The following is a 144,179-nucleotide window of genomic DNA, read 5'->3' as shown; positions in this document are numbered from 1 at the left end:
CCAGGTCAGCTGGAACGAGCTTCCAGTCTTGTGTAAGAATTCCCTCTTGGAGGTTTACTGCTGAAACAAAGTATTTCTCTGCAAATTTATCCAGAAGCAGAGTACAGTTTGTTGGTTCACTGCCTCCCACATTGAGCTTGGGACAGAGCCATCAGGGCTCTTTCCTGGCCTGGGCTGGCTGGGACACATCGCTTCTCTGGGCTTTGGCTTTCTCACAAAGTCCAAGAGCCACCTGCCTTATCCTGCTTGACCTTTGAGGGCTGTCAAGCAGGGGCTGCAGCTGCTCCTGAAATCCCTGCAAGTTCCCACAGACCTTTGAGCTAAGCTGCCAGTAAGCTCCCGGTGCCTTCCCTTCCTGTCCTTTACCTAGGACATTGTGAAGATGCTGAGGGATCCAGAACTTCATTGAGGAAAACCTTAGATTTCAAGGTTCAAATGAGGCTCAGAGAAGCTGTTTGATCAAATCTGTTAAAGCTAAATGTGCACCTACTCCATAACCCAGCAAACCCACCGAAGAGTGTGCACCGAGAAAAAATCGTGTGCCAATTTTCCTCCAGAAGGCCTGAGCTCATAACAGGCAAAATCTACACAGAACCCAAGTGCACATTGACAGTGCAAAAGATAAGCAAACAGTGGCATGTGCCTATATTATTGAACAGCGATAAAGTAAACCACTTTTAGATTCAAAATTATAGACCTAATACTGAGTGGAAAAAAGATAGATGCCAATAGTACATACATTATGACTCCCTTAACTTCAAGAACTGGAAACACAGATCGGTGGTAAAAGAGGTCACACAGGGGTTACTTCTGGAAGAGAGGCTGGTATTGCCTGGGAAGGATAGTAAAGAACCTTCTAGGATTCTGGAAATGTCCTAGTTAATTGGTCCTCATAGTAAGTACATGGGCATGGGTGTATATATAGCTAAAATTTGTGTGTGCATGTATGTCCACACAAGTTTTTACCCCATTATGATGTATGAATACAATGCACCAATAAAAAAATTTTTTAAATAAAAATAAAAAATGCAAAAGGTGTGTGTTTCTGTATGTATATTACAGTATTTTTAAGGCAGGTGCTTTTGGGAATCAGGATTTCAATCTCAAAACTGTGGAGAATAAGGGAGATTCCAATTAGGGCAGCTCAGGTCAGTTATTAGGTCTCAGTGCTCAGTCTTCAAGATAGCTCAGAACTCCAAGGCCATAACCGAGTGTCTATAAGTGAAAAGTAATCACTGCCATCTGCTAAGTGCTTTCTGGATTCCAGATTCTAAACAAAGCTTTTTACACACACCACCTCACTGAATGCTGATGACAACTTTACAAGGTCAACACTGAAGTTATATCCATTTTACGGAATAATGGCATGTCTTGTACAGCAAGGACACACTGCCAGTGAGTGGCAGTCAGGGAAAAGTAGATCTGTGCAGGACAGACAGAGGGAAAGGTATCAAGGGGGGAGTAAATTTTCCAGGTTCCCCTGCTCCAGGATATAAAGTTCTTGGTAACAAATTAGCCAAAACTTTGGGTACAGACACACCTTTCCTTCCTTTGGAAACTGAGCAACAAATATATTGAAGCAAAGGAAATTTAAAGGGAATAAATCAGGTCTAGGTACAGAGTGGCCTCTGATCATATTAAATGGGGAAAAACTTTGAGAATTCCCCCTAAAAACAGAAACAAGACAAGGATGTCCATTATTACCACTTCTCTTCAATATAGTACTTGAGACTCTAGCCAGAGCAATAAGGCAAGAAAAGGAAATAAAAGGAGAACAAACAGAAAAAGAAGAACTCAAACCTTCACTATTTGCAGATAACATAATACTATTTCTAGAAGACCCAATAAACTCAAACAAAAGATTTATAGAACTGATCAACAAATTCAGCAAACTGTCTGGATAAAAAATCAATCTTAAAAAATCAGAAGCTTTTCTGTACAGCAACCATAAATCCACTAAAAAAGAATTGAGAAAATACTTCCACTCAAGATTTCCCACAAAAAAATAAAATACTTAGGAATAAACTTAACCAAGGAGGTAAAAAACCTCTACAAAGAAAATTATAAAACACTGAAAAAAGAAATCAAAGAAGATCTTAGAAGATGGAAAGATCTTCCATGTTCATGGGTAGGCAGAATAAATATCATCAAAATGACCATACTTCCAAAAGTGATCTAAGGATTCAACACAATACCCATTAAATTACCAAGATCATTCCTCACAGACATAGAAAAATCAGTCCTTAAATTAATTTGGAAAAACAAAAATCCCAGAATAGCCAAAGTAGTTCACAACAAAACCCATGCAAGGGGAATAACAATACCTGACTTTAAACTATACTACAAAGCCATAGTAATAAAAATAAGCATCGTACTGGCACAAAAACAGATACATAGACCAATGGAGCAGAATAGAAGACCCAGAAATAAATCCACACACTTACAGCCAATTGATTTTTGACAAAGGGTCCAAAAACATACACTGGAAAAAAGATAGCCTGTTCAACAAATGGTGTTGGCAAAACTGGTTTACCATATGCAGAAAATTGGAAATTAATCCCATTTTCTCACCCTGCACAAGAGTCAATTCAAGATGAATCAAAGACTTGGAAATTAGATCAGAGACATTGAGGCTCCTTGAAGAGGGCATAGGTCCAACACTGCAACACATAGGCACAGATAAAAAGACCCCCAAAGCACAACAAACTAAAAGGCAAATCAATATGTGGGATTGCATGAAACTGAAGAGCTTCTGTTCAGCAAAGGAAACTGTCAAGAACCTCAATTGAGAGCCAACAGAATTGGAGAAGATTTTTACCACCTACTCCTTCGATAGAGGACTAATATCTAGAATATACAGAGAACTCACAAAAATCAGCATAAGCCGGGCATGGTGGCGCATGCTTGTGATCCCAGCATTTGGGAGGCTGACACCAGAGGATCACAGTTTGCGGACAGCCTCAACTACTTAGTGAGGCCCTCTGGAACGCAGTGAGAGCCTGTTTCCAAATAAAGAAAAAAAAATAGGGCAGGGGCTGTAGCTCAGAGATCGAATGCCCCTGGGTTCCATTCCCAGACGCTCAAAAAAAAAAATAAAAATAAAAAAGAAAGAAAGAAAGAAACTCAGCATTATGTAAACAAATAATCCAATCAAAAGATGGGCAAGTAACTAAATAGACACTTCACAAAGGAAGAAATTCAAATGGCCAATAAATTCATGAAAAAATGCTCAGCATCATTGGCAATCAGAGAGATGCAAATCAAAACTCCCCTGAGATTTCACCTAACCCCAGCTAGAATGGCTATCATTCAAAACACACAAAAAAACAAATGCTGGTGAGGATGTGGAGAAGTGGGAACTCTAAAACATTGTTGGTGGGATTGCAAATTAGTGCAACCACTTTGGAAAACATTATGGAGAATCCTCAGAAGAATAGGAACAAATCTACCATTTGATCCAGCAATACCACTTCTGGGTATCTACCCAAAAGAAAGGAAACCAAACTACCAAACTAATGCATGTGTATCTATGTTCATAGCTGCACAATTCACCATAGACAAACTATGGAACCAGCCAAGATGTCCATCAACAGATGAATGGATTACAAATCTGTGAGATATGTACACAATGGAATTTCACTCAGCCAAAAAGAATAACAAAATTACATCATTTACAGGGAAATGGATAGAACTGGAGGACATTATGCTAAGCGAGATTAGTCAGTCGCAAAAAATAAGAAATCAGATGCTTTCCCTAATATGTAAAAGCTAAGGAGAAACGGGTCATAGGAGCAACTCTAGGTGAAAAAGTAGATCCTATAGAGGAGCAAATAAGGCAACCTAAATGAGGTGATGGGAGGAGGGAAGAAGGAAACTCTCTAAAGCACATGATGTACTTAAACAAATATATCGATGTTAACCACTATACCAAGCAGTGGAAGGAGGGATGGGGAGGGAATGGGGTGGGCACTGGGCAGGGGCTAACTGGGCGATGTATGCATGTATGTCTACATGAGTTTTTAATCCCATTATGATGTACAAATACAAAGCACTAATAAAAAATAAAACTGCATTTATAAATTTAAATATATATATATATATATATATATATATATATATATATAAAGATTTTTTTTAAAAGAGCAGTCTCTCAACTCAGTGAGACCCGGTTTCAAAATAAAGAATAAAAAATAGGCAGGGGGTGTAGCTTGGAAGTCAAATGCCCTGGGTTCCATCCCCAGACCCGCAAAAAATAAAAAATAAAAAATAAAGAGCAGTCTCTGTTTTGCCAGCTAGTATTTTTCCTTCCTTTTCTCTGGAAAAGATCCCACACAAACCCTCAGGCAACACAGATGGAAAGCGACCCAGGAGGTGCTTAGCAGAGTCTCTTCTTGAGGAACATGATGCTCCAGGGTTGACATGAGTGTGTGGATGAGTCCAGGGCCACGTCACTGCACAGAGCCTGTAGCTGAGGTCTCTGGGCCACATCGGCACCATTTCTCTGTTCTTTTGTGAATTGCTCCAGTGTCTTTACAACAAATGCTGTTAATAGTTAAAGCCCTGGGTTACAGTAAAAGGGACCCAATTTGAACTAGCTTTTAAAAAAAGAGATCTCCTGCAAAGATCTGGGGTGCCTGTAAATTCAAAGAAAGGGATGAGGCCAGCCTCAGGAGTAGGAGCCACAGCTGGAGGGAATCCTGTAGAAAAGCTGAGCCTCACAGAATCACTCCTATTTCTCCTTAGGCATCTGCTACACTCTTCCATATTACTGCAGCCCTGGCCCTTCCAACCCACCCACAGCGTGGGACAAGGACACCACTAAATTTATCCATGGGCCCTCAATACCAGCAAGAGGTCAACAAGCCATGGGCAAAACGTCTTTCTGGACTTGCCTCCTGTCTTCATAAATTGTTAGTGAACCAGGCCCATTTTGGCTGCCGTACATTACCCCAATCACTGAAATGACAAGTCTTGTAAAAGAAAGAGGCAACTAAGCAGGAGAAAGTAGAAACCCAAGTCTCAAATGTACCTCCTTGAGGATTGGGCTTGGGTTTTTTATAAGAGGAGTAAAAAGTGATTGGAAATTAATTAAGAGCTGGTGAAGCAAGGTATCATAGTGCACACCTATAATCCCAGCTACTCGGGAGGCTAAGTAGGAGGATCACAAGCTCCAGGCCAGACTGGGCAGTTTAACTTAACAAGACCCTGTCTCAGATAAAAAATAAAAAGGGCCAGAAATATGATACTCATATTCAGAGGAGCATTTTATTTATGAATATTTATAAGCAATAACCCACATATAATTAAAATTCTCTATTGAAAAATTTGTTCTTTTGGTAGAGGAACAAACTATCTTCAACCTAAAATTTTAGCCCACATGTTACAGTGGGAAAAGACTCCAGATGTCTTTATTTTTTAAATTTTGTTTATTTTTTGTTGGTGCATTGTAGTCATACATCTTAATGGGATAAAAGACTTGTGTAGACATACATGCACACACCACCCAATAAATTAAACCATTTTCATTGACAGAGTGCATCCAGAAAAAGTATGCTCCTATGAAAAACACAGAAACACTCTAGCAGAGGAAACCGCTTTATTGCAGTCCTGTAAATAACTGTCTACCCTCCTGCTTAATCATTCCAGGTGACAAGGAACAACTCACTAACTGATGAGATGCCCCTGACATTTCTGTCTTATTGCTATTTCTACCCATTAGTACATATTATGCTTCTGAAGCAAAACAGAACAAGAGTCTTTCATAACAAAATAGCTTTTCAAGTATGTAACAGTGGTCAATAACGCCTGCCATATCTTCTTTACATCAAGCTATACTTTTGTGATACCCCCAACAGGATTTTTCCCCAGGCCCCTTAAACCTCTGCATGCTCTCCTCTAATCTGTGACCAGCTCTCTTGAAACTCTATACTGGGGAATGGAATCCAGCACCAGATATAGAGGAACTCCATGGTAGTGGGAAGTGGTGTGAGTTTCTACAGAAACAGGCTACTATCTCAAAAAAAATCCAAAAATGAATTGTTTTTCTCTAAGATGTGACATTTCACTTGCAAAAGTATGCATTATTTCTATTTTTTCTTTAAAGTTACATGCATTTATGGTGGGAGTGCCAACTAGCTCAGCCGCTATGGAGATCAGTGTGGAAATTCCTTAGAAAACTGGGAATGGCCAGGCGTGGTGGCGCACGCTTGTAATCCCCGCGCTTGGGAGGCTGAGACAGGAGGATCACGCAGGTTCGAAGTCAGCCTCAGCTACTTAGTGAGGCTCAGCAACTTAGTGAGACCCTGTTTCCAAATAAAATAGAAAATAGGTCTGGGAGTATAGCCTGGAGGTAGAAAGCCTCTAGTTTCCACCCCAAGTACCACCAAAAAAAAAAAAAGAAAACTGGGAATGGATCCGCCATATGATCTTGCTTTACCACTCCTGGGTATCTTTCCAAAGGGGTTGAAATCAGAGAACTACAGTAACATATGCATACCCATGTTCATAGCAGCACAATTCGTAATAGCCAAAATATGAAACCAACCTAGGTCTCCATTAACAGGTGAATGGATTGCAAAATTATGGGAAATACACACAATGGAATTCTACTCAGCTATAAAAAAGAACAAAATCATGTCATTTGTAAGAAGATGGAAAGTCCTGGAGAGCATTATGTTAAGTGAGATCAGCCAAGCACAGAAAGAGAAGGGACTTATGTTTTCTCTAATATGCCCAAACTAGGGAGTATTAGAGAGAGATACCAGAGGGACTCCCAAAAATGAAGGAGAAACCTCATCAAAGCTAGAATGGAAGGATAGGAGAGGAAAAAGGCTGAGGTTGATTTATGAAGGAGCTACATCCAAATTTGTGTTAAAATATAAATATAGCATGGTTAACCTGGACACTCATTGTTGGGAGGGGGGGAGGGGGAGGGGGAGGGTACCAAGCACAGTCTGAATGCATGCCATTTTCAATATGTTCCACATAAAAATTAAAAATAAAAAAATAAAGTCAACTTAAAATAATAATATTCATTCAAAAAAATAAAGTTACATGCATTTAAAGCTGGGCATGGTGGTGCACGCTTGTAATCCCAGCATTTGGGAGGCTGAGACAGGAAGATCGTGGTTCTCAGCCAGTCTCAGATAATTAGTGAGGCCTTTGCAACTCAGTGAGAGCCTGTTTCAAAAATAAAGAATAAAAAATTGGGCTGGGGTGTAGCTCAGAGGTAGAATGCCTCTGGGTGCCATCCCCAGTACCACACACACACAAAAAAGTTACATGTCAGTACAGGCTAGGCCAGCATTGACCTTCGAAGGAATTGTTCAGGAGTTGACTGTTATTACTGGTCAGGAAATGGCTCTTTTGTTGGCAAGAAGAAAGGTCACAAGAGGAAACTAAAGAAAATTAGAAGTAAACTAAAGAAAATGTCTCTCAAACTGGACATTTTATTTGAGTTGAAGGACAATAAGAAATGGTGTGGACAGCAACTTCTTATGCTATAGGAAAAATAATAAGCCATGAAAAGGGTCTCATAAATTATGTTTGTTTTGCTAACTAGGTGACACTGCAGCAAAGACTGAATAAAATAAACAGAGAGTAAAATCAATGTATTGTTTCTTTTCTTTTGAAATGTAATAACTGTACATATTTTTCAGGTACAATGTGATAATTTGATACACATATATTGATCACATCAAGGTTATTAGCATTTCTAGTTGCTTAAACAAAAACACCCCTTCCCTGCTGCACACCTCCTGAGACCATGACTCAGTCATCTCTGTATCCCAAGTCTAGCACTCGGTTCAACTAAACGAAACTGCATGTCTTTTGTGGTAAGTTACCAGAAGTCCTTTGATGAAAATCTAGACATGGTGGCATACACCTGTAATCCTAATACTTAGGAGGTTGAGACAGGATGATCACAGGTTCAAGGACAGCCTCGCAAACTTAGCAAGACCCTCAGCAACTTAGCAAGATCCTATTTTAAAAAAAAATTAACCCAGGCATGGTGGCACATGCTTGTAATCCCAGCGTTTGGGAGGCTGAGACCGGAGGATCGTGGTTCACAGACAGCCTCAGCTACTTAGTGAGGCCCTTTCCAAATTAGTGAGACCCTGTTTCAAAATAAAGAATAAAAAATAGGGCAGGGGGTGTAGCCCGGAGGTCGAATTCCTCTGGGTTCCATACCCAGATCCACAAATAAATGAATAAATAGATAAATAAATAAATAAATAAATAAATAAATAAATAAGAGGCTGGGAGTATACGTCTAAAGGTAAGGGATCCCTAGGTTCAATTCCCTAATACAAAAAAAAGAGTACAAATAAGACTGAAATATTAAGTACAGTGTGTAGTAACAGGTAGCTCTCCCTCTGAGAAAAAGAAACAATCCTTCCTACCAACACCATGTTGATGAATCTTGTTTCACAACAGAAAATCAGGAAGGGAACTATAACTCAACATGAACTACACGGCTTGATGTGTGGAAAATCCCTGGTGCTGTCCTGCAGGGTGACTAAGGCTTTCATGTGAGAAAAATCAACTAATTATTGGGTGCTTAATTAGAGCACTGTCTTGTTTAGAAGTGGAAAAAGCAGCATATTGAGCAGTGCTGACCTAAGGTGACAGCTTATAAGGTAACATGAAAACAAATTCTAACCACAAATCATGCTCCCCATTAGTTATCTGCATGTGTTCTTTGCTGATGAAAGGCACATCAGTAGTGAGTTGCTTGAGTTTCTTTGAACCAGAGACAAGGTATTTCTTCTTCTTGAAAATTAAGGGGTGAGATAATTACTTGATTTTGCCACCCCCAAAGGGTTCATGTCCCATTCCTCCTCATGAGGTCTGATATTCTTCCTATTCTTGTACAACATTAACAGCTATAGAAACTATAATGAGATTATAAAAACACCATCCCATTAAAAAAAAATTTGGTATCTGGCCAGGCATGGTGGTACACACTTGTAATCTCAGCATTAGGGAGGTAGAGACCAAAGGATCGTGGTTTGTGGACAGCCTCAGCTACTTAGCGAGGCCCTTCACAACTCAGTGAGACCCTGTTTCAAAAAATAAAAATATTAAAAAAATAGGGCTGGGGGTGTAGCTAAGAGGTACAATGCCCCTGGGTTCCATCCTCAGGAACCCAGGGGCATTGTACCTGAATATATAAAGAAAAAAAAATTGGTATCTGTATCCTTAACTAATATCCCAGCTTTGCTATACTTTACCAAGAAGTATATTTTCCTTGGCATGAGATTTTCTCAACTCCTCCTAACCTGAAATGTAAACTCCAAATACCTTTCAACTTGGTCACTTTGTGGCTATGCTAATCACTGCACCTTCTCTGCAGACTCAGAGGTGTTTAGCTTTGGACCCTGCTCCCACCAAGGACAAAGAATGCTTCAGCTCTGAGGCCACTGACCTTCCCAATCCATAAGATTAAAGCCAATGCATTAGCGGAAGAGAAGAGAACAAAATAGAGGAAAGGTTACATAAACAGAAAGGAAGAGGCAAGAAATGGAACACAGCACAGGGCATCACGCATGCTTCCGGGAACTGCTCCCTGCTCTCGTGCTCCTAATATCCAGAAAGAGAACTTTTCTGGATTGAATTCAAGATTCTTCTGGCAATGACTATCAGAGAAAAAAATATTCTAAAGCCTAATATCACTTCCATTTTAAAACCTGCAAAGTTATGAGGTATGCGGTAGTACAGTATGGGAAAAAAAAAAAAAAAAACAGAATCTGAAGGAAGAAGACCTGGTTCAGGTCACAGCACTATGAGACCTCGGGTGAGTCACTTAACCTTTGATTTCAGTGTCCTCATCTGTTAAGTGGGGATAGTAACAACTGGTACATAGTACTGTTGTGTGCACCAAAAGACTATTCACATGAGAGGGTGAATTTATATTTCAACCATGGGTGGAGAAATAGTTAATATGCCTCCACTTTTAGAACTATAGGACTATACCCAACAAGCAAAATCAAGACACCATTTCCTTACATGATTCAATTATATCCATATATTTATCAGCACATATTTCTATACATCAAATAATAAAATGGGCCAGGCATGGTAATGTACACCTCTAATCCCAGTACTTGGTAGGCTGAGTCAGGAGGATCACAGGTTCAAGGCCAGTTTCACAACTTAGTGAGGATTTCAGGTGTGAGGACCACCTCAGCAGCATAGTAAGATTCTCACAAACCTAGCAACACCATTTCAAAACAAAAATAAATAAAAAGGTCTAGGAGTGTAGTTTGGAGGTAGAATGTCCCTGGGTTCAATCCTCAGTACTGAGGAGGTAGAAGGAAATTGGCAGAGAGGGCCAGAGGGCTACAGTGGCAAAACTTCACTTCCTGGGAGGCAACATATACTAACCAGCTTCCAAAACTCCTAAAGAGACAATCCGCATAAACATCAAGTGATAACAAAATTAAATGCCTCCTGAGAGTTACAGAACTTCACAAAACTCCAGTTGTTCCTGCTGATAAGCAGTTCCAGGAGATTTCCCAAGGATACAGGAAACATCATCTGGAACTCTGAGAGACTCAAAAGACACTATGAAAGTCCCAGAGAACTGCCTCTGAGATCCCAACTGCAAAAGGAGACTAGAAGTGTATGAACCAGCTGGGCGTGGTGGCGGACGCTTGTAATCCCAGCATTCGGGAGGCTGACAGGAGGATTGTGGTTTGTGGATAGTCTCAGCTACTTAGTGAGGCCCTTTGCAACACAGTGAGACCCTGTTTCAAAATAAAGAGTTAAAAATAGGGCTGGGGGTGTTGCTCGGAAGTAGAATATCCCCAGGTTCCATCCCCAGTACTACAAAAAGGAGGAGGAGGAGGAGGAGGAGGAGGAGGAGGAGGAGGAGGAGGAGGAGGAAGAGGAGGAGGAGGAGCAGGAGGAGGAGGTGGTGGAGGAAAAAGGAAAAGGAGGAGGAGGAGGAGGAGAGGAGGAGGGGGAGGAAGAGGAGGAGGAGGAGGAGGAGGAAGAGGAGGAGGAGGAGGAGGTGGTGGAGGAAAAAGGAAGAGGAGGAGGAGGAGGAGGAGAGGAGGAGGATATAAACCCCAGCCACTCTAGTTGGTTTTTCTACTTGGAAGCCCCTCCCTTTTGGGAGCTTTCTTCTCTCACACAGGTTGAGTTGGCTTTAGAAAACGGTGTGTAATTGATGGCACTTGGCCCAGGCAACTCTCAGGTAGTGACCAGAAGGCATATGCTGGACACAAGGCTGACCGTGGCCCTCAGGGGTGACTTGTACCTCTCTTGGGGCAGATTGCATGGACTTTGGGAGAAAGCAGTTTGCAATTGATGGTGTGTGGCTTGGGCAACTCCCAGCAACTTAGTGAGATCCTGTAGTGTCCAGAAGGCAGCTGTGGACTCCAGGGTCCCCACTGCCTGCAAGGGTGTTCTGTCTCTTTTCCCCTTCCCGTTCTCTTTACAATAAACTCCCTGCTGACCTTCCTGTTGTCTGCATTCTTTGTACATTGTAGAAAAGAAAGGAAACCACCTGTTTCATTGTGTCATTCTTTGTACAATGTAAAAAAGAAAGGAAACCACCTGTTTCAGTACAAGAAAAAAAATTGAGGCTTAAAAAAACATGTAGAGTTGGGTGTGGGGGCACATCCTTGTAATCTCAGTACTTGGGAGGCTGAGATGGGAGGATCACAGATTCAAGGCCCTCTGCAATTTAATGAGACCCTGTTTCCAAATAAGAAATAAAATCGGTCTGGGAGTTTAACTCAAAGGTAAAATGCCTCTGGCCTCCATCCCCGGTCACACACACACACACACACACACACACACACACACACACACGAATAATGTATTCCTCTATTATCAAAAGGGCTGCCAAATGAAAGAGAAATGAGCTTATATCCAGAGTAGTCCACAGACAGACCCTCAGCCAGACTGGCAGTGAATGTGGCAGCCAGACTTGGGATCAGTATAATAAAGATATTTCTAATATGTAGAGCCACTTGAAAATGGGATGCTCCAATAAAAGAATGAGCCCTTGAGAATGAAATTGCTTATGTTGAGAGGGATGATCAACTGTCAGGCAAACGTTTAGCTGCTGAGTTAGAGTGTGAGTCCCATGAGGGCAGGGATAGGGTGTCTGTTTTGTCACTGATGTAGCCCTGTGCCTAGCATACTGCCTGGTTCATAGAAGGACCAGATATGAAAAATGAAATGGGCATACACTGTGATCACTGTGAAACTAAGACTAAAATTCATGACAGAAGTTCGACAGCAATGCCCACTTCTACACTCTAGGTCAGTTCAGCACCTCAGCTGTGGGTCTCAAAGGCCAAAACCATTTAAAGATTTTCAAGTCAAATTCACAAACACAGAAGGATGATTCTACAACCTCAGACAAATGGGTTCCAAAAGCCCTACCTGATTGTTACACACAGAATGCAGGGTGAAGCTGGGCATGGTGGCACATGCCTATAATCCCAGTACTTGGGAGGCTGAGGCAGGAGGATCACAGGTTTGCAGCCAGCCATAGCAACTTAGAACTTGTTTCAAAATTAAAAAATAATAATAATAATAAAACAAATAGGACTGGAGGTATACCTCAGTGGTTCAATCCCCAGTAAACACACACACACACACACACACACACACACACACACACACACACACACACAGTGCAGGATGAAGAATAAAGTAACCACATCTATACAAATCAATCTCTAAAATCAAGTGGGAATTAAGGAGAGATATGGGTGTTATTCAGATACAATTCCAAGTGGATTTACAGACAATGTTCTCCCACACTCTCTCTGTATTCTAATACTGAGCACAATATTTGGTACAAAGTAGATGCTCAAAAACTACTTCCTAAATTTAATTAAACAGAAATGTATACATGATGATGATGATGATTTTTTTTTTTTTTTTGGTGGTACTGGGGATGGAACCCTTCTAGGGCTACACTCCCAGACCTATTTTATATTTTTTATTTGGAAACAGGGTCTCTTAAGCCAGCACAGCTGGCTTCCAACCTGTGCGATCCTCCTGTCTCCACCTCCCAAGCACGGGGATTACAAGTGTGTGCCACCACGCCTGGTTACGTGATGATTATTAAACAGTTTGCCTTTTCTTACTAATTTCATAATTCATGGTTATACATTTATTCATATGCTCATTTAGATTTATCTGCTTAATATCTCTCTTCCCCACTACACTATACACACCATGAGGTATTCCACCTTTTACTGATCACTGGTACATTATACTCAATGAATTGGATGAATACTGGAAGTTGATGCCTGAGATAATTGTGTTCTTGAAAGAATTCTAGAATTATAGAATCTTTCATTAAAAGAAAACTTGGAAATATTCTTTACTAATGTATTTTTATTATCAAGTCTGCCCATTAGATTGAACAATTCAAGAATTGAGGCAATTTAATCTATAGAAAGTAGCCAGGCATGGCGGCGCATGTTTGTAATCTCAGCATTCTGGAGGCTGAGGCCAGAGGATTGTAGTTTGCGGACAGCCTCAGCTATTTAGTGATGCCCTTTGCAATTCAGCGAGGCTCTTTCTCAAAATAAAGAATAAAAAATAGGGCTGAGGGTGTAGCTTGAAGGTAGAATGCCCCTGGGTTCCATCCCCAGATCCACAAAAAAAAAAAAAGAAAAAAAAGAAAAGAAAGTAATGATAGATGTGCTAGTCCTAACAGGATATTTTTTTCTAAGTTGATTTCAAAGTATTAATGAGAGTCACAGAAAGACTGAGCTTCAAGTTGTTCAAAGGAACATTTTGCTGGTCTACACTCCATCTTCAAACAGACTTCAGAGTCAGTGCAAAGGCTGCAAATTGCAAGGCTGTTTCCTCTCGGCAGGGCTTTCTTTTCAGGGACACTTCTACTGGGCAGCTGAGGCAGAGAAAAGAAACTAAATCAAACTGTGCAAATGAATACTGGCAGCTTCAGTAAAGCCAGACTTGGCACAAAAAGTTGGTATCTGGTGTCTCTGATGTTGTCTTTGTGGACTTTTCCACCCAGGGGCATGCAGAGACATCCCTCTACCCAAAGCTACTCTATTTCCGTGTGTGTGTGTGTGTGTGTGTGTGTGTGTGTGTGTGTGTTACTAGGGGTGGAACCCAGGGGCTTTTCTACTGGGCTACACTCCCAGACCTATTTTATACTTTATTTGGAAACAGGGTCTCACTAAGTTGCTGAGAGCCTCACTAAGTAGCTAAGGCTGGCTTCGAACCTGCACTGAAAGGCTCCATTTAGAAGAAAAAATCATAAGCCCCTAGCAGCCAGCTAATAGTTAAAAAGAAAAATATATTTTACTGCAGCTTACAGCTTAGGAATGTAAAATATGTGATAAGCCCACCCCATCTTATCTATACTGTCTGGGTCAGAGCGCCTTGACCCGGGAGCTTACTGACTACACCTGGTATTTTATCTAACACTTGACTACAGAATGTACTTTTCAAATGATTCTGTAATTTTCTGTAAACGCATGCAATCTAGCCCAAACCCCCCTAACTAGTGGTCTTTTCCCTATAAATACCCCCAGTTTCAGTGGCTCGGGGCCGAACTCCTATACGAGTCGGCCCCAGTGCACTAGCTCCTTAATAAACTTTTACCTTTTGCTTTTGCATCAAGGAGATTAAAGTTTCTCGTGTGTTCTTGCTGTCGTCGCTTATCCCGAGGCTGATTGAGGGTCTCCCCTCGGCGGGGGTCTTTCAGCACGATCCTCCTGTCTCAGCCTCCTGAATGCTGAAATTACAAGTGTGTGCCACCATGCCTGGCTTTCTCTCTCTCTCATTTTTTACCCTGCCCTGAGCCCCTGTGACTCCCCTCAGGAGCCCTCCTCTTTACTCCCAGGAACCTAGACTCTCCAACCCTTAATTAGACCAACTGCTTCCATTTTCAAACAGGGTAAGTTCGTACCTTTCATCTAATCAGCAGGTCCCAACTTCTTGCCTCCAGCTTCTCTGTCTGTCCAAATGCATGCTCGCGTCAGAGTGGCCTCCAAACAACCAGGTCATCCTCCAGCCTTGAAAGGGGAGTGGAGACGTCCCTCCCGACCTCTTGGTCCCCATTCCCAGATGTTGACCAGGACAATGGGGACACCTGTGGCCTGTTCTTCATTCTCGCCCATGGACCAGACATGGGAAGCCAGAATTCCAAAATAATGGGTCACAGTGGCCCAAAAACTGAACTCTGGATTTTAATATCTTGACCAATCTCAGCAACTTTTGTAAACAGCCTGGTAAATGGTCAGAAGTCCTTTATGGCCAGGCCTTCTTTTTCCTGGAATCCATCCCTCCGACTGTTCTCCCCCATCAGCCACCACTTTCCCATCAGTCGCCCTTTTTTGATGGCGCACAGTTGCGACCTGGTGATGTCACAAGGTCGCCATCTTGGTTGCCCTATTGTGGCGGCACGTGGTCGCCAGCTTGTGACCTTGCCAGGTTGCAGGCACCACTTTCTGAGGACTCAGATCCTCAGGATCCCTCTTCACTGCCCCAACCACCAACCTAGGAAAGCCTCTCTAACCTACCCCTTTCCCCCCACTGCGTCCTCCCTTAAGGAACCAACCCTTACCTCCCCTCGCTTTCCCCTGTAAGTTACTGTACCTGCTCCAAGGAACCCCCTTCTCTCTTGGCCCTGCTCCTCGAAGTGGCCGGAGCAGAAGGTGTAGTCCGCGTCTATGTCCTTTTTTTCCTTCCAGACCTTGCTCAAATTGAAAGAAAACTGGGTTCTTTTTCCAATCCATCCAGTTTCCTTAAAGAATTCCAATACATTGTGCAAGCATACGCTCTCACATGGCAGGATCTTCATGTTATTTTAACTTCTGCCTTAACTCCAGATGAAAAGGATTGTATTGTAAAGGCCGCCCACGATCAGGCCAACCAGGCTCATTTAACTACCTTCAGGAGCAGCTGCTAAAAATCCCCTTCTAAACCTTCTAAAGATCCCCACTGGGAATATCAGCCAGCCCCAAATTGTGGGGGTGAGGGATTAAAAATTAAAGATCAGCTGGGCGTGGTGGTGCATGCTTGTAATCCCCGCGCTTGGGAGGCTGAGACAGGAGGATCGCGCAGGTTTGAAGCCTGCAGCGCTACCTTAAGAGGCCCTGTTTCCAAATTTAAAAAAATATAAAAATAGGTCTGGGAGTATAGTCTGGAGGTAGAAAGGTTTCCAGGAACCCCAGTACCACCAAAAAAAAAAAAAAATTAAAGACCATATGATACTATGCCTTCTTGATGGCATGCAGGCTGCTTCCCATAAAACAGTTAATTACGATTAAGGAAATCACCCAAGGTCCAGATGAAAACCCAGCCATTTCCTTAATCGGCTTCAGGAGGCTTTTTCCCTATATACCTGCTTAGATTCATCTACTGAGGCAGGATCTGTGGTGTCGACAACCTATTTCATTGGGCAATTGGCCCCTTATATTAAAAAAATTAAGAAAGACTGGGACAGCCCTCAGACCCCAATCCGAGATGTGAACATGTCATTTAACATCTTTAATTCCCAAGAGAAACAGGCTGAAATGGAGCGTACACTCCGACTTTGCCAAAAGGCAGATCCCTGGTAGCTGCCCTGCAGCCAGCCTTGGTGGCTCAGCCCTCTGGGGCGCCACCTAGGAGTGGAGGACACCAATGACTACCTCAAAGAGCCTGCCTCAAGTGCGCCAAGGCCCACTGTGCCGCCAGGAGGGCCACTGGAACAGTGCCCTTGGAAAAGAGGTGAACCCCAGGTATATCAACACAGGGGGACCACCCTTCCAGACCAGGCCCCAACGCTGGCCCAACTCAGCCTAGCCAAAGACCGACAGCTCCCGGACTCCTCAACCTCGATCACCCTTGCCAAGCCCAGGGTAACTCTCAAGGTAGCAGGTAAACTAATCTCCTTTTTGGTTGCCTACTTAATCCTTCCATCCTTTTTGGGTCCTAGTTTTCCTTTTCCAATCTCGGTACAGGGGATTGATGGTAAACCCTCCTGCCCACGCACTACAGGCCCTCTTTTACAGGACAGAATTTCAACATAACAGATGAGCCTGGTTCGAGGCCAGCCTCAGCTACTTTGTGAGGTCCTCTGCAACTTGAGACCTACTTCTAAATAAAGAATAAAAAATAGGGCTGGGGGTGTAGCTCAGAGGTAGAATATCCTTGGGTCAATCCCCAGTTATGCAAAAAATAAAATAAAAAGGAAAAGAAAAGATAAAGCTCAAATGTCTGTTAGGACAGTGGTATGCAAAGTGTGGTTTCTGCATCCATCTGTCACCAGTCCAGCAACACAATAAGAACTTATATAAAGGAAATCACTAAAGCTTAATTTATTGGCTAAGTCTTACTGCCAAGAGAAAAATATACATCAGATGAACTAAGTAGTGTGCCCAGTGACATCACTGACTTACATTTTGGAAAAAAGATCTTTACCTGGTTGCAAATCAGAAATGAGTAGCTTCAGCCTGGCATGGTGGTGCACGCTTGTAACCCCCGCGCTTGGGAGGCGGAGACAGGAGGATCACGCAGGTTCGAAGCCAGCCGCACTGGCTTAAGAGACCCTGTTTCCAAATTAAAATATAAAAAATAGGTCTGGGAGTGTAGCCCAGAGGTAGAAGGGCTTCCAGGAATCCCAATACCACCAAAAAAGAAAGAAAAAAAGAAATGAGTAACTTCAGGGGCTAGTGCTTGGTGTGGCATTGTGCTAAAGCATAAAATTATTTCTTTTCCTGTGTTTCTATATCTCAACACATGAGAGGCTTCAAGTTTAAAGAACCACTCTCCAAGTATGGGTTCACACAGACACAAACACACATTACATCTAGAGCAAGTGGACACAGTGACTGGTTTGGGAGGGAACCACTGAAAAGAGGTATCCTGGTATGGTCAGGTTGGATACATAGTAAATACATAAACCAGCAATTCATTTCCTCCTACTCCCTGCCCTAATCTAGTGTTTTTCAAAGGACCACCTGCATAAAATCACCTAAAGAGTTTACTAAATATACATGTTGTCAACCCAGCTGAATCAGAATCTCTGGGTGTGGGCCTAGGACACAGCATGCTATTAACAGGCATCCAAAAGATGTTTATGTATACTGAAATCTAAGGACTATGGGTGCCGGGGTCCAGCCCTAGCAAGAGTCCGGGGTCCGCGAGTGGTGGAGTGAGGAGTCGGCGAAGTTTGGCAGAGAAACAGCACACAGACACAATGGAGAGTGAAGCTGCTCTATTTACTTTCGGTTTTGGCAAGCATTTTATACTTTCTTTTTTGGTTACATTCTACTCTTACAATTTTTTCTAGAAATAATCCATAAGTAAGTATACAAAGAACTAATACATCAAGGCAAGGTGACAGACGGCCAGGTTTCTTTTTAAGGGAACATTTCCTCTTACAAGCAACCATGGAAAAGATCGGAAGATTATAATTAACTACTAATATATCAAAATAATATCCTATGCTAAGCATTATACTTTTTGATTAACATATATCAATCATTGTTTTTTAATCAATAGGCACTACTAAGGAGAGGAACATTTCATACTTTCCCATGTCCCAAGGCTGTTCTTGGTACCCATCTATTCTGCTGCTGTCCACGTACCCATTGTACAACCAAAAGGGGGTAGGGTTACCGGGGGGTCGGTAGCCACTCTACCATAGCCTACCTCTGATTAAATATGCTGGCTTTTTAGAATTCATGAGGGTGGGAACAACTTGTCTTGGCTCTCTTTTAGGTGTATTGTTAATATTGCTTGGGAAAAACCTGGGGAGGATCGGTTGCCTTTAAGGCTTGTTCTGCTTGTTATTGTCTGAGTCTTCATAGAATTCTTGTTAGATCGGTTATTTGGAAATTTAGGTGGAACTCATACATAAATGTTACAGTTTCAGGGAGTAAATCTTGAATTATTTAAAACAATTTGAAGCCATTAATAACATGAGTCTCAGGTATGTTTTGGTAACAAAGCCAATTCCAGAAAATGCCAAAATTCCCATGCCTAATACTATTCCCCAGAAGGAGATGCCGCGCGCCTGTTTCAGGGAATGTCCGCTGTGCAGCATTCCTGCTAAAACGAGCCTTGCCCAATTTTAGACTGGGGAGGAAGGCGTGGCACATGGGACTAGGTAAGCTGATCCTGCAGAAGATATCTAATTTTCCATTGCCATTGCATAGGAAATTGATACTCAGTAAAAAATGACCGGTCTCAGCACACAATCTATTGCAAAAGTTCCGAGTGGGCATGGAGTATGAACTTGTCCCACAGAGATTTCAGAAAACATGTGAGTACATGTGTAGCTTATTAAACACCACTATGCCATCAATACACTCTGTCCTACAGTCTGTCTGCCACTTACTAAGCAAACCTAATGCAAGTGAATTTCCTGGCCTGTGTTTAACTGCCATGACTTCATAGAATTTTTGAGCTATTCAGTACTGAATAGCTCACTTCTCAGTAAGATAATTGATGACACTGAATTGAGAAATAATGAATCCTTTGGTTCGGTTTTTCAGTGAAATGTCCTCACCTCAGAAGTATAGAATTTAATTAGCTTTCGCCTCAATAGAGAAATGTCAAAACAAATTTTTAACATGGTATTTCATTCACAAGTCCCCCAAATGACTAACTTGCTGAATAGTGCTGAGTGGCAATAACAAAGTCAAATTATGTGGCACAGCAGTGATAACATAAAACAGTGTTTAGTTTTTAAATGTCCTTTTTACTCCACTTCCTCAGCAATGAGACCTCTACAAAATGGACACCAGGCTAAGTGCTGTATGGAAAATTAGTATATGATCAAGATGGCTTTTCAGAATTGGTGAGGAATAGAAGAAATTGGTGTTTTGGAAACTGAATAGCCATTTGGGGGGGGAATCTACATTCATAGCTTAAATTCAGACTATATACCAATACAAATTATGCCTTTTAAAGTGTGTGGTGAAAACAAGAAACCACAAAGACTGATATATCTGATTATATTAAAATAACTTACAAGCCAGGCGTGGTGACGCACGCTTGTAATCCCAGTTCTTGGGAGGCTGAGACAGGAGGGTTGCTCAGGTTCGAAGCCAGCCTCAGCTACTTAGTGAGGCTCCCAGCAACTTAGTGAGACCTTGTTTCCAAATAAAATATAAAATAGGTCTGGAAGTATAGCCTGGAGATAGAAAGCCCCTAGGTTCCATTTTCAGTACCACAAACAAAATGACTTATAACAAAATACATGTGATAAATGATAAGCAAATGGTTAATCTCAACAGAGTTCTTAATATCAGTAAGAATGGTCAGTAGAAAAAAAAATTTTAAACTTGTGAAAGTTATACACACACAACACGTAAGCTTCTACAAATGCCCAGTAAACAGATGAAAGTCTATTCAATAGTAAACATCTTTCTATTGTAATTGGCAATGAAATATTAATATGCAATTAATCAAGAGCATGAGAATACTGCTAATGCACTGTGAATGTGAGATTACAGACTTTCTGGGAGGCAGTTCAGCAACTGCCATGAAAATGTTAAGTATAGTTGCGCTGTGAAGTGTTCTTATGTTTTCTAAACAACATAAGAACCACCTCTATGTTAATGTGAAAACTATTCAAACCAAATGCCAAATGCCAACAAATGGAAGACTGAGTTAAGTACATTTTGAAACATATATTTTTTTTTTATACTTTTATTGGTGAAATATAATTATAAATCATAGTGAAATTCAAAGTGATACAATCATACATGCACACATCTTGAAACATACATCCTATATATACACAACTATTAAATATTATGTATTATCCGGGTGTCGTGGCGCATGCTTGTAATCCCAGTACTTGGGAGGCTAAGACAGGAGGATCGCGCAGGTTAGAAGCCAGCCACAGCTACTTAGTGAGGCTCTCAGCAACTTAGTGAGACCCTCTTTCCAAATTAAAAAAATATAAAATAGGTCTGGGAGTATAGCCGAGAGGTAGAAAGCTCCTGGGTTCCATCCCCAGTACCACACACACAAAAAAAATATATGTATTGATGTCATGAAGAGAAGCCTAAATCCATTACTCAAGTAAAGCAGAATACAGATTATATATAATATGATCCTATTAATATATTCATAAATCTGTGCACATGTACTCACACATAGAGAAGACCATAAGCATGTTTACCAAACTGCAAACAGTAGTAATTTCTGGGTTCTGGCACTGCAGGCGATTTTTTGGTCTCTGTACTTTGTAATACTTTACTCAAAATGTGATCTGTGGACTATGCTGATCCATGAACAGCTCACAAATCCGTAAAAGATGAACAGATATTTTAGAAAGCATTTAAGAAACTTTTATACCAATTCTTAAGAGCAATTTTATGCTGCTGAGTGAAAAATTGGGGTTTATATTTTACATGCTTTTTAAAGTTTATTTTTCTAGTAATTGCTTTTTTTCTATTATAAAAATCAATTGATGACAGATTAGAAATAAATTTCAACCAGGTACAGTAGTGCACACCTGTAACCCAGCACTGGATGAGACAGGAGGATCACAGATTGAAGGCCAACCTTAGTAATTCGGCAAGGTCCTCAGCAACTTAGTGAGACTATTTCAAGATAAAAAATAAAATAGGTGGGGGTGTAGCTCAGAGATTCAAAAACCCTGGGCTCAATCCCCAGTACCGTACACATACATACATACACACGAGTGCGCAAAAAAAAAATTCATTTCTAAGTTTTTACAATATTTCCTTGGTGAGGTTTATGAAACATATAAAGCAGCAATGGGTATGGCAGTATATTAAGTTTCTTACTGCTACCATAACAAATTGCAGGCTAAACAATGGTCTCATTGTCTTACAGAGTTGTGGGTCACAAGTGGATGGGCTTGGTTGGTTTCATCTCTTGCCTCCACAACAAAATACCTTTGCTATTGAGTTCAGGTGCTTAGACTGGTTCTACCGGGCAATCTAGGATAATCTCCCTATTTTAAGGTCCATAGTCTAAATATCTCTGCAAAGTCCTTCCAATCATAAAGTAACATAAGCCCAGGTTGTGGGAGTTAGGTTGTGATTAATGCTTGTGAAGAGGCCATTATTCTGCCTGCTACAGATAGGGTAAGACAAAGTCCTGAAGTCGTATTATATTCAGATAGAGTAAGAGGTCCAGGAGTCCTTGTGTATTTGCTGCACATGGGAAACCACAAGACCAAGCCAAAGGAGCGATGGCTGTGACATCTGGATGACTGACACTGGAGGTGACATGGAAGGCAGATCCTATAGGAAAGCAAAAGACTGGATACTGGGAAGCTCAGCCTTTCCAGTCTCATTGTCCTGCTGGCTGCACTCTGCATTACAGTCAGGGTGTCAAGTTGATGGCAGGCAAGTGGAGGTGTCTGCATGGTGAAAGAAAGGCAAGATCCAAGACACAAATGTATGCATGAGTGAAAGAAATGAAAAACAGAAACTGCTCACTTGTGAGAATAAGGTAAAGAAACAAAAGGCTGACCCTGGTCTTACTCCTTGGGAGGCAAAACATGGGTAACAAAAGCCTTTAAACTTCAGAGTGGAGGAGTAAGCTGATGGAGGTAGATGGGAAGCTAACAGAGGCAGCCACAGCCTCACTCCCAACAACACTGGGGTCCAGGGCCCACATTCAAGGACAGATGGCATTTATCTCACCTCTCTGGATCGTCATGAACACACCTTCACTTCTGTTTTCTCTCCAGCTGCCACTTCAGACACTGTCTCAGTTAACATTCTCACTGCTACAATGAGAAGCGACTGACCACGTGACTTACAGGAAGATTTATTTGCTCACAGCTTTTTGGAGATTCCAGATTCAGTCCATATGAGGCCAGGGGAAGGTCAGTGCATGGAAGCAGGAAGCAGAGAGGGAGGGTGCAAGAGCACAAGGCTCCGCTCTCAGCATGGAGGCCAGAAGCAGAGTGGGCAGGGAGGAGGAACCATAAAATCCTCCAGACTGAAGCCCCAGGGACCCCTGCTTAGCGACCAACTTGGCTTCCAGCATTTGCACCCTTGTTTCAGTGAGGGCTAGGGGGACATTCTTAATCCAAACCATTACAGACACCAACTTTTCTATCAACATTATCTTCTCTGCTTTCACCTCATGTTAAATCAATCTTTAAGTAAAAATCGATTTACCAACTTTTTACCCTTCTTTATTTTATATTACAAACTTCTAAATCTTACTTGCTTTTCACCACTACACATTAAATTACGGAAATCAGAAGATTGATTTTACCACAGGACTTCTCACACCTGTACTTTTCCAAAGGACCAGGGCATAACTCTAATTACTGCCCTCTACACTTGCCCCACCATCTAACATTTACACTTGTAATTTTAAAATTTCTTTAAATAGCATTATTTGCCAGACAGAAACAAATCACCAAAATTGAAGGTTCAATGTCCTGCTGGCCTTGTGAAAGTTGTTTTCCTCTTTTAATTTTGCTTATTTTCTCCACATATGTATCTGCTACAAACCAGAATCAAGTGGATGTCTTAAACTTTGTAACAATCAAATGTGGGGCAGAGGTATAGCTCAGTGGTAAAATACCTCTCTAGTAAGTGTAAAGCTCTGGGTTAAACCCCCAGCATTACCACCAAAAAACAAAAAAAGTCAAAATTGGAAAAATGGCTGTATTCTTTATAGAAACTATAGTTTATGAATCTACTCAACCATAATTAGAAAATTCAAATATTAAAACAAGCTTTTTTAAAAATCTAAACTAGGTAGGGTTATAGGAAGAAAATAACCACCCTACATAAAGAACATTCAAGAGTGTATGTGTCTTTTTTTTTTTTTTTTTTTTGGTGGTACTGGGGTTCCTGGAAGCCCTTCTACCTCTGGGCTACACTCCCAGACCTATTTTATACTTTTTTATTTTGGGAAACAGGGTCTCCTAAGCCAGCGCGCGCGTCTGGCTTCGAACCTGCACGATCCTCCTGTCTCTGCCTCCCAAGCGCGGGGATTACAAGCGTGCGCCACCACGCCCGGCAAGTGTATGTGTCTTTAGAAGATGAGGTGGGAGGGTATAAAATAACTACCAGCTAGTTGTTTCAACTTTTCATTCTCTACAACTGACTTTCTCCCTTATCATTTCAGTATAATCATTCTTAAGATTAGTTAGACCTTGTTTCAATTCTACTACAAACTTTTTGCTCTTATTTTGACTTCTCAGCTGTATCTGACAATATTGATCACTCTATCCTCAAAACATTTTTTCCTTCTCTTCCCTAATACTACATTTTTATAGTTTTTTCCAAACATCAAAAATCTTTTAAGCCCCTAAATCCTGGATAGGACCTAAATTTTAGCAGTTATAAATTCCCAAATTAAGTTCGCATGGTGGCACATGCTTGTAATCCCAGCATTTGGGAGGCTGAGACTGGAGGATTGTGGTTCACGGACAGCCTCATCAGCTACTTAGTGAGGCCTTTTGCAATTTAGTGAGATCCTGTTTCAAATTAAAGAATAAAATATAGGGCAGGGGTATAGCTTGGAGGTCAAATGCCCCTGGGTTCCATCCTCAGACCCGTAAAAACAAAAACAAAAAATTCCCAAGTTAACATCTACTGTCCATACTCTCAGGCTCCCTATGTAAATTGTGATGATTTTGAAACATTTACACATTATATACATCTCCAAGAACTGAAGCTTAATTTTCCTATTAAGTACTCTATGAGTACTTACAAAATGTAGCAAACATGACAATGAGGTTAGAACACAAGAAGTACTGTGTTGTACTCATTCCTTTGTCTCCTTGGATTACACACTGAGGGGAAGTCAACTGTCATGTTACTCTGACACCGAAGCGGTCCTGAGGTGGCCTACATGGTGAGAAGCTGAGGCCTCTAGCCAACAGCCATGTGACTGGGCCACTATGGAAGTGAGTTCAAAAGACTGCAGCACCCAAACACTTCAGCCTAAGAGCTCCCAATTTCTATGAGATAATAAGTGAGAAATTATGAGATAATAAATGTTGCTGTTCAAAATTATTATTTTGAAAAACTGGGTGTGGTGGTACACACTTGTAATCCCAGCACTTGGGAGGCTGAGACAGGAAGATCACAGGTTCGTGGCCATTTCAAAATAAAAAATAAAATGGGGCTGGGGGTATAGCTCAGAGGTAGAATGGCACTGGGTTCCATCTCCAATACCAAAAAAAGAAAAAATACTATTTGGGGTAGTTATGAAGGAATGGGTAACTAAAACACTAGTGCTATCAAGTCTATATCATAATCCTCTCTGATGTGGGGATTTTTTTCTTTTTTGGGGGGTGGATAATAAGGATTGAGCCCAGGGTATATGCTACCTCTGAGCTACACACCTCCAGCCCTATTTTATTTCTTACTTTGAAATATGGTATCACTAAGCTGTGGAGGGCCTAAGTTCCTGAGCCTGGACTTGAATCTGCACTCCTCCTGTCTCAGTCTTCTAAGTGCTGAGATTACAGGCATACGCCACCACACCAACTTATATGTTTTCTCTATATAAATTATTTCATGTTCCTGCTCTCTTATTTGCTTTCTTTCTCTTTCTCCTCCTCAACTAAATAGTCCTACTGGTTAGAAAGGAGATGAGGAACTGAATACACAAATATTAAAAACACTTGACCAAACTCAAATAGCTAGTAGGTAGTGAAGCCAATATTAAAACCAGAGTTTCAAATTCTGTATTCATAATCACTATGTTATGCTATTTCTCTTCACATAAACATCTAACTGCACTTTTAGAAACATCAAAATAGGTAGATAATGTGCTCATCTATAAAGTGATTCCTTGGATCTAATCACTGAATTGATGAACACATTATCTCCTACTATGTAGGAGAATATATGTTTGTAGGAAAAAAAATCCAAATAAAAAACAAATATTAATCCAAATCATGTTGGGAAATTTTATTAACTTAATTGATATTTTGTCCCAAGTCCTTAGTAAATATGCCTTTATTTGATACAAACCTACAGGTGTTTCTTAACACCACAGAGTCACAAAGATTTGCAGTTATAAGTGTATTGTAATAATTAAAACAATGTCCAAACAATTAACAACTTAGTTCACTGAAATACTTAAGATATTTTGAGGAGTGTTCAAAAGCTGTTTATAAATAGTGATTGATATGTTTATTATGTTTTTGGTGCTTAAGATAAACACTTATATAAAACATTGTTTTAATATACTGCTCTACTAATGAGGCTAGTTATTAGATATATTTAACATTAAAGAATAAAGCTTTATCTTCATTATTTATTTTATTTATAAGATTCTTATCAATGAAGAACTTTGTATTGAACAATAATAAACGGGCATATTGCAAGTGACATTCGTAAAAGAAGAAAAAAATGGTTGCAACAAAACAAAGTAGATACCTGCAATATACATTCTTTACACACACAGTCCATTCTGAACAGCAGAATTAAATGCAGACCAAATGTAGGTTTGTGTGCCTACATAACAATTACAATTTCTACACACTAAAAAAGAAAACAACAGTAACACAGAACACAGTATTGTAAAGATAATAGCACATTTTAACACCTTCAGTCATCCACCGGATTCTCAGATCAGATTGGTAACTGAAATTTCACATCCACGTGGGCCTGCTTGGCTAAAGTCACTATTTCAGAGAGCTTTACAACCTGAAAAGGAACAACAGAGCATCTTTGTCTCTATTTCCATAAAAAGGTAAATTCAGAACTAAAGAGCAATGCAAAATTAATGCACAACCTTTTTGATTTAAGACATCAAGTCTATTCTGAAATTGCAGTCTTACAAGGAACTGCCACTCAGAAGACAGTCAAGTCTGACACTCATCATAACCTACACTTTAATTATTTTCTGATAATAGATCAATTCTATTTACCTCAAAGATAAGAATAGCAAGTGTCTTTGTTGGGTACCACACAATTCAAAGCATATCTAAGTAAAAATATATTTTGAGACAGTATACAAAATCTTGTCTTACAATGTTAAGAGTAGGAATTTGGGTAAAGGAGTTGGTATTTTACTTTCAATCAGTAAGTTAACAACAGCCAACCAGAATGTCCTCTATAATTTATATGAGAATATATATCTATCTCCATACAAAATGAAAATTTTTATGACTAAACTAGTATTGAATGTGACAATCCCTAACAAAATAACATTGCATATAAATACTTAAATGGTAGTTGTTACTAATACCATCATCACTATCACCCTTACTATTAGTCATGACTCCCTATGTAAGAATTCATTTTACTTCAATAAGGAAACAAAATAAAACAAAATCCCAATCAGTAAAAGCCAAAGCAGCCAAAACTAAAGTCATCTGTTCACTTTTCTCTCTCATGATTCTTGAGTGAGGTCCTACTAATTCTTTTCCTTTCTTTCTATGGCCATCAAGCTTTTAGTAATTGTGTTTTCATTGAAAAGGAGCATATTGCTGGGCATGGTGGTGTGCGCTTATAATCCCAGTCCTTGGGAGGCTGAGACAGAAGGACAGCGAGCGTGGTGACACATGCTTGTAATCCCAGCACTGGGGAGGCTGAGACAAGAGGATCCTGTTCAGGGCCAGCCTCCGCTACTTAGTGAGGACCTCTGCAACTCAGTGAAACCCTGCTTCAAAGTAAAGAATAGAAAATAGAGCTGGGGTGTAGCTCAGAGGCAGAATGCCCCTAGGTTCCACCCCCAGTACCACACACACACATACACACAAAAAAAGAGCCAGGTGTGGTGGCACATGGTTGTAATCCCAGCATTTTGGGAGGCTGAGATCACAATTCATGGCCAGCCTCAACTATTTATAGTGAGGCCCTCTGCAACTCAGTTGAGACCCCATTTCAGAATAAAGAATAAAAAATAGGGCTGGGTGTATAGCTCAGAGGTAGAATGCCCATGGGTTCCATACCCAGTACTGCAAAAAATTAAAAATAAAAAAAAAATAAAAATAAAAAGATTGGGGTATAGCTTTCAGGTAGAATGTCCCTGGGTTTAATCCTTAGTACTGGAGAGAGAGAGAGAGAGAGAGAGAGAGAGAGAGAGAGAGAGAGAGAGAAAGAAAGAAAGAAGAAAGAAAGAGAAAGGAAGGAAGGAAGGAAGGGAGGGAGGGAGGGAGGGAGGGAGGGAGGAAGAAAAAAGAAAAAGGAAAAAGAAAGAGGAGTATATTTTATTTATTTATTTTATTTTTGGTGGTACTGGGGTTCCTGGAAGCCCTTCTACTTCTGGGCTTACACTCCCAGACCTATTTTTTATACTTTTTTATTTGGAAACAGGGTCTCATAAGCCAGCGCACGCGGCTGGCTTCGAACCTGCGCGATCCTCCTGTCTCTGCCTCCCAAGCACGGGGATTACAAGCGTGCGCCACCACGCCCGGCAGAGAGAAAGAAAGAAAGAAAGAAGAGGGAGGGGGGAGGGAGGGAGGGAGGGAAAGAAAGAAAGAAGAAAGAGAAAGGAAGGAAGGGAGGGAGGGAGGGAGGGAGGGAAGGAGGGAGGGAGGAAGAAAAAAGAAAAAGGAAAAAGAAAGAGGAGTATATTTTAAACCAGGCATGGTGGCACACGCTTGTAATCCCAATACTTGGGAGACTGAGACAAGAGGATCCAGGTTTGCAAACATCCTCAGTTTAGTGAGGCCTTCTACAACTTAGTGAGACATTTCAAAATAAAGAATAAAAAGGCCAGGCGTGGTGGCGCACGCTTGTAAACCCAGCATAGGGGAGGCTGAGACCTGGAGGATCGCGGTTCACGGACAGCCTCAGCTACTTAGTGAGGCCATCTGCAACTCAGTGAGACCCGGTTTCAAAATAAAAAGAACAAAAAATAGGGCAGGGGGTGTAGCTCGGAGGTCGAATATCCCTGGGTTCCATCCCCAGACCCCCCCACACACACACCAAAAAAAAAAAAGAATAAAAAAGTAGGGCTGGGGGTGTTGCTCAGAGGTAGAATACTCCTACCCTAGGTTATATCCCCAGTACCAAAAAAAGGGAGCAGATTTTTAGATGGTAACTTAAACATTACCTTACCTAAGTACCTAAGTATTATAATAATAGAAAAGCTCCTAATGTAATTCATCTGTTCTCCAGTTTATTTCACATCTCAAAGTAAAAACAAACTGCCTGAAAGAACTTCTCTCCACCATTCCCTTACTCAAAGTTTTTCATTTTAACTCAAGATTGAAATCCCAAATTTTCTTTTCTTTTTTTTTTGCGGGTCTGGAGATGGAACCCAGGGGCATTCAACCTCCGAGCTACACCCCCTGCCCTATTTTTTTATACTTTATTTTGAAACCGGATCTCACTGAGTTGCAGAGAGCCTCACTTAGTAGCTGAAGCTGTCCGCAAACCTCCGGTTTCAGCCTCCCAAATGCTGGGATTACAAGCATGCGCCACCACGCCTGGCTCCCAAATTTTATTTTCTAATAGGTACTTCCTAAAGAACAAAAGACCTTTATTATCCTTATGAAATAATACTATATTAATTCAGCAAGTCTCCAGAGTCTATTAGTGGTTAAACCATATAGTATTCAACAAAATATCTACAAAGATAGAAGATAGCCAGGCGTGGTGGCGCACGCTTGTAATCCCTGTGCCTGGGAGGTAGAGACAGGAGGATCACACAGGTTCGAAGCCAGACATGCTGGCTTAAGAGACCTTTTTTCCAAAAAATATTTTTTTTAAAAAGTATAAAATAGGTCTGGGAGTGTAGCCCAGAAATAGAAGGGCTTCCAGGAACCCCAGTACCACCAAAAAAAAAGGTAGAAGATAATCAAATTGTCATCTAGAAACATCTAACTATGAAGTATTCTCAGAGGTAGACTGTTAAGTAAAAGAAATCAAAGAATATGCTACAGCTCACTCAAAGTGAAAAATAGGATTACATTTATCCATATATACACAAACACAAATTTTGCTTATATTTAAAAGTGAGTGAAAGGATAAAATAAAAACTACTTCAAAAGGATTAGATTCTAAGCCAGGTGTGGTGGCACACGCTTGTAATCCCAGCATTCGGGAGACTGAGACAGGAGGATCGCGGTCTGCAGACAGCCTCAGCTACTTAGTGAGGTCCTCTGCAACTCAATGAGACCCTGTTTCAAAATAAAAAATAAGAAAATAGGGTTGGGGATGTCGCTCAAGGTAGAATGCACCAGGGTTCCATCCTTAGTACCATAAATAAATAAATAAATAAATAAATAAATAAATAAATATTAAAAATGAATAAAAGTGTGGTGGCACACACTTGTAATCCCAGCATTTGAGTGCTGAGACAGGAGGATTGTGGTTTGAGGACAGCCTCAGCTACTTAGTGAGGCCCTTTGCAACTCAGTGAGACCCTGTTTCAAAATAAAGAGTAGAAAATAGGGCTGGGGGTGTAGCTCTGAGATAGAATGTCCCTGGGTTCCATCCCCAGTAGAGGGGAAAAAAAATTAGATTCCCTGAATATACCTTGTTTCATGTTCTTGACTTTGAATTCATGTAAATATTTATGTAATATAAAACAAAACCCTTAAAAATAAAACTCTATTAAGCTGGGGAGAAATATACAGAGAATTATTTCACATGAATTTGAAAATTCAGTAAGTTACATGAAATAACATAAAGGACAGAAAGAACTGCAAAAATAATTCTTGAACTGCTTTCAGTACTTTAATTATTGATGTTCTTACTATAAAACTGCCATATCTGTACTAAGGGACAAAGCAAATGAAAAATTGCTGTAGTATGGCATATAAGAAAGGTATGTCAGATTAGAAAAAACCTCCATTCCTGGATTTCCAATGGAAATATGAATATGAACTTATGTTTTGTATTTCTTTTTAAAAATACATTTTTTCTTCACTTTTTTTTTTTTTTTTTTTTTTTTTGCAGGTCTGGGGACGGAACCCAGAGGCATTTGACATCCGAGCTACATCCCCTGCCCAATTTTTTATTCTTTATTTTGAAACAGGGTTTCACTGAGTTGTGGAGGGCCTCACTAAGTACCTGAGGCTAGCCGCGAACTGCGATCCCCTAGTCTCAACCTCCCAAATGCTGGGATTAACAGGTGTGCGCCACCACGCCAGGCTTTTTCTTGGCTTTAAAAAACCCAGAAACAATAACCAACTCAGTGGCCATGAGTACTCAAAGAGTCCAAATTGTGGTCTCAATACTATTTTGCTCATTTCAGGTCTGTACCAATAATATAAAGATGATCATGAAATATCTCATCAAATCAGAAAGTATGTCAGAAGGATTTGGAACGGTTTCCACTGAGCAAACAGGAGTAATCTGAATCAATAACAATAACTGAAATGAACTGAACCTCATCAAATATAAGACAAAATAATTTTTAAAGACTGGTCCATAAAGGCAAAAAAATCAAATAATTATCATGCATTTCTGATAATAAATGTACTTCATGATTACAAGTAGTACAGGAAAGTTTTGCTTTTAATTGATTAATTAATTTATTTATTTATTGGGGGGGTGCCAGGGATGAAATCCAGGGGCATTTTACCTCCAAGCTACATTCCCAGCCTTATTTCTTTTATCCTTTACTTTGAAACAGTATCTCACTAAGTTACAGAGGGCCTCACTAAATTGCTGAGGCTGGCTGCAAACCCGCAATCCTCCAGTCTCAGCCTTCCAAGTACTGGGATTACAAGAATGTGCCACTACAACAGATAAATTTTTGCTTTTTAGATGAATTCTAAAAGAATGACTAGCTCAGAAACAAATCCACACATTTACAGCCAACTGATATTTGATAAAGGGGCCAAAAACATACACTGGAAGGAAATAGTCTGTTCAACAAATAGTGCTGGCAAAACTAGTTAACCATATGCAGAAAAATGGAAATAAATTCCACTTTCTCACGCTACACAAGTCAATTCAAGATGGATCAAAGACTTGGAAATTAGACCAGAGACCTGGAGGCTCCTTGAAGAGGGCATAGGTCCAGCACTGCAACACACAGGCACAGATAAACACTTTCTCAACAAGACCCCAAAGGCACAAGAAACTAAAAGGTCAATCAATACTTGGGACTGCATGAAACTGAAGAACTTCTATACAGCAAAGGAAACTGTCAAGAACCTCAACTGAGAGCCAACAGAATGGGAGAAGATTTTTGCCACTTATTCCTCATATAGAGAACTAATATCTAGAATATACAGAGAGCTTAAGAAACTCAACACTAAAAAAAAAACAAATAATCCAATCAAAAAATGGGCAAGTGAATAGACACTTCAAAAAAGAAGAAATTCAAATGGCAATAAAGGCATAAAAAAAGTTCAACATCAATGGCAGTCAGAGAGATGCAAATAAAAACTACTCTGAGATTTCACCTAACTCGAATGGCAATCATTCAAAACGCAAACAATAACAAATGCTGGAGAGGATGTGGAGAAGTGGAAACTCTAAACATTGTTGGTGGGATTGCAAATTAGTGCAACCACTTTGAAAAACAGTATGGAGGATACTCAATTTACCTTCTGACTCAGCAATACCTCTTCTGGGTATCTATCCAAAAGAAAGCAAACCAAACTACCAAACCAATTCATGTGTATCTATGTTCATAGCTGCACAATTCACCATAGCCAAACTATAGAACCAGCCAAGATGTCCATCAACAGATGAATGGATTACAAAACTGTGGGCTATGTACACAATGGAATTTTACTCAGCCATAAAAAAATCCACAATTACATCATTTTCAGGGAAATGGATGGAACTGGAGGACATTATGCTAAGTGAGATTAGTCAGTCGCAAAAAGTAAAAAATCGGATGCTTTTCCTAATATGTGAAAGCTAAGGTGAAATGGGTCATAGGAGGATCTCCAGGTGAAGAAGGAAATCCTATCAAGGAGCAAACAAGGCAACCTGTGGGGATGGGAGGGGGAAGAAGGAAACTCTCTAAAGCACATGATGTACTTAAACATGACGATGTCAAGCACTAAAGCAAGCATGGGAAGAAGGGATGGGGAGGGAATGGGGGGGAATGAGGTAGGGTCTAACTAGGCGATGTGTGCATGTATGTCTACATGAGTTTTTTATCCCATTATGATGTATGAATACATTGCACCAATAAATAATTTAAAAAATAAAAAATAAAAGAATGACTACTTTAGAAAATCGCCATTTTGATAGCATAAAGAAAATACTAGATATAAGCTATGATTATCAATGACTACTAATATCACTAAAGGAGAAACAATTTCTCATTATGTCTCCTTATACAATTAGACAACAACTACAAAATATGTTGTTCCCCGCTCTCCAAAATTTAATACAAATATTGTGAATATTATAGACTGAACTGCCAGTTTTCAGGAAATACAGAGGGCAAAGGAACTTGCTGAATGAATGATACCCAGGAATGCAAGCATTAAAATCCAGACATGGCAGATTCTAGGGGATCAATAACGTGGACTTTCTGACAAACTGTAGGAAAGAGGGGAGGGAAGAAGCAAGGGGAAATTCTATAGATTAAGAAATCTAGTGAGCCGGGTGTGGTGGCACTTGTTTTTAATCCCAGCACTTGGGAGGCTGAGACAGGAGGATCGCACAGGTTCAAAGCCAGCCTCAGATACTTAGTGAGGCTCTCAGCAACTTAGTAAGACCCTGTTTCCAAGTAAAGTATAAAATAGGTCTGGGAGTAGAGCCTGGAAGTAGAAAGCCCCTGGGTTTCACCCCAAGTACCACCAAACACAAAAAAAGAAAAAGAAAGAAATATAGTGACATATTCACCAACTACAACACAGAGATTTATTTTGATCCTAATTCTGGCAAAGAATGTAGAGAATAATATGAAACAATCAGAAAAATTTTAATACAAACTATTTTATGACTATGTTTTGTTATGGTAGTATGGTAAAACATAACCATACTACCATTATGCCACTTAAAACATTTATTGGTAATTCTTTTATATCATTACCAATACTTTTATATCATTACCAATCTTTTATATCATTTTATATTTTATATCATTTTTATTTTTATATTTTATATCATTTTATATTATATCATTTTATATCATTACCAATCTTTTCTAGATAGTATGATAAATATATGAAATGACAAAACATCTGAGATTAATTACCTCAGAAAGTAGGTAACAATACAGATGAGACCAGATTGGGCACACACTGATCAATGTTTAAGATAAACCACAGGTATAGGAAGGTTCTGAAAATTCTGTTAACCAAACTCTCACCAGCTCCCTCAACTCTTTTTTTAAGTGGGCCTTGACTTCTGGACATTCCTGTCTGAATCTGCATTGCCCACCTTTTTATTTTTTATTTATTTACTTATTTTTTTTTTTGCAGTACTGAGATGGAACTCAGGGACAGTCTACCTCCGAGATACACCCCCAGCCCTATTTTGTTATTCTTTATTTTGAAACAGGGTCTCTCTGAGTTGCAGAGGGCCTCACTAAGTAGCTGAGCCTGGCCATGAACCCGCATCCTCTTGTCTCGGTCTCCCAAATGCTGGGATTACAAGCGTGTGTCACCATGGCCGGCTTGCATTGCCCACTCTTAATCGCAATCTTGCTTGTCATTTTAGCCAGAATACCCTCACTGTGATGTTTCCTCTTAGTAATTTTCAATGTACTGATTCTCACCCAACTCTTTGGCCATAAGTTCCCACTTCAAATTGTTGTATTTGGAACTGGTTGAGCAAAATATTTATTCTCCACTGCAAAACCCCACCTCAGCAACCTCTATAACTTTTGCAATCACCCCCGCTGAATAGTTTGCCATTCTATTATTATGAATAATTTTAACAGTTCACTATGTATTTATTAGCTGAAGTAATAAATATTAGTGGCATTAATAATGAGCTAGTTTATTTCAGAACTTAAGGATTTGTAAATCCTCTACATGCCAGGTATGGTGGTACTCCCAGTACTTGGGAGGCTGAGACAGGAGGCTCTCAGTGTTGAGGCCAGCCGCAGCCATTTAGTTAGGCCATCTGCAAGTTAGTGGGCCTTGTTTCAAAATAAAAAATAAAAAAATAGAGCTGGGGGTGTAGCTCAGAGGTAGAATGCCCCTGGGTTCAATCCCCACTAAATAAATAAATAAATAAATAAATAAATAAATAAATAACACAAATTTGTCTTTATATTAACACAGTTCATTTACCATTTTAGCAGCTTCATCCAAGTCATCACAAGCAAGAATTTTAAGTCCACTGTCAGCTATCAGTGCCTTAGCATCATCAACTCGTGTACCTGGAAATGATTTATGCAAATATAAATAAATACCTTAACTATATATGCAAAAGCATTTAAAATCTTTGTCATGGCATGTTATAGTGCAAAACTTCAACATAGGAGGACTTTCATAATTTAACATAAATATTTTTTAGTTTGTGTACTTTTTATTGGTGCATCATATTTGTACATAATAGTGAGAATCATAGTGATACATTCATATATGCCTGCAACACTATGTGGTCTTGTTTCCTTTCCTGTACCTCCCCTTTCCTTCCCCTCTTCCCTCCCCTGATCACCTTCCACTACTGTATTGGGCTCTTTCATATTTCATAACAAATATTTCTAAACCAAAAAAAATTACAAAAACCTGGAGTCACTTCATAAAATATTTCACCTCACCATATTCATAATTAAGGCAAGTAAGAGTTCCAGATAAATCACAAAAAATATATAAAATTACACCAAGCAAGACTATAAATATTTCTGTCCCAATGTTATGATTTTTTTTCAAAACTATGTTTTTTTTATTTAATTTTATACGTTTTGTTTAAAAGACACAGCTATTTGCAAACTATACTTTAAATGAACTGAACTCCTTGGAATTATAAAGTTGTAAGCAGTTAGTAAAAACTTCAAGATATCTTTGACACTCACCTTGTAACCGTACCACAACAGGTATTTTAATTTCCAAATCTTTTACTGCCATGACTATACCTTGTGCAATAACATCACATCTCATGATTCCTCCAAAAATGTTGACCAGGATAGCCAGTACCTGCCAATGACGTTTTAAAGAAATGAATATGTGTCCTTCTCTCCCAAGAAAAGACAGGGATCTGTGCCTTATTTAAAAAATTAATTCTAAGCTAGGCATGGTGATGCACACTTGTAATCCCAGCATTCCTTGAGAGGCTGAGACAAAGAATCGCGATTCACAGGCAGCCTCAGTACTTAGTGAGGCCCTTTGCATCTCAATGAGACCCTGTTTCAAAATAAAGAATAAAAAATAGGGCTGGTGATATAGCTCAGAGGCAGAATGCCCCTGGGTTCCAGAAAAAAATGAATTCTATAGTAACATTTTCATACCAAAACACCATATTCTCTTCTAGCTCTCAGCCCACTGCCTGCCAGAAGTTACTTCAACTTTCTTGGGTTATACTGACACCTGGCTTATATTCTCATTCATATTCATATTCATTCTTATATTCATTCATTCTCTCGCTTTCTCTCCCTCCCTGCTCCCTTCATCCTTCCCTCCCTCTTTTTGCAGTACTAGGAATCCACAGGTCCCTTCAAATGATAGTACTATATGCCCTTCCAAAACCTCTGTGAAAACTCTTTAATGTCTCTAGTCCCTCAATTCCCAAATATGACTTATTCCTTTATAAACTGGCCTGATCCAGTTCCTCTATTATTCTTTTTACTTACTTATTTGTTTGTTTGTTTGCTTGTTTATTTATTTTACTTGCAATACTGGGGATGGAACCCAGGGGCACTCTACCTCCGAGCTACACCCCCAGCCCTATTTTGTATTCAGGGTCTCACTAAGTTGCGGAGGGCCTCACTAAGTAGCTGAGGCTGGCCATGAACCCAGATCCTCCAGTCTCAGCCTCCCAAATGCTGGGATTACAAGCGTGTGCCACCATGCCTGGCTCTATTATTCTTACTAAGGTTCCTAATCATCCCTTTTGATCCTTACTCAGCTTGATCACTCACTCCATCAGCTTAATCTGACATTGTTGCCTATTGCCTTACTCCTCAAAACTCTTCATCCTAAACTTCAGATCTCTTTCTTTCTCTTCCTCTCTCTTCCTCCCCCTCCCCTCTCTCTCCAACACTGAGAGGCAAGGTTCCATTCTTCCTCATTTCACTCACATGGATCAACTCACCAACTCCTAAGACTTCAATTCTTTTCAGTATGACAAAAACGCTCAAAGGTATTTCCAAACATTTTAAATATAATTGTTGATCTAGCAAACCAATTACCTACTAGTCACCACAACCCAAACTTAACACATTTATCCAGAAATACCTTATTCTTCTACCTGGCCTCTGATGCATGACAGGCATCACTACCCAGTGAAATAAAGTACATTTTATGCCTATCAGTTGAGCCCGCTTTGCAAAATTAGTGAATATGATAATTAACCCTATAAGATCATAGGAAATGCAGAAATAAATTTATTTTTAAAACTATCCTAGAGTCGTTAATAACACCACAAAAATGGATATGAAAGGCCAGAAACATGAAAAATTTTATTATTTACCTGTGTATACACTGGGCATTATACCAGTCACTAGAAGAGGCAACAAAGAATAAGATATGACCCCTACCAGAAAGGAATTCTCAGTCTAAATTCAAAAAGACTAGTTCCAGAGTCCAATATTTTAATTTTCTATAAGGCTTACAAAATCTACACAGGCCAAACAATAAATATACTCCTTAGTATGTCTTTTAGATTACAAAGTTTCACACCCCATATATTCCAATAATGATTTATAAATGCATAGTTGTAATTTATGGCGTTTCTGTAAGACAGAGCATACAAACATCAAAATAAATGTTTGAGACTACCTTAGTGAACTGTGAAAAGCATTCAAGGTAAGTTAGCCAAAAATAAAGACTCAAAATAGGCATATTAAAAATATACATGAATAGCAGGGTGTGGTGGCACATGCTTGTAATCCTAGTACTTGGAAGGCTGAGATGGAAGGATCTGGGTTCCTGGCCAGTCCCAGCTATTTAGTGAGGCCTCTGCAACTTAGCAGACCCTGTTTCAAAATAAAGAATAAAAAATCAGGCTGGGAGTGTAGCTCAGAGGTAGAATGCCCCTGGGTTCAATTCCCAGCACCACAAAACACACACACACACACACACACACACACACACACACACACACACACACACAGAGCCAAGCAGGGTAGTATACACCTATAATCCCAGTACCCACTAGGGAGGCTGAGACAGGAGGATGACAGGTTCGAGGACAACCTCAGCAATGTAGCAAGACTCTTAGCAATCTACTGAAACCTTATTTCAAAACCAAAAGAGGAAAAAATTAAAAAAGGGTTTGAGGATGTAGCTCAGATGTAGAATACTCCTGGGCTTAATCATCAGTACCACAAAAAAAAATAACTAATAATGAATAAAAAGATATATATGAACTGTGTATGTCAAACATATATGCATTAACAAGCCTCAAAGAAAACAGATCAAATCAATAATAAATATTATCTCTGGGTAAAATTAAAGGTGACTTTTTACTTTCTTTGTAGCTTTATATAGTTTCCTGATTCCTGGCTTAGTAATAGCTCTAGAAATTTTTTCCCATATGAATGGCTCCAATACCAGATCTTCATTACCATGTATAATGTCATCTAATATTTCTTCACCTTGTCTACCAAATCAAAGTTAAGCAGACAACTCTGTCAAGAGTTCTCTAGTTAATTTTTATTACACTGATTTCAACTCTTTTCCCCAAAATATTGAGGTCTTTTAAATTTTAATGCTCAACAGCATAGCCATAACACCTACTAATAAGTTATTTCTCATAATTCAAATTCTAAAACATAAGCCATCCCTTACCTTTTTATCTGAAGTAATAAGCTTAAATGCTTCTGTTACTTGTTGGACTGTGGCACCACCACCAACATCAAGAAAGTTGGCTGGAGTCCCTCCATGAAGTTTTATTATATCCATTGTGGCCATAGCCAAACCAGCACCATTTACTACCAAGAGGGAAAAATGATTTATATAAACAGCAGAGAATGGAATTAGTGCAGCCAATGACAATACAAAGACACATGATACCTAAACAGCCTATGTTTCCATCGAGGCCAATGTAGTTGAGATCTGCCTTAGCTGCATCTTTGTCCCTTTCATCTTCCTGGGTCCAGTCCCGAAGGTCAAAGATTTTCTTTTGGCGGAAGGCTGAATTGGAATCAAAATTGATCTTTGCATCCATACATAACACTTTGAAAGGAAAAAAGAAAGTGACCTTAATTTCAAGACAGACACAAAAAAACTAATCAATAATCAAAAACTGTTTAGTATAAGGGAGAAGCACTTTCTTTTTTCTTTTTAATCTTTTTTATTTTTTTAGTACTGGGGATGGAACCCAGGGGCTTTTGTTGTTGTTGCTTTGTTGTTCACGAACAGTCTCAGCTATTCAGTGAGACCCTGTTTCAAAATAAAGAATAAAAAATAGGGCGGAGGGCATAGCTTGGAGGTAGAATGCCCCTGGGTTCCATCCCCAGTACTGAAGAAGAAGAAGAAAAAGAAACAAAGAAATAAAGAAAGGTCAGCAAGCTGGGCACACTTGGTGGCACACGCTTGTAATCCCCGCGCTTTGGAGGCTGAGACAGGAGGATCGCACAGGTTCAAAGCCAGCCTCAGCTACTTAGTGAGGCTCTAAGCAACTTAGTGAGACCCTGTTTCCAAATAAAATATAAAATGGTCTGGGAGTATAGCCCGGAGGTAGAAAGCCTCTGGGTTCTATCCCCAGTACCACCAAAAAAAAAAAAAAAAAAAAAAAGAAAGAAAGAAAAGAAAGGTCAGCAAACTCTAGAAAGATTTGATGTACCTATTTTTAATAATACCTAAGAACAACAGGTTTTACATTTTTAAAGGATTATGAAGAAAGAAGAATGGAAAGGAAGAAGAACAAAAATAAAAAAAACAGAAGAACCCAAGATCATTTGTAGCCCATTAAGTCTAAAATGCTTATAACTACCAAACCCTGTACTGAAACTCCTAGCACCAAGTTTGTCTGCTACCATTCTCTCTTACATCTACTCCAAGCACTCAACCAAAATGGATCTCATGAAGATTACTTCTGACTACATCTTTCAATACTTTATCCCTTCCTCACTCCAATATAACTACAATAAACATGGCAGAAAGACATGAGCAGTTTTAGTTGCTGCCCAACACAACAAAGTTGTTAGTCCAGCTAAGTTAATTGCCAAAAACAGAAAAAAACAAATTTTCTTTCAGGTAAATAGAATTTAGAATTCTTATATCATTTACTCCTGAAGAATACAGTATGTAATTAAGAAGCAGTCATATGAAACTAAACCCATGATGGCTTAGATTTGGAATTATCAGACAACTATAAAACAACTTTTTACAATATATTTAAAGATTCAAGGGAAAATATGATCACAAATAGATAGGTTTTTTCGAGATTTCCTAACAAAAGAAACCAAATGGTAAATCTAGAACTATAAAGTACAGTATTTGAAATGAAATATTCACTGTATGGGCTTTATAGGAAATTAGTGGTGGGTGATTTAACCTAAAAAATTATCCAATCTATAGAAAGGAATAAAAAAAAGACCTCAGTGATCTGTTAGACGATGTCACAAGGTCTAACATACATGAAACTGAAAGGAGAAAAGTGAAGAGTAGAAAATACATGTATATAAATCCTATTTCCAGTCAAAATATGCTTTACAGGAAGGCAAAAAATAAAAGACATTTTCAAACAAATGGAAACAAAATTTATTACTTGCAAATCTACACTAGAAGAAATGCTAACAGAAAATTCATTGAGCTCAAAGGATATAACATATTGAAACTTGGGTCCACAGCAACGGTTCTCATCAACCAGGGGCAGTTCTGTCCCACAGGGGGCTTCTGGCACTATCTCAAGGCATTATGGTTATTGCAACTGACAGTGAATACTGGCACCTGAGTGCTACTGGGTAAATATCCTGTTAAATACCCTAAAGTGCAAAGATAGCTCTCCATAATGACGATGAGGACAAAAAAGATCTACCCCAAAATGTTGACAATGCCAAGGCTAGAAAAGTCTTATCTACAGAAATAGAGGAACAAATGAATAAATATGATGAAGATAATGGAAGCCAAGTTTCTAAATGTTAGGTAAAAGAATTACAAATACAGAATTTGTCAAACTAGAATGAACCCTGAGGCATTACGAGTGTAATTAGAGGTATCGTTATAAATTTGGAGATTTTTTTTTTTTTATATAGTACTGGGGATGGAACCCAGGGGAATTCTCCCTCTGAGCTATACCCCAAGCCCTATTTTTTATTCTTTATTTTGAAACAGGGCTTCACTGAGTTGCAGAGGGCCTCACTAAGTAGCTGAGGCTGGCCATGAACCCAGATCCTCCAGTCTCAGCCTCCCAAATGCTGGGATTACAAGTGTGTGCCACCATGCCCGGCTCTAAATTTGGATATCTTTTAAGAGGGACATAATACATATAAACCCTGTCAAAGCTTCCCAAGTGAGGTGGTGTGTGTGTGTGTGTGTGTGTGTGTGTGTGTGTGTGTATACACACATACTTTTCGGCTCTGCATAAAAGTCATAGAAACAATGACATATTAATAGCAATGAGCATGAGTATGCATACTTTGGTGTCTAAATGTAATTTTCAAAAAAAAAAAAAAAAAAACAAGGCCCTTTAAACAAAAGGCTAATTCCAGAACTGCTAGAAGTTAAAAAAACAAAAAAGCCCGAACTACCTCATCAAAAGGACAAAGAGAGAACTTATGATCAACCAAAATTTATATACAAATATTCACAGTAGCTTATCATATTGAAAACAAGTCATATATCCTTCAAATAGTAAATGGTAAAAAAAATTTCAGATAACTTATATAATGGAACACTACTCAGCAATAGAAAGGAATAAACTCTTGGTACATGCAACAACCTGGTGGACTGCAAGGAGAATGCCATAATGAGACTGAAGTGAGGAAGGATAGAATACCAAAAAATGCAGTCATGTAGTAATCGTCATGTGAAGTAACATTTATGTAGTAAAATAGCTAATCTCAAAAGATTACATATTATATGATCACGTTTCTACAATGTTCTCAAAAAAGAAAAAACTATCTTGTACTCCCATAAAGATATATGACTATAAGGCACCAATAAAAACATTTTTAAGACAAAACTATAAAGAACAGTGGTTTCCAGGGCACAGGTAAGGAATGGAAAATAATAGGGTGGAGGGTACAATGAGGTGTAGAAAAAGGTCATTTTGATGATGAAACAGCTGCCTGGTTATGGTGGTAGTTACACAAATCTACATACATGATTAAATTACATGCACAAACGTACATGTGCAATCAAAGATATACAGGTTTAAAAGAAATGATGAAAACTAAAAACTGGTGTGGTAGTGCATGCCTGTAACCCCAGTATTTGAAAGGCTGAGATAGGAAGATTGCAGGTTTAAGATCAACCTCAGTAGTTTAGCAAGACTCAACAACCTACCCAAGATCCTGTTTCAAAATATAAAATAAAGCTGGGCGTGGTGGCACACACTTGTAATCCCAGCATTTGGGAGGATGAGACTGGAGGATCGTGGTTCACAGACAGCCTCAGCTACTTAGTGAGGCCTTCTGCAACTTAGTGAGACTCTGGTTTCAAAATAAATAATAAAAAATAGGGCAGGGGTGAGGCAAATACCCCTGGGTTCCATCTCCAAACTCACAAAAAACAAAACATATATATATATAGTATGTATGTAAAATAAAAGGGGCTGAAGGTATAGCTTAGAGGCAGAATGTCCCTGGGTTTCCCCAGCACACAACAAATGAATGAATGAATCCCCACATATAAGTGAAATCCTACAGTATCTACCTTTTGGCTTTTTTTTTTTTTTTCTGCATTGGGGATCGAACCCAGGGGCATTCTACCTATGAGCTATACTCCCAACCCTATTTTTTATCTTTTATTTTGAAACAGGGTCTCACTAAGTTGCAGAGGGCCTCACTAAATAGCTGAAGCTGGCCGCAAACCCTGTCTCAGTCTCCCAAGTACTGGAATTACAAGTGTGCACCGCCACACCTGGCTTTCTTTTCTCCTTTCCTTTCTTTTTGGCACTAGGCACTGAACCAAGGGGCATTCTACCTACAGCTATAGCCCAGCCCTTTGATTTTTTTTATTTTGTAACAGTGTCTAAATTGCTGAGTGTCTAGATAAGTTTCCGAGGCTGGCCTTTAACCTGCACTCCTCTTGTCTCAGCCTCCCAAGTAAGATTACAGGTGTGCACCACCACAACCAACTCTTAACTTATAACATTTAGCAGAATGTTGCCGTGAGGCAAGGCCGGTGCTGGGGCCTCTGAGAATGAGATCAGAGCCTGCCAAGGTGTTAGACCGGTGCCAGGGCCAGCAAGCCCAGGATCAGAGCCTGCCGTGAGGCAAGGCCGGTGCTGGGGCCTCAAAGGCTGGGATCGAAGCCTGCAGAGGGGTAAGGCCGGTGCCGGGGCCAGCAAGGCCAGGATCGGAGCCTCCCGTGAAGCAAGGCCAGTACTGGGGCCTCCGAGGCTGGGATCGGAGCCTGCTGAGGGGTTAGATCAGTTCCGGAGCCAGCAAGGCTGGGATCGGAGCCTGCCATAAGGCAAGGCCAATGCTGGGGCCTCCAAGGCTGGGACTGCAGCCAGCCGAGGGGTTAGGCCAGTGCGGGGGCCAGTGAGGCCAGGATCGGGGCCTCCTATGAGACAAGGCCGGTACTGGAACCAGCGAGGTCAGGATCAGAGTACTCTGGGTGGCCAGGCCACTATTGGGGCCATCAAGAGTGGGATCAGAACTTGCAATGCAGCATGCACAGAGAAATATCACAGAAAATAAAAACCAGATACTTCCCCTAATTAGCAAAAACTAGGAAGAAAAGGGTAATAGGAGGAGGTCGAGTTGTAGAAAGGGCCCTATTGAGAAGCAATTAAGGTGACCAATCAGAGGGGATGGGATGGGGGAGGATGGAACCTCTTTAAAACTCATGAGGTATGTAAACAAATGTATCAAAGATAATCACTAATCAAGCATGGGATCAAGGGAGGGGGAGGAAATGGGATGGGGATTGGATGAGGGCTAATTGGATGATGTGTGCTTATTTATCCTCTCAAGTCTTGTATTCCAATGTGATGTATGATTACAATGCACCAATAGAAATATAAAAAAGACATTTAATAGAATGTATTCCAGGTTCATCCAGGTTGTCAAAAATGGCAAGATATCATTTGAAGATAGAATATAATGAGAAAGGGTACCAAAAATCAGTAAGGAAACACCACTTCATTCAACAATATTAGAAAAATAAAATAATGCCAAAGTAAAATCTTGATTAAAGATTTTTTTTAATTTAACAAAAAAGAGAATATACTGCAGATGAAGAGTTATTGATCTTAGAAAAGGGAAAAGTAAAATCTTGATTGATTAAAGACTTAAAAAAAAAAGGGGGAAATGAAAAACAGAACATACTACAGATGAATAGTTACTAATCTTGGGATAAGGAAAAAATCAGCATAAAAGTAATAGAAATCAAAATTAGATTGGAGTATAAGTAAAAACAAAATGCTTTAATATGTTTCCAAATTAAACTAAGTACAAACTCAGAAAAAATTACATCAAATGCCAGACAAGAAATTAACAAGCATTTAAATGGAGAAATCATCAGGCTCTATTATTAGATAAATAAAACAAGATGCAAAATGTATAGTTCTCAATTTTTTCTGTAAGGGTGAGAAGAAGCTATTTTCTAATTTGCTTTATTTGCAAAATAAACACTAAAAACAAGCAAGAAAACAAAACTGAAATAGAAATAAATGAGGATAAAGAGAAAACTACATTTCCCAGTAAACGAATAAGATGAGTAGAAATATACTTTCTTATATTGCTTTTCTAATCATGTAAATGAATTAATATTTTTTAAAACACATAATCAAGATACCAGAGGGATTTCAGATAATGGAGTAGAAACTCCAGTGGAGCCCAGAAGGTGGTCTAAGGGAGGTGGGAAAGGAAGGTCCAATGAAGAAAACACTTCCATGAACATCATGTATACATGTTGAATACCAATGTCATCTCAATACCTTGTATAGGGAAGTGAGGAGTCAGGAGGGAGACAGAGGAAAGCAGGCCAAGTGCTGTGTGCATACATGTCATTATCACTATAAATTGTGTAATGACGTGAGACTCTAATTTACTCTAAAATAAATGAAAAAACACAAAGTCCTCATCATATTAATAAGAAAAACTACCACTATAGTGTACTACAGTAAACTAAATAATGACCACCAAATGATAATAGGTTCTGATTCACACTGAATCTGTGAATGTTAGTATGATAAAATTTGTGCAGATGTGATTAAGACAAGGAAAAGAAGATGAGATGATTCTGGGTTATCTGAATGGGCCCTAAATGACTTCACAAATATCCTTATAAGAAGCAGAGCCAGGCATGATGGCGCACATTTGTAATCTCAACACTCGGGAGGCTGGGACCCGAGGATCGCAGTTCGTGGACAGCCTCAGCTATTTAGTGAGGCTCTTTGCAACTCAGTGAGGCCCTGTTTCAAAACAAAGAATTAAAAATAGGGCTGAGGGTGTAGCTTGGAGGTAGAATGTCCTTGGGTTCCATTCCCCAGTACTGCAAAAAAGAGAAGAGAAGAGAAGAGAAGAGAAGAGAAGAGAAGAGAAGAGAAGAGAAGAGAAGAGAAGAGAGCCGATGCTTGTAATCCCAGAATTCAGGAGGCGGAGACAGGAGGATTGTGGTTCGCAAACAACCTCAGCTACTTAGTGAGGCCCTTTGCAACTCAATGAGACCCTGAAAAGTAGGGCTGCAGGTGTCATTCATAGGTAGAATGTCCCTGGGTTCCATTCCCAGTACTGCAAAAAAGAAAAGAAAAGAAAAGAAAAGAGAGGGGGAGAGGGAAGGAGGGAGGGAAAGAGGAAGGAAGGAAGGAAGGAAGGAAGGAAGGAAGGAAGGAAGGAAGGAAGGAAGGAGATAACTGAAAAAAGAAGAGGCCATATGACCACAGAGGCAGAGATTGAAATGAGGCAAAGACATGCCACATGAAATTGGAAGGAGCAAAGAACAAATTCTTCCCTAGGCCCCCCTCACTAGAGCTCCCCAAGTGAAACCTTGACTTCATGTGATACCAATTTTGGACTTCTGGCCTTCAGAACTATGACAGAATAAGTTTCTGTTGTTTTAAATCACCTAAATTTATAGTAATTTTTATAGCATTGATATGAAACTAAGCCAGGAAGCAAAAAACATCAAAAGGACAGTTTACAGAAGGAAAACATAACATTCAATAAACTTGGAAAGTTTTCAACATCACTAATAATCAAAGAAACGAAAAATAAAACAAGCCATCATTTCTTCATTATCAGTTTGAATCTATATAAAAGATAATCAAAGTTGTAAAAAATACATAAAGTAAAAGTCTTAAAATTTGTCTTTTGGAAAACATTATTCATGGAAAATACTCTTGTATACTTTTTAATTCAAAGTCAAAAATAGAAGCCGGGTGGGGTGGCGCAGGCTTGTAATCCCTGCGCTTGGGAGGCTGAAACAGGAGGATCGCACAGGTTCGAAGCCAGGCTCAGCTACTTAGTGAGGCTCTCAGCAACTTAATGAGACCCTGTTTCCAAATAAAAAATAAATATGTCTGGGAATATAACCCGGAGGTAGAAAGCCCTTGCGTTCCATCCCCAGTACCACCAAAAAAAAAAAAAAAAGTCAAAGATAGAAACTGAATAGACAGTACAACTGCAATTACACAAAAGGATAAAATGAACTATATGAAACCTTAAGAGGGTAATGGGTATAGTCATAGGAGTTCTTTTTTCTTTTATACCTATAGTTCTTGGCATTTTGCAAAATTTTCTATAAGAAATACATGACACCTTTAATTTTAAAAATTGCTTCTAAATATGTCAAATGCATACTAAGAAATAAAGAAAATTTCAATACATAGAAAAAGTAGTTAAGAGGACGAAGACATTCCCTTAGCCACAGAATATAGCTGTTGAGTTTCAAAGTTGGAAATAATTCAGTGGGTTTGTATTCAATGTTAATTGGTCTTAAGTTGCATAATCAGGAAAATAATATAAGAAATGTTTTTTACAATTCTTCACTGAATGCATTTTTAAAATGTGCAATCAGTCCTCAATCTTCAAAAAAGATTATGTTCAGTTTTATAAACTATTTTATTTTCACAAAAAAATTGAGTATTTATACTATCTCATATAAATGACCAACTAAATATTTATATTTTTGATAAAGAATTAGTATGAGTAAAAAATGAACTACAAATGCTTAAGAAGATTAGAACTACCCAAAGAGAGTTGAAACAAAATCAAATACATTACAGCAACAGTAGAAGCTAATACAAAAATAAAAAAAATTAAAAACTTTAGAATAAAGTAACATTTTTAAACTATAGTTATAAGGGATGATGATTCAAATCTGATTTATATTTTAAGCACATGCAAAAAAAGAACCAAAGTGACAAGCTAGTCTTATTTCTCTAGTGACTAGAAATATTAAAATATCTTTACGCTGGGCATGGTGGTGCACACTTGTAATCTCAGCACTTGGGAGGCTGAGACAGGATGATCACACAGGTTCAAAGCCAGCCTCAGCTACTTAGGCTCTGAGCAACTTAGTGAGACCCTGCTTCCAAATAAAACATAAAACAGGTCTGGAAGTATAGCCCAGAGGGAGAAACCCTCTGGGTTACACCTCCAGTACCACCAAAAAAAAAAAAAAAAAAAAAAAAAAAAAAAAAAAAAATATATATATATATATATATATATATATATATATATATATATATATATATCTGAAGGTATCCTTTTGCACAATAAAGATAAGATCTATCATGTCTCTGAAATCTGAAACTCATGGAGACCCATATGACAATTCCCCCCAAACTACAGCTATTCACTCACACCCACACTCAATATTCTAACCCAGCTCATGCCCAATAAAACCCTCTTTAATGGTGGAAATGCACATGCATCCACACATACACACTCAACACACACTTACTCACTCTATACATACAACCACACTATCCAATATGTGGCTACTGAAAACTTAAACTTGACATGTGACTAGTATGACTGAGGAGGAACTTAATTCTTCAATCTTATATCATTTTAATAAAATTTAAGCTGGGCATGGTGGCACACGCTTGTAATCTCAGTACTTAGGAGTCTGAGACAGCAAAATTGTAGGTTCGTGGCCAGCCTCAGCTACTTAGTGAGGCCGTCCACAACTTAATGAGACCCACTTTCATAATAAAGAATAAAAAAAGTTAGTGCTGGGGGTATAGCTTGGATAGAGAAGTAGAATGGCCCTGAGTTCAATCCCCAGTACCACAAAAATTAATTAACTAATTAACTTAAATTTAAATAGCCACAAATGGATGATGGTCACCATATTAGATACTGCAATTCTAATCCCTATATGTGTATCTATGTGTGTATTTGTTTTCATTTTGTGTGTGTGTTTGTGTGTGTGTATGTGTGTTACTAAGGATTGAACAAAGGTAGTATTCTACTACCACTGAGCTACATCCCCAGTCCTTTTTATTTAAATTTTGAAGCAGGGTCTCACTAAGCTGATAGGGCCTCACTAAGTTGCTAAGACTCACTGCAAACTCACTCTCTTCCTGTCTCAACCTCCCAAGTATTAGGATTACAGGTGTGTACCACCACAACCAGCTTCATGGGTTTTTTTCATATTTATTCACATTCAATTAATTATAAAATAAGCTTCTTGACAAAAATGAATTTACTTATGAGTTCAACTCCTTAGTGAAGCATGATAGACAAATGCATAATCAATATTTGACAAAAGAAGATACTTTACCAGCTCCATCTGAATCTTCTACCATTGGATTTATTTCTACCATGGTTGCATCATATTTCAGAAAAAGGTTATAAAGTTTGACCATGTTTTCTGCTGCAGCATCCACAATATTAGCTGGAAATCCCATCTTCTCTGCAAGCTGAAAGTAATTTGTCTTTTTATTATGAGTTTGTATATGTTCCCATTAAAATACTATACATAAAAACCTTGCAGTTTATCATTAAAAAAATAAGAATGAGTAACTCAAAATTAAACAATTACTGCTGGGGGTGGTGGTGCACGCTTGTAATCCCCGCGCTTGGGAGGCGGAGACAGGAGGATCGTGCAGGTTCAAAGCCAGCCACACTGGCTTAAAAGACCCTGTTTCCAAATAAAAATATAAATATGGGTCTAGGAGTGTAGCCCGGAGGTAGAAGGATTTCCAGGAACCCCAGTACCACCAATCAATCAATCAACTGATCAATAAACAAACAAGCAAACAATTACTGTAATAGCAACTACTATTACTAAATGGCAGAACAAAACTTTTTATTCAGAATCTTCACAAAGCAGGTATTATTCCCATTTCACAGGTGAGAAAAGGATTTAGAGAGATCATATAACTTGCCATTCATCTAAATTACAGTTTCAGTGTTTATTCTGTAGCCTCCATACTGCCACTAACCCTATGGCTGACTTAAAACTTGAAAAGGAGGATTATATTTTATTAAAACTAGATATAAAAGATAGATTGACAATCTCAATGATCCAAATACTCAATGGCCAAAATACTAAATAGTTCCACTTCACCTTTTAGATAATTTAGGAAGAGTGCCTACCAAGTAAAAAAGACAAAAACAGTCAAATAAGCATTATCCCTTTCATGAAAAATCCACTGAACATCTAATACATGCAGACATTGTGCCAGACCCAAAAGATACATGTATTTAGCCTCTAACATATAGTAGAGAAATTTACAATCTTGAGAAGAGAGTCCTAATGAGAGGTATCTATAGAGTTTTTTAAAAAAGTACTGGAAGCATTTAATTTCTTTTTTTTTTTTTCTTTCTTTTCTTTTTGTGATACTGGGGTTTGAACCCCGGGGCATTCTATCTCTGGGCTATACCCCCAGCCCTATTTTTACTTTTTTTTTTCGTGTGTGTGTGTGGGGGGGTGTCACTGAACCCAGGGGCGTTTTACCTACAAGGTATACCCTCAGCCCTATTTTATTTATTCTTTATTTTGAAATAGGGTCTATGTTGTGAGGATCTCACTACTCAAACCTGAGATACTCCTGTCTCAGCCTCCCAAGTACTAGAATTACAAGTGTGCACCACCATGCTTGGATCTCCTTGCCATTCTATACAGTTAACAGGAAACAAAGGGGACTACAAGAATATTTAAAGATACATGGGGATGTAAAATTCAAAGTATAAGAAACAATATGATAATCATACCAGTTTCTTTTTTTCTTTTTTCTTTTCTTTTCTTTTCTGTAGGTCTGTGGATGGAGCCCAGGGACATTTGACCTCTGAGCTACAACCCCTGCCCTACTTTGTATTCTTTATTTTGAAACAGGGTCTCACTAAGTTGCAGAGGGCCCCACTAAGTAGCTAAGGATGTCCACAAACCAAGATTCTCAAGATCCTCCTGTCTCAGCCTCCCAAATGCTGGGATTACAAGCATGCGCCACCACACCTGACTTCACACCAGTTTTCTCAACAAATAAATTGAAAAGGATGGAAAGAGTAAGGAAAGAGAAATCTATAATAAGGAAAAACTTGAAATATATTAGCCAATAACAATGAAGAACTTTTTATGGATTCTGACTCAAATAAACTATAAAAAAGAAACAATAATTGGGAAATGAATGACTAGATAAATAATAATATTAAGAAATTATTTTTAATGTTACTAGATACAGTAATAGTATAGTGACACTTTTCAAAAAATTCTTATCTTTTAAAGACATATATTGAAATATTTCAGGAATGTGAAAAAATTAGAAATACTTCCAAAAGCTACAATTTCATAAAAGATATTAACTTGTCTTGACTAAAAATTTTTAAGTTTTAACAATTATTTTATTTGTACCAAATTAATTATCTTTCCTTAAGCATTTTAATTTTCTAATTATAAACTAAATTTTTTTCAGAATACAACTTACCCGGACAGCTTGTTCCTTTTTAATGCCTTCTATAATATCAACAGGTTCTTTAACTATGGCATCAGGAGTCTCAGCAGCAACATCTTCAATGTTAACACCACCTTGTGAACTTCCTATTAATACGGGACCCTAAAAAGAAGAGAAACAGCCAAAATATACAGATTTCATTTTATATTCATCAATAAAGTTTTTTGGGGTGTGTGTGTGTGTGATACTGGGAATGAAACCCAGGGGCTTTCTACCTCCAGACTATACTCCCAGACCTATTTCATGTTTTTATTTGGAAAAAGGGTATCACTAAGTTGCTGAGAGCCTCACTGAGTAGCTGAGGCTGGCTTCGAACCTGTGTGATACTCCTGTCTCAGTCTCCCAAGTACTGGGATTACAAATATGCGTCATCATGCCCGGCATCAAAGTTTTAAAACCTATCTTTGTATATTATCAGACTTAAGCAAATACTATTCCCTATTCTTGATTTAAATTTCCTTGAATATTTATCCTCTTGTTTCCAGCAGTTCCCTCTTATAAATGCTCAACTGAAACAATGGAAAAATGAAAAAAGACAAAGATGGCGACTTGCCTGCAAAGGGAAAAGATTCAAAATACACACAAAATGTACACCGAATAAGTAAACAAAACTATATGGAATTTCCAGGAGGATGGCGACCGAGAGAAGCAGCACATATCAGTCCTACTGACACCAAATCACCACTGCCTCGGAAACAGTGTTCTACAAAGCCAGAAAATACTACCAGTAGAGGAATAACATGATAGGTACAAGGCTGGAGGAAAAGAAAGGTTATAAGACCTAACAGAGCAGAAAAGAAACCCGCCTGCCGTGGCAGCACCATCTTGCCTTACTGCACCCGACTTCACCTGACTCCAGAGACAAACAGGAAAACAGCCAAGCCTGAAGTGGCCAGCTGTACATCACTGAGCTGTGGGCCATCAGTTCTTTCTGCACAAACACTGGCTGCAGCTCCCACTGGTGGCGGCGAGCTCATCACACTCTCCAGGGATCCAGAGCAACAAATGGGAAACCTGCCCGCCTTGCAGCTGCAGGTACCACACTGGCACCATCTTGCCTCACTGCACCTGACTTCAGGGAAGAACAAGAGGGCAACCAGGGACCTGAAGTGGGCAACTGCAGATCATCAGAACTGTGAGTCATCCATTCCTCCTGTGCAAACATCGGCTACAACTTGCAGCAGTGGCAGCTGAGCTCACCACATCCTCCAGAAATCCAGACTGGTGTCCAAAAATACCTTAAGTGAAACCACAGTTCCCACTGGAAAATGCATAGCATGGCGCTCCCAGGGATTCGCGCAGCCACAATAAACACCCTGTGTCTGAGACTTTGTGGTTCGACCTGGCAAAGGTGGGGAAGGAACCTAACACTTAAGCAATGGAAGCTAAGCTTACCATGCCTACCAGAGATCCAGTCCAGTGAACAGAAACACCTTAAATGAAGCCACTGTGCCTGTGGGAGAACACCCAGCACAGAGCCCTGAGGGATTCTCACAGCCGCAATAAATTCCCTGGGTCTGAGACTTAGTGGCTCAACCTGAACATGGGGAAAGAGTCTGCTGTTAGACATAGTAGAGGCTCAGACATACTCAGGCTCTGCATCAGTGGAAAGTGTAGTGGGAGACCTATGCTTAACACTAGACCCAACTAGTAGGATCTCCATGATTACTACAGATGACCCAATCATGTTGAACAGAGAAAAGCCAAACTAGACAAGCTGTAGAGAACAAAGACTCTTACATTGAGTTTGGTCTCAGTAGCATACCTCAACATTATAAAGACAATCTACAATAAGCCCACAACCAACATCATATTAAATGGGGAAAATTTTTGAGAATTCCCCCTAAACACAGGAACAAGACAGGGATTTCCATTATTACCATTTCACTTCAATATAGTACTTGAGACTCTAGCCAGAGCAATAAGGCAAGAAAAGGAAATTAAAGGAGTACAAATAGGAAAAGAACTCAAACTTTCACTATTTGCAGATGACATGATATTATACTTAGAATACCTAACAAACTCAAACAAAAGGCTTATAGAACTGATCGACAATTTCAGCAAAGTGTCTGGATAAAAAAATCAATCTTCAAAATCAGAAGGTTTTCTGTATACCAACCATAAATCCACCAAAAACAAAAAAATCCAGAAAACACTTCCATTCAGGATTTCCCACAATAAAATAAAATACTTAGGAATAAACTTAACCAAGGAGGTAAATGACCTCTACAAAGAAAATTTAAAAACTTTGAAAAAAGAAATCGAAGATCTTAGAAGATAGAAAGATCTTCCAACGTTCATGGATAGACAAATATCATCAAAATGGGTATACTTTCAAAAGTGATCTACAGATTCAATGCAATACCCATTAAGTTACCAAGATCATTCCTCAGAGACATAGAAAAATCAGTCCTTAAATTCATTTGCAACAACAAAAAACCCAGAATAGCCAAAGTAGTTCTCAGCAACAAAAACAATGCAGGAGGGATCATAATACCTGACTTTAAATTATACTACAAAGCCATAGTAATAAAAACAGCATGGTAACAGCACAAATAGATACATAGACCAATGGAGCAGAACAGAAGACTCAGAAACAAATCCATACATTTACAGCCAACTGATATTTGACAAAGGGGCCAAAAACATACACTGGAAGAAAGATAGTCTGTTCAACAAATACTGTTGGCAAAACTGGTTAACTATACACAGAAAAATGGAAATAAATGCCACTTTCTCACCCTGCACAGAAGTCAATTCAAGATGAATCAAAGACGGAAATCTGACTAGAGACCTTAAAGCTCCTTGAAGGGGGCATAGGTCCAACACTGCAACACATAGGCAAAGATAAAAACTTTCTCAACAAGACCCCAAAGGCACAACAAACTAAAAGGCAAATAAATATATGGGATTGCATGAAACTGAAGAGCTTCTGTACAGCAAAGGAAACTATCAAGAACCTCAACCTAGAGCCAACAGAATGGGAGAAGATTTTTGCCACCTATTCCTCAGATAGAGGACTAATATCTAGAATATATAGAGAACTCAAGAAACTCAGCACTACGTAAACAAATAATCCAATTAAAAAATGGGCAAGTGAACTAAATAGACACTTCACTCATAGTGGGCCTCTAGACAGTTTATACTAAGGAGATGACTCAGCTGGCTTAATGGCCATGCCAGTAAGATCAACCATTTGATTAAAAAGTTGAGACTTTGAGCCAATGGCATCAACCTACCCTATCAGGAGGTAAGGAAAGACTGAGTTAACTGCAGAAGACAATATCATTCCTGCATAATAAAGCTCCAGTAAACACTCTGGATACTAGGTTCAGCAAGATATCAAAATAGGAAATCCAAGATTACACACACACAAACACACTTTTAACAGTATGCAGTTTGAAAAACCTTTATAAAAATGCCAGAAACCAATGAGAAAGTCACTATACTTCAAGCTCAAAACCAAGATCACGTGTATTAAAACCGATAAGAAAAGCAATTTCATTTCAACATCTCCCTCCCTCCCAAAAAAAACCTGCCATTTGAAAGTACAAATGAAGACACAAGTCTTCTCCCCTGGGATGGAAAGAGAAGAGCAGGAAGTATTTCAAACACTCCAGCTCTGTAGGAGCTGTCCAAGGGATGCTTTGTCTCACCTGACTCCACATGCAGATGGAGAACCAGCACACTTTGGATGTCTGGGGCCCACTGAGAACAAAAGAGAACGCAGAGGTTTGTGGCAGCACCTGAAAACTTGCAGAACCCTAGTCAGAAACTGACACAGCTCACTGTGACTGAGAAAAACCACCAATTCATGACTTTGTATTTTTATCACAGAACCAGAAAGAGAAAACCCAAAGTTAGGGAAAAAAAAGAAATCATAAAGACTAGAGAAGAAATAAAGATAGGAAAAAAATCAACTAAACTAAAAGTTGGCTGGCTAAAAGATGAACAAAATCAAAACATTCTTAACTATACTAACTGGGGAAAAAATAAGACTCAACAAAAATCAAATAAAAACAGAGATATTATATCTAATAACACAGAAATAAAAGATGAGACTAGTTTGAAGAATTATACACCAATAAACTGTATATTCTAAAAGAAATGGATAATTTCCTAGAAACACAGTCTACTGGTATGGTTTGGATGAATGTTCCCAAAAGGTCCATGTGTTGAAGGTTTGGTCCCCAGGGCAGTGCTATAGAAAGATGAGGAGGTAGGGCCTTATGGCAGGTTCTTAGGATGTTGGGAATATATCCTCAAAGAGGATTATAGGGCCCTTGTTTCTTCTTTCCCTCTCATTTTTCTTTCTAAGTGATAATGTAAGCCATTTGCTCCAACACATGCTCCTTACCATTACCATCTGGTATCCTCATCAGAGGCCCAAAACAATATGGCTGCCAGATCTTAGACTGGAACCTCCAGAACTATGAACTAAACAAACCTTTTCTCTTTCTAAATTAATCATCTACAGTATTTCATTACAGTAACATGAAGTTAACGTATCTATCAAGAACAATTCATGAAGACATATAAAATATGAACAGATCTATAACTAGTCAGGACACTGAATCAGTAATCAGAAACCTCCTAACAAAGTCAAGTCCAGGATAAGATTGCTTCACTGGAGAGTTCTATCACTTAAAGAAAAGTTAATATACCAACTCTAAACTGAAAAAAATGAAAAGGATGGAAAAACTTCCAAATGAATTCTCTGAAACCAGTATTAACCAAAACCAGACAAAAGAACTACAAGAAAAGAAAACTAAAGGCCAATATCCCTAATGAATACTTGCACAAAAATCTTCAACAAAATACTAACATACCAAATTCAACAATGCATCAATACAATTATACATTATGACATGCAGAATTTGTTCCTCAAATGCAAGGATAGTTTGATAATATGAAAATCAATAAATGTTATATACTATTATAACAGAATCAAAAACAAAAACCACAACCATTTCAACTGATACAGAAAAAGCAATTGAAATATTCAATACTTTCAGGATAAAAACAATCAAGACTTAAGAAAATTACCTGAACATAATGGAGACCATACATAAAAAATCCACAGCCAATGTTACATTCAATTGTGAAAATCTGAAAGCTTTTCTTCTACCATCAGAATCAAAGCAAGGATGCCCTTTCTTGCTATGTGTACTCAGCACTGTACCAGAAGTCCTTGCCAGAGCAATCAGGTAAAAAACAAAAACAAAAAGTATCCAGAGATAACAGAATAAAAGTTATTTTTGTTCATTGATAAAATGATCTTGTGCAATAAAAAAAATCTACTACCCCCAAAAAACCTGTTAGAACAAATAAGTTCAGCAAATTGCAGGAAATAAATCAACCATCAAAAATGAGTAATTTCAATACATTAACAATATAACAATGAATCGGAAAAAAAGGAATTGAGAAATGAGTCCATTTACAAGAGTATCAAAAAGAATAAACACTTAAGGATAAACTTAACCAATGAAGCTTATACACCAAAAACTACAAAACACTGTTAAAAGAAATTAAATAATATGTAAACTAATAAGACAATATCCTGTGTCCATGGATTGGAAAATGAAATGCTGTTAAAATGTATATACTAAAGCCAGGTGTGGTGATGCAGAGCCTTAATCCCAGCTTTTCAGAGGCTGATAGAGGAGGACTGCAGTTCAAGGACAGCCTCAGCTACTTAGTGAGGCACTTTGCAACTCAGTGAGACCCTGTTTCAAAATGAAGAATAAAAAATAGGGCTGGGGCTGTAGTTCAGATATAGAATGCACCTAGGTTCCATCCCCAGTACTGCAAAAATAAAATAAAATAAAATGTACATACTAGCTGGGTGTGGTGGCACACACTTGTAATACTAATACTTGGAAGGCTGAGACAGAAGCAGGTTCAAGGCCAGCCTCAGCTACTTAGTGAGGTACTCTGCAACTTAGGAGACCCTGTTTCAAAATAAAAAAAGAATAGGAATGGGGTGTAGCTTGGGGTAGAATGCCCCTGAATTCAACCCCCAGTACTGTGAAAAAAATGTACATACTACCATAGGAAATCTACTATAGAGTCAGTGTAATCTCTATCAAAATGCCAATGGCAATTTTTTTTTGCAGAAATAGGAAAAAACACCCTAAAATTCACATTATCTCTAAGCACCCAAAACAATCTTCAGAAATAAAAAGATGGAAGCCTCACATCTCCTGATTTCAAAACATATCACATAACTCCAGTAACTAAAACAGTATGATTGGGGCATAAAGACAGATGTATAGACTGATAAAAATAGAAGAACCCTGAAATAATCTCTCATATATATGGCTAAATGCTCTCAACAATGGTGCCAAGTCTACACAAGGGAGAAAACATAGTTTCTTGGACAAACAGTGCTGGAAAATTGAATATCCACATCCAAAAGAATGAACATGGACCTTTACCTTACACCATACACATATACTGACTTATAATAATTAAAGGCTTCAACATACAAGACCTAAAACTATAAAATTCCCAGAAGAAAACATAGGGGGAATAGCTTCATCACACTGAATATAGCTATGACTTCTCACATGTAACACTAAAAACAGGCAACAAAAGCAATAACATATAAATGGAACTGTTTCAAACCTTAGAAAGTGTATCAAATTAGAGAGTTCCGCACAGCAAAAGAAACAAAGTGAATAGCAATCTACAGTACAAAAGTTTGCAACCCATACAGGCCAGGGACTTGACCCAGTGGGGTAGTGGCAGTGGCAGAGATATCACACCATAGGAGAACGCCCAACCTGGCACCCCTCATAGTCTAAAGCAGCCTCTATCGACTCCCTGGATCTGAGACTCTGTGATACAACCCAGTAAAAGAGTAGTGGGGTCTGAGATACCACAGACTCGAGATCCAGAGCACCTTAAGTGAAGTCATAGTGACCCAAGGGAAGAACCCAGAGAAGGCACAAACTCCCAAAATCATGGGAAAGAGGAATAACAATGGAGCAATGAACGCCCACAACCCCACAACATCAGAACCCGATAACAAAGAACTTCAGAGATCTCTATAAGATCAAATCAGGAAAATAACTGTAGAAATAATAGAGGTGTTTCAAAAAGAATTCAGAGAGAGCCAAAATGAGATAAAGGATGCAATTAATGAAGTAAAGGCCTCAATTCAAAGTACAAACAACCGATTAGACCACATGGAGAATAGAATCTCGCTCTTAGAAGATGAGCAATCCAAAAATGAACGCATAGTCTAATCTAGAAAAAAATATCCAACAGCAGGAATCTGACATTGAAGAAATATGGGCCCATTTTAAGAGAGCTAACCTAAGAATAATTGGAATAGAGGAGGGAAAAGAAGGTGAAACCAAAGGGATCAACAATCTCTTCAAGGAAGTAATAGCAGAAAATTTTCCAAACATAGAGCAAGAGGTCAATACACAGGTCAGAAAACTTATAGAACTCCCTTTAGACAGGATCGGAGAAGAGGATCCCCACGCCACATAATTGTCTAAATGACCAATGTGGGAAGCCAAGCAGAGAATCTTGAGGGCAACAAAAACAAAGGGCCAAGTGACATTCAGAGGCAAACCAATTAGAATCACTCCAGACTTCCCAAACCAAGTCATGAGAGCCAGAAGGGCTGGGAGTAACATATTCCAAACTCTGAAAGAAAACAACTTCCAGCCAAAAATTTCCTATCCAGCAAAACTTTCTATCAAATTAGATGGGGAAATAAGAAGCTTCCATGACAAACAGAAACTGAAGGAATTTATGTCTTCAAAACCAGCGCTAGAGAAAATACTCAAAGAGATTAACTACAAAGAAGAAATAGGTAACACACACCAGAACCAGAGAAATAAGATTTTTCACCCAACAGACAACTAAGGTTGGTTATCTGTGGAGATTCATTATTTATGTTAGTCTTTTACCTATCTCTAAATTGTATTGTTTGCTTTTATTGTTGCTAAGTTTTAGGATTTCTAGTTGGAATATTAATATACCTTCAGATATAGCATTTGGAAATATTTTATCCCATTCTATCAGTAACTTTTAACTCTGTTTACATTGTCTTTGGATATACAATTTTTTTTATTTTTTAGGGAGTTTATTTACCCTTTCGTTGCCTGTGCCATTGAAATCATATCCAAGAAATCACTTCCAATTTCAATGTTGTGAGGTTTTATGACCCAGATTTTCTTCTAAAAGTTTATAGTATTAAGAGTTATATTTAGGTCTTTTATCTATTTTGAGTTAATATGTGTATATGGGATTAGGTAAGGGTCCAATTTTATTCTTTTCCATGTAATTATTATTTTTCAACAATATTTAGTTAAAAGATTATTATTTCCTCCACCAAATATTCGTGGAAACCTTGTCAAAAATAACTTGACAATATATGGAAGCATTTTATCTCTAGGCTTTTATTTAACTCCAATGGTTTATATATCTGCCTTTAGAACAGTACTACACTGTTTCAATTATTGTAGCTTTATATGGTTTGAAATCAGAAAATATATATCTTCTAGCTTTGTTCTTTTTCAAGATCGTTTTGGGTATCTAGAGTCCATATTCCATATTAGGATAGATTTTTTTCTGAAAAATAAATATATAAATATATGATAGTTTCACCTAAAAAAAAGAAAAAATATATTCTCTGGTAAGAAAGAAAGCAAAAAGAAATAATGAAATGTTATCTTTAAGTTATCAAAAGCTTGGTATCAGACAAATGAAACTGTTATGTGAGATTATCATTTTTAATTTTGGATAAATTGCTATAATACTAGATGTCAACCACTAAGCCAAGCATGGGAAGGAGGGATGGGGAGGGAATGGGGTGGGGATCAGAGTGGGGCTGACTGGGCAATGTGTGCATATTTGTCTACAAAAGTTTTTTTTATACCATTATGATGTATGAATACAGTGCACCAATAAAAAGTTTTAAAGAATTAAATTAAATTTAAAAAATAATAATAATAATAAAAGAATTCATTTAGCCTTCTGAGATTAATGGAGAAAACTAAGTAAGTCTAAGTAAAGAGAGAGGCTTGAAATTATAGTCTAATTTTAAGTTACTCTGTAAGTTTCAAATGAAAGGGTATTCTTCATTTCCTCTCTAGCAAGGCAGTTCATAATTATAAGCTTTTACAGAGATCTAGAGAACAGGAAAAGATTCATACTTAAGAAGAGCCTGTTCAATTCTGTAATGCTATTAAAGTAGAATATAGATAAGTTAAATCTACAGATAACCATAAAATATATTCAGTGTTAAGAGGTGGAAACTAACAAAACCTTCAAAGGATGTGAACACTTTATTTTAGTTTTCCTTTCCTTTTTTTTTTTACATTAACTGATAAATGAAGAGCGAGAAAAGGCAACACTATTTGAGGGAAAAGGATAATACTGAAGTCTCACTAAAATAGTAAGTATCCAACAGAGCTATAAAGTTAACTTTAAGGCTTACAAATATGTGTAAAATTATAATATATAAAAGAAAGCCTTTATCTGTACTACTTCCATGAAGACTTGCATGGGTAAAGATCAGTTAAAACAATGAGTATAGTTTTTTTGTTGTTTTTTTTTTTAACTACTGGGGATGGAACCCAGGGGCATTCTACGTCCAAGCTACACCCCCCCCCCAGTCCTGTTTTTTAGTCTTTATTTTGAAACAGGTTCTCACTGAGTTGCAAAGGGCCTCAATAAGTAGCTGAGGCTGGCTGAGAACCACGATCCTCCTATCTCAGCCTCCCAAATGTTTGGAATACAAGTGTGCGCCACCACACGAGACTACAGTCTTGCATTTGAAGATCTAAACAGATTAAGTATTAGTTTAGCCTTTAAATCTTAGTGACAAATTTGCAATTTAATTTTAGCAAATAGTTGCAATTTTGAATAATACTATTTCTACTTTCTTAGCCTAAAGATTTCTGTTTACTTTAAAATATTTTTGAATTTAAAAGTGTATGATAAAGCAGCCACTTAATATAACAGATTTATTTTAAAAAACTAGAACATTTTGGAATTGTTGCAGCACATTATGCATCTATTTTAGACAAATTTATTAACTGACAGTTAAATGTACTACTCATTTTCAACAGATCGTAAGGTTTTACTAGAAAAATAAAGAGCAAATGTAATTTGTTAAATTAGATTTACTTTTTTGACCCAAAAGTAAATACCAATAGGCACTAGACAAATGTTAAGAAATCTGCTTTAACAAGAGTGTTAAACAGAGTATATACTTAAGCTGCTTTTTTTGGCACAATCAAACCTATGGTCAATATCTACCCAGGTATAGCAGTGTGACAAGTACTAAAGACCACCAGTAGAGCTTATGATTCATCTCTCCTATAACAAAAGTAACTGCTAATAAATAGTTGATTGATATACGTTGGATTTTTTTTTTTCCTTGGTACTGGGGATTCAAACCAGGTATGTTCTACCTCTCAGCTACACCCTAGCCCATTTTTTTTATTTTGAAACAAAATTTGAAACACAGTCTTGCTAAGTTACTAAAGCTAGCCTTGAACCTTCCTTCCTTTAGTCTTAGCCTCCCAAGTACTGGAATTACACGTATGTACCACCATGCCCAGCTACAGGATTTTTTTTTTTTTTTGGGGGGGGTGGTACTGGGGTTCCTGGAAGCCCTTCTACCTCCGGGCTACACTCCCAGACCTATTTTATACTTTTTTTTTTTTTTTTTTTTTTTTGGAAACAGGGTCTCTTAAGCCAGCACGGCTGGCTTCGAACCTGCACGATCCTCCTGTTTCCGGATTTTAATTCAAGAAAAAAAATGTTCTTTTTAGTTTAAATAGCTGACTGAATTTTGTTGTTTAACAAAGACCTACTCACCAAGATTCTCAAAAAAGTTGGCTATACCCTAAAAAGTAACATACAACTTCTACATAGATATAGTGTGATAACATCAAAGAACATTATATATGTCTCTAGCCAATTAGTTTTACTAGTATTATGCTATTTTTAGTCTGAATTGTTTCAATCATGTATTACTTTTGCAAATGAAATATTCTTTCCTCAACAAGACTCAAATAGGTCTCTGGAAATTAAAGTTCTTAAAATGAATTCAAATTTGATCTTTGTCCCACAAGCCTATCCTTAATAACATTCCATTTGATACATTTACTACAATCAAGATGAGTTTCTCTGAATAGGAGTCCTATCTTGATTTGTCCAGGTATTTGTATCTTGTTTCTGGCTATAACAAAAAGCAAAAGCATAACTAAAAAAATGATAGGTGCTAATATATAACACAAGCAAAAAGGAAAAAAAATGTGTAAGAGTATAATTTCTAAAATTTGTATAATTTGTAAGATTACTGTCATTTAATCTCTAAAATAATTTGCAAAACTAGATGCTACCACATAGAGAAACACATAGATGTGAAAGTATCACTTAAGAATTAAACAAGTGCCAGGAGTGATGGGACAAACCTGTAATCTAAGTACTTGAGGGGGCTGAGACAGGAGATTCAAGACCAGCCTCAACAGCTTAGCAAGACTCTCAGGAAACTACCAAGACCCTGTTTTAAAACAATAAATAAAAAGAGCTGTGTGTATAGCTCGGAGGTAGAGTGCCTCTGGGTTTAATGCCCAGTACCACAAAAAAGGAAAAAATTAAGCAATTCTTTTTAGCCTAAATTCTGAGTGGGTTTTTACTACCACCTAGTGTTATGCTTTAAGAAATACTTCTAGGTACATCCATACCACTCTGAACTATATTATGATGTGAGACTATAATACACCAATACAAGTATATTAAAAAAACAATAAAACTATACTAGAAATAATTGTAATAATTATACTAAAAATATAAGTACAGAGGGAAAAAATACAGAAAAAATACTATGAAAAAAACTATATTCTAATGTAGAAACACACTAGTAGAGAAAAGTACAGGGGAAACACTTCAAGTAATTAGTAAAGGCAATGGTTTTCCGGATAAGACTCCAAAAGCTCAGGGGAAAAAAAGCAGAAATTGAAAAATGAGATTACATCAAAAAGCTTCTGCATAGCAAAGGAAACAATCAACAGAATGAAAAGACAACCTACAGAAAGAGAAAATATATGCCAGCTATCCATTTGGTAGAGGGTTAATACTCTGACTATATAAAGAACTCAATAACCTCAACAAAACAAGTAATCCAGTTTTAAAATAGAATGATCCAAATATACACTTCTCAACAGAAGTGATACAAATGGCCAAATGGATGAAAGTGGAGGACATCATGTTAAGAGAAATAAGCCAGACACAGAAAGATAAGTTACTGAATATTCTTTCACACTGGAAACTTAAAAAAAGTCCACCTGAAAGTAAAAAAGAGGTTACTAAGAACTGAGAAGGGTGCTTGGGGAATAGAGGGAAGTTAGAAGAAAGGTGAGGTAACATGATATATGTATGAAAATATCACAAGGAATCCCATTTGTACAATATATAAATAATAAGTCTATTTACTAAAATAATAAAGATTAACATTTATGCAAAGGAACAATGTCATATTTAACAAAAAGTTTAATAAAAACTTTAAGAATATTAAGAAATGTTGATCTAGCCAGGCGTGGTACATGCTTGTTATCCCAGCATTCAGGAGGCGGAGACCAAAGGATCGCAATTCAGGGACAGCCTCAGCTACTTAGTGAGGCACTTTGCAACTCAGTGAGACCCTGTTTCAAAAATAAAAGACTAAAAAATAGGGCTGGGGTGTAGCTCGGAAGTAGAATGCACCTGGGTTCCATCCCCAGTACCCCCCACCAAAAAAAATAGTTGTTCTACATTTTTTTTTCTACATAAGAAAACTATTTTCATAACCTTTAAAATTTGTTACTCTAAATTATAATATTCTACATCGAATTGTTATGAGGGCTTCCTAATGTCAGTTAACATACAATTCAGCTTATAAAACCTAATACCCACCAAAATCCAGATAATTATAGTATGAAATGATTATTAATACTCTTCCCAAACACCAGGTTTATGAGAGGATTTTCACTGAACCTAATGCCTAAGTTCAATATTAAAATATTAGGTCTAGTAACGAGAGAAGAGCAAGGCTACTGTCATGTTGAGGGTGGGCTTGGGTTTTGGGGGTTTTTGGGGGGGTTTTTTTTGCACAACTGGGGATTGAACCTAGGGGTGTTCTACCTACAAACTACAACCCCAGCCCTATTATTTTTTATTCTTTATTTTGAAACAGGGTCTGACTGCGTTGCAAAGGGCCTCACTAAGTAGCTGGGGCTGTCCAAGAACCTCAATCCTCCTGTCTCAGCCTCCCAGATACTGGGATTACAAACATGCACCACCATGCCTGGCCTGTCCTGTTCTTTTAAACCATACTGTTTGCTGCTTAATGTCACCTTTAACTTACTAAGTACCAAATCATGTAGTGAAACAAAAATCAAGCTATAAAAAATATCAAGAAGTAGAAAAAAGGATGAAGCAATACACAGACTTTGGGATTCAGAGACTATACCTTTGATTAAAATATTCTACTATGCTAGAAATTATTTTCTTAATCTATGAAATCTAGAGATGATCCAGAAGTAAATTAACCTAGTCTTAGTAAATTAACATTTTGGAAATCCCATGAAACTTATTGTAACAGGGTTTTTCTTATAACTCTATCAAAATATTATAGATCAACTTTAATGGCATTTACCAGGCTGTTTTTAAAAAATGACATAATATTGCACTTGTGACCTATACAACTAGATTATAGATCATACTTTTAAAATATTTCCCATATAAATAACATTCAACTTTTGAAACTGAATGTCATAAATTCATTCCAATTGTGTTATGTCTATAATTACTCACTTGAAATGACCTTTCCATTGTTATTGCAAAGTAGTATTCTCTCCTGGGATATTTTCGCTCACAGACCAAAACTTGATTGCATATCCTGCCCTTTTCTCCCGTTTGCTTCGTAAACAACTTTTTCCCGATCATCTGTGAGGAAACAGCTTTTGCTTCTTCTGGACTAAAATTAAAAAAAGAGTTCAAAGTCTTCTGTCTTCCAATTGAGAAAAAAAAATCCACAATATAGCTAAAACCTTATCTCATTTAATATTTAAATCACAGCATTTTCAATTAATATTTAAATCAGCATTTTCATCAATTCAGCATCAATCTTTAATAATGATATTTTCTTTAAAAAATATGACTTACGAGAAAACTATCTTCACTCCACCTTTGAGGCCACTTTCAAATGTTCCTTTTCCTCTACCACCAGCTAAAACCTGTGCCTTTATCACAACATCTTTTGAACCTAGAAGAAAAGCATTTCTATTAAATATGAAGCAGAAGTCAAATGCAAAAGGCATGGTGTTTTATCTAGCATTCACAGTAGTAGATGTTAGTAAAGTCTCATTTATTCACAAAGTCAAAAAATGAAACATTCTGTGTACATAGATTTTCTAAATTTAAAATCTAGATTTTCTAGATTTGAAAGCTAGAATATTCGCCATTTAAAAGATACATGACTTAAGCCAGGCAGGGTGACACATGCCTGTAATTCCAGTACTTGGGAGCCTGAGACAGGAGATCACAGGAGTAGTGAGACTCACATCAACTTAGCAAGATCCTGTTTCAAACTAAAAATAAAATAGGGATGGGGGTGTAGCGCGGAAGTAGAATGTCTCTTGGTTCAATCCCTAGCACCACAAAAAATAAAATATCTATGACATTAAAAAGTTAGTCATTCAAGCCGGGCGTGGTGGCGCACGCTTGTAATCCCTGCGCTTGGGAGGCAGAGACAGGGGGATCGCACAGGTTCGAAGCCAGCCGCTCTGGCGTAAGAGACCCTGTTTCAAAAATATAAAATAGGTCTGGGAGTGTAGCCCGGAGGTAGAAGGGCTTCCAGGAACCCCAGTACCACCAAAAAAAAAAAAAAAAAAAAAGTTAGTCATTCAAATCACCTCTTAAAGTTGTATACTGAAGGCCGGGCGTGGTGGCGCACGCTTGTAATCCCCGCGCTTGGGAGGTGGAGACAGGAGGATCATGCAGGTTCAAGACCCTGTTTCCAAATAAAAAAAGTATAGAAATAGGTCTGGGAGTGTAGCCCAGAGGTACAAGGGTTTCCAGGAACCCCAGTACCACAAAAAAAAAAAAAGTTGTATACTGAAAATAATTTAACCATAATCAGATGCTTTAAATATCTAGCACTTTAGAAGATATTAAAAGTACTAAATTGAGGCTCAAATGTTTTAACTTACACACACACACACACACACACACACACACACACACTTCTTTTTTTTTCTGCACTAGAGATAGAACCCGGGGCATTCTACCTCCGAGGTACACCCCCAGCCCTATTTTTTTTTTTTATTCTTTATTTTGAAACAAGATCTCACAAAGCTGCAGAGGACCTCACTAAGTAGCCAAAGGCTGGCCAACAACTGCAATCTTCCTTTTTCAGCCTACCAAATGCTGGAATTACAAGCATATGCCACCACGCTCAGCTCTTGCCTCCCAATTCACGAGTAAACTTGCTATGTATTGTGAAAATCTGAGTGATTTATAAATACTATTTGGAACAGGAATATGCCATGATTGGGAAGATGTAAATTACCAGAATCAGTATTGATACCGATTAAGCCATCTCACCAACAGAAAGTCCTACTAATATATTTTACTGAACAGTAATTGTATAGAGAGTACTTATCAGAAATTACTTAGAAATTAGCCGGGCGTGGTGGCGCACACTTGTAATTCCCGCACTTGGGAGGCGGAGATAGGAGGATCACACAGGTTTGAAGCCAGCTGCGCTGCCTTAAGAGACCCTGTTTCCAAAAGTAAAAAAATTGGTTTGGGAGTGTAGCCCGGAAGTAGAAGGGCTTCCAGGAACCCCAGTACCACAAAAAAAAAAAAAAAAAGAAAAAAGAAAAAAAGAAATTACTGTATGAAAAACATTAGAAAATGCTGTTTATCAAGTCTTATGTGTATTTTATAAATAATCTGCGTTTTTTTCAACAGGTAAATTGATTACTCTGCCTTTTCTTCCCCTTTCTAATTGGCTACATAAAAACAATAAACTAGCTGTCTAGCCTAGATACTATCCATTGTTTTTAATCAAAGATATTCTCTCTTAGAAAAGCATGTTTCCAAGCTGGGCATGGTGGCGCACACTTGTAATGCCAGCATTTGGGAGGCTGAGACTGGAGGATTGCATTTCGCAGACAGCCTCAGCTACTTGGTGAGGCCCTCCACAACTTAGTGAGACCCTGTTTCAAAATGTAAAAATAAAAAACAGGGGAGGAGGTGTAGCTCGGAGGTTAAATGCCCCTGGGTTCCATCCCCCGACCCACCAAAAAAAAAAAAAAAGAAGAAGAAAAAAAAGAAAAAAAAAGAAAAGTATAAAGCCGGGAATGGTGGCACACACTTGTAATTCCAGCATTTGGGAAGCTGAGACAGGAGGATCACAGTTCGCAGACAGCCTCAGCTACCAAATAAGGTCCTTTGCAACTCAATGAGACCCTGTTTCAAAATAGAAGAATACAAAACAGGGCTTGGAATACAGCTCAGAGGTAGAATGCCCCTGAGTTCGATCTCCAGTACCGATAAAAAAAAAAAAATAATAATAATAATAATTTAAGAGCCTACTCATTTTGCCCATTTAGCATCTAGTCCACATCAAAGCAATATCAATTACTATGTCATGGCAAAATAATTAATATTTGAGGTCAGGGTTAAAGACCTCATTGATTATTCATTATACCTAAGCATAATGCAGTCTTTATAACAACTAGTCCATAAACATGCATTTGAACAACCCAAAGATGGGTACTCTACTACAAGGAAAAGTCATTCCCTAAAGTACATACAACAATGAGCCAACTAATCAATGAAGTAACAACAGAGTTTGTGATAAAATAAGAATCAATGTTGTATTTACACTTAAACAATTATTACAAAAAAGAGTGTCTAAAAAATTAATGATGTTCCAGGCATGGTGGTACACACTAGTAATCCCACTACTGAGGCTGAAACAGGAGGAATGTAGATTTGCTACCAGCTACTTAGTGAGGCCCTCTGCAACTTGGTGAGACCCTGTTTCAAAATAAAGAATAAAAAACAGGGCTGGAGGTATACCTCAGAGGTAGAATGTCCCTGGGTACAATCCCCAGTGCAGAAAATAAAAATCATGATGATGATGATGATGTAAATTAGCCTACTTAGAAAATGTTTATTACCTAAATTGGAAGATAACCCTATGAGTCTGTCACGGTAGAACCCATCTTTCTCATACCCCATATTCACTAGGAAATTATACTAGTTCTATCTTCAAAATTTATCCATAATCTTGGCCACTTCTCATCACTCTCTCTCACCTAAGTGACCCTTGTCTCCCACCAAATACTTTCAAAGCAGTAACCAAAGTGAGCAAATCATACTTTTCTACTTAAAACTTTGTACTGAATGCCCATTTCAATCAGTTAAAGCCACAGTGCTCACGATGGCCTGCAATGCCTACAAAACACATCCTACACCTTGCAGTCCCTGCGCCCTCCTCACTGCTTACTCTACTCCATCTACACTAGTCTCTTCACTGTTGCTGACACATTTGTGCCTTCAGGATGTGACTATACAGCTGGAGGAATAATCTGGAGATAGGACATCCTAATACAAAAAAAAAGGAAGAGGAGGAGGAGGAGAACTCATCACCCTTTAACATAATACATGGCTTTCTCGTATATCATTTGTGCATACAAGAGAGATTAACTCTGCTAAACTGTGTACATAAACTGGTAGGATTTGAAATGACACTATAAATAAAAAGCAGTGTATAGATAATATATTGTTTCATTCTTCTTTTTTTTTTTTTTTTTGGTACTACTGGGGTTCCTGGAAACCTTTCTACCTCCAGACTACACTCCCAGACCTATTTTTATATTTTTATTTGGAAACAGGGTCTCTTAAGCCAGCGCGGCTGGCTTCGAACCTGTGCGATCCTCCTGTCTCCACCTCCCAAGCGCGGGGATTACAAGCGTGCGCCACCACGCCCGGCTCATTATTATGTTCTCATTAAATATTTAGAAATATTAAAGCTAATTTTCTAAAGTCAAGATTTGTGTTAAGAAATTAATACAAGTTCAAATTGAAAAACTTACTATGGTTTCTATCATCAATAAAATAATATACATATAAACATAAGGAGCTATTTTATTTGTGTAATAAATATTAATATTTATTGATTAAGTGTCAGGTACTCATCTAAGACTTTGGGATATATCAATGAACAAATAAGACATGGAGCTTACATTCTAGAACTCAACTTACTTTTTTTTTTTTTTTTTTTGTGGAACCCAGAGGCTTTCTACCTCCGGGCTATACTTCCAGACCTATTTTCTATTTTATTTGGAAACAGAGTCTTGCTACGTTGCTAAGAGCCTCACTCAGTAGCTGAGGCAGCTTTGAACCTGTACAATGCTCTTGTCTCAGTCTCCCAAGTGCAGAGTTTACAAGCATGCGCCACCACGCCCGGCTTCAACTTCTTTTTTATCCCCCTTCGGTTCTTTGTTTTTCAATCAAAAACAAGGTTATCAAGGTAGTTATAGATTTCATTTTATCAGGAAAAATACTTAAAAATTTAAAATATTCCATAATATTTGACTTGTATATTAGTTAGCTTTTCATTGCTGTGACCAAGATATCTAACAAGAACAACACAGACGAGGAAAAGTTTACTTGGTTCATGGTTTGAGAAGTTCAGTCCATAGTTGACTGAATCCAAGGCAAAAATATCATGGTGGCAGGGTATGGCAGAGGAGCTACTCAGGGCAGCCAGAAAAGGGGTGGGAGGTGGGGGTAGGAGGAACAGACATAGTCCCTAAGGCCATGCTCTCAGTAACCTACCTCCTCAATGGAAAGGAAAAAAAAAAAAAAAAACCAAGGAAGAGAGTACTATACCTCTCTTTCCAATCCCACAAACAGCTAAGATTTAAGATTTCCCTCTACCATTTCCCTCTGCAACATAGTGAGGCCCTGTTTCAAAATAAAAGAATAAAAACTGAGGCAGGGGGTGTAGGTTGGAGGTCAAATATCCCTGGGTTCCATCCCCAAACCCACAAAAAAATAAAATAAAATAAAACAGAACCGGGCGTGGTGTCACATATTTGTAATCCCAGCATTCTGGAAGCTGAGACCAGAGAATGGAGGTTCACAGACAGCCTCAGCTACTTAGTGAGGACCTCTGTAACATAGTGAGACCCTGTTTCAAAATAAAGAATAAAACTTAAGGCAAGGGGTGTAGCTCAGAGGTCGAATGCCCCTGGGTTCTATCCCCAGACCCGCAAAAATAAATAAATAAATAAAAATAATATAGGGCTGGGGATGTAGCTCAGAGGCAGAATCCCCCTGGGTTTAACTCTGGAACTAGTACCACAGAGAGAGGGGGGAGGGGGGAGGGGGGAGGGGAGAGGGGGAGGAAGGTAGAGGGAGAGGGGGAGGGAGAAAAGCTAACCAAAGCCAGACATGGTGGTACACACTAATAATTCCAGTACTTGGGAGGCCGGGATAGGAGGATAGCAGGTTTGAGCTAGCTTCAGCAACTCAGCAAGAACCTCAGCAACTTATTGAGACCTTGTTTCAAAATTTAAAAAATAAGGGCTAGGATGTAGCTCCAAAGTAGGATGTATATGAGTTCAATCCCTACTTCCAATGAATGAATGAATGAATGAATGAATGAGTAAAAGCTAACTAAATCTTATCAAACTTCCTATGTCAAGGTAGCATAAGTTTCTTAACTTAATACCTAATTTTTTGGCAATTGCATAAGCTTCATCTGATGACTTTGCCACAAATCCTTTGGGAACAGAGACACCGGCTTCTTGCAACAATTCCATACTCATGTATTCATGTAGTGAGAGATTCCTTTGCTGTTGGTGCTGTACTTGGAGTCCATGATTATTAAACAATCCAGAATTTCCCAGAACCTAGAAAAATTAGGGATATATTTACATATTACAATGACTTGAGTTATTAAATATCATCAAAATATAATACTCAAGAGTACCTGAACTACAGCATATAACTAAAAGCTAATCTATCAGCTAATTATCAAATATTATACTTGTAGTTTTAACTATTTCCTCATCATCTCTACACCTTATCTTACATTTAAGCTTTACTACTATCTCTAATAACCTGTAGAGCATTTCTACCTGAATGCCAAATTCATATCTAAAAACAATCACATCATTGCCATCAACCCAAAAGTCTTTCCCAACTCTCCCTAACATTCTTTACGCCTAACCAATCATCGACACTAGATACGTGATGACTGAATGACTTGATACCATTACTCTTGCATACACTTAAGACTCAAAACCCTGATTTCACCTACAATGAACACTGGAGTGTGCTGCCCAGATTCCTCCTTCAGGACCAAGACACCTATAGCCCCAGCTGCTGGGAGTGCTGACTGCTAACAGCTCTCAGCTAAGTCCTCTCATTGGTGCCACCTTGGCCAAAGTCACACCTCCTTCCCATGGGCAACCTGTGCCCATTGGCATCAAAAAGGGTAGGGGAGGGATATACAGATACTTTACCACAGCTTGGGAGAATTCAGAAGGGCCATCCTAGTTCCAGAACTCTCACTGGAATGTCAGGTCTCTGTCTCAACTGCACCACAGTTCTACTTCTCCCTCTATTCAATTTTCCTATCCACCTTCCCACAGGTATTGATCCAGAGATCACTTTCCAATAAACTTCCACACAACTCTCCAACTCAGTCTCTAAACTCATCTCAAATCAATCTCTATCACCATCTTTAATGCATTCCTTCTAAATTATTCTTTTAGCTGGTACTTCTTTTACAAAGCCACTTTACATGCTTGTCCTTCACAACTGGAACATAAAAGCTTCCAAAAAAGGTAAGTACAAACTCTTACCTTTTTCAATCTACTTGGAACATCACTGTCCTATTAAATAATTATTGAGAATCTAAGCACTAGATATAGATCAGCGAACAAAATAACCTCACTCCTTTTGGTTAACATTCTAGAGTGGATTCACAGAAGAGGGAACAGAAAATAAGTAAACTTGTGCCGGATGACGGTAAGAGAAAGTAGAAAGAAAATAAAGGATAAGAGAGAGTGCTATTTTATACAGTGAACGAGAACTACAACATCCCTGAGAAGAGATGAGGAAGAATTATTCTTACAAAATGAAGTGAGTAGGAAGTAGTCTATACTTTACCACTTAAGCAGAAATGAGCATGTTTCAGCTTCCTGTATCAGAGTTGAAGGAGAGTGCACATCAGGAAGAGCTCTGGTTTCCAGGAGTCCTAAAGCCTAACTTAAAGCCTAGCCTTAACAACAAGGTGGAATGCCTGCCTCCTTTTTTCAAAGCCCTCAATCAATTTTACATGACAATACACAGAATAAATTAAGTACTATGAAAGCCATGTTAGACTGAAATCACACTTTTTGTGTGTGTGTGGTACTAGGGATTGAACCCAGGGGTATTCTACCTCTGAGCTACACCCCCAGCCCAATTTTTTATTCTTTATTTTGAAACAGGGTCTCACTAAGTTCTGGAGGGCCTCACCATGGAGCTGAGGCTGGCTACTAACCGGGATCCTCCTGTCCCTGCCTTCCAAGTACTGGGATTACAACCATGCGCCACCACACCTGGTTTGGAATCACACTTTTAAGTTTAATAAACACATATCCATTACCTCCAAACACAATGCAGTATACTAAAACATGATTCATATGAAACACACAGTATCTTCTTTTTCTTCTTTTCTTGTTGTACTGGAGATTGAATACAGGGCTTTGGACATGCTAAGCAAGTACTCTACCACTGAGCTATATACCCAGTCCCAAAACACAGAGTTTTTTTTTTTTTTGTTTTTGTTTTTTTTTTTTTGGTGGTACTGGGGTTCCTGGAAGCCCTTCTACCTCTGGGCTACACTCCCAGACCTATTTTATTTGGAAACAGGGTCTCTAAAGCCAGCGCGGCTGGCTTCGAACCTGCGCGATCCTCCTATCTCCGCCTCCCAGGTGCGGGGATTACAAGCGTGCGCCCAGAGAAACACAGAATATTTTAAAAACTGAATTTAAATGAGCTACCTAAATCTGCTTCTTAATGTGGGTTCATAATCTGCTAAATTAAAATTAAATCTGCTTCTGCAGATTCCTGGACCTAATCTTGTTACAAAATTAGAATCTCTGGACTGGACCCAAGGAAATCTGCATTTGTAACAATTTACTTGGTTGATTTGGGGAGGGGGGGTAGGACTAGGGATTGAACCCAGAAACAATCTACCTCCACACTAAAATCCTAGCCCTATTTTTTTTTTAATTTGGAAACAAGGTTTCACCAAATTGCCAACAGCATCACTAAGTTGCTAAAGCTGGCTTCAAACCTGCAATCCTCTAGTCTCACCTCCCAAGTATGAAGATTACAGGAGTGCACCACCATGTCTGGCTTTAGCTGACTCTTAAGTCAGTTTGCTCTCAATCACATATAAAAACAACTTATTTCTGATTCATTTAATAAGTTAAATCCTTGCTACCATTTTACCTGGGGGACTAAATTTCTTAATTTTTGTCACTTCAATATTAAAAGCTAGTAACCTGCCAAAGTGTTCTGTTTAACTATCTTCCAATCCAGAAATCTCATTCCTAGATCTATAATCACCAGAAATTAGTCCTATGTTTACCATAAGACATATATAAACACATCCATAGCAGGCTTATTCATAAAAGACAAAAAATGTAAATGTCTTGATTGCCCATCAAAGAACTATTGCTCAAACAACAGTAGATTAACAAACAATGTTGAGGAAAAGAATCCAAACGCAAGAATATATGCTTACATAATCTCTCTTTATACATAGTTCAAAACCAATCAAAATCAGACTATGGTAGTAGAAGTCAGAAGGGTGGTTATCTTCTATAAGTAGGTATTAATAAAGAGAGAGAACATGGAACTTTATAAGAGTTGAAAATACTATGTATCTTGATCTAGATGGTGGCTACAGAGGTACATACATAAATAAAACAAAGGGGGCAGGAGTGAGCACCTAACATAAGCCTGGTCATACACTCAAATATGTTTTTGAATGCTTATATACAAAACACTGTGCTAAAAATAAAACAAAACCAACTTGGTCCCAGCCACATTGTTCACAGGCATGTAAATGAACAACTGCAACACATAGAACACTAGGTAAGAAGTATATAAGTCACTAGGTGGCACCTAATAAGCGGAATGGAACAGAAAAAAGCCATAGAGCTGGGCGTGGTGGTGTACATTTGTACTTGGGAGGCTGAGACAGGAGGAACGCAAGTTCATGACCAGCCTCAGCTACTTAGTGAGGGCCTCAGCTACTTAGTGAGGCCCTCTGCAACTTAGTGAGACCTTGATTCTAAAATAAATAATAAAAAATAGGGCTGGGGTATAGCTCAGAAGTAAATGCCCCAGGGGTCAATCCCTAGTACCACAAAAAAGAGAAAAAAAAAGCCATAAAAGCCTGATCCGTTTATAAAAAGAAAAATCTAACAGCTATAAAAATAGGATTATTTTAGGGACAGATTAATAGAAAAATCTGAACCTGAACAATATATTCAATATTCATGTTATATTAATGTTAAATTCAATAAGTATGTTAATTATATTAGTTATTTGGGAGAGTGCCCTTATTCTTAAATACTCAAGTATCTGGGGGGAAAGTACTTGCAATTTACTCTCAAATTGTTCTGCAAAAATAAATTAATGCAGCTGGGCGTGGTGGCGCATGCTTGTAATCCCAGTACTTGGAAGGCTGAGACAGAAGGATGGGAGTTTGCGGACAGCCTCAGCTACTTAGTGAGGCCCTTTGCAACTCAGTGAGACCCTGTTTTAAAAAAAAAAGAATAAAAAACTAGGACTGGGAGTGTAGCTCAGAGGTAGACTGCCCCTGGGTTTCATCCCCAGTACTGCAAAAAATAAAATAAATAATGTGTGTGATTTTATACAAGCGTACAAAATATATGCATATAATTTTAAAAGTTAAAGGATATATGGCAAAAAGTTAAAATTATGTGAAGGCAGCTACAAGTATTCACTGTACTATTGCTAGAAATTTTCTATCAGTTTGAGATTCTTTCCCCCCCAAAAAGTTGAAGGTAGACCCATGATACAAAACTTTATTATTTTCTTTCAAATACTTCTATTTTCAAAGAATTAGTACACATAAGGTATTTTTGAAAGCTTTTATTCCACTTACAGCGTTTTAACATCTGAAGTATTCTGGTCCTCTTTCCATGAACCACTAGAAGATATAACTTTAAGAGTATTACCAATTTTTAATTTTGTAGGTAATACAAATTCCTGGATAATCTCAAGGACTCCCACATTTAAGGATTTATTGGCCTTGATATTATTATTTACAAGGTTCCCACTGCCTGGGAGGAAAGGTTGCTCAAAGGGTACAAAGTTACAATTAGATAGGAGGAGTAAGTTCGGGTGTTTTATTGCAAGGCAGAGTGACTAAGTATTACTAAGTAATAATGCTCTACTTATTTTAAAGCAACTATAAGACAATATCTTGAATGCTCTCACCACAGAGATGTTTGAAAATTTGGATATCCTAATTACTCTGATATACATGTACTGAAAGTATGTACGTATATATGTGTGTATATATGTATATATGTGTGTGTATATGTGTGTGTGTGTATATATATATATATATATTGAAACATACTGAATCCCTAAAATATGTACAGTCATATGACAACTAAGAAAAAAAATAAAACTTTAAAAAAAGATTTCTACTGCCAAAAGAATATCAATTACTGGCCAGATATAAGAAAATCTCTTATTCATAAGCTCATAATCTGAACTATTTTCAACAAAAATACAGAAACACTGGAAAAGGGTCAGAGGAGTAAGCAAAACATTGAGAAGAATTGCTAAACTCAATGTGTGACCTTGAACAAGGTTCCTAACACTATGACCCCTTTATGTCCCCATCTAAAAAGGAAGAGGTTAAGGTCTTTGAAAACTCTGAAGCTGGTATTTCTTAAGGCCAGAGTAGAAAAGAAGAGAAACTGTTATAAAGACAATAAATTAGATATTCCCATATGGAGAAACTTATATTTCCCAAAGGCAAAGATTATGATTCGGATTAAAATATATTTGTTTACCACATTATTACCATATTCTACAATCTAGGCAGCACCCTTTTAGAAAGTGCAAGACCAAAATGTGTGGGTGAGTGCACACACACACACGTCTCTTCTATTAGGAAACAAAGTCCTGGAACTCACTGCACCTAAGATAGAGTATAAATGCTTTAAAATAAATAAATAAATAAATAAAAAGATCCGGGCTTGGTAGTGCACACTTGTAATCCCAGCATTTGGGAGGCTGAGACAGGGGATCGTAGGTTCCCCGACAGACTCAGCTACTTAGTGAGGCCTTTGCAACTCAATAAGACAGTATTTCAGAATAAAGAATGAAAAATAGGGCTGGGAGTGTAGCTCGGAGGAAGAATGACCCTGAGTTCCATCCCTAGTACCAAAAAAAAAAAAAAAAAAAAGCCTAAACCTATTCATTTACTGCATGTCTGAGGAGTTACTTCAGAGCACAACCTAAAAGTTACTCAAGAAGCCAAGCATGCTCTTCCACAGTATCTTGGTGTCAACAGAAGAGAATGGGTCAATTTTTTGTGTTATTGAAGCTGTACAGCAATATCAAGCACACAGGCTTCGCAACCTACCTGAATTAAATCTCAATTTCCACCTCATTTGTTACCTAACGCAAATTACTTGTTCTCTTAGCCACAGTATCTTTGTCAAAGATACAGGTCTTAATGACTCCCTCAAAGTGTTACAGAAAAGTCTAATGGACTTAACACAGTACTTGATACGCTATAAATACTCAAAAACAAAGCAACGACAAAAACAGAAACATTATTTTCTTCCCCAAACTGAGAAGCCGGAAAAGTTCATCTTAATACCACCACTCACAAACCGAACAAAGCACAACCAACTCCTCCGAGAGGGCAGGCGGGCTGGCAGGGCGGTCGGCTTCAGTCATCCCTACCTATGACAGCTCAAAAGACGCGAGAGTACACTTGAAGGGCATCGCCGCGCCAGGGGCCCACGGAGGCGGCACTCGGGGCGCCGCCGATCCCGGGGTGGGATGGCAGCAGGCCCGCCGCGCCGAGGTCGGACCTCCGCGCGGACTGATGGCGAGGCAGAGCGGCGCGAACACGGGCGGCTCCAGTCCTGGCGAGCGGCACCCCTGGGCAAGCCGCCCGCACCCAGGAAATGTCACCGCAGGCGGGGTGACCCCGAGCCGGACCCTGGGTGCCCTCCGTGCTCGCCCACAGGCGCGGGGGCCCACCTCGCCCTGCCCACCCTTGAGGGGAAAGCAGGAAGGCGGCAGTACCTGGGCGGCGGCCCGCAGCGCCGTCCGGGGCCGGTGGCTGCGCAGGGCGGCGGCGGCCAGCAGCCGGCTGTAGAACATGGAGGCCGCCATTCCTGAGTCCGACCCGGCACCTCGCCCCTCGCGCAGGCGCACAGGCGCGACGCGGCCCCGGCGCCGCCGCACGACGCGCTCGTGACGCACGGGGGCGGGGCCTCCGGTTAACCCCGCCGCTGCCGGACTGCCGCGAGGGTGCGGGTGGGCTTGGTCCTGCTGCTGCTGGGCTGGGCTTGACGTCAGCGGGGCGAACTTTGACCTTTGGCACTTTCCCTGCAGGTTCATTCTCAGACCTCTGGTCAGAGGCTAAGGAAACACTTCTAGAGAAACCAGTGGAAAGGCCACCAGCGCCGCCATTCATTTGATCTTCTCTGACCCTCAGTTACCTCATCTATAAAATAGGGTTCCCTCAGGAAATGATTCCTCATTTGTGATTTGTGCCAATCACTGCGTTGAGGCTATGGAATACACTGTGTGTGTGTGTGTGTGTGTGTGTGTGTGTGTGTGTGTGTGTGTGTGTGTGTTTCTACCCCTCAGCCCTATTTTATTTTTTACTTTGAAACAGGGTCTAGCTAAATTGCTGAAGCTGGCCACGAACCTGGAATTCTCCTGTCTCAGGCCTCCCAAAACTGGGATTATAGTGTACACCCCCCGAATAAAAGAGCGAGCAAGCGTGAGAGAGAAACATCTCTTCCAACCCTCATAAAGAAGACAGACCGTTGGCTCTACCACTGGAGCATTTTATTTTATTATTTTATTTTGTGTGTATGGCAGTGGGGATTGACCCCTAGGACGGTTTAACACTGAGTTTCACCCCCGACCCCCAACCTTTTTTTTTCTTTTTGTGGTTCTGAGGATGGAACAAATCAGCACCATTCTACTTCCGAGCTACACCCCCAGCCCTATTTTTTATTCTTTATTTTGAAACAGGGTCTAACTGAGTTGCAAAGGGCCTAAGTAGCTGAGGCTGTCCATGAACTGCAGTCCTCCTATCTCAGCCTTCTAAATGCTGGGATTACAACCATGCATCACCACACCCGACTTTATTTTTTATTTTTGAATCAGGATCTTACTAAGTTGCTCAGACTGGCCTGGAACCTGTAGTTCCCTGTCTCAGCCGCCCAAGTACTGGGGTTACAGGTGTGTGCCACTATTCCGGGCTGGGGACTTTTTAAAAATGCCATCCTCAGACCCTAGCTGAGTGAGGGATGAGGACATACAAATTTATGTGAGGTCTTTAGATCAATCAGATACTCTGAGCCAAAAGAAGCACATTAGATCTGACCACTGATCCAAAGACTAGGCAGCCATTCAGCTCTCAGCATCAGTGAGCTCTAAAATGTTGGAAGGCCAAATGCTGTGGTGCACACCCATAATCATATCACTTGGCAGGCTGAAACAGGAGGGTCACAGGTTCAAGGACGGTTTCAGCAACTTAGTGAAACCATAGCAACCTGGGGAGACCCTGTTCAAACTAAAAAAAAAATAAAATAAATAAAATAGGTCTGGGGGTATATCTCACAGGTAGATGCCCTTGGGTTTAATAGCCAGTACCAAAAAAATAAAAATTAGAAATGTGTGGAAGTGCCGGGCATGGTACTCACGCTTGTAATCCCAGCACTCAGGAGGCTGAGACTGGAGGATCGCAGTTTGCGGACAGCCTCAGGTACTTAGTGAGGCTCTCTGCAACTCGGTGAGACTCTGTTTCAAAATAAAGAATAAAAAATAGGGCAGGGGGTGTAGCTTGGAGGTCAAATGCCTCTGGGTTCCATCCCCAGACCTGCAAATAAATAAATAAATAAATAAATAAATAAATAAATAAATAAATAAATAAATAAGTGGCATTTTTAAAAAGTCCCCAGCCCAGAATAGTGGCACACACCTGTAACCCCAGTACTTGGGAGGCTGAGACAGAGAACTACAGGTTCCAGGCCAGTCTGAGCAACTTAGTAAGATCCTGATTCAAAAATAAAAAATAAATTTGGTAGGCAGGATATTAACTAAGGAGTAGGTGGATGTGGCTGTCAGGTTTTACCCAGGCTCTGGCACCTATTCTTGAGGCACAGTGGCAGAATCCTTGGAACAGCATGGTGTTAAAAGAAGGAGGAGGAGGAGGAGGAGGAGGAGGAGGAGGAGGAGGAGGAGGAGGAGGAGGAGGAGGAGGAGAAAGAAAAGAATAAGGGCTTTTACAGCTCCCCAAATCTCTGTGTTCTTAAACATCATAAAGGCAGGCCCTCCCTGCAGGCTTTTCAGTCCCATTGGCACTAGCAAAGGGATGTTTGCATTGCTGATAGATGTTCTAAACTGTTAGAGAAAGGGACTGGGCGTGGTGTTGCAGGCCTGTAAACCCAGTACTTGGGAGACTGAGACAGGGGGATTACAGGTTTGATGATAGCCTCAGAAACTTGGCAAGGCTTTTAGCAACTTAGTAAGACCCCATTTCCAAAAAAAAAAAATTAGGTCTAGGAATGTAGCTCAGAGGAAAAATGCCCCTAGGTTTCATCTTCAGCATCAAAAAAGAGGAAAACAGGAAAAGGGGAGAAATGAGTGTTGGCAGTTTAGATGTCTCTTGTTCCACCTCCCTGCTGCCACTACATTTAGTCAGGTAAGACCTGATTATAAGACTAGTTAAAAGGGGAGTAAGGGCCCTATCAGTTTCCCTTGGGAGCACATATTCTATCACACACTAAGAGGGCTCACTTACTGTCAATCCAGCTCTCCTTTTGCCATTGTAAGCAACCATCTGAGTCCAAGACCAAGTATTTTAGGGACATATGGTAAACCTAGAATAAGGATCAGAATTCAAGAGGGTAAAATGATACTGAGCCACCTACCTGCTAGCCTTGTTATGTCTTTAGGCAACCAACCTTAAATATGAAACTGAGAGTCAGGCCTGGTGTGCACACTTGTAATCCCAGTACTTAAGAGGCTGAGACAGGAGGATTGCAGATTCGCCACCAGCCTCAGCTATTCAGTGAGGCCCTTCACAACTTAGACCCTGTTTCAAAATAAAGAATAAAAAAAAATTGACCTGGGGATGTAACTCTGAGGTAGAATGCCCCTGGGCTCCATCCCCAGTACTGAAAAAAAAAAAAAAAAAGTTTAACTGAAATTGCTTTACCCAGAAGCTACTTTTTTCACAACAAAAACTTATACAACCCTTCTATACAAGGATCTTAGAAACTAACAGCAGGCAGTACAGAATAGCAGAGTATAATAAGTGGAATAGATGCTGAGTTGTTTCTGATTATTTTTTGGGGGGGCACTGTATGTGTAGAAAAGAAAAGGTTCTCCAAATATAATGGAAGTCTTGCCCTTGACCTTTGTCTTTATCTGCCTTCTACTAGGAGAATGAGAGGGAAGGGTTTCAGGAAAAAAAGGGGGAAAGAAATTTCCTGAGGGGAAGGCTAATTTTTCCCATCCATTAAATTATTTTTTTAGGCCCTAAACATTTTGTGGCCCAGAGACAAAGTCGTAAATACTGTGACTTACTTTAACTTTAGAATTAATAGAAGTACAAAATGCTATCAAAACTTTTTTTTTTTTTTTTTTTTTGCAGTACTGGGGATAAAATCCAGGGGCATTCTACCTCCAAGCAACACACTCAGCCCTATTTTTTTTTTTATTCTCTTAATTGAAACAGGGTCTCACTGAGTTGCAAAGAGCCTCACTAAGTAGCTGAGGCTGTCTAAGTAGCCAAGGCTGTACACGAACCACAATCCTCCTATCTCAGCCTCCCAAATGCTAGGATTACAAGCGTGCACCACCACGCCCAGCTTAGAAACAATTATAATATATTTGCTTTAGCATAACAGGGCTGAGATGAATAACAGTGATTTATTAATCACTTATTGCTTTGCCACATTTTTTGCATACATATTCTTAGTAGTCCTGACAACAGTCCTGCATTTTAAGGAAGAGAAAATAGAGGCTTAGAAACAATAGGTCCTTGCCCAGTGTCACAGCTTTGATTTCGGTAGTTCCCCAATTCAGGATAGAATCTGAGATTATAACTGAGATTCATACCCCTCTTGTCATTCTCTTTAACCCCTTACCTTTCACTCCACTTAACCAATAGTATTCATCACCTAAAGGAAAGAATGATAGAGGATAGGGTTTAAGCCGCAAATAAATACATAGGCTTTAACTGCAAGGCACTGGACTTTAACCTTCAGAAGCCAAAGCCCTGAAGAACTCAAGGAAAGTGCATGCTTTGAAATAGAATCAGAACCACCTCAGCCCTGGGGGGGTGGGGGGTGAAAAGAGAAGCCAGACACTCAGTGGTGGCTCTTTGAGAAGGATCCTTGTGCTGTGTGCTCCCTTGGGCCACTGTGTCCAGGACAAAGGGCAAGTTAATCCCTAGAGAAATTGGGAATCTAGAACAAGGAGTACTGGAAGGACACCCAAGATCTCTAAGTCCCTGGAGCACAGGAAGGGGTAGAAACCTTTGGCAGACTGTGTGGCAGACTGTGTGTCCCTGCAGATGTAGCTCAGTCATATTCCTAGGACTTGTCCTACCTCACCAGAAGCCTGGAAGAGTGCCCAGTGCTCTTGAGATATTTGTAGATAAGCACAAAGAGCCAGCAGGTAGAATCAAAGAGGTCAGACCCACAATGAGCAATGAGGCAGAGAGATGGGAGGAGTTGTGGCAATTAAGTGCCGCCTTAGATGATAAAACTAAGGACTAGATGTTTCCTTTGATCTATTGCTACATGTATTTCCCAGATCTAAGAAGGAGGGAAAGAGCATAGATCCTGGGTTTTTTGTTGTTGATTGGGGTGGGGGTGCAGTGGGGGTGGAACCCAGGGGCCTTCTACCTCCGGGCTTTATATTATATTTGGAAATAGGGTCTCACTAAGTTGCTGAGAGCCTTACTAAGCTGCTGAGGCTGCTTTGAACCTGCAATCCTCCTGTCTCAGCCTCCCGAGTACTGAGATTACAAGCGTGCACCACCACGCTGGGCTTAGATCTTGGTTTAAAAGAGGTTAAATAGCAATTGACTTCAAAGAGAATACTGGAATTCAAGTTCAGATTTAGGAAAGTATTTCTCATAGACATGAACACACAATGAACTTGGTATTCCTGCATCACTAGCTCTCAACCCTGGCTATATCCGAAAATCACTTGGAAAAGCTTACAGAATATGTTTGCTGGGGCTCCCCAGTAGAAGAGTATCATTGAATTGTCTGGGATGGGCTCCGGTAGTGTTTTGTAAAAGTTCCTCTTGTGTTTTTGTTGTTGTTGTTGTTGTTGTTTTGTGGGTTTTTTTCTTTTTTTTTTTTGCGGGTCTGGGGATGGAACCCAGGGGCATTTGACCTTCGAGCTACACCCCCTGCCCTATTTTTTATTCTTTATTTTGAAACTGGATCTCACTGAATTGCAGAGGGCTTCACTAAGTAGCTGAGGCTGTCTGCAAACCGTGATCCTCCAGTCTCAGCCTCCCGAATGCTGAGATTACAAGGGTGCGCCACCATGCCCAGCTTCCCCTCGTGTTTTAATGAGTGCTCAGGGAGGACAAACACTCCTGTCCTGTCTTTCTGCTGTCCTCTCTTTCCTCCTGGGAGTGGTCAGAAGGGGGAGTATGCAACCGTGGAGGGGTGTTGGATTTAAAGTCCATAGATCTATAGTTCAATTCCAGCTCTGCTACATGTTAGTTGTATGATCTCAAGTAAGTCACTCGTCCTCTTTGTGTTTAGCTTCCATGGTTGTAAAGACAGGTGTATTCATTTCCTATCACTGCTTTAACAAATTGCAGTGACTCTACAAAATAAAAACAGAAATTTCTTCTCTCACAGTTCTGAAGGCCTCAAGCCCAAACTCCTTATCACTGGGCTCAGGTCAAGCTGTGGCTCCCGTCACGCCTCTGCTTCTGCAGCTGTACTGCTCTTTCTCTTTGGTTGGTGTCAAACCTCCTGCAGTTGTCTTGGGATACATAGGATTGCAAAAGAAAAGAAAGAGTATGAAAGCAGAATTCCTAAGACGGCCGTAACATCCTCCTCACATTCTGCTGTTTTAGTCAGTATCCGCGGATGGGGCCTTTGCTCTGTTTATTTTGTGTACTAGACAAATAAATAGTCTGTCATTTTGTGTACCTTTAAAAAGAAAGAAGTATTATCAGAGCAGGATGGAATAGCCAGTTTGGGGAGAATTCCAGCATCCTCCAGGCTGTGAGTACAATATTTCAGGATGAGTGGGACCACTCCTGGGCAAGGCCTGGAGTTGGGCAGAGGAGCAGCCCAGCCCCTGGCTCCTCCACCCACCCTTCAGCTTACAATGTGGATACACTAGGGAGATGAGCCCTAAGAAGTTCTGTCAGTGGTAATGCCACGGTAATTACTGGCACACCCTGTCCAACTGGTTGGGATCCCTGAGGAAGGGAATTTGGTATGTGCATTCCCCAGCTAGAGTAGGTAACTTCTAAGTGGGTTGATTCTACGTCTCTCATCTGAGTCATAAATGTCAGTGTAGTGCCTTTTTCCTTTCATGGATATTTATGGATTATGCAACTCATGCCACCTTTTCACACACGGGGGAGGGGAGTCATTTATTAGTTTGTGTAAATACATTGGTATAGAGAAGAGCAGTTTTCATTCCTGCGTTTATTTTATGGTGCTCGTGTGTGAGTCACTGTTCTGGGCACTGAGGCTACTGAGATCAAAGACGTTCTCCTGACCTCATTGCATGTATGCAAAGGTAGACCCATGTCCATTCCAACTCTTTTAAGCGCAGTTAAGACAGTCTATAAATACAAACAGATTTTATTGGAGGCTTTTGGGTAGCAAAATGGACTTACAATGAAATAAAGGAAAACTTGAAACTGACTACAAAATGTGATATCTGAAATATCATGGACTGTCCTCCTCACCTAACCATCCCATCTGAGCCCCCAGCTTCCTATTATATTTTAGGAGCAGCCTGCTCTTTTTAATAGGAATTCCTATGACCAGGAACCCTATCAGGCCCCAAAGTCCTCCCAGGCCCAGTGAGAGGAGGAGCCTGCCTTCCTGTTGCCCCAGCCTAATGCTGGCCTCCCCAGAAAGAGAGTCTTGAGAGATGCAACCCTACCCACAAGACGACAGCTTCTGATGTTAAGTGCAGCAGCTTAGTTTTGCATGGCCCTGACCCTCTCCACTGCTCAAATACATCTTGATTTTTCCTTTCTATAAGTACACTTTGCATTTTTCTATTTTTTACTTTTTTTGAAAAAAATGACAGCTGTATTGAGGTTTAATAAACACAAAATAAAATTTGCCCTACTTATTATTATACAATCCTGATTTAAAAATACAGTCAAGTTACCATCACCATAACAACACACAGAACCATTCAATCACCCCAAAAAATGCCCCATGCCTTTTTGTAGTCAACCCTACTCTGAACCTTTGGTCCCAGGCAAACACTGACCTATTTTCTATGACTAGAGTGGCCTATTTCAGAGTCTCATGTTTTCGCATTCTCACTGCTGAGACCCAAAGACCTGACATACACAACCTCAAAGAAGGATGTATTTCCTCACAGTCCTAGAGGTCTCAGAAGTCCTGGCCCTGTGCAGTGAACTTTAGGGCATAATGGCAGGGAGTGGAGAGAGAAGATGAAAGCTTATTTTCAGCTCATGGCAACAGGGTATAGAGAGAAAGAAGGGGAGATGCAGAAATTTCCTAAGAAACACTGTCCTTGGCCAAGTCCAGGGACCCTTTTCTAGCAGCTAGGCTCTAGCTCCAAACATGGCTGCCTCATCTAACACATAAGTTTTAGGGGGCATCATATAAATGGAATCATTCAGCATGACAGGATTTTACATCTGACTTATTTCATTTAGCATGATGCAATTGAGATTCATCTATGTTTTTGACATTATCTAAGGTTTATCCCTTTACACAGCCTTCTGGCATTTTGATTAGGATTGCACTGAATTTATAAAAACAAATTGGAAAAGATTGTGATTTTAACAATACTGCGCCTTTTGAACCATAATCAATATTTATTTCCTTTTATTTAAATTTTATCAAAGATTTAGTAAGAAAACACATCTTTTGCTAAATTTATCCTTATTTTGTATTTTCTATGCCATTGTGAATGGTATTGGTTTTATTTTGTGATACTGGGGGTGGAACCCAGGGACTTTCTACCTCCAGGCTATACTCCCAGACCTATTTTATATTTTGTTTGAAAACAGGGTCTCACTAAGTTGCTGAGAGTGTCACTAACTAGCTGAGGCTGGCTTCGAACCTACACAATCCTCCTGTCTCAGTCTCTCAAGTACTGGGATTACAAGCATGCGCCACCACGCCTGGCTTGTGAGTGGTATTGGTTTTAAAATTCAATTGATTGTTCATTGCTAGTATATGTAATTTACTTTGTATATTAACTTTGGAAATGTATGGCCTTACTAAATTAACGTATACTAGTAACTTTTTAATAGATTCCTTAGGGCATAAAATGAACATACTTAGAAATACCTACACAAGCCAGGTGTGGTGGCTCATGCTTGTAATCTCAGCATTCGGAAGGCAGAGACTGGAGGATTGCTGTTCAGGGACAGCCTCAGCTACTTGGCGGGGCACTTTGCAACTCAGCGAGACCCTGTTTCAAAATAATAAAAAGACTAAATATAACGGAGTGAGATGGAAACATGTGGGTTCTTGTTGGGCTAATTTAGAAAAAAATAGCTAGAACTATATTGCTGTAAGCTTATGCAATTTTTATTATTACAAAGGCAGAAAAAGGGACAGAATAGTAAAGCAGTATATGAGAGGAACAACATAGTGGAGTGCCTTAAAAAAAGACACTGAGGTTTTAAATATAAAACAGTTTTTATAAATATTTGTTGTCTCCCATCTTGCTTAACCAATAGTCTTCCTGACCCGATGTATTATCCCTGGTATAAGCCTTTTGATATGATTATGAAGATTTACTATCTCCCAGCCTGCTTGACCAAAAGCCTTCTTCTTGCCCTGATGCAGATGTGGGCCCGCTCATTAGCTCTGGTGCAAGCATAAGTCTTTGTTACAACCAAGATGTGTTACTTGGTTAACAAAGTCAGGGGTCATACGGCATATGCCATCTTTGAGGAAGGCCTGTACCATCCTCCCACGTCCTTGAAGATTTTTGCCTATTTGTTATTAGTTATTTATTACATAAACTTATCTTTAAAATATAAAGGCCCTGAGCTACAACTCTTTTGTGTACTTGGTAATCACTTTTGCTAAGGGGAACTCTGCATTATAAAGAGCTGCCTGAGTGCCTGCTGCAGCACCCAGGCCCTGACTACTTATTACATTCTGAAATTAATACCAAAGCAACTTTCCAATACCAGCACATTCCTCACCACTAAAGACTAGGGCTGAGGGTGTAGTTTGGAGGTACAATGCCTCTGGGTTCCATCCCCCAGTTCCGCCAAAAAAAAACAAGTATACAATATAAAAAATTATAATCTAAATAGTTGAAATTAATTGTCCAGAAGGTAAAATTGTTATTGCAGCTTTTGTACTTGTTGTAGTGTTTGGCTCTTTAAATTATATACATATACTTTAGTAAAAAAATTCACTTTTTAGACTTTCTTCCCCATTCCAAGATTAATAATTTGTTTACAGTTCACTGATTCAGCAGGGTTGTTTTTTTCCCTTTTGTATTTCATTTTTATTTGGTGCGTGGTGTGCAGATATATGGAATAGTGTTTATTTTCTTCTCAAATTGATAACTCATCCTAAGCACCATATATTGACTAGTCCTTATTTACTTCCAAAGAACACTTGTGAGCAGTCTTCGTGGTCATTTACGCAGGAATGTTTCTACAGGATCTGCCCCTGCCCTGGCACCTCACTGATTTGAACTATAGCGAGAATGAGTTCACTTGGGGGTGGAAAGGGTCCCCCAACGAACGCGCCCCGGTATCGAGGGTTATAAAAGCGGGTGCCTGCAAAGGTGCGGTTTGGCGGGATGTGGGAGGGGATACCTGACCGCTGACACGGCAAGTGGCCTTGGTTAAAGCAGCTCTCCGCTGGCCATCCGCGGGGATGGAACCCCAGGCTCCCAAGGTGACAGCAGAGCGGGTTCAGGCGGGACCGCGGGCTCGGGCTTTGATTTGGGCGCCGGCGGCGGCGCGCGCAGTGATTGGAGGACGGCGCGGGGCGGGTGACGTCACTTCCTGCCTCGGCCCGGCAGGTCGGCGCGCGATGGCGGCCAGCGTGGAGGCGCGGGCTCGGCGGCCCGGAGTCGGGGTCGGAGTAGTGGTGACCAGCAGCGGGCATCCTCGCTGCGTCCTCCTGGGGAAGAGGAAAGGGTCGTTCGGCGCCGGCAGTTTTCAGCTTCCGGGAGGTCACTTGGAGTTCGGGTGAGCAGCCCCCAGGTCAGCCCCGGGACTGCGGGGCCGGAAGGCGCGAGCCCGAGCCGTGCGTGCTGCGCCCGCGCTCCCGGCAGGTGGCGCTGTGCGGGGCGCGGAGGGGCGGGACCCGGTGGGGCTGTCCTGAGAGGCTTTTTTTCCATAGTCCTTGCGCCCAAGAGAAGGAAAGTGGGTGCTTCTAAACCTCGAGCAGCGAGGCGTTGTCGCTGACCTTGCACCGCGTCCAAGTACTGTAGATGAACACAGGTATTTACTACCTGCCGGCTGCGTTGCACTCTAATGGGACAGTGAGACTCTGCGCCCCCATGTCATCCTTTTTAAAACGGGTAGGTCTCCAGTACCACAAAAAATTTAAAAGTTCCATACTAGAGTGAAAAAAGCCAAGGGTTTGCTAAAAAGTGGATTCTCTGAAGTGGAAGATTAAAATCAATAACAGATAAGCCGGGCGTGGTGGCGCACGCTTGTAAGTAAACCCAGCGCTTGGGAGGCTGAGACAGGAGGATCGCACAGGTTCAAAGCCAGCTTCAGCTACTTAGTGAGGCTCTCAACAACTTAATGAGACCCTGTTTCCAAATAAAATATAAAATTGGTCTGGGAGTATAGCCCGGAGGTAGAAAAGCCCCTCGGTTCCACCCCGAGTACCACCAAAACAAGAAACAATAACTGATAAATAGCATCTTGAAACATCCAGGGGCAGCGCATATTTCTTTAGTACTGTGTGAAAAAATTTCAAACACACATAAAACAAACGGAGCTTGTTCTTTCATATTACTGTTCTTCCCTCGCCCACCCAAAAGGACACCAGCTTCCTGTTTAACAAAAATAATTTACTATATTTGTGTTCTTCTGCTCCACTTATATTTCTTATAAAGTGGTAGTTAAAAGCAGAAGCTTTATTCTAGTACCTTTTTTGTTGTTGGTGGTGGTACTGGGGTTCCTGGAAGCCCTTCTACCTCCGGGCTACACTCCCAGACCTACTTTTTTTTATATTTTTTATTTGGAAACAGGGTCTCCTAAGCCAGCACGCGGCTGGCTTCCAACCTGCACGATCCTCCTGTCTCTGCCTCCCAAGCGCGGGGATTACAAGCATGCGCTACCATGCCCGGCTATTCTAGTACCTTTTAATCAGACTTTCTCCTTTATAAAATATGAAATTCATATGATCTTTTAGCACATAGGATTTTTACAGTAGTTTTCAGATTTTACAAAAGCATCAGTGTTTATCATCTTCAGATAAACTATGAATTAGTAAATAAAAGTTCTTAATTGCTGGACATGATGGTGCACGCTTGTAATTCCAGGACTTGGAAGACTGAGACAGGAAGATGACAGGTTCGAGGCCAGCCTCAAGAACTTAGGCCCTCCTCAACTTAGGTCCTTGTTTCAAAATAAAGAATAAAAAGAAGGCTGGGGGTTATAGCTTGTAGATAGACTGCCCCTGGGTTCCATCCCCAGTACCACACAAACACACAAAAGAAGTATAAAGTAATTACAGTTTTTGCTTTACACTAGAAACATCTTATCAAGAATTTCATGGCCGTTTGGCATGGTAGTGCACGTTTGTTATCCCAGTACTTGGAGACTGAGACAGGAGGATAGCAGGTTCAAGACCAGCCTCAGCAACTTAATGAGACTCTCAGCAACCTCATGAGACCCTGTTTCTTTCTTTCTTTCTTTTTTTTTTTTTTTTTTTTTTTTTTGGAGACCCTGTTTCAAAACAAAAAAAATAAAAAAAGGGCTGTGGATGTAGCTCAAAGGTAGAATGCCTCTGGGTTCAATCCCCAGTACCAAAAAAAGAATTTCATGGCAAAAAAAATTATATTAAGTAGATTTAATACAATGGTATGTTTCTCTTTTCCAGTGAGACCTGGGAAGAGTGTGCTCAAAGAGAAACGTGGGAAGAAGCAGCTCTTCATCTGAAAAATGTCCGCTTCGCCTCAGTGGTGAATTCTTTCATCGAGGAGGAGAATTATCATTACGTTACTATATTAATGAAAGGAGAAGTAGATATGAATCATGAATCAGAACCAAAGAATGTAGAACCTGAAAAAAATGAAAGTAAGGGAATTGTTTATAATCACATGTTTATATATATTATTACTTAAATTTAAACTTTTTTTGTACTAGGGATTGAACTCGGGCATTTTGCCTATGAGCTACACCCTCACCCTACTTTATTTTTATTAGGAAACAGGATCTCACTAAGTTGTGGAGAGCCTCACTAAGTTGCTGTACATTTATATGTTAATATATATACATATAACTATATAGTATTGTTGGAATATTAAATTCTCTTCATATTTGTGTCCTTCCCTCAAAATTCATTATGTTGAATTCTTAATCCCAGGGTGATGGTAATAGGGTAGAGCCACTGGGGTTCTATTAAATCATGAGGGCCAATCCTCATGAATGGGGTTAATACCCTGTAAAGGAGACTCCACATAGGCCCCTCAGCCCTTCCTCTGTATGGGGAGTTAGAAGATGGCCATCTGTGAGCAGGAAGTGGGTCATCCCCAGACAGCACATCCATCAGTGTCTTGTCTTGAGACTTCCAGCCTCCAAAACTATGGGAAAATAAATTTCTGTTGTCCATACACTATCTAGTCTAAGGTGTCCTGTTAGAGCAGCCCAAACAGACCAAGACAATACAGATATGTAAATATGCTTAAATTCTGAGGAACATAAGCAACCAGGCTGTGTGGGTGTGTGTCCCAGTTCTACTTTGTGCTTTGTGATCTTAGGCAAATTATTAGCATCTGGGCCTTTTTTTCATGTGTGATAACAGTAACCATTTCAGATGGGTTCATGTAGGAATTAAATGAATTAATACATATAAAACCCTAGTGAACACAATAAGCACACAGTAAGTTTTCATTTTTTGATTAGGGTTTAATAATTTTTCAGGTTATGATTTTAAAGAAAACGTGTATTCCTCAGTTTTTTCACCTACACAGGTGAAAAATGATGCTTTTACAGAAAATTATGATGCTGACAAAACAGTTAACTATTATCTGTTTTGAATTGAATGCTCTAAAAGCTTTAATGACAAGAGCACTGATCTGAGGGCTTTACATTAATTCTTATAAAACAGTAAGGAAATAAGCTAAAGATAAAAATCTCAAAACCAGAGAGAGAGAGAGAGAGAGTGTGGAGTGTGTGTGTGTGTGTGTGTGTGTGTGTGTGTGTGTGTGTGTGTGTGTGTGTATGTGTATTCTTTGCCATATGAAACTTTGTCCCAGTGGTCTCATGTACTAAAGTTGTATTCAGTATCCTTAGTAAGTTTTCAGAATCCTTTAATCTCTTATCCGCTAGAAGTTATTATGTTAAAAGCTTGTTATAATAAAGACACAGGAATATAGCCTTTTAAAGTATGAAGGTTTTAGGGCTATAATTATTTTGTTATTAATAATTAATATTGCATTAATACAGCTTGCTTTTCCATCTTTTAACTTTAGTCCAAATTTTTGTGAGAGTCTGCATAATTCTTTTCTAAGTGCAGGTGTCTGTAAATTTAGCACTCAGTGTTTGGCCAGCCTAACAGCCAACTTTTAGCTGACCAAGGTCAACCCTTGGTCAGAGCTCTTGGCTGACAGCTTAGAAACAAATAAAAAAGAGCCAGGCGTGGCTCAGTACTTGGGAGGCTGAGACAGAAGGATGGCAGGTTCGTGGCCAGCCTCAGATACTTATGCCCTCCACAACTTAGTAAGACCCTGTATGAAAATAAAGATTAAAAGCCGGGTGTGTGGCACACACTTGTAATCCCAGCATTTGGAAGTCGGAGACAGGAGGATCGTGGTTCGCAGACAGCCTCAGATACTTACAGAGGCACTTTGCAACTCAGTGAGACCCTGTTTCAAAATAAAGAATAAAAAATAGGGCTAAGGGTGTAGCTTGAAGGTAGAATGCCCCTGGGTTTCATCCCCAGTACTGAAAAAAAAAAAAAAAAGAATAAAAATTAAGATTGGGAGTGTAGTTTGGAGGTAGAATGCTGGATTCTAGTATCGCCAAAAATTTTTTAAAAAATTAAAAATTTGTATTGTTCTGCTTTAGTATGGAAGCTTGTTTTTATTAGCAATTAATGCTGCCCTTATTGGCAGTCAATACTGGCTCAGTACCCATTGGATTCTACCACCTTTCAGTTTCGCCATAGCTACCTGGGAATCAGGTCTCCAGCACATCAACCTTTGTGCGACACACTCCAGCAGTGGGTCTTTGCTTTATCTACAGTGTCATGATGCCCTCTCTGGACCGTGTTCCTCAGGTCCTGGATCTGGAGAGTGTGCTTCAGCTTACCATTTAGTGCATTCTTCCTCTATCCATTTGATCATAATTAAGATCAGCTAGACATTTTCTTTACTAGGACATGGGATAAACTTCACAGACAGACCTCTTGGGATTTGGTTAATTGAGCATTTTGCAGTACATTATTGGGCACTCAATCTCTCTGTTTCTGTCTCTCTCAGCAGTTAGTGTTTGATCACTCCCAGTTGCTAATCATTTCTTGTACTTGTTAAAATTTCATGTTTTGTCTCCTGCCTTCTCAGAGTATAAATACATACCTTTGTAGCAGAAAATACTTAATAGAAGAAATAGTACATAAAGGTAAAAACATTTATTAGAGCCTACATCTTAACATATTAATATACCTTTCATGAGCATCTGTGCTTTGTGTTTAAGTCATTAAAGAAAACACCATTCCCTAGAATTGTTTCCTAAAATATCATGCATTTTATAACTAATAAACACTGTTAAATCTGTTTCAGTGGACTTTGTTTTTTGTAATCAGCTCCCTCTGTATTTGTCTTTCTGTCTAATATACCAAGGTACAATGCTTCTTTTCTCTATACAGCTTCTATTGTTTTAAGAGATGGAGGATAACCTGGAAATTTTGTAATCTACCATATTTTGTTTAGAAAAATTGTTAAGAAATTTAAAGCTCTTTGTATTTTTAGACAATTTTTTAAAATATTTAGACATTAAATATTTCCTAATTAAACATTGAATAATGCTAAATCTGAGTTTTATCATGATATAGTCTTGGTAAACTTGGCTTTCATTTCAAATAGCAATGTTTTACATGGCCACTATTTTCTTCTTAAAAATTTTCATTCTTAGCTGGGCGTGGTGGCACACGCTTGTATCCCTGTGCTTGGGAGGCTGAGACAGGAGGATCACACAGGTTCGAAGCCAGCCTCAGCAACTTAGTGAGACCCTGTTTCCAAATAAAATATAAAATAGGTCTGAGAGTATACCCGGAGGTAGAAAGCCTCTGGGTTCCACCCCCAGTACCACCAAAAAAAATTTTTTTTTTCATTCTAAATACAAATTGTATTTGTATAACCCAGCTGATGCAAAACATCAATACTGTTGTTGTTTTATGAGTAGCAGATCACTTTTAAATTCAATTAATTTTTTTCCAAATATAGGTTAACTTACCAAAATAAGCACCCCTTACTGTCAGCTAAATGCATCGATTTGGTCTCTTTCTCTTCTAGGTTGGGAATGGGTTCCTTGGGAAGAATTCCCTCCACTAGACCAGCTTTTCTGGGCACTCCGTTGTTTAAAGGAGCAAGGATATGACCCATTTAAAGAAGATCTGAACCATCTGGTAGGATACAAAGGAAATAATCTTTAGGTGACCAAGAAGATTCCTTGGTTTAAAAAAATAACAAGACAAAAATAAGGTCTAGTTAGGGGATGTAAAATATCTGCATTTCAGAACAACTCCACATGATTGTCAGATTGTTTGCATCCTCTTGATATTGTAGAAACGGATTCTAGGAAAGGCACAAATAAAAACTCATAAAATTGAAAGTAACTAGGCAAGGCAATTCTGCAGAAAAGTGCGCAACTGTAAAAAGGCTGGTAAACAAGCACTGAGCTGGCAGTCCACTCAGCTTTTATCCCCGACAAGGTCTTGTCCCTTACCCTGATTGGTGAGGGCTTGGGTTCAAAACTATGTGCAATTGGCTGTTCTCTAAGAGAAAGTTTCAACAAAGAGTTTAAAGAACACACGGCATTGATTAGCTTACTGCTAGGACAGGTGGGAGTTTAGAAACTAAGGTACACTAAGAGGCATCGATTGGCTTACTGACAGGACAAACGTTAAGGTACACTTGGAATAAACTGGTCAGCCAGAGGTCATATGAATGTCATTTGGGAAAAGTCTGCACGTGGAGCAAACAGACAAATGTAAAATCATAACAGGCACCCAGGCCTATGGTTACAGAGGATGCTTAAAATACAATCACTACTTGGGAAAGGAGAGCATTTATATGTAATTTGCTACCTTGATAGAAAAGATTATCTTTATTCCTTACAATATTCCTACCAACCTTATGAAGATCTTCTGGAACAGGACATTGAACTGTATTTCAGACACAGGATATATGATAAATAGAGATATTGTAGTTAATCTGCTTTCCATATTTATATTTACTATGTGGTTTATCATTATAGCTTGCATGGGTGAGATGCAGTAAAATTTGCCTTAGTGTTTCAGTAAATATTCAAATTCAAACAGTATGCCTATTGTAGAATATATTGCATTTGTTTATTTTCCTTTTTTAATAAAGGTTTTGTTTTGTAACATATTGTGACCATCTGTGCAACTAGAGAGAACAGGACAGGACAGTTGGCAACATTTCCCAGGTTTCTATCTGAGAACCTAACCTAGGAGAAGTGAAGCAGACCACTTGATGTCTGTGTCCTGCTGTTAACAGGCACATTGTTGTGAGTTTCTCACTTACTCCGCCTGAGAGCCAGTGTCCTTAAATGTAAAATGAGATTACTGTAGGGCAGTCCAGGGAGTTCTCAAGAGCCTTTCATGATTTGCAGGGCCACAACTATTTTTATAATACTAAGACATCACTTAGCTTTTTCAGTCTCCTCTGTTCTTAAGTATACAGAGGAATTTTCCAGAGAATGCCCAATAAGTGATAAGTTAACAGACTGAGTTGCAAAAGCACGCTTCTTTATTAAATCAGACAATAAAGAAGTTTGCAAAAACTGTAAAGCATTGACACTAATGAATGTTTTGTTTTAGAAAAAGTTGTTTTCAAAAATTATTTAAGTTATCTGGGCATCGTGGTGCACACTTGTAATACCATCATTTGGGAGGCTGAGACTGGAGGATCGCGGTTCGTGGATAGCCTCAGCTACTTAGTGAGGCCCTCTACAACTAAGTGAGACCCTATTTAAAAAATAAAGAATAAAAATATAGGGCCAGGGGTGTACTTGGAGGTAGAATGCCCCTAGGTTCCATCACCAGTACTGAAAAAAAAAAAAATTAAGTTAACATGTATTAGATTTTTATTTGCAAATTATTAATTTTCATTTTCCTTTCTAATATAAATATCACGAGATAAAACCGTACAAAAACAAAATTTCTTTGTGATTTTTATGAGTATAAAGGAATCAAAACTAAAAAAATTGAGAACTGCTGGATTAAATCATAAAATCAGCCGGACATGGTGGCACACGCTTGTAATCCCAGTGCTTGAGAGGCTGAGACAGGAGAATCACACAGGTTCGAAGCCAGCCTCAGCTACTTAGTGAGGCTCTCAGCAACTTAGTGAGACCTTTTCCAAATAAAGTATACAATAGGTCTGGGAGGATAGCCCAGACGTAGAAAAACCCCTGGGTTCCACCCTTACTACCGCCAAAAAAAAATCATACAATCACACACCCTTTTTTTTATGAGCCCACCTCTGCAAAGTCCTGGGCTTAAAATTGTTTACCTGTAAATTTTGCTCTTTCAAAAGACTATCATAGAAGCCGACCATGGTAACACACACTTACAATCCCAGCATTTGGGAGGCTGAGATAGGAGGATTGCAGTTCACGGAGAGCCTCAGCTACTTAGTGAGGCCCTTTGCAACTCACTGAGACCCTGTTTCAAAAATGAAAATAGGGCTGGGGGTGTAGCTTGGAGGTAGAATGTCCTTAGGTTCCATCCTCGTTAAATATAAATTATATATATATATATATATATATATATATATATAGTGGGTGTAATGGCACAGAATTGTAATTCTAGCATTCCAGTGGTTTAGAGGAGGATCGTGGTTCGTGGCCAGCCTCCGCTACTTAGGTCCTTTGTAACTCAGTGAGACCCTATTTCAAAAATAATAAAATACAAAGCTGGAGGTGTAGCTCAGAGGTAGAATGCCCCTGAGTTCTATTCCCAGTACCACACACACACACACACACACACAAAGACTATCATAGATCCGGTCATAATGGCACACGCCTGTAATCCCTGTACTTGGGAGGCTAAGCAGGGAGAATCACAGGTTCAAGGACAGCCTCAGGAAGAACTGAGATTCTCATCAACCCAGTGAGACCCTGTTTCCAAATAAGAAATAAAAAAATTGTGCTGAAGATGTAGCCCAAAGGTAGAATGCCTCTGGGTTCAACTCCTAGTACCCCCACACACACACACACACAGAGACTTGTATTATTATAATACTTGCTTCAAAGGGATCTTTTCCCATTATGTATCATTTGTAAGTTCTTTAAGTTTTTGCTTCAAAATTGTATGTGTATAGTTTATAATTAAACATTTATAAATCTCATTTTTAAATAAAAAGTTATATTTATAAATCACATTTTCTATTGTATCTTCCTTTTTTGTTTGTTCTGGGTGTTGAACTAAATGTTGTTTTATTTCCAAGCTACATTGTCAGCCTTTTATGTTTCTTGTTTTGAAACAGGGCCTCACTAGGTTGCTGAGAGTCTTACTAAATTGTTGAGGCTGTCCTCGAACCCGTGATTCTTCTTTCTTATCCTCCCATGTACTGGGATTACAGAGATGTGTCACCATGCCCAATGCCCAGCACTTTACTTTTTTTTTTTTGGTGGTGGTGGTACTGGGGGTGGAACCCAGAGGGTCTCTACCTCCGGGCTATACTCCCAGACCTATTTTATTTGGAAACAGGGTCTCACTAAGTTTCTGAGAGCCTCACTAAGTAGCTGAGGCTGGCCTCAAACCTGTGCGATCCTCCTGTCTCAGCCTCCAAAGCGCAGGGATTACAAGCGTGCACCACTACGCCCGGCTCTATACATATTTTTGATGTGAGAATGTTTGAGGAGTTCAAGTGTGATAAATGTATATTCCTTGAACTTCAGATACAATAATGAATTTTACAAAATAAAAAGTGTTCCATTTTTTAAATTTTGGGCATATTTGTTGGCATATTCTTTGTTTTGATTAATAAGTGAAAACTAGAAGGAAGATGTGCTGAGATTCTCAGATAGTGAATGACAGTAACTAAAAAGGCTTCAGGGCATTGGGGTCCAAACCTGGGTATGCATGAGGCTTCTTGTAACAACCACCTGAGTGACTGTGATACTCCGGGCTTGGGGTTTCATTTCAAGACCACTTGAAGTCTATTCAGTGTGGCCACTGTGCTTTGCTCAAATCTAACATCCATAGTATGGGTTGTGCTTCCTAAAGGAAACTGGAGGTTACCAAAGCAATTATTTTACATTTCAGACACTTTGTAATAGATTCTATTATAATAAACACCAACATTACTACATACATTTTATCAAAATGAAACATCATTACATAGTGTATAGGAATACTGTAGTCTGTGTACATAATGTCTAGGAAATCTGAAAAAACCCACTCTTTTTTTTTTGTTTTTTTCTTTTTTTGGTGGTACTGGGGATTGAATGCTGGGGCATTCTACCTCTGAGCTACACCTACAGCCCTTTAAACATTTTTTCGTTTTGTTTTTGAAATAAGGTCTCAGTAGGTGCTGAGTGCCTTCCTATTTTGCTGAGGCTGTCCTTGAACTCTGCTAGTCCTGTCTCAGCCACCCAAGTACTGGGATTACAGACATGCACCACCATGCCCAGCAAAAGTTTATTCTTAAAGCATTTGGTAGCAGTGCCTGAGAGTATTTTCATGCCAATCCACTGCAACTGTATTTTCAGTTACATGGAAATGTGTAATATAGAGCTGTTGATTTTATAGAGATTTTGTTGTGAGAAGACAAAGGTGCTTTGTTTGTGAATTGGAATGTTGGATGCTTTTTCCCATTCAGATAGACATTCTGTTTTCAGACTTGCTGCATACAGTACAATCAAAGACAAGGTCAGGCTCGTTCATTTTGATAAAAGTACAGTGCCAGTGAGTCTTGGACTTTTTCTTTAAGCACTTAGGATCAAAGAGTGAATTTTTTAGTGTGGAAAAGTAGCACACCAAAAGCATGAGATTTCTTGCTGTTGTTTTAAAATTTATGAAAACTTAAGATTGTACTTTATGAGTCTTATGTTTAAATATAAAAGTCATCATGACATAGCTTCAATTAATCATACTATTCTTAACATTCATTTTGTGTTTTAATATTTTTCTGGTCTCTACCACGACCCTTGGGAGATATTTATTTTTTTAATCTCCTTTTGAAAAACAAAGGTGTTGCAATAATTTTTGAATTAGAAACTCAGTTCCTTATATTTTCTTTATTGTATTCACTACTGTCTGGATTCATCTTGTTTATGTGCTTAGGATCTGTTTCTTCCTCTGCCCTTCTACCTTATAAATTTGAGGAAGCAGGCTCGCTGTTTTATTCAGTGCCACATCCTCAGCATGTAATGAAGTGCCTGGCACATAGAGATGACAGCTCTGAGGGTGCAAAGCCACTTCAGGTGTGCCAAACACTCTTTTTCACTGACCTCAGATTCAGCCTAGGAAGTTCCTTCAGTGCAGTGCTCAGCATCTTGGGGAATGGCGATTAATTGAAACTTATTCTGTATCCCTGGACAACACATCCTCAAAGATCTCTAATGTTAATATTCTTTGTGTGCAGCAGAATGTAGCTAAGAAATATTAAAGGAAGCCGTGGGTGGTGGTGCACGCTTGTAATCCCAGCATTTGGGAGGCTGGGACAGGAGGATCGTGGTTCGTGGACAGCCTCAGCTACTTAGTGAGGCCCTTTGCAACCCAGTGAGACTCTGTTTCAAAATAAAGAATAAAAAATAGGCCTGGGGGTGTAGCTCAGAGGTACAATGCTCCTGGGTTCCATCCCCAATACTTAAAAAAAAAAAGAAAAAATATTAAAGGGAGTTAAGCAAAAATAGGGAAATAGTTGAGCAAAAATAACATTCTCATGCTTTTTGTGTGTGTGTGTACTGTGTGTGTGTGTGTGTGTGTGTGTGTGTGTGTGTGTGTGTGTGTTTGCGCATGCGCGCGGTTCTGGGGTTGAAATCAGAGGCATTCTACATCCAAGCTACACCCCCAGATTGATTTTATTTCTTACTGGATACAGGGTCTCACTAGGATTATAAACTTGCATCATCACACCCAGCTTTTTATTTTGAAAAGGAGTGTGACTAAGTTGCTGAGGCTATCCTTGAACTTGTGACCCTCCTGGTTTTTCAGTCTTCCAAGTACTGAGAGTACAGGCCTGTGCCACCAAGCCCAGCTTGAGTATGCCTTAGGAGCAGAAGAATCTATTTTGTGGCAACCAACCCTTTTTTTTTTTTTTTCAAGTTTGTTTTTGTGGTATTGGGGATGGAACTCAGGGGCATTCTACCTCTGTGCTATACCCCAAGACCTATTTTTTTTTAAATTCTTTACATTTGAAACAGGGTCTCACTGAGTTGCTGAGAGCCTAAGTAGCTGAGGCTGGCCACGACCTATGATCCTCCTGTCTCAGCCTCCCAAGTACTAGGATTACAAGTGTGCACCACCATGTCCAGCTCCAAACTTCCCTTTAACAATGTCAGTTGTTTATAGAAGGAAAACTCAACATGCAAATGTACATAACAATTAAAAGAATCTCACTAGAATAAAAACTCATTAAACATGTAATAGCATATATGGGCTCTGAGTTGGTATATTGTGCTTAACTGTTTTCCACCAAGTTCCTATATTGAAACACTAACTGCCAACACTTGAGAGTGTGACTGCATTTGGAGGTAAGACTTGAAAGAGGTGAGTAAGTCAAAATGAGGCCATTGGGTGAGGCCTATTCCAGTCAGCCTGCTGTCCTTATAAAAAGGAAGTTTGGACACACAAAGGAGACACAAGACAACATGAAGATGTACTGAGAAGGAAGCCATCTGCACACAAGGAGAGGCTTCAGAGGAAACCAGTCCTGCTGACACCTCTATCTTAGACTTTGGACCTCCACACCTGTGAGAAAACAAATTTCTGTTGTGCAAGCCACCCTCTGTCATATTTTATGACAGTCTTAGTCTTTAGGCAGCCTAAATCTCACAGTTATATTCAAAGCACTTTGATACAATCAGTAAATGTTCACTGTGGTAAGGCCTCACTCCTTCCATGTCTGCCATATTGAGTTGGAGCTTTGGTAATATCAAGGCTATCTTTAAAAGACAGGCCAAGTTTTTCCATTCCCTGGCTGCTTTTTTTTTTTTTTTTTTTGGGTACCTGGGATGGAACCCAGTGGCATTCTACCTCCAAGCTACACCCCTAGCACAATTTTTTTTATTCTTTATTAGAAACAGGGTCTTACTGAATTGCAAAGGGCCTAAGTAGTGACTGAGGCTGTCCAGGAAGTATGATCCTCCTATCTCAGCCTCCCAAATACTGGAATTATAAGTATGCGTCACCATGCCTAGCTTCCCTGGCATTTTAAAACAGATGGTGAGGGAAACTTGATGTGAAGAAAGAAATTTACATTGAAATTTTTATTTATTTATTTTTATTATTTTTTTCAGTCCTGGGGATGGAATCCAGAGACATTCTATCTCAAAGCTACACCCCCAGGCCTATTTTTGTTTATTTTGAAACAGGGTCTCATTGAGTTGCAGAGGGCCTCACTACGTAGCTGAGACTGGTAGCGAACCATGATCCTCCTGTCTCAGCCTCCCAAATGCTGGGATTACAAGCATGTGCCACCACACTCGGTTTGAAAATTTTAATGTAGCCAGGTGTGGTAGTATACGCCTATAATCCCAGAACTTGGGAGGCTGAGACAAGAGGTTCAAGCACAGCCACACCAATTCAACAAGACTCTCAGATACCTAGCAAGACCCTGTTTCAAAACAAAATTAAAAGGGCTATGGTTAAGTTTAGAGGTAGAATGCTGTAGTTCTATCTCCGGTACCATTAAAAATAATAATAACTTATATGTACCAGTAACAGAAAATTGTACAGTGACTTTCATATACCTATCACTCATCCAACAAGTACCAAGATTTGACTTACTTTCATGTCTCCTCCCTTTTTTCTTTATAGTTGCTTTTTATTAGTCAATTTTTATTGACTATATTTTATTGATTATATATATTGGTAAGCCACGCATAGTAATACAGATAAAGAAATTGAACTCTTAGATAAGATCCTTACAGTCTCAGAATTCCAAACTAAAATACTTTGTAACAAGCTGAGCGTGGTGGCGCATGCCTGTAATCCCAGCATTCGGGAGGCTGAGACCTGGAGGATCGTGATTCACGGACAGCCTCAGCTTAGTGAGTTCCTCTGCAACTCGGTGAGACCGGTTTCAAAATAAAAAATACAAAATAAAGGCAGGGGGTGTAGCTCAGAGGTAGAATGCCCCTGGGTTCCTTCCCTAGACTCGAAAAAAAAACAAAAAAACTTTGTGGCATGTACTGAAATTACCAATCTGGCAAACAATTTTATTCTAGAAAATTTGAAGTTAGAAGACAGAATTTTTCTAATTTGTTTTCCTGCAAGACAACTTCCAAATTCCCTACAATTTTTCACTGAGATTCATAAACTATAAACTTCATCCTTTTAAGTACAACTCAGTGATTTTTAGTATTTTCAGAGTTGTTCAAGCATCATGATTCAATTTCTGAATGTTTTCACCACACCAAAAAGACATTCTGTACCCATAGTGGTCACCTACACCTCCTGGAAGCCACTTCCTGGCTGTAAAGATTTGCCTACTCCCAACATTCCACATAAATGGAATCATACATCTGCCTATGTGCTGTCTGTGCTGCTTTTACTTTTTCTTCTTCTTTTTTTCTTTTTTCTTTTTTGGTACTGGGAATGAAACCCAGGGGCATTTCTACCTCTGAGCTACAACCCCAGGCCTTTTTTTTTTCTTTTCATATCAGCACTGCAAAACTGTTTATTTGGAAAACAAATTCCTGAAAATAAGTTAGAGAGCTTCCTTCTTCCCCCCTCCCATCCCTCATTTAGATTGTCTTGTTTGCTCCTCTATAGGATTTTCTTTTTCATCTAGAGTTCCTCCTATGACCCATTTCTCCTTAGCTTTCACATATTAGAGAAAGCATCCAATTTCTTATTTTTTGTGACTGACTATTCTCGCTTAGCATAATGTCCTTCTATCCATTTCCCTGAAAATGATGTAATTGAGTTTTTTTTGATGGCTGAGTAAAATTCCATTGTGTACATATCCCACAGTTTTGTAATCCATTCATCTGTTGATGGACATCTTGGCTGGTTCCATAGTTTGGCTATGGTGAATTGTGCAGCTATGAACATAGATACACATGCATTAGTTTGGTAGTTTGGTTTCCTTTCTTTTGGGTAGATACCCAGAAGTGGTATTGCTGGATCAAATGTTAGATTTGTTCCCATTGTTCTGAGGATTCTCCATACTGTTTTCCAAAGTGGTTGCACTAATTTGCAATCCCACCAACAATGTCTTAAGAGTTCCCACTTCTCCACATCCTTGCCAGCATCTGTTGTGTTTTGAATGATTGCCATTCTAGTTGGAGTTAGGTGAAATCTCAGGGTAGTTTTGACTTGCATCTCTCTGATTGCCAGTGATGTTGAGCATTTCTTCATGCATTTATTGACCATTTGAATTTCTTCTTTTGTGAAATGTCTATTTAGTTTGCTTGCCCATTTTGTTATTCCCCAGTACCAGAAAAAAATAGCTATTAATGTGTTTTTTTGTGTACAAGTAGAATTTTAAAATGCACAAATCAGTATAATACGTACCTGTGTATCAACAGCCTTTATGTTTTTATCTCCATTATGAACCTTCCATTTTTATAATCTATATTGAGTAGAACTCTCCAGATTAGTAAATGTGGAGTCATCTCATTATCTTTATCACTCATCTGTCTCACCATATTTATATTTCATATTTCTAACTCAGTCCACTATTGACTGATGAGCCATTTCCACTTTTCCTATTAAAAATGATGAGGTGAACATCTTTTACAAATATTTGATTGAGTTGTAAATTCATAATGCAAAGAAGAAAGAAACTATGATCCATAATGAAGAGGAAAAGATCAATTAATTGAAAGAAACCCAGAACTGACATAGATGTTAAATTTAGCAGACAAGGACATTAAAATAGTTATAACTGTATCCCATATCTTCAAACAGATAAAGGAAAGATTGAATATATTAGAGACATGTAAAATATAAAAAGACCCAAATCAAACATATATAGATAAAAATGATAGTCCCTGAGGTAGAATGCACACTGGATAAACTTCACATCAGATAATACATTGCAGAAACATTATTAATGGTTTTGAAGACATAGCAATATAACCCAGCCTAAATAAGAGGTAGAGACCAAAAATCAAACCAAACCAACCAAAAAAACATCCAAAAACAACTCAGAAAACAGAACATCAGTGAACTGTGTGGCAGCTTCATGTGAATGAATGAACATTTAACCAGAGTCTCTGCTGGAAAGACAGGGCAGTGTGTGGGAGAGAGAGACAAAAACATCCAGAGGACTAATGGATGAGAAGTTGACAAATTGTATAAAAACCATAAACCTATGGACCCAAGACATGAAACCAACTCCAAGCATTAGGAACCTGAAGAAAATTGTACCAAGACATAGCAAGATGCTCAAAACAAGTGACCGTGAGGAAATCTTAAGAGCTAGGAAAGAAGGTATATTACGAGCAAAGATAAGAACTGCAGTGTATTTCATCAGAAGCAGAGCAAGGAGGGAGTAGAGCAACATCATCAAAGAACTAAAAGAAAAAAACTTTCAATGTATAATTCTACACCCATATTTTTTATACATGAAGGAGAAATAAAGAGATAAGCAAAAGTTGAGTCCATCAGCTGTAGACCTCACATTACAAATGTTAAATGTAACCCGGGCATGGCATGGTGGCACACGTCCAAAATCCCAGTACTCGGGAGGCTGAAATAGGAGGATCACAGGTTTGAGGACCAACTGTGCGCTGTAACTTAGCTATACCCAGTTTCAAAATTAAAAAATAAAAAGGGTTGGGGATGTAGCTCAGTAGTAGAACACCTTGAGGTTTAATCCCTAGTTCCAAATACATAGACAAAAAGAAAGGTTAAATGAAGGCCTTAATATAGAAGAAAAATGGTACCAGATGAAAGACAGAGACCTCTGTCTACCTAAAGGAATGAAGAGTACTGAAAATGGTAACTAAATGGTAAACATACATGATATATTTTTACTTTTTAAATCTCTCTAAATAAACTGCACCTATGGGTGAAACCTTGTGGGTGCTGCCAAGGTGTGCCTCCCATGCTTCTGTAGCCTGCATCACAGCTGGGCCACCTGGAGCCACCCCAGCTTCTGAGGAGTCACAGCCATTTGAGAAGACCCAGATAGCTGGGGTCTCTGTTTTGAGGGCTCCACTCTTGATCCCATTCATGAAGCCACCCTTGGGACCTACTCACTGCCTGAAGATACTATTTACCATTCTTAACACTGAGGATTGTATCTCAACCAATTGGAAGTGATGATCACAAACATTTAGACATAGCAGAATGGGTTACTTGGGGGCTTGTTGGTCTCAGATAGCCTCACTCACAGGTCTAGTGGGTGACTCTAGTAGTGTAGACAACTGGGTTGTGTTTGTTCAGAATCCAGGCTATGTAGGACTGTGTTCCAGAAGTGGCAAGAGGTGACAAGCCCAAATAAATAAGCACTATATTATTATTATTATTATTAATTATTATTATTATTATTAGTAGTAGTAGTAGTACTACTACTAGTAGTTGTTGTACTGGAGATTGAGCCCAGGGGCATTCTACCTCTGAGCTACACCTCTAGCTCCATTTTATTTTTAAACAAGGTCTCCTTAAGTGACTTCTCAGTTACTCCTCAACTTTTTCTCTAAGTTGCTGAGGCTGGCTTTGAATCTGCAATCCTCCTGGGTTACAGGCGTGCACCACAATGCCTGGATAAACAAGCACTTTTCAAGCTTTCACTTGGGTCCGATGACCCAAAGCAAGTCATGTCACAAAAGTCAGATCCAAGAGATGGAGGAGCACAGACTCTCCACATGCTCTCTCTTTGTGCTGGGGATTAAACCCAGGGCTTTTCCTATACTACCACTGAGTTACATCCCCATCTCCTAGTCTCCATCTCCATATGGAAGAGATGCAAAGAATGTTCAGCTAGTCTTTATAATTTAACCTAGGTTTGTTTAGAATATACTGCTGGAGGGTGCAGCTGGACCCAGTGCATGTTTAGCCTTCACAGCTAAGAGTAACCTGGGCATGGGGTTGCAACATCGGTTACTTTGTCCAAGGTGGTGCAGATGAAGCTGTTCAGGGAAACGTGGGGACCACTTTTCCCACATTTTTCTGGTGCCCTATATACCTCTTGAAATTCTAGGAGTAACCAATATACAAATCTCTTATTTATAAAATCTCCCAACCCATCTCTATGACATTTGGGGCAAATTACTCTCCCATCCAACCCCCCAAAACCCGGCCCTGGGCTTCTGCTCTCAGAAGCTATTTTTTCAATGAAGGGATCTGGGTAACTTTGAGTGTAGTTATGGAAGCGAGGCACTGTTAGAGACACAAAGAGTCTAGACTCAGAACGTGCCCACTTGCTTGCCAGGGAGAAGGACAATACCTTTTCATCTTTCTATATTCCTATAGGAGCAAGAAAAAAAAACACAAAATATCATCTCCATATATTATCCTGCCACATTTGTTTACCCATTAGACGTTGGAACTGCTTATCTACCTTTGAAATTGCTCCTGAGCTCCATCGAGCAGAGGATCTGTCTTATAACATTTATCATCATGAAATCACTTGTCCCTTCTCCCCCAGAAATGTCAGGCCTCTGAGTTAGTAAGTGGAGTACTGTAATAGAAGAACTTCTCTCTTGGAGGTATGTAGAACCTCCTGCTTTGGATTCAATAGAAATGTCCATTAGCACACACAGGCAACTAGATATGTACTTGAAACATTAAAAACTCTGTTAAGCCGGGCATGGTGGCGCACGCTTTGTAATCCCCGCACTTGGGAGGCAGAGACAGGAGGATCGCACAGGTTCGAAGCCAGCCGCGCGCGCTGGCTTAGGAGACCCTGTTTCCAAATAAAAATGTAAAAATAGGTCTGGGAGTGTAGCCTGGAGGTAGAAGGGCTTCCAGAAACCCCAGTACCACCAAAAAAAAAAAAAAAAAAAAAAAAAAAAAAAAAAAAAAAAAAAAAAAAAAAAAAAAAAAACAACCCTCTGTTAAAACTGGAAAATTTCAATAAAGTGTGTTGAAGGAAAACAAAGAAATATTGTTTCTACCCTCCCCCCCATTTTTTTCCTAAAAAATAACAAACAGCATATCCAAAGATACCACTGTCTATACTCTTCAGAATATATATAAACCACATGTCCATCCAAGGAGTATTCAGGACCCCCTTCGGATCCTTAATGTGTCAGGTATTTATAATGGCCAAGGTCACCATGAGCAATTGAAGAGACCCAGAGCCTGTGTCTACCTGAAAGAATGAACATTATTTCCTAATCATCCAGTACTGTCTCTATAATGAGAATGATGAGATAATGAGGAAGAAAAGTGAGGGTGTGTGCATGCATGAATTTGTATTTGTGTGGTGATAGAATTGTGTGTTTTCTTAGGGTGGTGCCAATGCCCATGTCTCCTCTTTTTGGAGGGTGAACTTGGAGGGATTTGATAGGTCTCATTGTCACCAAGCATGCTCAGTTGATAAACCACCATTCAGAATACGACACTGGCCCTGTGTGGGCTGGGGGGCGCTGTGTGAATAGAGCAGCTGTCCCCAGCAGGCCAGTGACAATCTTGATGGATGTCAAAACCATAGCTGGCCATGCCTCATCTCCATCTCCGGTGTTCATGTGAGCCTCCTCGGCAAAGACTGCCCTCCCTGTTCTAACTTTCCTTCCAGTCTTTTATCCTTAGCCCTCTCTCTGTCCCTCATCCTTTCCCCTTGCAAAGATCACATCAAAACAGATCCTCAGGAAGGAGATATTTGAAAATCCTTGCAATCCAGTGGAGATGCAAGCCTGCTGGCCTCCCTGTGAGCCCCAGTTCAGATTATTTCCATTAAAGATTTGTAGGAGCTCACTCAGATACTCACATAAACAAAACTCAGCAAGTTTCTGGCTGCATGATATGCCGGTGTACTTTCAAAAGAGTGCAAGAGGCATTGTCTTATGTTACTAAAGATAGTAAAATAAAAATATTTAGTATTCACGGGTATGTTAAAGCATAATGTTGATCATGAGCTTGGGCAGAAAACTCTTCCTATGGTCTGCTCAAAAATAGAAGTGTGTGGCCGGGCGTGGTGGCGCACGCTTGTATTCCCCACGCTTGGGAGGTGGAGACAGGAGGATCACACTGGTTCGAAGACAGTCTCGCTGGCTTAAGAGACCCTATTTCCAAATAAAAATATGAAATAGGTCTGAGAGTGTAGCCCGGAGGTAGAAGGGTTTCCAGGAACCCCAGTACCATCAAAAAAAAAAAAAAATAGAAGTGTGTGTCTTTGGGGGTCATTGTGGGTAGGCGCAATTTTCTATGGAATATTCCCTTCTTGCCCTTTTCCTTTTCCATTTCTACTAGGACCTCTTCTCCTTTCTTATTTCCCTATATACATTACCCTCAACTGTCAGTTCTATCTCTTATTACCCCCTCAAAGGCCAGAATGTGGAATGAGTTGGGTATGTGATGAGCAGTGCAGGAGGTGATGGTGGGGAAACACTGGCTGTGTGCTCTGTCACCTCAAGAACAATCCCTGGTTTACCTCTCCCACCAGGTAAATAGGTTATAACATGGGCACCAACAGTCAAACCCTTGGGTTCAGATACAGGAAACACTGGAGGTTCTTAGGCCAGGTGAGTTTAAAATATGCAGCCTAGGATTGTTTTCACTGCTATAACAGACTACCTGAGATCGGGTCATTTATAAAGAAAAAAGTTTCATTTTGGCTCACAGTTTTAGAGCCTGGGAAGTCCAAGTGTGTGGTGCTAGCATTTGCTCGGTTTCCGATGAGGGCCATGTGCTGCTTCAACTCAAGGCAGAAACATAAAAGCTGAACTCCCTGGACAGCTAACCCACTCTTGAGAGAAAGGCATTAATCCATTCACGAGGACTTGGCTCCTTGACCTAAACTCCTGCAACACTCTACTTCCCTATACTGCCTCACTAAAAAATTAGGCCTTGAGATGAGTTTGGTTGGGACAAACTATATTTAAATCATTGCAAGGGTTAAAAAAAAAAGGAAAGAAAAAAATCTTCGCAGTTGGAATTGTAGTCATTTTGACTATTGTGATCTTGACTGAGCATGGTTGCAATCAGATATCTTCTCCTTCTTCTTTTAAAAGTTATTTGCAACATCTTATTTACTGTTTGAGGAAAGTTGAGATTGGAGAGAGAAAAGTAAAAGAAATTTCTAAGTGCTTCAATAGCGTAGGTCACTGGAAGGGACCACCATCAGTGTCCAGGGCAGTGGCTCAGGTGTTTCTTTTCAGTCTTGCTGTCCTACTCCCTAATTCTAGGATACTTTTTTCTCTTTACCAAGTTAACTCCTTTTCTTCCTTTAGGCTTTGGTTAAATGTCATGCCTCTGTAAAATCTGTCTGACTTGCCATTCTAAAGGACTTATATTCTTTCCCAACACTACCTTTTATTCTTTAGAGCACTTTATCTCTACTAAAGTTGTGTGTTTATATGTGTTTGCTTGTCAGCTGCTACCACATGTAAGCTGTACTGTGTGAGGTTGTTTCTGTTTGGTTTATGGAAATATCCTCAGCTTCTAATCTGGTGCCTGATACAAAGTTGAGACCGGATAACTGCAAATAAGCAAATTAGTTACCATAGTGGGATAGGAAGCCATGCAACATGCTCAGAGGAACTTAGGAAACTACTTATAACATTTTCAGAACCTGATTTTCTTGGAATCCCTCACTGTTATTTTAGGACTTAAAGTTTAAGTATTGGTTTAGTAGTATTCTGCCCATTTCCTTCTTTCTCACCTATTGGCTCTCCTCTTTTTGCAAAGGTGTCACTTTTATGATGTGCAGTTATTTTGGCATTTCTATATCTGTGAAATTAACAATCACACTTGGCTGTGACGTCAGGACCACCTGTTCCCTGGACAGTTCTTGGCAGGCAGTAGATGCCTTAGAGTTTATTAATTGATTAGGTGACTCCAGTTTGTTACAGCTAATGGGGAATGTTCAGTCTCATCACATACTCAGCAACCATATCTGCAAAATGGGAGAGAAATATGAATCATGGCTACTACAGTCAGAATTCTCACTGTTGTAAACCAAAACAATTTATCACAGAACCTACAGAAAGGAAGATTTATTTGCTCAAAGTGTTTGGAGATTTCTGGTTCAGTCCATGTGAGGCCAGGTCTGTGGAGTTCAGGGCATGGAGAAGGAAGCAGAGACAGGGAGAGAGCAAAGGCTCTGCTTTCACATTGTGAAGCCCAGAAGTAAGAGAGCGCCAATAAGTAAGGTGATTCAAAGACGAAAGCAGTCCCTAAGGGCCACACCCCCTCCAGGATCCACCTTCAGCCATACCCCACTTGCCTAGGTTACTACTGAGTGAATTACAATGGATTTATCCACTGAAGAGATTACAGCCCTCATGATTCAATTATGTAACACATGAGCCTTTGGGGGACATTTTATATCTAACCATACAATGGCTTTGGCTAACATTTACTTAGGAGATCATTATTTTTCTGGTACTGTGCTACAAGCACTTGAAATGAATTGTCTTATTTGAAGTAGGTTCCATTGTTATCTGCGATTTAAAGAGAAAAATGTGGAGGCTTAGGAAAACTGAGTAATTGCCCAAGATCACACAGCTAGAGACAGGCAGGGATTTTTCTTTTCTTCCTTCCTTTCTTTCCTTTCTTTTTCTGCTGGGTACTGGGGATGGAACCCAGAGGGATTCCATCTCCGAGCTACACCCTAGCCCTATTTTTTATTCTTTATTTTGAAACAGAGCCTCACTAAGTAGTAGCTGAGGCTGTCCACAAATCACCATCCTTCTGTCTCAGCCTCCCGAATGCTGGGATTACAAGTGTGCACCAACCATGCCCAGCTGCAAAATATATATATTATATCAAACAGGGATAGGCACAGTGCTGCATGCCTGTAATCCCAATACTTAAGAGACAGACAAGAGGGTCACAGGTTTGAAGCCAGTCTCAGCAATTTAGCAAGATCCTCAGCAACTTAGTGAGATCCTATTTCAACATAAAAAATAAAAAGTGCTGGAAGTAATGACCTAGAGAATGAATGTCCCTGGGTTCAACCCCAGTACAAAATGAAGAACCTAACAGGGTGTAAAGAGTGTTTAATATGGGTTGCCCATTATTAGCATTTCTTCTCCCATTTAGACACCTACCATCATGGATCTCGTAACCTGTGTCCAGCTGCCATTTACATATTCAGAAAATGTGTACCGATTCTTTAGTATATGGCAGGCACTGTTTTGGGGCCAGAAGCTCAAGAGCCAGTAAGGAAGGGGATTCAAAGACAAAAGCACAGTTCCTAAGTCCATACCTCCAGGGACCCACCTTCTCCTACCTGCCTAGGTTACCACCTAGTAAATCCTTACAATGGATTTATCTGTTGATGAGTTACAACCTTCATGACTTAATCACATCAACTTTAAATATTATTATTTTTAAAAAATTTTTATTAGTGCATTGTAGTCATACATCTTCATGGGATACAAGTTGGTTTTGAATGTGTGTTGCTAGTATTTTGTTTAGTAGTTTTACATCCAAGTTCATCAAAGCTATAGGCCTAAGCTGGGTGTGGTGGCACACGCTTGTAATCCCAGCGCTTGGGAGGCTGAGACAGGAGGATCGTGCAGGTTCGAAGCCAGCCTCAGCTACTTATTGAGGCTCTCAGCAACTTAGTGAGACCCTGTTTCCAAATAAAACATAAAATAGGACTGGGAGTATAGCCGGGAGGTAGAAAGCCTCTGGGTTCCACCCCCATTACCACCAAAAAAAAATATATATACACACACACACACACACACACACACACACACACACACACACACGCCTATAGTTTTCCTTACTTGAGCTGCCTTTATTTGGTTTTGGTATTAATGTGATGTTGTCTTCATAGAATGTATTTGGGAGAGTCCTTTTTTTTCTTCTATTTCACCAAATAGATCGAGTAGTATCAGAATTAGCTCTTTTATAAAGGTTTTATAAAATTCACTTGGGAAACCATCTGGTCCTGGGCTTCTGATAGTAAGCTCTTTATTGTTGTTTCAATCTCTTTGATTGCTATTGGTTGGTTTCATTTTTCTAAGTCTTCTTGACTCAGTTTAAGCAGATTGTATTTATCTAAAAGTTGTCAGTTTCTTCCAGATTTTCCATTTTGTTGGAGTATAGTTTTTCAAAGTACTTTCTGATAATCCTCTGGATTCCTAGACTGTCAGTAGTGATATCTCATTTTTCATCTCTTATTATTGTAATTTGGGTTGATTCTTTTTTTTTTTTTGGTTAGGTTGGCTAGTGGTTTATCTATCTTGTTAATTTTTTCGAGAAACTAGCTTTTGGTTTTGTTATTTTCTGTATTTTTTAAATTCTCTACTTCATTGATTTTTTTCTCTGAATTTAATAATTTCCTGTCTTCTACTGGCTTTGGGGCTAGCTTGTTTCTATTTTTCAAGGGCTTTGAGGTGTGTCATTAGGTTATTTATTTGATGATTTTCTTTTTCTTATGTGAGCACTCAGTGCTATGAATTTTCCTCTTTAATACTGCCTTCAGAGTGTCCCAGAGGTTTTGGTATGTTCTATCTCTATTTTTGTTTCTAGAAATTTCTTAATTTCACCCCTTACTTCATCTATAACTCATTCTTCATTCAGCAGTGTGTTATTTGAGAATAAGGCCAGTTTTAATTTTTAGAATCAAACACACACAAGTATGCCATAGTTCCCTTTCTGCTCCTGAAACACCTTGGTTTCACCACCAGTACCACACACACACAAAAAAAGAAAACAAAAAAGAAAAAGAAATACATGTTCAAGGGAGAATACAGGCCATCTCCAGAGACCCTAACTCTTCTAGAAATAATAAAGGATAAAAGTTAGAAATCGCTGTATTTAAAAGACATAAAGATTACTAAAAAAAAAAAAAAATTACAGCAGAATCTTGAAATATTTTTCAAAGGAAAACATGTATGTGGATTCTTTTTTCTTTTGTGGTACTAAGGATTGAACCCAGGTACATTCTACCTCCAAGCTATACCCCCAGCCCAATGTTATTATTTATTTTGAAACATGGTCTCACTAAGTTGCGGGTGGCCTCACAAGTTGCTGTGGATGGCTCTTAGCCACCCAAGCACTGGGATTACAAATGTGCACCACCATGCCCACCACACATGTGGGGTTTTAGAGAATCTATAAATGCTATCTTGGTACTCTGCGTAGACTGCTAGCAATTTTCTCCTTTGTGTTTATGCTGTCACATTTGCAATACCATCGCAGAAGATAAAAGTGGTTAAAAGTGATTATTTGGGAAACTACATTAAGAGGGAAGAGATGGCTGTCTTCTAAGATCTCTCATATAATTTATTCTTAAAACCATACATGACTATGGCAAATTTCTTTACCATTTCATTTCTAATAAAAAGAGTGTGGGAAGCCGGGCAAGACAGGCAGGATCTCAGTTCATGGCCAGCCTCAGCTACCTGCAATTCAATGAGACCCTGTTTAAAAATAAAGAATAAAAAATTGGGCTGGGGGTGTAGCTCAGAGGTAGAATGCCTCTGGGTTCCCTATCCCCAGTACTGGGGGAAAAAAAAAAAAATTGTGGCCTTTAGGACACTAACCAGTGGTAATTACTAGTTCACATACAGTCTCATTCCAAAATTCTACTAAAGTATTATGTGACTGGATATATGGACATACTTATTTATTTATTTATTTAGTAGTACTAGGGATGGAACCCAGGGGCTTTCTACTTCCAGGCTATACTCCCAGCCCTGTTTTATATTTTATTTGGAAACAGGGTCTCACTAAGTTGCTGAGGGTGGTTTCAAACCTGTGCGATCCTTCTGTCTCAGCCTCCCAAGCACAAGGATTACAAGCATGTGCCACCACGCCCGGCTTTTGGATGACTGGATTTAAAGAATTAACTTCCCACCTATGCTGAAGAGATTAAAAAAAAACAAAAAAACCCAGATGTGGTGTCACATGCCTGTAAATCCCAGGAGGCTAAGACAGGCCAGTCTCAGCAATTTAGTGAGGCCCTCAGCAACTTAAGACTGTTAAAAAAGAAATGGTATAGCTCAGAGGTAGAATGCCCCTGAGCTCAACCCCAGTACCACAAAATAAATAAATATAAAAATAAATTTACGCCGGGCGTGGTGGCGCACGCTTGTAATCCCCAAGCTTGGGAGGCGGGTACAGGAGGATCGCACAGGTTCGAAGTTGGCCTCGCTAGCTTAAGAGACCCTGTTTCCAAATAAAAAAATATAAAAGTAGGTCTGGGAGTGTAGCCCAAAGGTAGAGGGTTTCCAGGAACCCCAGTATCACCAAAAATAAATATATAAATAAATTTACAAAGTAAACAAATGAACAAATTTATTTACAAAAATTAAAATAATTATAAACAGTGCAAATTACGACCAGTTTTTCTCTTCCTGCAACAGAAGCGAACCTTCACTTTTAAACATGGGTTTTAGAAGAGATTGGACGTGTTCAAGATGATAAGGTTGTAGAGGGTTTTCATCCTGAAATATGACAGAGATTCAGTAATTCACTGTCTTTTTTTATAAAATTAGTTTCTAAATAATTTCTAAAAATCTATTCGTGATATATACACCTCAGTGTCTCCCTCAAATCTTATTTGCAGAACTATGTACAAACCCAGTACACCCGGAAGAGGGCAGGGTACGACCATCACTGCACTACTGAATAATCTCAATAGTAAATTTTGACTAATCTCAAACATTTGTTTAGGGATTAGAACTAAAACCATGATTTTGGGCTTTACAATGAAAATCCAATTTAATTTTTAATGGTCTGCACAACAAGCCTGCAGCTTATATTTCCCTGCTACTGTTTAAGAAACAGCATTCTACAGCATTCAATTCTGAACACTCATATTTTTTAATCAGAGTCACTACTACTGCTCGAGGAGTCCGTTGACATAACTTCCACGTCATCTTCATTTTCTTTATTATGCCCAGGAGGTTCCAAGAGAAAGTCATTACTGTGGTTTGGTGGTAACATATTCATTGACATGTCATTTGACTGCCATGGGTACTGTGGAGCCAGGACATCTGGAGAAAGAAGTAGTATGTGAGAACAGTTCTAGTTGTAATTAACCTACTTCACAATCACTCTTCCCTTCATGTACTTTATTTATTTATTAATTTATTGCAGTACTGGGGATGGAGCCCAGGGGCATTCTACCTCTGAGCTATAACCCCAGTCCTATTTTTTATTCTTTACTTTGCAACAGGGTCTCACTGAGTTGCAAAGGGCCTCACCAATTAGCTGAGGTTGAGCCGGGCATGGTGGCGCACGCTTGTAATCCCAGCATTTGGGAGGCTCAGACCTGATGAACGTGGTTCGTGGCCAGCCTCAGTTACTTAGTGAGGCCCTCAGCAACTTAGTGAGACCCTGTTTCAAAATAAAGAATAAAAAAAGAGGGCAGGGGATGTAGCTTGGAGGTCAAATGCCCCTGGGTTCCATCCCTAAAAAAAAAAAATTAGTTGAGGTTGTCCACGGACCATGATCCTCCTGTCTCAGCCTCCCAAGTACTGGGATTACAAGCATAAACCATGCTCGGCTTAGAGTAAATTTTTTAGGACAAGAAATAAAAATATACATTTGGCCAAATTAATATAGTCACATTAAGGAAGATAAAAAAGCATGTTTTAGCTACTAGGAATCTGTTTCAAACAAAAACTACAGTGTAAAGAACTACTCAGTTGACAATTTTTCTTTTTCAAGACAATTATAAATATTTTCTATATATTCATTATTTATAATGTTTGATCATATAGATTATTCTATAAATTATAAGAAAGCTATGTTATCTATTACAATGTTATAATAGATTTAAACACTTTCTCAGAAAATAAAAGAGCTGCTACTGTCAATGAATCTAAGAGAAACTGACTATATATAAGAAATTTCTTTGGGAAAAAAGTGTCCAAGTAACATTAAGAAACTGCATTTCCTAAGAAAAGGAACACAGCAGAAAACAGATATAGTTCAAGACTAAGAGAAACAAGTCGGATTCTAAAAAGGTAAAAGAAAGGTAAAAGTGTTATATTAACTTTGTAAGTAGGCCAGCTGGCTTCAAATCTACCTTTCTTCATGGACTGAAAATAGTTCTCCTCTGTCAGCTGCCACAATGCCAAGTTCTGTCAGTAGAGGGCACTGGTGGGACTCTGCCAGAGAAAAGGCTTCTCTTCTAGATCAGATGTTTTTCCCCTTTACTCCTTTGGGGCCTGGCTGGTGTGCAGGTCAATGGTGCTCATGTCTCAGCAAGTTACAGTGGTATCCCTCAGGTGCTTTCCTACTCGGTTTCACTACAATCCCAAAGGGTAGGTTAGCAGAACTCTCCCTGCAGGTAATATCCTTCTTGCCTCTGCTGGCCTCTGACACCTCATCCAGCTTCTTTGCTAGAGATGGCTGTACAAAACCTTCTCCAATCAGGGTGCCATGATATGAATTACTAGTTCTGGGACAGGTGGAGAGGATGCGTGCACATGTGTGCATGAGCTTGATGGGGGGGTTACCGGGGATTGAAACCAGGGCTTCTTTCTGCCTCTGAGCTACACCCCCAGCCCTTTTTATTTTGAAACAACCTCACTAAGTTTCGGGTCCTCACTAAGTTGTTGAGGCTGGCTATAAACCTTCAATCCTCCTGCCTCTGCCTCCCAAGTATTGGTGGGACCCTTTTCTATTGTCTTCTCCTTACCAGTGCCTTTGTTCTCCCCTTTATCTGTACTTTTGAAAAATATTTCTCTTTATACCTTAGAAATACCTCATATAGTTAGTAATTCTGAATTTTTCCAATTATCTTTGTTCAAATTACTGATGTGGTTTGTCCCTTGACTGGATTATGATTGGTATAAAATCTAGAATAATCACAATAAGATGAGGAATACCCAGACAACTAATATATAAGCATAGTGAGTTCCCCAGGCTTAGTTTAGGTCACCAAATAATTTATACAATGCATTTTTAATAGTATAGGGACATCCTTGAAGTGTAAGGTTAAACAACAACAACAAAAAAATCAGTATCTAGAACCTATATTTTTTAACAATGCAAAGATACAAGGATTAAAAAAAAGTATGCTAAAATACTTAGAGTGACTCAGAGAACATATATTTTTCCTTTATGTCTTTCCCTGCAAATGTTCTGCCATGTCAAAACAAGTTACCTTCAAATCATGTATTTATTATGCTAGTTATACGGCATGTTTCACAATAGCAAAAAATGCTATGTTTGGAGCAATAGCAATATAAAAGGAGAGATCAAATAACTGAGAAATGGAAGACTATTAACAGATAAAGAAAGAAAAGAAGTTTAGTCCAATTTCAGAACTTACACTAGAAGTCTTTAAAATGGAATAAACAGAGAACAGGATAAATTGGCAAAGAATCCAGCCACTGAAATGAGTTGTGTCTAAAATCTCAAGTAGCCTATTATTTTCATCTCTGAAAAACCTTAGTCTGTTTGAAAACATTCCTCCAGTTAACATTACCTGGCAGTCTGCCCGCTGCAAGGGCATCCCCTGGCAAATGACCATTCACACCATTAGTGGAAGGATTGTTCATCTGACCCAATAATCCACTTCTCATCTCTAAGTCAGTTGGATATGGTCTTCGTGGGTCTCCTAAACAATAAAGACTGCTTTTAACTCATATTTTTTAAAGCATTAATGTTTTTTCAAGTACTAATTTTCTGTTGTTCACACTGAAAAACTCAAGCTAGATTGTTAATCTTGGAATATTCAGGTCATCTTATCAGTTTTTAAGAGCATAATACATTAATCTTAAAAATACATGCTAAAGTTTCTTCTCTGATTCTAATGCACCGTCTCTATTAAAAAAGAGAAAAATGGTCATTTTAGCAAACATTCCAAATGATGATTTAAGAACATTGTAATGATCTTAATCCTTCTAATTTACATGCATTTTCTAGGTAGAAAAATAATAACACATATGAGAAGAGATCAGGACACCTATAAGATAGAACAGACTGGGGTGCTTATTGGAAGGATTGTCTAAATAAAATCTGTTTCTAGCTGACCTTTTTGATCCTGTTATTTAAAGATCAATTCCTATAACTTTCTAGTGGAATATCAGAAGCAGGACTGTCCTCCTCATCATGAAAACATACTAAATAGCAGTTTGGCCAGATTTGGAACAACTTCCTGGTAATGTTTCTTATCTACTCCAGATTACCCCCTGCTCAACTGTACTCCCCTTCATGGTTTAAGCATGGTGAAACACCACCTTCAGAAATGACTGAAAATGAGATAACTCTCTCTCTGATTCCTCCAAAGACACTGCCACTCTACCTTAGGTCTCCTATCTTACATTTTACCCACTGCCAATATAATTGCAGCTGGTTACCATCTTTGCTGTTTCTAATCATTCCAGCTCTTTCCAGGTCTCAGTGTTTGCTTTTGGGTGCTGAGTGCTCTGTCTAAATGGAACACTTAGGAATATTGTCTGTTTTTTAGTTTGGATTCTCTGTGGAAATCCTAATGGCTCTCAAGAGTTGGCTGCTGTCCAGCCTGGGTTTTATAGGCATATAAATCCACTACATTAGAAGCATCACATATTAACCTGTACTTTAAAATATTCGCTCGCTTGCTTGCTTATTTATTTATTTATTTATTTATATTTATTTATTTATTTAGGTGGTGCTGGGGTTCTTGGAAACCCTCTACCTCAGATCTACACTCCCAGACACCTATTTTTTATACTTTTATTTGGAAACAGGCTCTCTTAAACCAGCGTGGCTGGCTGCAAACCTGTACGATCCTCCTGTCTCTGCCTCCCAAGCGCGGGGATTACAAGCGTGCGCCACCACGCCCGGCTGAACTTATTTTTTAAAAAGGAAAGCATTCTCTAGTGCCAATGAGCTTGTAGAAAACAAATTTATAAAACCCATGTCACACTTTATTATTTATACGACATTAAAGATGAGAAAATCTCTCTACTGGCCAATGTTTCTAAGGATAAATACATTCTATGTTTAAATCTACTTGTACATACAGACACCTAAGGATTTTCTAAACCACATACACCTAGTATTAAAGACAAGTATTTTTACCTGGAACCCAGGTCAGTGGGGCACACACAGCATTACTTGCACTGATCCTATGTGCATATTTAATTATTTCTTCAGAGGAAATAGCACCTGAGAAGGTTAAGAGAATAGTACAATAATTTAGTCTAGTAAACATACAAGTTTAAAAAGTACATGTAACATACTTAATTTTAAATTATCTAAAAATTGTATAATCTCAGCCACCTACCTTCCCAAACAATACTTGCATATGTACTGTAAGCCTACATTGTAAATATTTCCAAACTAAAGAGCAAGATAAGCATCTAGCAAAATCAACTGACAGAAAGAAACTTGGGAAGCTAGTATAATAATGCTCAACAATCCCACTAATCTCTGAAAGCAACAGTAAGCACAGATCAAAAAAAAAAAAATGCACTTCATTTCTCAATGACATTCAAGCTATGATGTCAGCAGACAGCTCACATAGTCTGGGTGGTTAGCATGGCCCTAGGCTCTAAACAGACCTACACGGAGAAATATATAGTGTATTCATCCTATTTTTAAAAAGTAGGCTGATGAATACATATGTGACATGATTTGTGTTTTTGTTCTTTTACTATATACATATTGAAAGACCCAGAAAAAAATCTGGAAGAATAAACACCAAACAACAGTAGTTACCTCTGACAAAGGAGAACAATTCATTTTTCATTCTATGAACTTTAGACCTGTTTCCATGTAACAAAGTACTATGGGTATGTGTGTAAAATTTTTAAGGAAGGACTAAAAACAAAACCATGAACTACATTTCAGATAGCCATCTTCTCCTGGAGATTTGTTTCCTGCTACAAAATCCTAGTCCACCTCTCGGAGAATATTATCTGCTTTATTTATATTTATTTATTTATTTATTTATTTATTTATTTATTTTATTTATGACTTTTATTTATTTTAGTACTGGTTGAATGTACCAGACAGGCATTCTACCTCTGAGCTACACCCCCAGACCTATTTTATTTTTATTTTGAAACAGGGTCTCACTAGGTTGTGATCTCTCTGCCTTAGCCTCCTAAGAATTAGAATCACAAGCATGCTGCACAATGCCCAGCTACAATTTGACTTTTGGTATGCAAATTAAAAGTTTAGTAAGATTCACAAGCCATTCAAAAGGAGAGCAAGGAAGGAAAGTATGCTGGGTCTCTACCACAAAACATGCTCACAGACCAAAGCTATTTCTAGTTCTGACTTCATGCTATTCCAGTCCCAGTTCAGCAGTCCAATGGATACTCTCTGTCCTAACCTTCAACATCCAGCTCAAATCCCATTTCTCTTTTTTCCTCACAGCAATTTTATAAAAATCACTGTCTTTACTGTACATATGAGTACAAAGTCATAAATTATCTTTTACTATTGCCTCTTATAACCTAAAAAATGATGTGATACTTCTACCTCCCTAAGGATGCCCACTACAATGGCAGAACATAACACACTTTACAATGAAAACTTATCAGGAGGGAATCTTCTTAGGAGCAGTAAATGATTACCAGTAACACTCTTAGCTACTTTTAAAAACAAGAACTTGTATTTTTCATAAAGTCAACCAGTCTTTCCATGGTACTAACCTTTTCTTGCTTTTTCTATTGACTTGAGTTTCTCTTTTGCTTGGTAAACAGCTGTTGCCTAATTTAAACAACATTAAAAAAAAAGTATGATTTATTCTTAACTATGTCAAACATAGTTCTTGGCTTAATCTGAAAGATCACTTACCAAATGAAACTATTTGCAAAACTTGGGAATCCCTAGAATTTATTTTTAATGTTCCGAAATACTATGTGATATATTTAATGAAAGAAATACTGTATTCCTGAACCAGTCTCCCATTCACAAATAGTTGTTAGAAACAGTATAAACTGGATGATCTGCTCATTTTTTATGTCATTTACCATCTCTGCAGAAGAAACCCAGACCATGTTCCTTTCAAAAGCATGGTCTTACATCTAGTCCAAGGATAAAATACCTAAAAAAATTTTTTTTCTATTTACAAGAAAAGTTCTTGAATTAATATTCTTATTCATTCATATGTCACCTCAATGTTTAATGACTACCACCACCAAAAAGTGTCACCTCAGCCCCCGAAATACACTAAGAGAATAAAGTTAACCTAGTCTGTGTCTATCCTCCTATATAAACAGTGATTAAAAGTACAAAGTCAGAGAGAACTAGGTTTAATTTCCATCTCTCTACTTAGAGACTCCTTAGGCAAGCTGGCTATTCACTTAAAGTCTCAGTTTCTTCATCAGAATAATGCTACTAACTTTATATACACAGTTATGAACCCTGAGATAATACATATAAAATGCAAAGCACAGGGACTGGTACCTAAGCAAACAACCAATGTTGGCTGCTATTATCTAATAGGTCATGCTTATGGTACTTCTGTTCACATCTTTAATTCATTAATTACATTTTTGGAAATCTACTATAAAGAATATAATAGAAAACATAGAGAAAAAAATTATCTGTAAAGTATTAATCAAAATGTTGTAACACAATTGAGGAGCAATGGGACACATCTGTAATCTCAGTGTTTGGAAGGCTGAGAAAGGAGGACAGCAAGTTTGGGGCTAGTGCAAGGTAATTTAGTGAGGCCCTACTTCAAAATAAAAAATAAAGTAGCACTGGGGGTGTAGTTCAAAGATAGACTGTCCCTGTGTGCTCTTCCTTGTGTCTGTCTCTCTTTCCTACATTCACACACACCATTACAACACAAACTTAAAAAACTAAAAACAGTTGGGCGTGATGACACACACTCGTAATCCCAGTACTTGGGAGGCCGAGACAGGAGGATCACAGGTTCTTGACCAGCCTCAGCTACTTAGTGAGGCCCTCCACAACTTAGTGAGACCCCATTTCAAAATAAATTATAAAAAGCAGGTCTGGGATGTAGCTAGGAGGTAGACTGCTCCTGAGTTCAATCGCCAGTACCACAAGGAAAAAGAAAAGAAAAGAAAAAAAAAAAAACTAAACTAAAAACAGAGGATATAATTATATGAAAATGCTTAAGTTTTAAGAAATGGTAATTGAAAATTACGATAAAAAAGAAAATACACCTGAGATTCAAAGAAAACAGACTTACTAACAGCAAATTTTCCTTCTTTCTATTTTATGTATTTTTGAAGTTTCTTTGATAACCAAATAGTACTTTCATAAGGAAAAATAAGATTTTGTGTGTATGTGACTAAGGATTGAACCCAGAAGCAGTCTACCTCTGACTTATACCCCCAGCCCTATTTTATTTTTATTTTGAAGCAGGGTCTCGCCCACTACTTGCTGAATTGGTCTTGAACCTGTGATCCTCCTGTCTCAGCCTCCCAAGTAGTGGGATTACAGGCATGTGCCACCATGCCCAGCTAAAAATAGATTTTAATATAAACATATTTTTAAAAAGCATCTACTTGGGGTTGTTTTTTTCAGTTGTGGTAGTCACGTTACTCCAAACTGTTCAGGCTTATTTTCTGGAGCCCATGTTGGCACTTTTTTTTAAAGAAGTTCATCAGGGATAACAATGCTAGCAATGTCTGGTCCACATGAAAATCAAACTCAATGTTTCTGCAATATCACCATATGGCTATTACATTAGGTTAGTGAAATAACTAGGCTAATGGGAGCAAATAAAATGCCTCTTCAAAATAGGACGAAAGGATAACAAAGGAAAAACTAGAGTGCTGACTTATACCTAAATCCTATTTGGTTCAGGATAGAAGACCAAATAAATTAATGTAAATTTTAATTTATGAAATCAGTATATATTTTCATTGATTTTGAACATTTAAAAAAATAAAAGTTTAGACCAGGATAAAATAAAACTTCCTATTTATACAATTCAATATTGTAAAATCTTTACATAATGAAAATGCAATTAAAAATAATGCAGAATATCTGAAAATAGTAAGAAAAAAGGGAATGGCAATGAACTTTCACTTAGTTACTGACAGAATGCCACTTTCACACTTGGAAAGTCAAGTTTTCAAAATACTAACAGATTTTTCAGAAATAAACAATATCCCTTTTCACCTAAGGAACTATTAACTTACCAGTATTTGTTCTGCCTCCTTTAACTGTTTCTGTAGTTGCTGAATATCACTGTCTCTCTTCTCCACTTCTTTTTCTAAAACTTGCATTTCATGATGAATTTTTCCCTGATTCAGTGCCAATTTCATTAGTTCTTGAAATTCCCCATCTCGGTGAATTAACAACTCCAGGACCTATCAGATAACAGTTGGTTAAGCCAGGCTGTAGAATAGTGAAAGGCTACATTCCAAGAATCTATACCTCAACTGGCTTAGGCTATAACATTTTAACACTTCTAAAATAGTTAAGAATATAAGTAGAAAAACAGAAGTAGCCTACCTATGAGTATTTGGGGAAACAGATTTGATACCAAGATTTTCTCCTTTTTGCTCTTCTTTCATGCAAGATAGAACAAGACTAGTCTTTTAGAAGTGGCACTATGCTAAAATGAATATGTTTATTCATTTCCCAGGGAAGATAGAATTTAAGCTTATCCTTAGAAATCCAATGTAATATGTCTCCCAAAATTTGACTTTAGGTGGCACCAAGAACTTAAAAAAAATTTATAGTTATATATTTATCCTAACATATATTACAGAAGATATAACTGGGCTGCTAAGCTTGTGATTTCATGTATAGTATTATTTATGATAAAGATGGTTTAAAAAAATGAGTGATTTCAAAAAACAGTAAGAAATTGCCTGCAAACGGTGATCCTCCTGTGTCAGCCTCCCAAATGCTGGGTACAAGCATGCACCACCATGCTTGGCTTTATTCCTTATTTTGAAACATGGTTTCACTAAATTGTTGAGGGCATCACTAAGTAGCTAAGGCTGGCCACCAAACCTGCAATCCTCCTGTCTCAGTCTTCCAAGTACTGGGATTACAAGCATGTTTCATCACGCCAGGCTGAAAATATCAACCTCAAAATTATTCTCCAACAAAGTATTATAAATAGGAAATTTATATATATTTTCGTTAACTAAAAAAAAAAAAAAAAAAAAAAAAAACAACCAACCTGAGCCAGCACGGTGGCACAGGCCTTGTAATCCCAGTACTTGGAAGGCTGAGACAGGAAGATCGCAGGTTTGAGGCCCGCTTCAACTACTTAGGCCCTCTGCAACTTAGTGAGACCTTGTTTCAAAATAAAAAATAAAACATAGGGCTGGGAGTATAGCTTGGAAAATGTCCCTGGGTTCCATCCCCACTACCACACACACACAAAAAAGGGCTGGGGGTGTAGCTCTGAGGTAAACTGCCTCCAGCCCCCAGCTTCATCCTTAGTACTGCAATAAATAAATTAAATAAAAAACACCTACCTGGTTTTCCTCTCCAGGCTGTAACAATTTTTGGTTTCTTGAAATAGCCAGCATTTCTATAAGTTCCCTAGGAAATAAACCAACAACAACAAAATGCTTTGCAATGTAATTACAATAGGAAACTTCCTTAGCTTCTCTCTGTATACCTGCCTGGCTGGGTTCACGGTACTTACCGCATGCTGGACCGTCATGGCTATGGTCCTTCTGTCCCCTGTGACTGGTCACTTTAATCATGTCAGCTACAGGCACTCTCACCAAGACTGGGTTGTGTCTTATTAAACTTATTATTATTATTTTTGTGGTACTGGGGGTGGAACCCAGGGGCATTTTTCCTCCAAGCTATACCCCAGCCCTATTTTTTATTCTTTATTTTGAAACAGGGTCTCACTGTGTTACAAAGGGCCTAAGTAGCTGAGGCTGTCCATGAACTGCGATCCTCTGTCTCAGCCTCCCAAATGCTGGGATGTATTACAATTGTACGCCACCACGCCTGGCAGTTATTTATATAAGGTTTACTTACTACAATTATTCAAGTATCCATTACATAAATGCCAGTGAAATGACTGAATAGAAAGACAGCTTTCTATGAAATTCTAAGTTGAATTTTTGGAAAGACTCAATAGAAGTCTACAAAGGACAACTATAAAAACAAAGAAGTTCTACCATCTTGTACTCCATTAAGATATATGACTACAATGCACCAATAAAAAATAAAAAAGAAGGGAAAGTTGGAAAAGCTCAAGCAAAGTCTGCCCTAAAACTGTTTGCTGAGAAGCTAAGTTCACATATCACTTCAAAGAAACACAACTATGAAATGTGGACAATGCATAATGCCAGAAAAACATCAGAGGTCTAACAGATAAATTCATCACATCTACAATTTCTCTTTTCCTTTTTTTTTTTTTTTTTTGAACCCAGGGGCTTTCCACCTCTGAGTTACACACCCAGCCCTATATTATTCTTTATTTTGAAACAGGGTTTTGCTAAGTTCTGGGGGCCACTAAGAACCCGAGGCTGGCCACAAATTTGTTACCATCCTGTCTCATACTTCCAAGTACTGGGATTACAAGCGTGTGTCACCTCGCACAGCTCAAAATTACATCTAAGATAGTCATTTAATAGATATGCCAATTTTCCTATATGAAAATTAGTATTGAATTAGGAAAATCTGATCAAGAAATGAAGTCAGAAAAAATGCACAGCAAATGATATATATATCTTTCAAACTTAATAGATGAGACTTTTAAAAAATTATGCAAGAAGCCAGTTGTGGTGGCACATGCTTGTAATCCCAGTGCTTAGGAGACTGAGACAGGAGGATGGCAGGTTCACAGCCAGCCGCAGATACTTAATTAGTGAGGCCCTCCACAACTTAGTGAGACCCTGTTTCAAAATAAAGAATAAAAATAGGGCTAGAAAGGCCGGGCGTGGTAGTGCACGCTTGTAATCCCCGCGCTTGGGAGACAGAGACAGGAGGATCGTGCAGGTTCGAAGCTAGCCGTGCTGGCTTAAGAGACCCTGTTTCCAAAAATAAAAAAGAGGTCCTGGGCTTCCAGAAACCCCAGTACCACCAAAAAAAAAAAAAAAAAAAAATAGGGCTAGGAGTATAGCTTGTGTCAAATGAACAGAATCCCTTCCACTACTATTTCTCCATAGTATCATGTATGAATTATGCCCTAATGCTAATGAAAAGAGTGGATTTGGAAACACAAAGTCTTCATTCACTCATCTAATCATTCATCAAATATTTATTGAGTACTTATAATATGTCAGACACTTGTTAGATGCTTATAAAAATGAACAATGATACTTAAATTCTAACACAGGAGACAAGAATAAGAGACGAAATAAAGGGTGGTAAGGATGGGGAAGAAAATGAAGACTATCTACTTAAATTGAGCGGTCAGGGAAGACCTCTCTAATTGTATGTCTTTGAAGTAACACATGGATTAAATAAGATGAACCAGTCTCATGAAAATGAGATGGGACTTCTGGGAAGATGGCAATGGAGAAAAGCGGCGTTTATGAGTCCCGCTAACAATCGATCTCTGTTACCACAAAATCATCGCCTTTCATAGCCAGAAAACACCATGAGCAGAGAAATAAAAACTGTAAATACAAGGGACAGAAGAAAAAAAGGGCTGCAAGAACAACCAGACACCAAAAAAGAAACCAGCCTGCAGTGCCACAGCCGGAGCCACGGCGGCACCATCTTCCCTCGCAGCACCAGGCTCCAAAGAGGAGGGGAACTCAGAACTGAGCTCAAATCCGGAGAGGAGACACGCCGGCCTCATGGCTGAGCATGCAGCAGCAGTGCCATACTGCCGGTGGCAGTGGCGAGTTCACCGGACGACTCCAGATCAGCGCACTCAACAAGTCACCAGGCTCCAGAGAGGAGGGGTGGATAGCGAGCCGAGATGAGCAGCTGCAGAACAGCCGGGTGTAACTCAGCAGTATTTTCTGGCGCAGGGAGTGTCTAAAGCTCCCAGGGGCCAGGCTCAGCACACCCCACAGGGACTCAGAGTAGAGCTCAAAACCAGAGAAGAAATACGCCAGCCTCATGGCCGAGGGCGTGGCAGCAGTATCATATTGCCAACAGCGGAAGCAGCAGTTCACCGAGTCCACTGCAGCTCCCTCAGCGCACTCAACAACCGTGAGTCAAATTGCGGCCCCCAGAGGAGAAATCCCAGGACTGCACTTCCAGGAACTTGCACAGATAGTCTCCCTGGGCCGGAGATTTGTGCAGTCCAACCCAGTGGGGGAGTGGCGGCGGCAGAGATATCACATCATAGTTGCAGCTCCCCACGGGAGAACTCCCAGCCTGGCACCCCCATGGTCTAAAGCAGCCTCGATTGACTCCCTGGCTCTGAGACTTTGCGATACAACCCAGTAAAGAAGTAGTGGTGACTGAGAAACCACAGACTTGAGATCCAGAGCACTTTAAGTGAAGTCGTAGTGACACAGGGAAGAACCCAGAAAAGGCACAAACTTCTGAAATCATGGGAAAGAGAAATAACAATGGAGCAATGAATGCCCACAATCCCACAACATCAGAACCTGATAACAAAGAAATTCAGAGATCTCTAGAAGATCAAATCAGGAAAATAACTTTAGAAATAATAGAGGTGTTTCAAAAAGAATTCAGAGAGAGAGCCAAGAAGAGATAAAGGATGCAATCATTGAAGTAAAGGCATCAATTCAAAACATAAACAACAGATTAGACCACATGGAGAATAGAATCTCGCTCCTAGATGATCACTCCAAAAATGAACACATAGTGTCTAATTTAGAAAAAAAAATCCGGCAGCATGAATCTGACATTGAAGAAAAATGGGCCCATTTTAAAAAAGCTAACCAAAAATAATTGGCATAGAGGAGGAAAAGGAAGGTGAAACCAAAGAGATCAACAATCTCAAGGAAGTGATAGCAGAAAATTTTCCAAACATAGATCAAGAGGTCGATACACAGGTCCAGGAAACTTATAGAACTCCCTTTAGACAGGATCAGAAATGAGGATCCCCATGCTAGATAATTGTCAAAATGACTAATGTAGAAGCCAAGGAGAGAATCTTAAAGGCAACAACAACATAAAAAGGCCAAGTGACATTCAGAGGCAAACGAATTAGAATCACTCCAGACTTCCCAAACCAAGTCATGAAAGCCAGAAGGGCGTGGAGTAACATATTCCAAACTCTGAAAGAAAACAACTTCCAGCCAAAAATTTCCTATTCAGCAAAACTATCTATCAAATTAGATGGGGAAATAAGAAGCTTCCAAGACAAACAGAAACTGAAGGAATTTATGTCTTCAAAACTAGCACTAGAGAAAATACTCAAGGAGATTAACTGCAAAGAAGAAATAGGTAATACACGCCAGAACCAAAAGAACAAGATTTCCCTCCAGCAGACAACTAAGCAAAGAAGAATAAACAGTATCTCAAACAGAAAAAAATCTTAACATGTTAGGAATTAAAAATTATCTCTCTATAATCACACTGAATGTAATGGGCCTCGACTCCCCAATAAAAAGACATAAAGTGGCAAAATGGATTAAAAGCCAGAATCCATCCATCTGCTGCTTACAAGAAACACACCTTACAAGTAAAGATAGGAACAAACTCAAGGTACAGGGCTGGATCAAGGTAGCCCATGCCAATGGAACTCGAAGGCAAGCAGGTGTAGCAACTATGATATCAGACAAGTTAGACTTCAAACCCAAACTTATTAGAAGAGACAAAGAAGTCATATTTTACTGGTAAAAGGAATAATCCAGCAAGAGGAAATAACAATAATCAATATCTATGCCCCAAACATAGGTGCAGCTACTTTCATAAATCAAACTCTTTGTGACATGAGGTCACACATAAATCCCAATACAATAATACTGGGAGACTTCAACACACCTCTCTCAACACTAGACCGATCTTCCAGACAAAGGGTCAGTAAAGATGCCTCAGAACTAAAGAACACTATTAACCAAATGGACCTGTTGGACACATATAGAATATTTCACCCAACTACAGTGGAGTTTACATTTTTCTCAGCTACTCACAGAACCTTCTCCAAAACAGATCACATCCTGGGACACAAAATGAGCACTAGCAAATTTAAAAAAATGTTACATACTTCCCTGTGTCATTTCAGACCATAATGGAATGAAACTAGAAATCAACTATAAGAAGACCCAGAGAAACAACATAAACATGTGGAGACTGAACACCACACTTCTGAATGAAGAATGGGTCATAGAAGATGTAAGAAGTGAAATCAAGAAACTTCTAGAAACAAATGAAAATAAAGATACAACATCTCAAAACCTCTGGGACACTTTGAAGGCAGTATTAAGAGGAAAATTTATAGCACTGAGTGTTCACATAAGAAAAACAGAAAATCTTCAAATAAATAACCTAACAACACACCTCAAAGCCCTTGAAAAGCAGGAACAATTGAACCCCAAAGCCAGTAGAAGACAGGAAATTATTAAAATTGGAGCAGAAATTAACAAAATACAATACAGAAAATCAACGAAACCAAAACCTGGTTTCTTGAAAAAAATTAACAAGATAGATAAACCACTAGCCAATCTAACTAAAAAAAAAAAGAGAATCAACCCAAATTATGAAGGGATGAAAAAGGAGAAATTACTACTGACAGTGTAGAAATCCAGAGGAATATTGGAAACTACTTTGAAAAACTATATTCCAACAAAATGGAAAATCTGGAGGAAATCGACAACTTCCTAGATAAATACAACCTTCCTAAACTGAGTCAAGAAGATATAGAACACTTCAGCCAACCAATAACAATCAAAGAGATTGAAACAGCAATAAAGAGCTTACCATCAAAGAAAAGCCCAGGACCAGATGGTTTCCCGAGTGAATTCTATAAAACCTTTATAGAAGAGCTAATCCCAATACTCCTCAAACTATTTCATGAATAGAGAAAACTGGGACTCTCCCACATACATTCTATGAAGCCAACATCACACTAATACCCAAACCGAATAAAGACAGTTCAAGGAAGGAAAACTACAGGTCTATATCTTTGATGAACTTGGATGCAAAACTATTTAACAAAATACTTGCAACACGCATTCAAAACCACATCAAGAAAATAATACACCATGACCAGGTAGGGTTCATCCCAGGGATGCAAGGCTGGTTCAACAAATGAAAATCAATCCATGTAATTCACCATATAAACAGAATCAAAGACAAAAATCACATGATCATTTCCATAGATGCTGAAAAAGCATTTGATAAAATTCAACATCCATTTATGATAAAAAACATTGCAGAGAACTGGAATAGAAGGAACGTATCTCAACATTATTAAGACAATCTACAATAAGCCCACTGCCAACATCATATTAAATGGGGAAAACTTCAAGAATTCCCCCTAAAAACAGGAACAAGACAAGGATGTCCATTATCACCACTTCTCTTCAATATAGTACTAGAGACTTTAGCCAAAGCAATAAGGGAAGAAAAGGAAATCAGAGGAATACAAAGAGGAAAACAAGAACTCAAACTTTCACTATTTGCAGATGACATGATACTATATTTAGAAAACCCAACAAACTCAACCAAAAGGCTTATAGAACTGATCAACAAATTCAGCAAAGTATCTGGATACAAAATCAATCTAAAAAAATCAGAAGCTTTCCTGTACACCAACCATAAATCCACTGAAAAAGAAATTCAGAAAATACTTCCACTCAGGATCTCCCACAAAAAAATAAAATACTTAGGAATAAACTTGACCAAGGAGGTAAAAGATCTCTACAAAGAAAATAATAAAACACTGAAAAAGGAAATCGAAGATCTTAGAAGATGGAAGGATCTTCCATGTTCATGGACTGGCAGAATAAATATCATTAAAATGGCCATCCTTCCTAAAGTGATCTACAGATTCAATGCAATGCGCATTAAAGTAGTTAATTCCAAGATCATTCCTCACAGACATAGAAAAATCAGTCCTTAAATTTATCTGGAATAACAAAAAGCCCAGAATAGCCAAGGTAGTTCTCAGCAACAAAAACCATGCAGGAGGAATCACAATACCTGACTTTAAGCTATACTACAAAGCCACTGTAATAAAAACAGCATGGTACTGGCAAAGAAAAACAGATACATAGACCAATGGAGCAGAATAGAAGACCCAGAAACAAGTACACATGCTTCCAGCCATTTGATTTTTGACAAAGGGGCCAAAAACATACACTGGAGAAAAGATAGCCTCTTCAACAAATGGTGTTGGCAAAACTGGTTAACCATATGCAGAAAATTGGAAATTAACCCCACTTTCTCACCCTGCACAAGAGTCCATTCAAGATGGATCAAAGACTTGGAAATCAAACCAGAGACCTTGAAGCTCCTTGAAGAGGGCATAGGTCCAACACTGCAACACACAGGCACAGATAAACACTTTCTCAACAAGACCCCAAAGGCACAACGATTTAAAAGGCAAATCAATACATGGGATTGCATGAAACTGAAGAGCTTTTGTTCAGCAAAGGAAACTCTCAGGAACCACAATCGAGAGCCAACAGAATGGGAGAAGATTTTTGCCACCTACACCACCGATAGAGGACTAATATCTAGAATATACAGAGAACTCAAGAAACTCAACACTAAGAAAACAAATCATCCAATAACAAATGGGCAAGTGAACTAAATACACTTCACAAAAGAAGAAATTCAAATGGTCAATAAATGCATGAAGAAATGCTCAACATCACTGGCAATCAGAGAGATGCAAGTCAAAACTACCCTGAGATTTCACCTAACTCCAACTAGAATGGCAATCATTCAAAACACAAGCAACAGATGCTGGCGAGGATGTGGAGAAGTGGGAACTCTAAAACATTGTTGGTGGGATTGCAAATTAGTGCAACCACTTTGGAAAACAGTATGGAGAATCCTCAGAAGAATGGGAACAAATCTACCATTTGATCCAGCAATACCACTTCTGGGTATCTACCCAAAAAATAGGAAACCAAACTACCAAACTAATGTATGTGTATCTATGTTCATAGCTGCACAATTCACCATAGCTAAACTGTGGAACCAGCCAAGATGTCCATCAACAGATGAATGGATTACAAAACTGTGTGATATGTACACAATGGAATTTTACTCAGCCATTCAAAAAAAACTCAATTACATCATTTTCAGGAAAATGGATGGAAGTGGAGGACATTATGCTAAGTGAGATTAGTCAGTCACAAAAAAGTAAGAAATCAGATGCTTTCCCTAATATGTGAGAGTTAGGGAGAAATGGGTCATAGGAAGAACTCTAGATTGAAAAAGGAAATTCTACAGAGGAGCAAACTAGGCAACCTAAAGGAGGAGAAAGGAGTGGAGAAGAGGAAAATCTCTAAAACACACAATGTACTTAAACATATCAAAGTCAACCACTAGGCCAAGCAAGGGAAGGAGGGATGGGGAGGGAATGGGGTGGGAATTGGATAGGGGTTAAATCAGTGATGTGTACATGTATGTCCACACAAGTTTTTTACCCCAATATGATGTATGAAAATAATACACCAATAAAAAATTTTAAAAAAAGACTTAAAAAAAAAAAGAAAATGAGATGAACCAATCTGGGAGAAAATAATGCTAAGCAGAAGACTTAATAGTTTAGTGACCCAAAGATGGTTTTGAGGAAGTGTAGCCCCAACAGAGTGAGCACCAAGAAGAGAGATATAAAGAGAAACAAAGGTAGATAGGTAGGTTTCAATTCACAGTAAATGTAATATATTTCAGTCTAAGTGCAATGAGAAGTCATTAGATCATTATAAAAAAGGAAATTACAAGACTATTTGCATTTTGTGGATCTGGAGATGAAACCCAGAAGCATTTGACCTCCGAGCTATACCCCCTGCCCTATTTTTTATTCTTTATTTTGAAACAGGGTCTCACTAAGTTGCAGAGGGCCTCACTAAGTAGCTGGGGCTGTCCACGAACCGCGATCCTCTGGTCTCAGCCTCCTGAATGCTGGGATTACAAATGTGTGCCACCATGCCCAGCTTGCATTTTTAAACCTTTGAACTATCCAGTGAGTAGACTGTAAAAGAGTCAGAATGGAAGAAAGTTAGGTATTTTGTAGTAGTCTATGTAAAGGACTTAGTAATAAAAATAGGAGAATATGTACAGATTTAGAATATATTCTGGAGGAACAACTGATAGGACTTACTGAGTGATTAAACAGACATGATATTCCGGGCATGTGGCGTACACTTGTAATCCCCATGCTTGGGAGGCTGAGACAGGAGGATCGCACAGGTTCAAAGCCAGCCTCAGCTACTGAGTGAGGCTCTTAGCAACTTAGTGAGACCCTGTTTCCAAATAATACATAAAATAGGTTTGGGAGTATACCCCGGAGGTATAAAGCCACTGGGTTCAACCCCCAGTACCACCAAAAAAAAAAAAAAGACATGACATGACGTGAAAATAATATGTCATAGTAACCTTTCTCTAGACTCCAGAGATGAGCCATAGGTGAGAACCTCTAATCTGAGTAAAAGTTGATTTCAGGTGGGAAAGAGGTGATGGTGAGTGATTAGAGGATGGGAGAGGTGGATTAACACTTTGTTCTATTTTTCTTGCAAGTCTGGGAGTATAGTTTCACAGGAAATCTTACAAGGGCTTGCTTACTAAGCACAGGAGTACAGGGGAGGGAGAAGTCTCTAGGACTTAGTACTATTTTGTAAAAGTTCCTAGGACAAAGAGCCCTCTGTCCTCCCTAAATATGAGAGGCTAAAGGAATTCCTACACCCACTCTGGTTACAGGTATAGAGATAAGAGCCCTGCCCTGCCACGGCAGGCATATTCCTGGAATACCAAATTATAATTCAGTCACATTTCTTCACAGAACCCTAATTTACATATTATTGGTGGTGCTACTTTTAAAGTATTTTGTAGATAAAGAAAATTAACAGTCTGGTTTGGGAACCTCAGGACTCATATCAACATGGTTTCTGCAGTACAGTGAGTTCTAAGTGACAAAGAGGTTAAGAAAGTCTACAATCTAAGTTTCTATTTTTTAATTTCCTCCAAAGATAACCTCATGCTATTACACAAGGTAATAAACATACTGAAAGACGATCTAATCAGGTTAACAGTAAAAAAATATATCCTAAATTTTAAATCCATTTTTCTAAAAAGGCTCAATATAAAAATATGTATGGTACAAGAGTGAGGTTTTTTCATTTACTGTAAAACACAAACTAGATACAAGTTTCATTCAGAAGGTAATGAAAAACTTAAAAGGTCAAAGAGTCAGTGCACATAACTGAGTATTTTCATGTCATGTCTATTTAAGCACTGAGCATATAATGGGACCTTTCTGAAAGCCAAGTACACTGGAGTGGCTTCATTCTATAGAGAAATTCCAATGACCTATTTGGTGGCAAACCGGAACATGTCATCTCTTCCACTACCACTAACAACTGTCTTCAAGATCATAAAAGAGGCACATTTTCACTTATCCACAGTCTTTAGGGATAAACACATAATGCAGCTGATAAGTCATCAGAAAATCAAAGGAAAAGAAAAACAAATCTCCAAGACAATGATTAATACAGACTGAAGAATGCCTCAAGAAAGAACTCTATCACTCATCTGTCTACAGATACAGTGAGGAAGGTTATAAATAAATGTTTTTTTTTTTTTTCCCCTGAGGAAAGGCCAACAGAACTAGTTTCTCAGAAAGCAAAGACATCTCAGCACCTCAACTAATCTGATCACATAGAACTAGAGAACTGAAGGAAAGTTTCAGAAACACTCAGGTTCTTGAGGAAAACTTAAGTGACAAATTTACATCGTACCAAACAGAAAATGCTATACTAAGTAATAAAGGAAAAAAAAATCAAATATAGAGAACCATAAACTGATCTAAATGCAAAAGAATTTCAATTTAGTTTAAAAGTTAATATAACTTATCAATTATGCTATCTCAAGTAAAGAATACATATATGTCAAGTATATGCAAAGCTACAGGTACCAATAACATCAGGAAAACACTCTTCAGATATGCGGGTACTTTGATAGTCAATAAATCCAAAAGCAAGATCTCAAGACTGACTACTGAATGAGTTAGTTGTCCAATATCAAAAGAGATTCTCAAAGATCATTATCCTGGATAGGCAGGCTCAAAAAATAGCTCCTGAACTTGGTGAATGTAAAATATATAGTAAGGTTGCCCAGCAAAAAAAAAAAAAAAAAAAAAACAAAACAAAACACAACAACATTTATGCTATAGCAAGTAAGGCTTAGAAAAGAAATTTACTGGGAGCCGAGCATGATGATGCACACTTGTAATCCCAGCATTTGGGAGGCTGAGACTGGAGGATCACGGTTGGTGGTCAGCCTCAGCTAGTGAGGCCCTTTGCAACTCACTGAGACCCGGTTTCCAAATAAAGAATAAAACCGGGTGTGGTAGCACACGCTTGTAATCCCCGCGCTTGGGAGGTGGAGACAGGAGGATCACTCTGGTTTGAAGCCAGCCTTGCTGGCTTAAGAAACCCTGTTTCCAAATAAAAATATATATATAAAAATTAGGCCTGGGAGTGTAGCTCGGAGGTAGAAAGGTTTCCAGGAACCCCAGTACCACCAAAAATAAAAATTAAAAAATAAAGAATAAAAAACACAGCTGGGGGTGTAGCCCAGAAGTAGAATGCCCCTGGGCTTCATCCCCAGTACTGCACAAAACAAAAAAACAAAAAACAAAAAAGAAATTTCTTTAGTAGGTTCAAGAGTAAAGGGGCGAGAAGCAATTGAATACACTAAGGCAAAAATTTGAAATTCTAAGACACTTGGAACAAAAGGCAGCACTACTTCCTAAAGGGGCGTCACTTCTTCATGAACATATTTACAGAAAAACCAATCCCTAGCATCCTACCACATGGATGGTCAAAATAAACAAAGAATATCTTAATTTCACTCAACTACACCATCAAGATTACTTAGCGGGCTGGGCACGGTACCACACGCTTGTAATCCTAGCATTTGGGAGGTTGAGACAGGAGAATCCAGGTTCATGGCTGGCCTCAGCTACTTAGTGAGGCCCTTTACAACTCAGTGACACTATTTTAAAATGAATTTAAAAATAGGGCTGGGGGTGTAACTTGGAGGTAGAATGCCCCTGGGTGCCACCCCCACTACTGCTTAAAAACAAAAATAAAAATATATTACTTAGCAAAGATGCCAGAAGCCAAGCAAGAATTAGATTTACCCTTTAGGTAAGAATTCTTCCAGAAGAAATAGCTGAAGAGAGCCGGGCGTGGTGGCGCACGCTTGTAATCCCCGCGCTTGGGAGGCAGAGACAGGAGGATCGCGCAGGTTCGAAGCCAGCCGCGCGCGCTGGCTTAGGAGACCCTGTTTCCAAATAAAAATGTAAAAATAGGTCTGGGAGTGTAGCCCGGAGGTAGAAGGGCTTCCAGGAACCCCAGTACCACAAAAAAAAAAAAAAAAAAAAAAAAAAAAAAAAGAAATAGCTGAAGAGATTAGAACTTCGAATTTCAAGGAGAACTTCATCCAGAGCCCAAGGAACTGGAAAGCCTGGCTAATATCAGAGCAACAGGCATTTCCTAATCAGTCATTAGTTCTTCTAAATCCAATGAAACACAAATTTGTATCAGAACTACATGGCTACCTCTCTCGAGTATTTTAGAGACTGAGTATGACTAATCAATGATTCTAAAAGCGCTGGTTAAAATGAAAGTCAGGACAGAAGAGCACTGGACTAGACTTCATTTCTGGGGTGTTAATTTGGATTTTAATAACTTGCAGAGTCAGAACTCAACATAAATGAAGCTTTAATTAGTTGACTCCAAAATAGCCATGTTCCACAGAATAGATGTGTAAATAATTTACCTGAAAAAAAAAAAACACTGAATAAGCTTCTTGCTAGCTTCTTTTTACAAAGAAATAACGTGAGCATTCACTTAAGAGGATTATCTGTCAAGTTCTAACCACAAACTATAAATACAGCAATATAAATAAGAAAATAGCATTGTATGAATCTGTTTAAACATGTACACAGAAGCAGTACATTAAGACAGCTGCCTCTGAGTTTTTTTTACATCATTTAATATTGCGCTGACCTAATAACTTTAATAAGTAATACTGTGGCAAGGACTAAATTACAAGAAAAATTAAAATTCTGATCATAAGTAGATCAAGCATAATTCAAAACACAATGGATAAGATTTATTCTAAAGCTGTCAAACAGTGGTGCCTACAGAAAAGGTGACATACGAGCTAGATTCTGAAGGATGAATAAATCATTTCCAGTTCAATGTAGAATCGTAATGGCACTGAAGAAGCATAGCTGGCTTTAGTATGACAGTATAACCACTCCTGGCTTAATGACAGGAAACTTTAAGAAATGTGTCATAAAGTACCATGGCACTTTATAGAGTGCACTTACACAAACACACATGGTATAGGGCCATCACTTGATGTGAGGCGATCAAGTACTTGGGAGGCTGAGACAGGAGGATGGAAGGTTTGTGATCAGCCTCAGCTACTTAGGCCCTCTGCAACTTAGCGAGACCCTGTTTCAAAATAAAGAATAAAAAAAATGGGCTGGGGTGAAACTCGAAGGCAGAATGCCCCTGGGTTCAATCCCCAGTACAAAAAAAAGAAATGAAGTATGAGGCTGCTGCTTAAATAAAACACCAAGTATTTTAAACTGCTTTGGCAAGTAATAAACTCTAAAATAATGATACAAAGAACAGTAAATACCTAAATCAGTGGCAATATCCTTTACTTAATCATTACCAGATATTATCCATAACCGGCTGTGTTGTAGGCTTTTCTACATCTGGCAGCACAGTGGGTTTGTTTCCACCAGCATCACCACAACCAAGTGAGTAATACTCTACAGTATTATGGTAGTTTGGAGGTCACGAGGTGATAAAATTTTTTCAGCTCCCTTATAGTCTTATGGAATCACCATTACATATACCCTGTCCAACTGTATGACTTTACTCACAAAGTTGGAGGATAAAGGAAGGACAAGGGATGTGCCACAGAATAAGGATAACAAGATGGACTTCAAGAAGATATAGAACAGAGCGCTCAGCTAAGCTTTAGCTTACTGGACAATGAGAACCTACCAAATATTCTTCAAGAGGAAAATGATGAGATGCCTTTTAAAATAATAACTCTGGACGTGGGGCCGTGGCGCACGCCTGTAATCCCCGCGCTTGGGAGGCAGAGACAGGAGGATCGTGCTGGCTTAAGAGACCCTGTTTCCAAATAAAATAGGTCTGGGAGTATAGCCCAGAGGGAGAAGGGCTTCCAGGAACCCCAGTACCACCAAAAAATATATAAATAAGTAAATAAAAATAAAATGATAACTCTGGTATTGGGCAATAGAGGGGAATAAAGGGCAAAAGCATAAAGGCAAGTAGAACTGTTGGGAGCTTGCATTTAAGAAAATAGTAATGACAGCAGGAATAGAAAGGATAGGCAAACCTAAGCAGTATTTCAAGAGAAAGAACCCATGCAATTTAACATCCAAGTTAACATGAGGGCGTTAAGGTAGCCTCCAACTCAAAGATTTATCATGAAAAGTGACAGAATATGGACAATGACATTCAATTCCTCTTCTGTCTCTGCTACACAGGCGCACCCTGCTATTCCAAACAATTTGCAGTTCCACTAAGTCAGGCGTGCTCACACTTCCAGATTCCGCACTTGCTGAATCTACTTGTGGCATCTACCTGCGGCCTAGCAGGTCGAATTATTTCATTATTCCCAAGTAACCTTTTCTTCAGGAAGCTTGCCCCAACCAAGGCTGGAACAGGTGTCGAAGCCCGGGCTCTCATAGACTGCAGCTCGCTCTTCTGAAAACAGCCTCTGGGCCAGGCGTTTTTTACATATCCCTTAACATTGGGCTCCTCCACGTTGGTCTCCAGGCTCTCTGCAGTCTCCCGGCGCTTGGCACTCAAGGTCGTTTCTTACTTGAGTGTCCGTGGGCTAAGAGGCTCACACCCATTTTTTTAAAGGTTCAATACAATTGTCTTGGCGTTCCAGGTTCACTACCATTACTAAAATATCTTTTTTTTTTTTTTTTGGCAGTACTGGGGATGGAACATGGGGCATTCTATCTCAGAGCTACACCTCCAGTCCTATTTTTTATTCTTTATTTTGAAACAGGGTCTCACTGAGTTGCAAACGGCCTAAGTAGCTAAGGCTGTCCGCGAACCGCGATCCTTTCTTAGCCTCCCAAATGCTGGGATTACAAGCGTGAACCACCACGCCCGGCTACTAAAATATCTTCCAACGGGAAAAAATGACGCCCAGTGTTCCGAAGGGCTGCGGACCTCAAGTCTAAGACACCAGTGCACGGAGACCCTCCGAGCTCGACCCTGCCCGCCCAGCCCCAGACGAAACGCAAAGCCGAGGCCAGCCGGGCTCTCAGGCCGGCCACGGTACCTCGACAAGACCTCCAGATCTTCAAGCGCAGACAGCAGCCGCTCCCGCGTGCTGTTACCGCCAGCGGACGCCGGGCCGCCTCCTAGCCGCTCCTTCTCCTTCTCGCCGCTCGAAGAGGCAGCCATGCTCCCCGCCGCCCAGCACCCAGCGCCTGCGCAGTGCGGCAGCGAGGCGGAAGGAGGAGCCACCGAGGCGGGGAAGAGAGGCCCTGCCAGAGCGCCCCCTGTGCTCTCGGAGGCGCACTGCAGGCGCCGGCGCCCTCTGCTGGGCCGCCGAGGTGGGTCCAAAACCTGGGCCTTCTGTTTTTCTTGCAGCAATGGGATGCTTCGGACTAGCGGGTTTTAGGCTTCTGGGGGAATGACATAATGGTCTACCTTTCATGTCGGGTTTTTTTTTAGATCTTTCAGGGTCTCCTCAACTTTAACCTGTCTTTAGTCCGCATTCCCATGTTATTCCAGCCCTTCTTTCCCACCTCATATAGGCTGTAATCTCCCCACCCCCAATATTTCAAAATTGTAGCAAAGCCGGGCGTGGTGGCGCACGCTTGTAATCCCCGCGCTTGGGAGGCTGAAACAGGAGGATCGCGCAGGTCCAAAACCAGCCTCAGCTACTTAGCGAGACCCTGTTTCCAAATAAAATATAAACTAGGTCTGAAGTGTAGCCAGGAGGTAGAAGGCCCCTGGGTTCCATCCCCAGTACCACAAAAAAAAAAAAAAAAAAAAAAAAAAAAATTGTAGCAAAAACATATGTAACAAAAATTTACCCTCTCAGCGGGGCGTGGTGTTGTGCACTTGTAATCCCAGTATTTGGGAGGCTGAGACAGGAGGATCTCGGTTCGTGCCCAGCTTCAGCTATTTAGTGAGGCTCTTTGCAACTCGGGGACCCTGTTTCAAAATAATAAAAAAATAAAAATAAAAAATAGGGCTGGGGGTGTAGCTTGGAGGCAGAATGCCCTTAGGTTCCATTCCCAGTACCTCAAAAAAAATTATTTTTACCCTCTTAACAACTGTAGAGTTCAGTGGGAATTAAATACATTCATGCTGCACTAGGCAACCATTCATCTCCAAAACTCTTTTTAACCTGTAAACTGAAACTGAAATACTATATTCAGGAAACACTAACTCCTCATTCTAGCCTCTTCCCAGCCCCTGACCATCACCATTCTACTTTCTGTTTCTATGAATTGGACTACTCTAGGTACTTTGTATGACTGGATTCACACATTCACACAATGTCTTTTTTTTTTTTTTTTTCCAGAACTGAGGATGGAACCCAGGGACAGTCTACTTCCGGGTTACACCCCCAGCCCTATTTTTTATTCTTTATTTTTTTGAAAGAGGGTCTCACTGAGTTGCAAGGAGCCTCACTAAGTAGCTGAGGCTGTCTGCGAACTGATCCTCCTGTCTCAGCCTCCCAAATGCTGGGTTTACAAGCATGTTCCACCATCCCTGGCTCAACGATGTCTTTTTGTGCCTGACTTATTCACTTCACATAATACCTTCAAGATTCACCCATGTTGTAGTATGTAACAGGATATCATTTTTAAGGCTGAGTAATATTCTATTGTATGGATATGCCATATTTTGCTTACCCACTCATCTGACCATGGGCAGTTGTGTCGTTTCCATGGCTATATAATTCATCTTTATACCTATATATCTTTCAACAAAATGTTTTGATCATTGTTCAAGATCATTGTTGAGTCCGGGAAGATGGCGACCGAGAAAAGCGGGGCTTAAGAGTCCCACTAACAACCAATCTCCATTACCACAAAAAGAGCGCCTTTCATAGCCAGAAAACACCATCACGAGAAAAACAAAAAAAAAAAACCACCAGGCTCCAGAGAGAAAGCAGACTGAGAACAGAGCTCAGGGCCACAGAGGAGACACACGCGCCCGAGGACGCGGCAGCAGCGCCATACTGCCGGCGGCAGTGGCGAACTCAACGGACGGCTACAGCAAGCCAGGTGAGCCGCTGCGGAACAGCCAGGCGGGATCTTTCGGCGCAGACAGCATTTAAAGCTCCCAGTGGCTGAGCTCAGCACACGCTGCAGGGATTCAGAGTGGAAAACGAAACCAGAGAAGAAAAAATACGCCAGCCTCATGGCCGAGGGCGTGGCAGCGGCGCCATATTGCCACCGGCGGGGGAAGCAGCAGTGAATTCACCGAGTCCAGTACAGCTACATCTGCGTACTCAAGAACAGTGAGTCAAATTGCGGGCCACAGAGGAGAAATCGCAGTATTGGGCCTCCTGGGACTTGACCCAGTGAGGGAGTGGTGGTGGCAGAGATATCACACCATAGGAGAACGTGCAACCTGGCACCCCCCATAGTTTAAAGCAGCCTCTATCGACTCCCTGGGTCGGAGACTCTGTGATACAACCCAGTAAAGGAGTAGTGGGGTCTGAGATAATACAGACTCGAGATCCAGAGCACCTTAAGTGAAGTCATAGTGACCCAAGGGAAGAACCCAGAGAAGGCACAAACTTCTGAAATCATGGGAAAGAGGAATAACACTGGAGCAATGAATGCCCACAACTCCACAACATCAGAACCCGATAAAACAGAAAATCAGAGATTTCTAGAAGATCAAATCAGGAAAATAACTGTAGAAATAATAGAGGTGCTTCGAAAAGAACTCAGAGAGAGCCAAAAAGAGATAAAGGATGCAATTAATGAAGTAAAGGCCTCAATTCAAAGCACAAACAACCGATTAGACCACATGGAGAACAGAATCTCGCTCTTAGAAGATGAGCAATCCAAAAATGAATGCATAGTTTCTAATCTAGAAAAAAATATCCAACAGCAGGAATCTGACATTGAACAAATATGGGCCCATCTTAAGAGAGCTAACCTAAGAATAATTGGAATAGAGGAGGGAAAAGAAAGTGATACCAAAGGGATCAACAATCTCTTCAAGGAAGTAATAGCAGAAAATTTTCCAAATATAGAGCAAGAGGTTGATACACAGATCCAGGAAACTTATAGAACTCCCTTTAGACAGGATCCGAGAAGAGGATCCCCACGCCATATAATTGTCAAAATGACCAATGTGGAAGCCAAGCAGAGAATCTTAAAGGCAACAAAAACAAAGGGCCAACTGACATTCAGAGGCAAACCAATTAGAATCACTCCAGACTTCCCAAACCAAGTCATGAGAGCCAGAAGGGCTTGGAGTAACATATTCCAAACTCTGAAAGAAAACAACTTCCAGCCAAAAATTTCCTATCCAGCAAAACTTTCTATCAAATTAGATGGAGAAATAAGAAGCTTCCATGACAAACAGAAACTGAAGGAATTTATGTCTTCAAAACCAGCGCTAGAGAAAATACTCAAAGAGATTAACTACAAAGAAGAAATAGGTAACACTCACCAGAACCAGAGAAACAAGAGTTTCCATCCAACAGACAACTAAGATTGGTTATCTGTGGAGATTCATTATTTATGTTAGTCTTTTACCTATCTCTAAATTGTATTGTTTGCCTTTATTGTTGTTAATTTTTAGGATTTCTAGTTGGAATATTAATATACCTTCAGATATAGCATTTGGAAATATTTTATCCAATTCTATTAGTAACTTTTAACTCTGTTTACATTGTCTTTGGATATACAATATTTTTTTTTATTTTTTAGGGAGTTTGTATATTCTTCTGTTGCCTGTGCCATTGAAATCATATCCAAGAAATCACTGCCAATTTCAATGTTGTGAGGTTTTATGACCCATATTTTCTCCTAAAAGTTTATAGTCTTAAGATTTATATTTAGGTCTTTTATCTATTTTGAGTTAATACTTGTATATGGGATTAGGTAAAGGTCCAATTTTATTCTTTTCCATGTAATTATTATTTTTCAACAATATTTAGTTAAAAGATTATTATTTCCACCACCAAATGTTCGTGGAAACCTTGTCAAAAATAACTTGACAATATAGGGAAGAATTTAGCTCTAGGCTTGTATTTAACTCCAATAGTCTATATATCTGCCTTTAGAACAGTACTACACTGTTTCAATTATTGTAGCTTTATATGGTTTGAAATCAGAAAATATATATCTGCTAGCTTTGTTCTTTTTCAAGATCGTTTTGGGTATCTAGAATTCATATTCCATATTAGGATAGATTTTTTTCTGAAAAATAAATATATAAATATATGATAGTTTCACCTAAAAAAAACAGAAAAAAATATGCTCTAGTAAGAAAGAAAGCAAAAAGAAATATTGAAATGCTATCTTTAAATCATCAAACGCTTGGTATCAGACAAATGAAACTGTTATGTGAGATTATCATTTTTAATTTTGGATAAATTGCTATAATACTAGATGTCAACCACTAAGCCAAGCATGGGAAGGAGGGATGGGGAGAGAATGGGGTGGGGATCGGGTGGGGGCTGACTGGGCGATGTGTGCATGTATGTCTACAAAAGTTTGTATCCCACTATGATGTATGAATACAGTGCACCAATAAAATAAAATTTAAAAAAAAAGAAAAAAAAAAAGATCATTGTTGAACTGAATGAATAAATATAGCAAGTGGCAGTTAATGAAAATAGTGTATAAGCTGATGCAGCACATATTTCAAATCAGAACTGGGCATGAAAATTGAAAATGTACCTTTTCTCACTTTTCCCAGAGAGAGCAATGTAGTAGGGAACTTTTCCTACCAGGAAAACCCAGAGTTACAACCCTACTGAGAGTTAGGGGTTCTGTACTGGACCATGTTTCTGTTTTTAAAGATGAAATGAAGATGCCACATGGGCCCTTTGTTTCAAGTCTCATCCTGTGATCTGACATTTGGAGTCTGTCTCCTTCTGGACACCTAAGACTGACAGTTCCCAAAGGGACTCAGATGGTACACTCCTGTAATCTCAGTATTTAGGAAGCAGAGACAGGAGGGTCACAGGTTCAAGGAAAGGGTCAGCAAGTAGTGAGACTCTCAGCAACCTAGCAAGAACCTGTTTCAAAATAAAAATAAAATAGGGCTGGGGGTATAGCTCAAAGTTAGAATGTCTCTGAGTCCGAACTCCAGCACCAAAATAAATAAATAAATTTACTCCTACAAACAGCTGCATGATCCAGAATGCCAATTTATTCACTTAAAATGAAAAACAATAATGCTAAGTATTGCCAGGCATGGTGGCACATGCTTCTAACCCCAGTACTTGGGATACTAAGACAGGAGGATCCCAAGTTCTCAGCCAGCCTCAGCAACTAAGTGAGGCCCTCCACAACTTAGTGAGACCCTGCTTCAAAATAAAAAATAGAGCCAGAGGAAGAATGTCCTGGGTTCAATCCCCAGTACTGTGATGTTGCGGTTCATCTTAGCCATGCAATGAGGTCACCATTTCAGACCAGCTTAACCATGTGTACAGTACATGCTAAGTGGAAACTGTCCACAAGCAGACAATCTTCCTTGGACTGGATGGGACCATAAACTGGACTTTGATTACCTCGTATTCTTCCTGAAACCTCCCCAGTCTTCATTTGTAATTGCCATTCCTGGTCTTGACTTGTGATCTTCCCATTCGCTTTGTCTGAACCCTTTTAAGAAGGGCCCTGGCTACAGGAGGCCAGGAAAATTTGTCATCTCTATCTTCTCCCCACACCCCCCATTATTAAATTCTTTTAAAATCATCATATCAGGCTTTGTGTCATTGTAGTGGG

The 144,179-nt window shown here is 39.2% G+C and overlaps 3 protein-coding genes and 1 long non-coding RNA gene across 4 annotated transcripts; 2 read left to right on the top strand and 2 right to left on the bottom strand.

Annotated features, from left to right (window-relative positions):
* Nucleotides 1-26,534: 26,534 nt before the first annotated feature.
* SUCLA2 (succinate-CoA ligase ADP-forming subunit beta) lies at nt 26,535-77,450 on the bottom strand (the record flags this gene model as incomplete). The annotated part of the gene is made up of 11 exons (XM_080689807.1): nt 26,535-26,609; nt 35,072-35,160; nt 35,800-35,920; nt 38,732-38,874; nt 38,957-39,118; nt 48,791-48,929; nt 50,937-51,065; nt 64,788-64,950; nt 65,139-65,238; nt 70,726-70,906; nt 77,361-77,450. The coding sequence occupies 11 exons, from the start codon at nt 77,448-77,450 to the stop codon at nt 26,535-26,537; spliced, it is 1,392 nt and encodes a 463-aa protein (XP_080545933.1).
* On the top strand, nt 65,773-106,133 carry LOC308259062. The gene is made up of 2 exons (XR_013961685.1): nt 65,773-65,869; nt 106,064-106,133. It is a non-coding gene; the product is annotated as an uncharacterized lncRNA (long non-coding RNA).
* Nucleotides 87,569-93,370, top strand: NUDT15 (nudix hydrolase 15; the record flags this gene model as incomplete). Its single annotated transcript, XM_080719946.1, has 3 exons — nt 87,569-87,726; nt 89,597-89,793; nt 93,231-93,370. The coding sequence occupies 3 exons, from the start codon at nt 87,569-87,571 to the stop codon at nt 93,368-93,370; spliced, it is 495 nt and encodes a 164-aa protein (XP_080576072.1).
* A 7,898-nt stretch (nt 106,134-114,031) lies between the features above and the next one.
* On the bottom strand, nt 114,032-138,648 carry MED4 (mediator complex subunit 4; the record flags this gene model as incomplete). Its single annotated transcript, XM_080720020.1, has 7 exons — nt 114,032-114,204; nt 116,649-116,780; nt 118,229-118,315; nt 119,809-119,866; nt 122,281-122,451; nt 123,577-123,643; nt 138,524-138,648. The coding sequence occupies 7 exons, from the start codon at nt 138,646-138,648 to the stop codon at nt 114,032-114,034; spliced, it is 813 nt and encodes a 270-aa protein (XP_080576146.1).
* Between the last annotated feature and the right edge of the window lie 5,531 nt (nt 138,649-144,179).

This window comes from Muscardinus avellanarius (assembly GCF_963383645.1).
Source record: "Muscardinus avellanarius genome assembly, chromosome: 2".
In the NCBI taxonomy this organism is placed as follows: domain Eukaryota; kingdom Metazoa; phylum Chordata; class Mammalia; order Rodentia; family Gliridae; genus Muscardinus; species Muscardinus avellanarius.
This window is presented reverse-complemented; position numbering and strand designations above follow the sequence as displayed.